This window comes from Lathyrus oleraceus, chromosome 4 (genome assembly GCF_024323335.1).
Source record: "Lathyrus oleraceus cultivar Zhongwan6 chromosome 4, CAAS_Psat_ZW6_1.0, whole genome shotgun sequence".
NCBI classification, from domain to species: Eukaryota; Viridiplantae; Streptophyta; class Magnoliopsida; order Fabales; family Fabaceae; genus Lathyrus; species Lathyrus oleraceus.
The window spans coordinates 271080014-271224192 of record NC_066582.1 but is presented as its reverse complement, the minus strand read 5'-3'; the positions used below and the strand labels follow the sequence as shown (position 1 = coordinate 271224192).

The 144179-nt window shown below is 39.1% G+C and overlaps 1 protein-coding gene across 1 annotated transcript; it reads right to left on the bottom strand.

The window, feature by feature from the left end:
- Window positions 1-36810: 36810 nt before the first annotated feature.
- On the bottom strand, window positions 36811-119327 carry LOC127137028 (uncharacterized). Its single transcript, XM_051063524.1, has 2 exons — window positions 119261-119327; window positions 36811-37559 (listed from the first exon to the last, which is right to left on the bottom strand). Exons 1-2 carry the CDS (start codon window positions 119325-119327, stop codon window positions 36811-36813), a joined length of 816 nt encoding a protein of 271 aa, XP_050919481.1.
- Window positions 119328-144179: the final 24852 nt, after the last annotated feature.

Sequence of the window (144179 nt, the reverse complement as noted above, 5' to 3'; positions counted from 1 at the left end):
AGCACTTGATATCATAATACCATGGTTTATCGTCTTGCACCTCCTCTACTGCAAATACATGAGCTGGTATTTCCAAGCACATCACAATGATATTGGGAACCTCATTCCAGAGTCTAACCACAATCATCGAAGCAAGTGTTGCGAGAGCATCTGCCATCCGATTCTCATCTCGAGGGATATGATGGAAGTCAACCTTAGTAAAGAAAGTTGAAATCCTCCTCGCATAGTCTCTATATGGGATGAGGCCAGGTTGATTCGTCTCCCATTCACCCTTAATCTGATTAACAACAAGGGCCGAATCACCATAAACATCAAGATGCTTGATCCTAAGATCAATACACTCTTCCAATCCCATAATACATGCCTCATACTCAGCCATATTATTCGTGCATTTGAAAGTTAGCCTTTCCGTAAAAGGGAAATGTATGCCCTGAGGAGTAATAGTCACTGCCCCAATACCATTTCCATATTAATTTACAGCGCTATCAAACACCATGCTCCATCGGGAACCATGCTCTGGACCTTCATCGGGCGTAGGCTCATCGCAATCTTTCATTTTCAAATACAGAATCTCCTCATCTGGGAAGTCATACTGAACTGACTGATAATCCTCAATTGGTTGATGTGCCAAGTGGTTAGCCAAGATACTACCTTTAATAGCCTTCTGAGCTCGATACTCGATATCATACTCATACAACAACATCTGCCAACGAGAAATCCTCCCAGATAAAGCAGGTTTCTCAAAGATATACTTGATTGGATCTATTTTGGATATCAACCAGGTCGTATGATTCAACATATACTGACGTAAATGCTTAGCAGCCCAAGCTAAAGTACAACATGTCTTCTCAAGCATCGAGTATCGAGACTCACAATCAGTCAACTTCTTACTCAGGTAGTAGATAGCATATTCTTTCTTCCCTGATTCGTCTTGCTGACCAAGGACACAACCCATTGAGTCTTCAAGAACTGTCAGATACATAATCAACGGCCTCCCTTCAACAGGCGGAGATAAAATCGGAGGCTCAGACAGATACTCTTTAATACTGTCGAAGGCCTTTTGGCAATCCTCAGTCCAATCATGAGATTGATCTTTCTGGAGGGGCTTGAATATCGGCGCACATGTGGCAGTCATGTGGGATATAAATCTGGAAATATAATTCAAGCGGCCAAGAAAACCTCGGACTTGCTTCTCAGTTTTGGGCGCAGGCATCTCCTGTATTGCTTTGACCTTGGCAGGATCAACTTCAATACCTCTTTCGCTGACAATAAAGCCCAATAACTTGCCGGAACGGACTGCAAATGTACACTTGTTAGGATTCAGACGAAGCTTATACTTTCTCAAACGCTGAAAAAGTTTCAACAAGTGCCCTACATGCTCAACTTCTGTTCTTGACTTTGCAATCATATCATCAACATATACTTCAATCTCCTTATGCATCATATCATGAAACAAGGTAGTCATAGCTCGTTGATATGTGGCTCCGGCGTTCTTCAAACCGAAGGGCATCACTCGATAACAGAATGTTCCCCAAGGTGTGATGAATGTTGTCTTCTCCATATCCTCGGGTGCCATTTTAATCTGATTATATCCGGAAAATCCGTCCATAAACGAGAAGACATTAAATTTAGCTGTATTATCTACCAACATATCAATATGTGGTAGAGGGAAATCATATTTCAGACTAGCTTTATTCAAGTCTCTATAGTCCACACACATTCAGACTTTTCCATCTTTCTTAGGCACGGGCACAATATTGGCCACCCATTGAGGATATGTTGAAGTCACCAGAAATCCTGCAACAATTTGCTTATGAACTTCTTCTTTGATCTTTACTGCCATGTCAGGATGAGTTCTTCTGAGCTTCTGCTTCACAGGCATGCACTCAGGCTTTAACGACAGGAAATGTTGCACGATATCAGTATCTAGACCAGGCATGTCTTCATATGACCAGGCAAAGACATCGACGTATTCTCGTAGCAACTCAATCAACCCCTTCTTAACAGATTCTTCCAGGAGTGCCCCAATCTTCACTTCTCGCACACAATCTCCAGACCCCAAGTTGATTGTTTCCAGATTCTCAAGATGCGGCTGAATGATCTTCTCTTCATGCTCAAGTAGACGGGTAGTCTCGTCAGGAATCTCTTCAACATCATCTTCTTCCGCCCCAAATACAGGGAATTCAAAGTTGGGAGATGGTGTTGGATCATTATGTTCAATGGGTTTGATCAACCTGCATAATGATTTTGGATATAAAAGAGATTTTAGAATTCAAACAAGGCAAATCATTATGCAGATGAAAAAATTAATTTTATTCTGTTTTTAGGGTTTTATGTGATCACCAATTTCATGCAAAAAGCAAAAAGCAAAAATAATTGGAAAACAAACATTTAACATGAAATTATTGAATGAAAATATCATTGTATTTATGAGCCAACAATGTCATCACTCCTTCTTTTGGCATGGGAGAAGGGTTTTTTAAACACAATGAACATTACTTTGACTTATGGATAACTGTTGGAACATCAACAACGACCCAATTATTGCAGACCCCTCCAGGGATGACAAAGTTGCTAGAATCTTCCTCTGCATCCTCTTCTACGATGGCAGCAACTTCCTAATCTTGAACAGTCTGGATAAATCCACCACTCTTGAACAACCCATGCTTATTGAAAACGCCAGAAGAATACCCTATGCCAGCATGGGATTTGTTGTCTTCCAGCTTGATCATTTGCCCCAATCCAGTAGTTGTACCATGATCAATGGCCAACTTAGCATCATTATAGGACGCGAACGAAGAAGTTCCTTTCTTAGTAGGCTCAGCAATAGATAAAGCTTGGAACGGCGTTCAAACTTCATCCTCAGCCTCTATGTAAAAAAAGGAAGACAAATGGCTAACCAGGAGAGCCTTTTCTCCCCCTACCACCACCAGCTTCTTGTTTTTGACAAACTTCAATTTCTGGTGTAGGGTGGATGTCACGGCGCCTGCCTCGTGAATCCATGGTCTGCCCAACAGACAGCTATATGATGGGTGGATATCCATGACCTGGAAGGTGATCTGGAAATCACTTGGTCCAATCTTGACCGGGAGTTCAACCTCTCTAATCATAGTTTTGCGGGACCCATCGAAAGCTTTGACCACTACTCCACTCTGCCTAATGGGAGGCCCCTGATATGACAATTTAGCCAGAGTGGACTTTGGTAACACATTCAACGATGATCCAGTGTCCACTAGTACATTGGACATGGCATCATCCTTGCAGCTCATAGAAATGTGTAGTGCCAAATTGTGGTCTTTTCCCTCCTCAGGGAGATCAACATCACAAAAACTCAAATTGTTACAAGCGGTGATGTTTGCAACAATACTGTCAAATTTTTCTATCGTGACGTCATGATCTACATACGCCACATCCAACACCTTCTGCAGAGCTTCTCGGTGTGGTTCTGAATTCATCAACAGAGATAATACAGAGATCTTTGATGGCGTCTGTAGAAGTTGATCTACAACGTTGTACTCACTCCTTTTGATGAGCCTCAACATCTCATCACAATCTTCTTTCGCATTGCCATTTTGGCCAACAGAGACAGGAGCTCTCACAACAGAGGCAGGTTTATTGGCAACAAGCGCCGGATTCGGAGTATTCACAGCAGCCCCAACCGGGCGTTCAGCATAATCAACAATATTGGTTCTTCGGACATCAGCTTGGGGATCCGAAATACCAGAGATATTACATTGACTTCATTATCATCAACATCAACATTTCGATTCTGAAGTATCTCAATGACTCCTTCATCCAGCATTTCTTGGATGTCTTTGCGGACTTGGCGACATCCTCTTTGGTTGATAGTGCAAACTCGACATCTGTCGTAGTCGTGCTCATAATAACTGTACTCGCACAACAGTCTGTGCATCTCGACCAGAGATTATCGAATATGGCTGACATATTTGACTTTATACTTACCAAGGCAGCCCTGGACCATGTTGACAGAGGATTTCCCATGCTCGAGCAATGGGTTCTTCTTCACATTAGGACCTACGTCCTCGAAACACAGGACACCACATCTCACAAGGTCTTAAACCTTGGTCTTCAGTGGGTAACAGTTTTCCACGTCGTGTCCGGGAGCACCGGAATGATAAACACAGTGTAGCTCAGGCTTATACCACCACTGAGGGTTGGTAGGTATAGCCGGGGGGTCTCGTGGAGTAATCAATTTCCTCTCCATCAAAGACGGATACAATTCGGCATAGGTCATGGGAATAGGATCGAAGGTGACCCTCTTCCTCTCATAGCTTATACTGGCTTGATTGTTGTTTCGAGGCTGGTAGGCTTGCTGTTGAGGACGGTGATGTTGTTGTTGATATTGCGGATGTTGCTATTGCTGATTATTATTGTGATGCTGATATTACTGATTATCTCTGAAAACTGGTGCTATGTGAGCCACCTGATGCTGGTTACCGGCAGAACGCACGGTCTTCCTCCTTTTTGAGGGTCTTCTAGGTTTAATATGGGAGGTCACAGCGTGTGCCTCGCCATCTTTCTTCTTTCCAAACGTCCCATACCATTTGGCAGAAGAGCCTTCTTCTCTGGTTAGGCGCCCTTCCCTGACTCCTTCTTCCAGACGCATCCCCATGTTCACCATCTCGGTGAAATCATAAGGAGCACTGGAAATCATCCGCTCGTAATAAAAAGAACTCAAGGTCTTCAAAAAGATCTTGGTCATTTCCTTCTCCTCCAGCGGGGGCATAATCTGTGCTGCTAACTCTCGCCACCTCTGGGCGTACTCTTTAAAAGTTTCCTTGTCCTTCTGGGACATGTCTCTCAATTGATCTCTATCGGGAGCCATATCCACGTTATACTTGTATTGCTTGACGAAGGCCTCGCCAAGGTCATTGAAGGATCGGATGTTCGCGCTGTCCAAGCCCATATACCATCTCAGGGCAGCACCGGACAAACTGTCCTGGAAATAGTGAATGAGAAGTTGATCGTTGTCGGTCTGAGTCGACATCTTCCTGGCATACATAACCAGGTGGCTGAGAGGGCAAGTACTTCCTTTGTACTTTTCAAAGTCAGGTACCTTGAACTTTACAGGGATTTTGACGTTTGGGACCAAGCAGAGTTGCCGAAGAGGTCCTTTCCTCGGAGAGTTTTCAATTCCTTGCGGAGCTCAAGAAATTGGTCATTCATAGCATCCATCTTTTCATAGACATCTAGGCCCTCAGACGGCTCAGAATGATAGATGGTGTCGTCTACTCTGGGCATAGTATGCACGACAGGAGGTGGAACGGCAAGGACCGGGCTAGATGCCGGCAGAGAAGCAAATGTGGGTGCAGGACCCTCAGGAATAAAGTTGGGAGGCATCCCCCAAGGAACCCCAGCTGGCATAGCTGTTTGTGCAAAATGGGCGCTGGCCGCAGGGACGGTTAAATAGGAAATCTCAGAGATGACTGTCCTCTGGGGAGGAGTTGAAGGTGTCGAAGAAGACTGGCTCTGAGCAGCCATGAATGACTCCATCAAGTCAGTCAATCTGGCTACTTTCTCCTTGAGTTCACGGTTCTCTTGCTCCAAATGATCCATTAGTCTTGATGCGTTGGCTCGAGTGTAGTACCGGTGAGTCAGCTTGTCTTCAAAATAAATGAAGAACACAGAGTTAGACCATAGAACAAGAAGCCTGGAGCAAAACCTGCTTATGCACATGATGCATGCGATGCTTGTGCATATGATTTATTTTTTATATCAGAGGAACTTTAGAGTCCTATTTGCAAATATTGGAAATATTAAACATTTATCACATATGGAAATATCACATCAATAATATTTGGAAAATATTTTTACACCAAAGAAGTACAGTCTTGGTAACCAAATACAAGAGAGAAGGAAAATGAACATCCTATGGAACCCTAGAAACAATCATCTAAAGCTCTGGAGCCTGGAAGATAAGCTGCACGAAGCCTTTTCACCTCCCTCTCGTAGGCTGCCTCCATATCTGCCTTCTCTTTGGTGAGTCGATCATACTTCCTTTTCCAGAACATGGAAGACTGAGGAAGTAGAGAAGTCAATGCACCATCGGGCTCATCAATAACCTGGTGCTCAAGGAACTCTATCAAAGCATCCTTCTCCCTAATCTGCTGAAGCAACTCCTCTCGTTCACGGATCCAGGCACGCGAACGGTCTTCGTCTCTCAACTCCTCTACTCCTTGGTCAGGGAGGGTTGAAGGCTCAGCCACAACGAATGGTGTAGGTCTTGGATACTCATAAGGCATGAGGTACTCGGAAGCTCTCCTCCTAACCCAAGAGGTATAGGGTTCCAAAGCAATACAGTTCTTCGGACCCAGCTCTTTCCTTCCCTTCCTATGGATCTTGCGCCAAGCGCGAACCATCCTGCCCTTCAAGCCTTGAGGATCTTTACCCTCCTGAAAGAACACACCCTCTAACAGGATGTTATTAGGTTTATCCTTTAGGGGGAACCCAAGCTGACGACATGCCAAAATAGGGTTGTAGTTAATCCCATCACATGTACCAAGAAGAGGCACATTGGAGAATTCACCACAAGAGTCGATAATCTGCACACCATCATATACACGGTTGTACCAAAAGATATCATCATTAGTGAGGGACATAAGTCTCGTGGACCACCGTAGACATCCTTTGTTCTCTTTGAAGGCGACCGTCTGCGGCAAGTGCGAAATAAACCACTTGTACAATAGAGGCAAACAACACACAATGGTACCACCACCCTTTGCATTCCTCATATGCAAATAAAAGTAAGTGTCACCCAACATAGTCAGAACGGGATTAAGAGTAGAGAAAATCCTTATAGAGTTCCATCCACAAACTTGTCGATGTTGGGGAATAACACTAGCCCATAGATAAGAAGTACAAATATGGCCTCAAAGGCGTCCTCACTCATGGCCTTCCCATACATAGCAGCTTGAGCAATGAGGAACTTAGAAGGGAGACCTTGAATTCCACCTTTGGTAGTCATATGAGCACCAACCAAAGATTCTTCTATATGCAACATATTAGCTATCTCTTGAGAAGTAGGAACACTCTCTAAGCCACTGAACAACAACTGGTCTAGAATAGGTATACCCACAAGGTAGGCATACTCCTCAAGCGTGGGCAAAAGCTGAAAATCCGGAAATGTGAAGCAACGGTACAAGGGATCATAGAACTGCACCAATACACTCATCAATCCTTCGTCCACTTGAGTAGTCAGAATAGATAGAAGCTTCCCATAACGAGCCTTGAAACCCATGAGATCTAATACATAGGATGTCAAATTCCTTAGCTCTTTCAAGTCAGGTTTTCTGAAACTGTACTTCTTCGTATTCCTTCTTTGTCTTTCCATGTCTGAAAATTTGCAAATAAACCTCTTAAGTTCCTTGAAATTTTTTTCATTGTTGATGATATGGATGTGAATGGGTGCATGAATGCATGGATGCAACAATCACACTCAAGGATCAAGCAAAGCACACCAAACAAAGGTCATGGGATGGATCATGTCATCCTTAATATCAATCATCCATTTTGGTGGATTATGGTTTACACCTTATCAACGCCCAAGTTCCATTGATATTAAGGATACAGGAATAAATCAACCATGAATCAAGGGTTTGTTGCAAGTCACGAGCATGGAGTCTCGGTTAAGAACCACCCAAAGGGAGTGTACTAGGGCTTAAACCTGCCAAACATGTTCTACAAGAGGTTCCCATAGTCATCATCCCATCTTTCGGATATTATCGGAGAAACGACTACTCGTATTCCAAAAATATTTTCAAGAGAGACTCTTATGAGTGTAGTCATCAAAACTCCATTTGGGCCTTGGAAATTGATGAAAATTGGCCATGAAGTGTAGGGTGCAAAACATGCATATGTGAGATTTTTCAAAATTGACCAAAGTTCAAGCCCTTCTGTCTCAATGATGCAAGCTCCAAATGACAAAATCTTCAACATCAAAGTTGTAGATCTTTTCAAGACAATCAATTTGGACTTAAAATTTTGCATCATTTGGACTTTTGATGAAGAAGTTATGGGCACTTGAAGTTGGACTTTTTCACATTTCAATGCATTTGGTCCAAAGTGACCTATAATGTTTTGCATTATCACATGTATTTATTTTGAGATTTTGAAATTTTGTTCAACATAATATTTGAAGTAGGCATCTTAAGCTTTCCAACTCATTTGATCCCATCTCAAAATCATGAAAAATGAAGGAGTTATGTCCTTGGGAAGTTGACCCAAAATTAGGGTTTTAGTCAAAATGACCAATAATATCTTGGAATGAATGATGACCTTCCAAGCTTCAAATCAATTTTGGATGAACATGAAAGTTGTTTATATGGTCCTTAAGAACATGTTTTATCTTGGGGTCATCTCCATTTGACAAACACATCAAAATTTAGGTCTCAGTGTATTTCAAAATAGTCAGATGAATTAACTAATCAACTTCTCAAGTCCACACCTCATATCTTGATGAATTGATGATTGAGGACACTCAAATAAGTTCAAATATGCATGAAATGATAAATGAAAGAACTTCCATTGATTTTATTTGATCATGGGTTGAGGTTGCTTCATGAGCAAGGCACAGTTGATGAGTAGATGAATTAGGGTTTCCTTGGGAAACAAGCCTCAAGCCCTTTGATTTGCTTTAATCAAAATGATGAATTGAGATACTTGGGAGTCATATTTGATGGATGAGAGCTTTGGGAACCATTTCCATTCTTGCTTTCATCTTCACTTGGCCCTATCAATGCACATAGGATCTCCTAGAGGCTTTGGACCTTGTGACTGCTCAAGCTACAAACAAGAGATGTTAGTGACATATTTGTGTGCTTTTGGTTAGTAAATAAAATGATAAAAGCAATAATATACAATTCAAGCATGCTTGGTGATCTCAAACCAACTCATAAGAGATCCCCACCCAAAAGGTAAGGAGCCAAGATGCTTATGATCCTTGAGGCAAATGCAAATGCAATGTTATGATGCCATGAGGGATCTTAGGGTCAAAATTGGGGTCTTACAGGCATAAGGTCAAAGTTTCTAATTTGCAATATGGTATAAGTTTAGAAATTACAAATAAATAAGAATTTGAAAGAGGAGAGAGATTTAAAATTAAAGAAGTGGGGAAGAGATGAAGAGACTAATCCTAAGTAAAAATTTAAAAGTTAAGAGTTGAAAGGATCTAACCAATGGGCTGAAATCCAATAGACAAGAATGTCATATAAAAACCCAAAATTCCCTTGGACTTTAGAATCAAGCAATACCAATACACAAATAGCAAGGTGAAAAGCAAGGCATCAAATAAAGATAGCCACATCCAAGCTTAGTAATTCCAAGATCTTCTTCATAATCTTCCACGTATCAGATGAACTCAAAGATAGGCACTAGGCACAAGTTCAAAGTAATATCTTCAATAAGACCATGTAGCAGATTAACTCAGATGGGATCACAATACTTGCTTCAGATGAAGTCTCAGATCACAAGCACTTGGTTTCATGAAAGTTGGCATTGGCCAAGTCCTTTTGCATAGGGAGTGTTGCCTAATTCTAAGTCCAATGTCTCAGATCAAATCCAACAGTCCACACAAATGTCTTTTAGGGTTTCTGTTGTTATTATGTACGTTAAGGTCAAAAGACCATAAACACAAACAAGTATATACAATCACAATATATTCACAAAGCATGACTCAAGTGAGCAAAGTGAAAATGATATTAAAGTAAACAAGTTGAATGATATGAATAATGGCAAATGAATAAAGACTTAAAATTAAAGTGCATAAAAGTAATTGACTTGAAATTAAATGTTAGTTACTAGTTGATTAGAAGTTAGTATTTCTTTTGCTTTATTTTGTTTAAGTCATTCTTTGGAGAACACTTAACCCACTATTTAATAGCATTGATCCTTGAATCAAGACATCTTCCAAAGGAAGGAAAAAAGGCCAAGTTTCCACATAATACCATGAAAGAGGAGAGACTAACAATCTCACTTACTAGAATGCTATACCTTTTGTGTCAATAATTTAGCGCTATGTTAAGCAATCGTAATTGGACTTATGTAGAAGTCACAACTATTTGAGGTCGGACAATAGAAATTTTAGTGTTAATGCATGTTAGAGATATGGTATTATGAACCATACTCCTAAAACATACCACACTTAAAAGAATATGCAAAAGGGGTGGACCTAATCTCATCCACACTTATGTTGATTTTACAATCAACCAGCCTTAGGATATAGAGACATCACAGGTCCATGAAATGAATGAGAAGAGAATGGGATTGAGATGAAGAGGGAGGGGAAACGGAATCAACACAAATTGGTCAAAGGAGGACTTTTATCAAATTAAAATCATTCATTCATTTCGGTAGATGAAATGTACATTTCATCAATCCCCTAAATCCAATTATTTTAACTCAACAAAGTCAAATCAACCTTGCCCAAGGCCCAACAACATAAGTCAAACTCAACAAGTCAATATCAAAAGCTCAACACAATTTATTTTGCATTTAAACAATTAAAATCAATTAAATAATGCATTAAATTAAATTATGGTTGGTCAAAATCCTATAACCTCATCAAAACACCAAATAAATGGGCATGAGATTTATCATAGGTCAAACAAGGTCAAAGGACCTTGGAGAAAAAATTTCATTAATTTTTGAAACTTAAAATTATTTTTAAACAATTAAAAATATTCACAAAAACAATGAAATCATGAAAAATATTAATAATGATCCAAAAAATAATTTTAATTCAGAAAATGAAAGAGGAATTTATTTAATTTTTTTTAGCGAATAAACCAAATAAAATGAAAATCAGAAAATAGAAAAAAAAACGCGGACCACTTGATCTCCCTCATTAATTGAGGTGGCAGATCAAGTGGCTCCTAGCACGCGTTCCATGGTGGACCCAAGTCAAAGCGCTGCAGGGTTGGTATGCAAAACCAAGGCACGAGATTAAAACATTTGAAATGGATCATGTGGTTCAAATGAGTACCTGCACACTGCCGAAGCCAAAGCTCTGGTCTCCTTCTCCGGTGAGCTTCACCGGACTGGTTCATTCACAACCATCACCTAAATTAAAAAGAAGGACATGAATTTAAAGTAAAAATGCTTAGGATCTCGAATCTGGCCTCAATTTCTCCTAACTCTAAGTATATTGAAAGATACATGGAGTTAAATTTTGAGGTGTATGATCTGAGTTGCTTCGATTTGACCTCAAAGCAACTCAATCTTGTTGCCTACATTGGTAGGACTTCAGATAACCAAAGATCAAGAAGAATTATGGAGAATTGAGTGAGAATCGAAGAGATGAAAATTTCTGGAAAATACCTTCAATGCAACTTTGTATTCAATCGATCTTGCTCTTGCTTGCTATTGATCTTGCTCAGGACAATTGATGGAGTGGAATTGGATGAACAAAAGGCACATGACTCTTGGAGTTTTGAATCTCAAAACAGTGGAAATTGAAACTCAATTTCCAATGGAAATTCTTAAGATTATCCTTTGAATGAGAGGGTTTGAAGGTTGGGAATCAAATCTAGCGCGCATGGTCCTTCATTTTGATGGCAAGGGGTTCTATTTATAGCCATATGTATTGATATTTGCACACTTGAAATGAAGATCCAAAAATAGCAATGTACATTACATGGGTGCATGGGCGTGTGATAGGCCCATGTAATCATCTCTTCAGGTCCAAAAACAAGTACAAACATTGATGAAGTCACATTGGTAAGCCATGCAATTGTGTATGAAAGTTTCAAGCTCACTTATGCCAAATGACTATCCAATGTTCAAGCCATGCGCAGGTCACTCATATCTTGTTCAAATGGGATGAAATTGGACTTTTTGGAAAGGTTAGATAAACAAGAACAACTTTCATGTTGAACACTTTTTCATTTGAAGCTTGGATCATGATGAATTTTGAGGTGGAAATTGGGAAAATCAAACATGTCAAAAAAAATTCTAAGTGTCAAGCCATATGTTCACTTATTCCATCTTGGCTAACTTTTTATGTGAGCTTCAAATGAGAAACGTTCCTTCATGAAAGTTGTATCTCTCTCAAATTCCTTCAAAATGGTCACAAATTTTACCTCATTTGGATTTAATATGATGGAGTTATGCATTTTTGAAGTTGGGGAAAATCACTTGTTCAATGGCATTGGTCCAAAATGACCTATAATGTATCCTCATATCACATGCATATAAAAGTTGATTTTACTCTTCCTATAAACATAAACGTTGAAGTAGACATCTTGAATTTCATTGTGTAACTTGTAAATATTTCATCTCATAAAAATTGAGAAAGTTATGGCCTTGGGAAGTTGAACTCCAAATTAGGGTTTAGACAAAATGACCTATAATCTTTCACCATAAGAAATGACTTTCCAAGCAAAAATAGCTCTAGACCTAAACATGAAAGTTGTTTGGAATGTCATTTAGAGTAACGTTTTTGTTAGAATCACTTTCATATGACAAAACGTGTAGGAGATAGGGTCTAGGGAACCCTAGTTTTGATCAGACTAATTCATCTGGTCAACCACCATGAACCAACTTTCTAGCTTGCCATTCTCTTGACTTTTGGGACTCATGGAGGATCATATATGCATAATATGATGGAATTTTAAGTATACCTTGAAACATTCGATCAATTGGTGAAGAAACTTGTTGAAGAAGTTACACAAGATACCCAGATGAATTAGGGTTTCCAAGGCAAACCAACTCCCAAATATTGATGATTTCTTGATCAAAATAAAATGTGAAGACCATGGGGATCCATATATGATGCTTAGAGCCGTAGTAAACCAATTTTTGATTGAGCTCCTTGCCTTGAGGGTCTTAAACCCTAAATGTGAGCTTGATAGATCAAAGGTGAGCACATGCCCTACCTACAAAAGAGTTAGTTCATACAAAGACATATTTTTCGCATTTTAGTTAGTAAAAATGATAAAATACAAAGTATGATACAATAAAATATGCTTGGTGACCTCTCCCAATGCAAACCCAATGAATGAGGGGTAAGGAGGATGCCAAGATTTGATCCCAATGCCAATGCATATGATGAGATTGCATGGGGGATCTTAGGGCCAAAATTGGGGTCTTAAAGGATCCATAGGAGTACCTAGGACACTTTGGATGCTAACATCTCCCCTCTGTGTAACCAACCCCCTTACTTGTAATCTCTGACATTTTTTTAGTTTTGATTTGAAAACTTCTTATCTTTGGGTTTTGTTCATACTTTTCCCTTTTCCTTTGGAAACAATAAAAGCGCGGTGACGACTCTGGTTTTATTGATGTCAAGTTTATCCATAGCTTGATGGTCATGAATTTATCGATATAGAAATTAAGTGGCGACTCTGCTGGGGAATAGTCCTCAGTAGGTTTAGCCTACTTTTTTATGTGTATATATTTGTATATTTGATGTTTGTATATATTGTTTGTGTGGTATAATCTGTCTGTTATGCTCGGTGATCTCTGAGTGGTGAGATAAGTTCTAACACGAACTTGAGTGCAATTAAGATAGGAGGATGGTATAGTCATGTTCAACCTGTGTGGAGTAGTCCTTAACAAGTTGGCTTAAGACCCATCTACTCAGTGGAGACCTCTTTAGAGTTACTGATGTCACACAAGTTATTTGTGGATAGGCATTACTTTCTATGATTTTGGGTTTGAGAAGCTAAGGACCATAGAACATTTAACCCTACTTGGCCTATCTAGGACTTAGTGTAGACACTGTTCAAGTGTAGACTTGATAATAGTTGTTACGTGACATTACACTCAGACGAGTTTCATTTGAGAATATTATGGATTGATGAGTCAGTCATCCTAACCTATAATATTTGATAGATGGGATTAAGACTCTGGGCACTTTTATAGAACATGATCTACAGGTTTTTATCCTTAGTACACTCCTTTGGGATGGTTCTTAACCTGACTTCATGCTCGTGACTCGCAATAAACCCTTTAATTCTTGGTTGATACGATCAAGTCTCATCAATATCAATGGAACTTGGGTGTTGATAAGGTGAAAACCATAATCCACCAAAATGGATGATTGATCTTGATGATGACTTGATCCATCCCTTGAACTTTATTTGTGTTTACCTTGTGTGTGATTCCTTGTTTGTGATTTTTGCATTCATGCATACATGCGCATCATAATATTCATCATAGAGAATAAATTTCAAGGAAACTGAGGTCTTATTTGCAAATATTTTGAGACCATGGATTATGGACGAATGAGCACTAAGAAGTACAGTTTCAGATGTCCTGATTTGAAAGAGCTAAGAAAGTTGTCATCCTTTGTAGTAGATCCTTTGGACTTCAAGAAACGTCGCAGAAGCTTTTTCCCGTGTTATCTACTGATGTGGTTGAAGGACTTCTGAGTGTTTTGGTTCAGTTCTATGACCCTCTTTATCGATGCTTCACTTTTCCTTATTATCAGCTCGTGCCTATGTTGGAGGAGTATGCCCATCTCTTGGGTATACCCATATCTAATAAGGTGCCTTTCAGTGGATTAGAGGAGATTCCCAGATCTCAGGTCATAGTCGAAGCTCTTCATCTGAAGAAATCTGAGATTGATGCTCATTTGATGAAGAAATGAGGTATTCTTGAGTTGACTTCTGAGTTCCTCATTGGTAGAGCTACTATTTTTGCCCAAGCCAGTAGCGTGGATGCTTTTGAAGCCATCTCTGTATTGCTCATCTATGGTTTAATTTTGTTCCCTAACATTTATGGTTTTGTTGATGTTAACGCCATTAGAATCTTCTTGATGAGGAATCCTGTTCCGACTCTCTTGGGTGACATGTATTTCTCTTTGCATTTGAGGATTTCTAAAGGTGGTGGGACTATTGTATGGTGTGTTCCTCTTCTGTACAAGTGGTTTATTTCACACTTGCCTCAAACACCTACTTTTTTGGAGAACAAGCAATGTCACAAGGAGGAATCAACTACAACCCAACATTTACCCGTCGTTAACTTGGGTTCCCTTTGAGAGAAAAACCTAATAACACTCAGTTAGAAGGACTACTTTATCAAGAGGGTAAAGATCCACAACTTTTGAAGAAAAGGATGATACATGTTTAGCATAATGTGCATACGAAAGGAAGATCCAAGCTTGGTCCATGCAACTGTGTAGCTCTGGAAGCTTACACTATCTGGGTGAAGAAGAAAGCTTTGGAACTGAAGATGTCGTACGCTTGTGAAAGACCTATGTCTTTGGTTGGGGATGAGCCATTAACTCTCCCTTACCAAGATGTAGAGGAGTTTGAAGATGTGCTTGCCAAGATGAAGCAAGAGAAAGATATGTGGGAAAAGCGGTTTCATACTTTGGACTGAAAGCATGAGGAGTCGCAACTTGAGTCGAAAGACAAAGATGCACTTATTGAGATCCTTGAAGACCATGAAGTGAAGATACAGAGAGAGCCAGAGGATTTGTTTTCCTCTAGCATACCTCCAACTTTCGGTGCTTGGAAGAAGATTGTTGATCAACTAGTCCTCGAGAAAGCTCAAATGAAGACATCATTTGAGTTCGAGATTCGACGCATCTGAAGGAAGTATACTCCTTTTTCCATATCATGTGATACAGTTACTAGGGATCCTTAGGATGATAATTTCCTTTTCTTTTGTATTTGTACTTTGGTTTCTGAATTTGTACTCAGTGTAATCCCTCCAAATTTGATGAATAAAAAGAGATTTTATGGTCAATTAAATTGTTATTGTTAATTATTATTACTAATTGAAAATATTTGCAAGTGAGACGTGATATGTTCCTTGAAATTAAAAACAATATAAAAAAATATTGCATTTCATGCATCATTTGCATAACAAGTTTCTTCCTCCAGATGACTTATCAGTTCTTCTTCTGTGCATCAGCCAAGCTGACTCACCGCTATATCACTCGTGTTAATCAATTTAAGAGAATGAAACATCTAGAGAAAGAGAATAGAGAGATAAAGGATGATATTTCCATACTTACGTCGCTGATGGAATCAGTAATTACAGATCAGAACCAACCATCACCATCTCCTGCAACTCCTCATCCTCAGAGTACTCTCATTTCTGAGATTGCTTCGCCGTCTATAACTGTGACAACTCCTAGCCAGCCCATTCCTGCTATGCCTGTTGGATTCCCTTGGGGAATGCCACCAAATTTCGTGCCAGAAGGGTATGCACCCACGTTTGTTTCTCTGCTAGCATCTAGCCCGGTCATGTCAGTGCCTCCTCCTATTGTTCATACTTTGCCATGTGTTGAGGAGACTATCTACCACTCTGAGTCGTCTGAAGGTCCGGACGTGTATGAGAAGATGGATGAGATGAAGGATCAATTCCTTGAGCTGCACAAAGAATTGAAGACTCTGAGAGGGAAAGATTTGTTTGGAAAGAGTGTTGTTGAACTCAGTTTGGTTCCCAACATTAAGATTCCGATGAAATTCAAGGTCTAAGAGTTTAAAAAGTACAAAGGGAATTCTTGTCCATTAAGCCATCTTGTTATGTATGCTAAGAAAATGTCTACCCAAACTGATAACGATCATCTTCTAATTCACTACTTCCAAGATAGTTTGACTGGAGCTGCCCCGAGGTGGTATATGGGCATGTATAGTGCTAGCATTTGTACTTTCAATGAATTAGGCGAGGCCTTTGTCAAGCAGTATAAGTACAACGTTGATATGGCACCAGATAGAGATTGCAAGACCCCAATTTTGACCCTAAGATCCCTCATGCTATCTCATCATATGCATTGGCTTTGGGATCACACCTTGGCATCCTCCTTACCCTTCATTCATTGGGTTTGCATTTGGAGATATCACCAAGCACATTTGATTGTGTCGTACCTTTATTTTTCTTTTCTTACTAATCAAAAGACCAAAAATATGTCTATGTATAACTTTGTTTCTTTTGTAGGTAGTGTGTGCATCCATCAATGCCTCATCAAGATCACAACTAGGGTTTGAGACCCTAAGTACAAGGGGATCAATCAAGGGATGGGTCAAAATTGTTTTAGACATAATATATAGATCCCCATGTTCTTCATTTATCATTTGGATCAAGAAATCATCAAGACTATGAAGCTTGTTTGCCTTGGAAACCCTACTTCATCTGGGTATCTTGTGTGACTTCCTCAACAAGTTTCTTCAACAATTGGCCCAATACATCAACATCTTATACATATATGATCCTCCATGAGCCCAAAATACCAATAGAACTTCAAGTTTTCAAGTTGGTTCAAAGAGGTTGACCAGAGAAAGTCAACTGGTAAAAACTGGGGTTCACTAGACCCTATCTCCTACAATTTTTGTCATATGAAAATTATTCCAAGATCAAAGTTACTCCTTGTGACATTATAAACAACTTGCATGTTGACATCAAGAGCTAGTTTTGATTGGAAAGTAAATTTTTATGGTGAAAGATTATAGGTCATTTTGTTTGTGCCTTGGTTAGGAGGTCAACTTCCAAGGACCATAACTTTCTCAATTTTTATGAGATGAAGAACATCCAAGTTTAATTATCAATTTCAAGATGTACTCTCCAGCTTTTACTATTTTAGAAATGTCAAATTCAACTTGCAAAGGCATGTGCCAAGAGGAAATATTATAGGTCATTTTGGGCCATTACCATTGAACAAGCAATTTTCCTCAACTTCTAAAATGCATAACTCCTTCATGCCAAATCCAAATGAGGTAAAAATGTGACCAAATTTAATATAATTGAAAGAGACATAGCTTTTATGAAGGAACAATGTCCATTTGAAACTCATAGAAAACTATATTCAAGGTGGAAGAATTGGATATTTGACTTGGTACTTAGAAAAATTTCAACTATGTTTGATTTATCAAACTTCCACCTCAAACTTCATCATGATCTAAGCTTCAAATAGAAAAGTGTTTAACATCAAATTTGTTCCCCTTGATGTCACCTTTCCAAAAACTCCAAGATTACCTCATTTGGACAAGATTTAAATGACTTGCACATGGTTACTCTTCATGATCCCATTTGGATGAATCACATGATCATTTCTCAAGTAGAATTGCATGGCCTCATGTTAAGTTTTCAGCATCATTCATGATCATTTGTGGACCTATTCCAATAATCTCATGGGCCTATCACACGCGCATGCAAGCATGCACTAACCTTTCCAATTTTGGCCAAATATTCAAGTGTGTGAAAAGCAATGCAAAACCCTATAAATACATGTCCTTGGTGATCAGAATGAGGACCCTGCTTGCCCAAGCTTTAAACCATTGCTTCCCTAACCTCCATTAAAGGATAAACTTGAAGATTTCACTTGAAATCGAGTTTAAAATCTCCTTCTGTTTCGAGATTGAAACTCCAAATTAGGTCAAATGTATGACCAAATTGAATAGAATTTAAAGATATACAACTTTGATGAAGGAATCATTTCCATTTGAAACTCATAGCAAAAGTTATTCAAGGTGGAAGAAGTGGATATTTGACTTGGTACTTATAAAAATTTCAATTATGTTTGATTTCTCAAACTTCCACCTCAAAATTCATCATGATCCATGCTTAAAATGGAAAAGTGTTCAACATCAAAGTTGTTCCCCTTGTTGTAACCTTTCCAAAAATGCCAATATCACCTCATTTGGACAAGATTTGAATGACTTGAGCATGGTTACTCTTCATGATCCCATTTGGATGAATCACATGATCATTTCTCAAGTATAATTGCATGGCCTCATGTTAAGCTTTCAACATCATTCATGATCATTTGTGTACCTATTCCAATCATCTCATAGGCCTATCACACGCCCATGCAAGCATGCACTAACCTTTCTAATTTTGGCCAAATTTTCAAGTGTTTGAAAAGCAATGCAAAGCCCTATAATACAAGTCCTAGGTGATCAGAATGATGACCCTGCTTGCCCAAGCTTTGAACCATTGCTTCCCTAACCTCCATTAAAGGATAAACTTGAAGATTTCACTTGAAATTGAGTTTCAAATCTCCTTCTGTTTTGAGATTGAAACTCCAAGAATCTAAGCCTCTCTTTGATCAATTTCACTTCCTGCAAGCTCCTAGAGTCAAGCCAAGCCAAATTGGAAACAAGATCAAGTTGATTTGAAGCTCCCCGAAGGCGAGATTTCAGAAATTTCTCTTATTTGATTCTCCCTCATTTCTCATATATTTTGATTGATTGCTGGTTTACTGAATTCCTACCAATGTAGGCAACAAGATTGAGTTGCTTTGAGGTCAAAATGAAGCAAATCAGTTCATGATCCTCAAAATTCAAATCCATGTATCTTTCATTTTACTTGGAATTGGAAGAAATTAAGGCCAAATTCGAGCTCCTGAGCATTCTTTCTTTAAAATCATATCCTTGTTTTTCATTTTGGTGATGGTTGGTGGTCATTTAGTCTGTTGAGGTCCACCGGAGAAGATGACCGGAGCCCTAGCTCTGGTGGTATGTTGGCGTGTTCCCAACCCTTTGATCCATTCAAAATGTTTTAATCCTGACCTTTCCTTTTGATTACCATGCGTGTGGTGCAGTTGACTGAGGTGTTTGTGGAACGCGCACGCTTGGCCATCAGATCTGCCACCTCAATTAATGAGGGAGATCCGATGGCCCTTGATTTTTGTTATTTTGTTATTTTTCATTTATTTACCTTATTTTGTTTAATTCATAATAAACCCATTTTTAATCCAAAAAATATCGGACTTTCACAAAAAAAAAAAAAATCTCTTTCATATTCTGAATTAAAATTATTTTTTGGATTTATTTTGGTATTTTTCATGAAGTAAGTGTTTTTGTGCATATTTTTAATTGTTTAAAAATACTTCTGACTTTTTAAAAATCATGAATTTTTTTGTCTAAGGTCCTTTGACCTTGTTTGACCTAGGATAAATCCCTTGGCCATGTATTTGGTGTTTTGAAGGGATTTGAGGTTTTAACCAAATTAAAATGTATTTTAATTCATTTTTAAATTGATTTTTAATTGATTAAATGTTTGAAATTTATGTTGAGCCATTTTTATGGTCTTGTGATGTTTGACTTTCTGTTTGGGTAGGGTCATGGTTGATTTGACTTTTGTTGGATCAAAACCATTAGATTTAGGGAATTGATGAAATATACATTTCATCTCCCAAAATGAATGTATGATTTTGATCAGATGAAATTCCTCTCATGATCAATTTGTATTTATACTTCCCTTTCCCTTTTCATCTTCATCCCTATTCTTTCCCATTCCCTCATTTGAATAATGAAATCTCTAATGTCTAAATGCTAATTGATTCATCAATGACCTTGTGTCAGATGAATCAATATAAGTATGAATGAGATAGGTCCCTCCCATTTTTTTTCTTTTAGTGTGTGGTATGTTTTAGGAGTTTGGTTCTTTGTACCAAATCTCTAACATGCATTAACACCTATATTTTTATTGTCCGACCTCAAATAGTTGTGACTTCTACATAAATCCAATTACGATTGCTTAACATAGAGCTAAATTTGACCCTAAAGGCATATCATTCTAGTAAGTTAGATTGTAAGTCTCCCATTCTTCATGGTATTGTGTGGAGACTTGACCTTCTTTCCTTTCATGGGAGCTAATGGCATACTTGTTGAATTATCCAAGTTGGAGCCTTTCTCATGGAAGATGTCTTGGTTTAAGGATCCATACTTGTGAATGAATGGTTAAGTATTCTCCAAAGAATGACTTAATCAATTAAAACTCAACACTAACATTTGACTAACTCTTATTAATTATGTTTTTACTTTCAAGTCATTTACTTTATACAATTTAAATTTTAGTCATTTATCATTCTTTGCCATTTACATTTCATATAATTTGTTTATGATTCAGTCCATTTTCACTTTGACCATTTGAGCCATATCTTGTGATTGTATGTATTGGCTTGCGTGTTTTGATTTTGTTTATGGTCTTAGGACTTTAAAACACATAATAACTACAAAAACCCTAAAAAAACATTTGGTGGACTGTTGGGACTTGATTTGTGCTTTGGACTTAGAGTTAGGCAACTTTCCCTATGCTAAAGGACTTGGCCAATTCCAAAATCTGAGACTGAGCTATTCTTGACAAGTGACTTTCATCTGATGCCAAACTTTGGATCTCTTTGCTTCATCTGCTATTTTGTCTATGTGCCTAATTGTTACTTTGTTATGATCTTTGTCTGATGTTTTGTTCTGAGTTGATCAAGGAATATTTCATCTGATACATTGGAAAACAATGAAGACTGCTAGCTATTGGAATGCTTGCTTGGATGTGGCTATCTTTATTTGATGCCTTGATCTTTATGATGTCTGGATATTGCTCATTGCTTATTGCTTATTGCTTAATCAAAGTCCAAAGGAAAATGGGTTTCTGTATGACATTCTTGTCTGTTGGATTGCATCCCATTAGTCAGATCTTTTCAACTTTTAACTTTTAAATTTTTGCTTAAGGTAGTCTCTTCATCTCCTCCCCCTTCTTAAATTTCAAAATTTCTCCCTCCTTTCAAAAAACTTTCTTTACTTGTGATTTCAAACTTAGACATGTTTTAATAATTAGAAACTTTGGCCTTATGCCAATGAATTTTAAAAATCTTTTCTTAATCAAACTTGTGAATGAACTTAACCATATTAACTTAATTTCAAAAGACAAAAAGAATTAACAACCCCATTCAAACCTTTGGCCTTTTTCTTCCTTTTTATTTAAACTTTTGTTAAAATCAACTCACCCACTTCTTTGAAATTTTTACCATGAACTACGAGGTTTTGATCCCTCATTTTTATGTTGGTACGTAGGCACAAGACCGAAGGTCTTGTCAAACACAAAAATATAATCAATGAATTCTTTTCTCATCCCCCACACTCTATTTTTTATCAAACATCATTTATACCAAAAAAATATATGCACACATAAAAAGGGCTCTCTAGGAGTACCTAGGACACTTTGGGTGCTAACACCTTTCCTCAGTGTAACCAACCCCCTTACCTATAATCTCTGACATTTTATTAGTTTTTATTTGAAAACTTCTTATCTTTGGGTTTTGTTTGTACTTTTGCCCTTTTCCTTTGGAAACAATAAAAGCATGGTGGCGACTCTGGTTTTATTGACGTCAAGCTTATCCATAGCTTGATGGTCATGAATTTACCGCTACAGAAATTAAGTGGCAACTCTGCGGGGGAGTAGTCCTCAGTGGGTTTAGCCTACTTTTTATGTGTATATATTTGTATATTTTATTTGTGTGATAAAATTTGTTTGTTGTGCTTGGTGATCTCTGAGTAGTGAGATAAGTTCTAACCCAAACTTGAGTGCAATTAAGATAGGAGGATGGTATACTCATGCTCAACTTGTATGTAGTAGTCATTAACAAGTTGACTTGAGACTCATCTATTCAGTGGAGACCTCTTTGGAATTACTGATGTCACGCAAGTTATTTGTGGATAGATATTACTTTCTCTAAATCTGGGGTCCGAGTAGCTGATGATCGTAGAACATTTAACCCAATTTGGCCTATTTAAGACGTAGTGAAGAGACCGTTCAAGTGTAGACTTGATAACAGTTGTTACGCGATACTACACTCTGACGAGTTTCTCTTGAGAATATTATGGGTTGATGAGTCAGTCATCCTAACCTATAATATCCGATAGATGGGATTAAGACTCTGGGCACTTTTATAGAACATGATCTACATGTTTTTACCCTTAGTACACTCCTTTGGGATGGTTCTGAACTCGACTCCATGCTCGTGACCTATAACAAACCCTTTGATTCTTGGTTGATCCGATCAAGTCTTGTCAATATCAATGGAACGTGGGTGTTGATAAGGTGAAAAACATAATCCACCAAAATGTATGATTGATCTTGATGATGATTTGATCCATCCCTTGACCTTTGTTTGTGTTTGCCTTGTGTGTGATCCCTTGTGTGTGATTGTTGCTTCATGCATATATGTGAATCATAACATACATCACAGAAAGTAAATTTCAAGGAAACTAAGGTCTTATTTGCAAATATTTTCAGACCATGGATTATGGACGAAGGAACACTAAGAAGTACAGTTTCAGATGTCCTGATTTGAAAGAGCTAAGGAAGTTGTCATCCTTTGAATTATTGTCGCATTTCGAAAAATACGATCCCTCGCGATGGTCGCCGAAAAAATTTAGTTTGAACAGAGTCGCCACTGGACTTTATTTATCCCAATGAAGGAATAGGAAAGTATCGATAAAACCTTTAAAAACAGAATAATGGTCGTCACAACCATATTCGGGTTCGGGAGTCGATTATGCAAGGGGAAGGTATTATCACCCCTCATGTCAGTTGTACTCAACGGAAACCTTTTAGTTGAATTTATGATTTGAATGTTAGCTTATGTTGTTTTTTTTTTCGAGTGATGAAAATATTGAAAAGAGAGATGGATGGAAACCTCAGAAGGGGAAAAAGGGAGGTTTTTTATTATTGTGCTCGCCAAGATCTCGCAATCTCGAGCCTACGTATCCTTATGGTGCAATAAGGAAGTCAGAGCATTCGTAGTTCGGGGAACTACGGTTGTGTTGTAATATTAGTATTATTATTAGAATATGTTGAATATCATACAGATCATTATGAGTTGTTGTCCTGTATAGCTCATTATGACTTGATTAGCATTTATAGGTTATAAGGAGAATAATTACCCTTCCCTATTTAAATAGATTTATAGCCTATAAATACCTCTTATGTATTCTTTACAAAGATATATAAAATTTTACATATTTCTACATGGTATCAGAGCACCCGATTCTAGGGAATCTGCTTCCGCGCTCAAAACACTAGCCGTTCTTATTACGGCCCTTTTTCTTGGTCAAGGTTCCTTTTCTCTTGGAACCCCAGTGATCTCGATGTCATTGCAACCGTCGTGCATCGCTCAACCGCCGTTGCAGATCCGGACGGTTTCACCTTCATTGCTGTTTTTACAGGACAATTTTCTTGCTATTTCTTGATTGTTTGGTTGTCATCTTTGTTGGTGTTTCTCATTGGAAGCCCTTTGATCCTCTCCTAACAGTAGATCTCGATCCTCTCCTGGCTCGAGACGGTTTGTTTCTCTTTATGGACTCCTTAAGTAAGTTCTCTAACACTAGTTCTCTGACCATGACTGGTAAGAACTCTAGCTTCTTAGCTCTAAATGCCTTTTGTTCTAAAGATATCTGGATTATTGACTCTGGTGCAACTGATCACATGACTCCATATATGTCATATCTCTCTTCTTATTCACCTTTACCTAATAAACGTCATATTACCGTTGCAAATGGGGCCCAAACCCCGATTGTCAGATCTGGTAACATCCGCCTAAGCCCATCTCTCCACCTAAATCATGTGCTTCATGTCCCTAAGCTTTCTATCAATCTTTTGTCCATCCATAAACTCACTAAAGACTTGAACTGTGTTGTAACCTTTTTTCATTCTCATTGTGTTTTTCAGGACCTTGCCACAAGGAAGACGATTGGAATTGCTAAGGAACAGAATGGGTTATATTGTCTGCCTCATAAGGAAAGAAAGTGTCATCGGGTTGGTTCAGAGTCATGGGCAAATACTCAAATATGGCTCCAACACAGGCGTCTTGGACATCCTCCTTTCCGCATGCTCATCTCTCTATTCCCTTAATTATTTACCAAAGTGTCTGTTGATTCCTTTCATTGTGATGTGTGCCAGTTTGCCAAATCCCATCGAGCAACATATTCCCCTAGTGATACTAGGAGTGTCGAACCCTTTGATCTTGTTCATTCTGATGTATGGGGGCCGTCATCCATTTCCAATATTTTTGGTGCAAAATGGTATGTTACTTTTATTGATGACTGTACTCAGGTTACATGGGTTTTTCTTATGAAAGATAAGTCTGAAGTGTATCAATTGTTTGTTAAATTTTTTCAAATGGTTAAAACACGATTTGGGAAACCTATTAAAAGGTTACGATCAGACAATGGTAAGGAGTATGTAAACCAAAATTTTCACAATTTTCTCAAAACTAATGGTGTTGTCCATGAGTTGACTTGTGTTGACACTCCACAACAAAATGGGGTTGCTGAAATAAAAAAATCGTCATCTTCTTGAAATCACCTGAGCATTACGCTTTCAAATGAATGTTCCTAAATTTCATTGGGGGGAAGTTGTCTTGACCTCTGCTTATTTAATCAATAGGTTACCTTCTAGGGTGTTATCTGGTGTTAGTCCTGCGCAGGTCCTAACTCGATTCTTTTCGTCCGTGCCCATTATGTCAAGTCTTCAGAATCGTGTCTTTGGTTGTTCTGCCTTTGTCCATGTTCATGGTTCTCATTGGGGTAAGTTAGATCCTTGGGCTATTAAATGTATCTTCATAGGAAATGCTTCAGATAAGAAGGGGTACAAGTGTTATCATCCTCCTAGTCGTCGTGTCTATATATCCATGGATGTTACTTTTCAGGAATCTGAGTCTTTTTATCCCAGTCCTCAGCTTCAGGGGGAGAATAATCAAGAAGCTGAGTCTTCAGAGTTGTCAGTCCTTCTAGTTATTCCTCTATTACAGGACCTAGAACCGTCTCATGAGTTGTTTGTTATTCCTGTTACTCCTGTAACACAGGAGCCCTTGATGCCTAATGAGGATGGTGGTGATGTACCAATACCGGTGCATAATAATGTTGACAGATACAAGTTCCAGTTCCAGCGAAAAAGGTGGAAAGGTAAACTCGTTCTTCCCCAACATGTCCAATCGTCTAAACCTGAGGTAAGTGTTCCTAACCCTGATCCTAGTAATTCTTGTGAGCCAAACCTTGATGACCTACCTATTGCTTTGAGAAAAGAAAAAAGGTCTTGTACCAAATACCATATATCCCAGTTTATGTCTACTGAAAAGCTTTATGTGCAGCATCAGAGTTTTATTTCAGCTATTGACTCTATTAGAGTCTCTGCATCAGTACAAGAAGCATTAAAGGGTAAGAACTAGATTCAAGCCATGAATGAAGAGATTCATGCACTAGAGAAAAATGGGACTTGGGATATTATTGAGAAGCCAAATAACAAGAGGCCAGTAGGCTGCAGGTGGATATATATACAGTAAAATACCGATCTGACGGCATACTCGACAGATATAAGGCGAGGCTAGTTGCAAAGGGATACACCCAGACCTATGGAATTGATTATGAAGAAACATTTGCTCCAGTAGCAAAAATGAACACCGTAAGAATCATTCTTTCCTTGGCAGCTCACTTTGATTGGGAGTTGCAACTGTTTGATGTGAAAAATGCTTTCTTGCATGGAGATTTGGAGGAAGAGGTGTATATGGAGATCCCACCCGGATATGACCCTACTTCAGGAAGTAATAAGGTTTGTAGGTTCAAAAAGGCCATATATGGGCTCAAGCAATCTCCCTGGACTTGGTTAGGGAGGCTCACTCATGTTATGGTGTCCTTGGGTTATAAACAAAGCTAAGGTGATCATACTCTCTTTATAAAGCATGCTCAAAATGGTAAACTCACTCTTTTGTTAGTCTACGCAGACGATATGATCATAGCAGGCAATGATGAATTTGAGAAGAAGAACTTGAGGAAGGAGTTGGCAACTCAGTTTGAAATGAAGGACCTTGGAAAGTTGAAATATTTCCTAGGTATGGAGGTAGCATACTCAAAACAAGGCATTTTCATTTCTCAGAGAAAATATGTCCTTGAACTTCTCAAAGAGACTGGCAAGTTAGGTTGTAAACCCACCAGAGTGCCTATAGATCAAAACCACAGGATTGGGAGTGATGAGGAAAGCCCAAGGGTTGATAAAGCTCAATAGTGAGACTTGTGGGAAAGCTCATTTATCTATCTCACACCAGGCTTGACATAGCTTATCCGGTTAGTGTTGTCTGTCAATTCATGCACGACCCTCAGGAGAGGCACTTACAGGCAGTGGATAGAATCTTACAGTATCTAAAGATGAGCCCAGGAAGAGGACTACTGTTCAAGAAAAGTGAGCAGTTGTCTATAGAGGTTTATACTGATGCAGATTATGCAGGGTCGATTATTGACAGAAGATCCACCACTGGATATTGTATGTTCCTAGGTGGAAATTTAGTGACATGGAGGAGCAAGAAACAGAATGTAGTTGCCAGATCAAGTGCAGAGGCGGAATTTAGAGCCATGGCTCAAGGAGTATGTGAACTGTTGTGGATGAAGATCATTCTAGATGACTTGAAAATAAAGTATGAAGCTCCTATGAGACTTTTCTGCGATAATAAGTCTGCCATTAGTATTGCTCACAATCCGGTCCAACACGATAGAACAAAGCATATATAGATAGGCCGGCACTTCATCAATGAGAAATTGGATAGTGGTCTTATTTCTACACAGTATGTCCCATCAGGACTTCAGCTAGCTGATGTGCTCACCAAAGGACTTCCCTTGGAGCGGTTTTGAGATCTTACGTGCAAGCTGGGGATGATAGATATCCATTCCCCAACTTGAGGGGGAGTGTTGTAATATTAGTATTATTATTATTAGAATATGTCGAATATCATACAACTCATTATGAGTTACTGTCCTGTACATCTCATTATGACTTGATTAGCATTTATAAGTTATAAGGAGAATAATTACCCTTCCCTTATTTAGATAGATTTATAGTCTATAAATACCTCTTATGTATTCTTTACAAATATATATAAAATTTTATATATTTCTACAGGTTGGTTGGTGTCTTCTAATGAACGACTGTTTAGATCGCGTTCTAAAGGCTAAACATAGGATTTTCTACACCCGGCGGATGCTTAAGCACTAGTTTGTTGTACGCGTTAGAAGGGATTAAAGAGTGTTCTTTTTTAAAAGAGTTTCGATCGCACGGGGGAGAGGAAAAAGTTTTGATAAGTTGAATGTGTTTTAATGAACAAGTGTTTAGATCGCATCCTAGCGGTTAAATGTTGGCTTGCATGCTCGCGGTGGAGACTTAAACGCTAATTTGTGTTCGCACTAGAAATGATTAAGCAATGTTCTTTCTAAAAAGAGTTAAGTTATCAATCTCACGGGGGCGAGAATTTTAGTTTAATGTATTTGGTATTTTTTAGAAGAACGACAAAAAACTGAGCAATATGGTGCACACCAATCGTTCAATTATTCAAGAAATAATAAGGTGAACGCCTTCTACTCCCTCTTCATTCAAATTATTATTGAAAATTATTTGCGGAAACCGAATATGCATGGTAGTGAGGCGTGCGCCTTCCACTTTCATACTCGAGGAATAATGAGGCGTGCACCACCTATTTCTTTATCCAAGTTTATTTAGAGTGTTTTAATCGGGCGACAAGAATTCGAGCAATGTGGCGAGTGCCAATCATTTGAATACTCGAGAGCTAGTGAAGCGAACGCCTCTTATACTCTTTTTCATCCAAAGTTTAAATTATAAAAATGTTCTTAGAAATTATGTTAATTTAAAAGAAATGATTTGAATTCGAATTTGGTAAGGTTTTAATCGGGCGACATGAATTCAAGCAATATGACAAACGCCAATCATTCGAGTAAGTAGAAGATAGTGAAGCGAACACCTCCTATACTCTTTTTCATCCCAAGTTTAAATTATAAAAGAATATTCTTTAGAAGTTATATTGGTTTGAAAAATGATTTGAATTTGCACAGTTAATCGAATTTAGATAGAAATACTTGGTGTTGGGGCAGTTTTTTTTTAGAAGTTTATTTGAATCAGTAATATATGTGAGTGAAATTGAATATTATTATTTATGTGTATGAAATGATCATGAATAGACATTGATTGGCTAAATACCATAAAATCGAGTCATCGAAAAGCAACAATTAATTAATCTAATTAACTAATAATTTAATCAGTCAATTAACTAATACTTTTGAAAAATAAGATAAAAAAGGTCATATAAGAGTTTGTGCTTAGACATAAGGTGTAAGAACCAATAAATCAGCATGGGCCCAAAGCACACAAGCCCAATTCTAAAAAAAACTCAACAATTCTAATTAAATCATATATTAAATAGTAAAAAGACAAACATGAAAGTGGGAACCGACCCGTTTTTTAGGATAGTAATGAATTTGATTTTTTCAATAATTTACTCATTTATTATTTTTGAAAATTAAACACACTAAATATGAATCCCATGAATCTCTCCACACAGTTTCATGGGTCTGGGCAACAAAATCTTAAACAAATCAATTATCCCTAAACATAGCTTAATCAATTAAGAGGGGAATAATAACAATCAATAAGCAATAGTTATACTCATTTGACTCTTCAAGTGATAAAATATCCAAACATATAGCTACATGTGGCGACCAAAATCTTGAAAGAAAGTGAAATACAGTAGCTAAAAAATTAACCAAAGCCATACGAAAGAAAATTAGAGGAAACAATTACATCCTTCACTTCCCCTCTTATTATTCTTACTCTTCACAAAACTCATCTATTAACATATAAACAATGAAGAGACGTGGCCAAAACAACTAGAAGCAAGCAAGAATGGATCATGATACTCCGCAGGAAGAAAAGAAGTAGATATCAAACATTCACCCTTTATCTTATCCCTCTCTTTGACTCTCTCATGGTTTCACAAAGTCATCACACAATACAAATTGATTATCCATAAACATAAACAATAATAAAACAAGTGCGTTATCAAAACAAATCTAAAATTTACATCTCTAATTTAAACTCAAAACAAACAACACCCAAAAATGATGCAGTAATCGCAAGGAATGAAAATCCATCCAAAATCATTACCAAATGCCAAGAAATTCTGCAGTGATATTGTTGAATGCAATCGTCATTGTCGAAGGAACACATTCAGTACATGTGATGGAATGAAATGACTCGCTAAAAAGTCTTACTCTTCGTGAGAACCGCCATCGGTTGGAAGTAAACAAAGTCGGAATCATGTTATCGGAACAATTGCATAAAGAGTTCTCTTGAATTGTGAGCAACTCATCGGCTGTGATGACGATGATGTCTGATTATGATGTTCATGGTAGAGGAAATACGAGTTGCGGTTAGAGAGGTAAGGTTACATGTTATTACAATGGTTCTGTTTAGGTGAAAAATAGATGTGGTTTAGTGGTGGTTTGAAGGATGAGCATGGAAGATGTTGTGGAGGAGGGAACGTGAAGCGTAGAGTCGTTCGCGGCCAAAGAAGAAGAAGTGGTGTGCGTTTGGGGGTTTCGCAACGCTTGTTGGTGTTCGTCGGAGATGAGATCGAGGGAGAGTTGTTGGGTTTTGTAGTTGTGGAGAGGATGGTTTGTTGTTGTGACGGAGGACGGTGTGAAGAAGAAGGAGATGATGAATCATTTTGATAATGGTGAAGAGAAGGTCGTGTGGGGTGAACGAGATCCGGCGGAAGATTTGTGTGGTTGAAACGAAAAAATGGCGGTGAGAGGATCACAGACGGAGGGAGAAGGTTATAACAGGAAGAATAAATGGGTGATGAAAGGTGTATCATCCCGAAGAAAATGAACAGTTGTTCATCTTTCTTTTTTCTTTTTTTGATTTCGTCTAAAAATTCCCAAGCCCTTTTTTTCGTTGGTTGTCAATGTAGCCAAAAGATCCCCCTCCGTATGAAGAAGAGGATTCCCTTTTATTTCCTCTCCTCCTTTTTTGTATTTTTTTCCTCTTCAAGAAAATAGAGAGAGTTATAAAAAGTCTGTCTCCAATGGACTGTTGGGAGAGGGAGTAATAAATTTCGAAGAGAGACCCCTTTGTGTTGGGGACGCGTGGCCCTCTTTAGGTGAGTTGTGGATTTTGTGAGGATAAGATCCCAAAATTTTGTGAGGATCCCGTGTGAAATGGGGACGTGGCATGTTAACATTGGATGTATAGAGATATTTGCATTTTTCAAACTATCATTTTTCAAACAATGCGTGGGGAAAAAGATATCAATTTCCTAATTCCCTTGATTAATCTACATAATTAAATTCTTGATTTTTGATTGGACAATGGAAATGAGTGTGGATTGCTCACATTGGCAATTGATTAATCTTGATCTAACGATCATGGTTAATTCAAAGAAACACACCAAGAATCACACATTATTAAATAAATAAATAACCTATAATGCCTTTTTTAGATGATTTAATCGATTTATAACAATTCAAATCAATTGAATCAAATAAAAATTCTAACTTCTAAACTGAGTATGATAAAAATAAAATAAGGACATGGAAAATTCTATTTATTTAATTTGAATACTTTTACAAAATAATAAAATTAAAATGATTGATTATGAATAAAATTCGAGCAAAAATTTGCTCAAAAAACTAAATCGGATGCACTAAATGATTAACACGAAATAAACTTATTGAAAAAATACAACGTTTCTTTTAATTTTGAAATAAATTTTGACCGGTAAAAAGGCTCAGACGGATCAAAATGCAACCCAAAAAGTCGTCAAAAAATATAACGAGCATACCAGCTTAAACTACGTGAACCATAGGTTACTAATACTAATGTCTGCAAGCTTGATTTCGAAACTTTTTACCCACTGATTTTGCACGTACCTGAGGAATGATTTAACCAATTTGTTTGTATTTTCGAGAATTTATTCCGACTGATATTTTAGGCATTATTCATGATGAAATGCATGTCATTGCTATACAAATTATGCAAACTGAAATTAAAGTCGAATATATGCAAGTTTTTAAAAATGCCCGGACAAAATTGGGGTATGACAGCTGCCCCTATTTAATTACCTTAAACTAGAAGGTATGAATGACAACAGTCTTTGTACATTCATGGTGGGAGATGATTAAATACGAAAATACCTGAATTTTGTCCCTTGAAATGCAAGGAAGAAATGCATAAAGAAAATGCAGTGAGAATATATAGTGAGAAAAGTTATTAGAAGGTAAGATGAAACAATCAGGACTTTCTGGGAATTATCAGAACAGTATCTTGGATGCCATGATCGAGATATTCCAATAATGGAATGATACCTCGACTGAATCTAAGACTTTCTGAAAATTAGCAGAACATTGTCTTGAATTGAACACACAAGATTCTATGAGGATCGACGAAGTAGTATCTTATATGATATAATCGAGATATTCCACCAAGGGAATGATACCTCAATCATATCTAAGATTCTCCGAGGATACGAGAGCAGTATCTCAAAATAAATGAGATTCTTCAAATTAATGAAGTAGTATCTCAAACAGATGGATGTGATTCTCTGTATTAACAAAGCAACATCTTATATGATCTAATAAAGATATTCCAATAGAGGAACGATACCTTAATTGAATCTAAGACTCTTCGAGGATACTAGAACAATATCTTTGAGAATAAATGATATTCTTCAGATAAATTAAGTAGTACCTCAAACAGATAAATGAGATTCTTCGGATAAATGAAGCAGTGTCTCAAACAGATAAACAAGATTCTCTGAATCAACGAAGCAACATCTTATACGATATAATCAAGATATTCCAACACATGGAATGATACCTTAATTGTATCTAAGACTCTCCGAGGATACTAGAGCAGTATCTCTAAACAAATGAGATTCTTCAAATTAATGAAGCAGTATCTCAAACAGATGGATGAGATTCTCTGTATCAGCAAAGCAACATCTTATATGATCTAATCAAGATATTCCAACAGAGGAATGGTACCTTAATTGAATCTAAGACTCTCCGAGGATACTGAAGCAGTATCTCTGAGAATAAATGAGATTCTTCAGATAAATGAAGCAGTACCTCAAACAGATAAATGAGATTCTTCAGATAAATGAAGCAGTATCTCAAACAGATAAACAAGATTCTTTGAATCAATGAAGAAACATCTTATACGATATAATCAAGATATTCCAACACATGGAATGATACCTTAATTGTATCTAAGACTCTCCGAGGATAACAGAGCAGTATCTCTAAGAACAAATAAGATTGTTCAAATTAATGAAGCAGTATCTTATATGTACGTCTGTTGGGGATATGATTCAGAAAAAGACTCCCTTTGGAGGAGATTTAATGGCAATGCTCTGCAAGGGAAATGCTCATAAGAGACTTTTTAGGGTAACCTTTGCTTGGGGAGCAATGATAACAAAGATGCTGAGGAATATCATTATCAATCATAAAGTTAAAGAATGACTGGCTGGGAAATAATTCCACGAGCACATGCAGGGTAATAACTTTAATGACCTTAAATGAGGAAAGTCCGAGATACATATGAATGACCCTGGATCCTGAACCGCGTTATGTATGTTTTTGTATAATGTTCCACTTTGGATGGAAGTACCATGTGTGGAATGATGCATGAGATATATATAAGTATGCAATTGTTGGGGATATTTAGGATGTGTATATAGGAATGCGAATAATTTAGTTCATTTTTTATGAAATTCCCATTTTATGGGAGTGTTATGCATGGGTATGCTAATTATTGATATGATTGTATTTGATGAATCTTCCTATTTTGGGCAGGAAAATTATGCATGAATTGATCCATATGATGTATGTGGCAATGCAATTGGGTAATTGGATATTTTGTGGGGCTTTATTTTTTTTCAATGAGATTGGAGAATATCATCATCAAAGGGTTGATGGGAAAGATCATCATCAGAGAGGGATGATGGAAATGTAATTGTCATCGTCAAAGGGTTGATGGAAAAGATTGTCATCATCAGGGGCTGATAGAAAGGTAACTGTCATCATCAGAGGGCTGATGGAAAGGTAATTGTCACCGTCAAAGGGTTGACGGAAGGAAACTTCACTATGGAGTAGCATCATCAAAGGATTGATGGAAAACATCATCATCAGAGGGCTGATGGAAAGGTAATTGTCATCGTCAAAATGTTGACGATAAAGATTGTCATCATCAAAGGGCTGATGGAAAGGTATTTGTCATCGTCAAAGGGTTGGTGGAAAAGGAATTATATATGTAGTAACATCGTCAAAGGGTTGACAGAAAGAAACTTCACTATGGAGTGACATCGTCAAAGGGTTGACGGAAAAGACTGTCATGATCAGAGAGCTGATGGAAAAGGTTGTCATCATCAGAGGGCTGATGGAAAAGAAAAAAAATCAGGTTATGTCCTCATCAAAGGGTTGATGGGAAAGATTATTATGTTATGTATGCATATGGTGCATGTTAATGAAATATTCTCGTTTCTTGCGAGAGAGCTTTTTGATATGCAACTTCCTGATTTAGCAGGAAACTTATGCTTGTTTATTGTATGTAATGCATGTGGTAATGCAGGAGGATTATTGGTTGTTTTTAGATTGATCTCCCTTTTTGAAAGTGAGACTTTCCGGGTACCAATGTTGATTGGATTTCAGTTTATGAAGATGCCAGCAAAGTGGACTTTTATTTTTTGGTAGTTGCCATTATGGATTAGACTTTAGTTTTTTTGGGTAATTTCCAATTTGGATTGGACTTTGGTTTGTGAAAGGTTTTGACTTCCCGACACTTGGTATTTGACTATGTGGTGATAGGAGGATAAACATGGATTCTCTTGGTACCCCAAGTTTGATCATTTGCTGATAGAATGTGTGTTTGTTCTTGAGAGAACCTCGACTTCTTTGTTTGATATGCCTTGATGGACTGCAAATGATTTAATGAGCGTAGCGACGTAATCAATGCATGGTGATTATGCTCTTGCTCTGCCCCAGGCTCTTTGCAGCTTGTCTGACCTAGCCTGTAGGGTCTTTGAAGGAATTCTCCTTTGAAAGGAAACCCTGGGAACGATGATACCATGGCATGAACCAATTTTTCCCCAGTGTATGAGTCCTTCAGCGGTTTGCCCCTAATTGAGCTTTTGAAAGGTTTGCCCCAAATGGACTGGATATTTTGAAATGATTTGCCTCCTTGATCAACTGACGCTTGGAGTTTGTCTTTTGACTGTCCAATTCATAGTCATTGGATACCATGCCCCTGACCTATAGGGTTAAGAGGTGTTCTTGCTTTAGGTCAGCATTAACGAATGATCAAGTTCCTCTATGATTTCTTCTTTGAAGCTCCTTGATGTAAAGAACTTACTTGTAGTTAAAATTGTTTATTTAATCAATGACAATTTTAATGCAACATTCATGCAAGTTTTGAAAAATCATTTATTGAGGGGATGTGATTGTGTGTGACGAATGGGACAATAGTTCAAACGCATTGCTAATTTAGCTAGTGTGTGAAAGATATAGCGAGAATATGACACCAATGCAGGTGATTAGCAAATATCTAGGAGTCAGTTTATGCAAACTTGATGTAGTATGCTTTCAGAATAAACCCTACTTCAATTAGGTCTTTTAAGGGTTGTAACATGGCCTGGTTCATGGTTTTTGAACAAAGGGATATAAGGCTCAAAGTTTATTTTAACCCACCCCTTCTTCGTGATGATCTCCAGTCCTAAGCTCAGTTAATTCAACATACACATTCGTCTTTTATGAGAGTTCAACGGTGTAAAGATGAGGATTCCAGATTCGCTTGAAATGGCAGTCACCTCATTTTTATTTCACGGATGTCGATGACCCTTTGATTCTTGAGATGGTAGTCATCGAATCTTGTTTTGTTTTTGCTGGAGGATTTGATGACCTCTTTTGATTTTTGTTTTGATCCCTAACTTTTGTCTGGACCGCTTTTCGAAGCTTTTGTCCATTGAGATTGCCCCCGTTTTTTACTAAGTCTCATGTTTGGGTGTTCGACTTAGCGGGCACTTTTCTTTGATTTTATTTGGAAAATTGTGACTGCCAAGTCATTGGTCATTGAAGAACAACCGACATAAATTTTGGATTTTTTCAAGGTTCCTTCGACACTTCAAGATGTGTGCGAAGAATGGTATGTGGTTGATCCACAGACGAGATGCTTCTTCTTGTAATTTGAATCCGTAGTCAAATTAACTAAACACTACCCTGCCCCAAGTTAAACATAAGGGTTTGTATATCTGAAAGAAACACCTACTTCTAGGCTTGAATTGGTTGACTAGGGATTAACTCCTTATCTCTCCAGTTTTTGGGGATTTGAAACAATTCATGTAAACCATCAGCAGGATTTTATCCAAAAGCATACTATTAACAATTATGAGTATTTCATTTTCGTCATCCTCCCTTCAATCTTTGCTAAAATAACAACTTGATAAATGAATGGGAGAAATATTTTTGTTTTTTTTATATGAATGGAAAATGTGAGTGAATACGAAAGGATTCGTTCAAAACATGCATGATCATTTCATTAATATTACCATTAAAGGAAATCAACAATACTTGAAAGCAGATAAGTACTTAACATGCAAAGAAAAATACAAATGAAATGCTAGAAATAGCCAAATAGTTGCTAGTGCAGAGGAAGATCTCTCGTGCTTGGTTCACTGCTGGGTTAGCCTTCTTCATAGTAGTGGTAGTTATGCTCATCGAGACTAGTATGATAATCATCTTCATACCTACTCTCAGAAATTTCTTCCATAACATGGACTGATGGACCATCACAACTAGGTGAAACAGTACTACTGATTTGCAAGCTTCGAGGCGCAAATGAGAACATCTTGGAATCAAGCAGGGTTTGTACCTTACTCTTGAGCACTTTGCAGTCTTCAGTTGAATGCCCATGTGCCCCAGCATGGAAGTCACATTAGGCGTTGGCATCAAAGCCTAGTGGGTACGGAGGAATTATTGGTTTTATCTTCTTTGGCACTATCAGTCCTCTCTTGATCAAATATGGAAGTACTTGATTGTATGGCATTGGAAGCGGGTCGATGTGCCTCTCTAGCTTTCTTGGCCTTTGTTGAGCAGGTTGACGCTGTCGATGTGGAACATCCTGCCGTTTGTATGGCTGCTGAGGTGGAATTTATTATTGATATTAAGGAGATCCTTGATTAGTAGGATATTGACCATGTGGAAAGGATGGTGTTTGATATGGAGCTCATGGAGCCTCTCATACTGCATTAACTTCATCCTCTTCTTCCACTTGGGAATTGACAATATATTTACTCTCAACGCTCTGGGTACTCGAGGCGCATTGGATTTTTCCACTTTTAAGGCCAAACTCGATGCGTTCTCCGATTGACACCAAGTGAGCTAAGTCTGATGCTGCACTACTAATCGTCCTTTCGAAGTAAGGACTTTGTAAGGTATCTTTGAATGAGTCCATTAATTCTTTCTCTAAGAGTGGTGGTTCAATGTAACCTGCTAACTCTCTCCATCTTTGGGCATGCCCTCTGAAGGATTCGTTGCTTTCCTGAGATAAGGCTCTCAACTGCATACGATCGGGGGCCATGTCCAAATTGTATTTATACTGCTTCAAAAAAGCATTAGCTAAGTCCAACCATGACTGAATATGATTCCTTTCTAACTTCATGTACCAGTTCATCGATGCCCCAGTCAAATTATCTTTAAAATAGTGGATCATTAGCTTATCATTGTGAGCATAAGAAGTCATTTTTCGACAGAAAATCACCAAATGGTGCTTTGGACAGCTATCCCCTTTGTACTTCTCGAATTCCAGTACTTTGAATTTTGCAGGTATAACCAGGCCAGGTACCAAACACGTGTTTAAGGCATTCAGTTCAACAGTATCTTGTCCTTCTATGGCCTTGAGTCTTTTCTCTAGCACGCTGCATCTTTTAGCAATCACATCATCTTGTGGTTGTTCAGTATTAACCACCAGGCTTGTTCCATGGGAATCTGGCACAGAGAATGCAAAATTGTGATACTCAACAGCATCATGATATGAGGAACCCCCGTCTCGAACAATATGACGTTCTTGTACAACAGAGTTATCAACTGGGGTTCACATAGGCTGAGGTTGGGTAAGATCATTTACTGGAGGTGGAACGACATTCTCAATAATTGCAGTCTGCTGAATGTTGTCCTCCCTCTTTGCTAAAGCTATCATAGCCTTAACAAGTTGCCTATCTGGTTTTTCATCGAGTCGACATCTCCTATCAATGCAATATGACTTTGCTCCAATGGGTCCATGATATTTCAAGAGCTACTTCAAGTCTGATACGAGTTTCGGGAATTCAACTACGGGTTATGCACAAAGGATGGGATGAGTTTTTTGTTTATGAAAATGATATGCAATTCAGGTTGATGAAATGCGAACGCATGAAATTTTGTATTTAGGTATGCAAAGAAAATGTAATGCAAGTATAATTAGGATCCAGGATAACATGAGCATCACAGAACAACATACTAGGTAGGCTCCATACAATAGATAGTTTTAAATTTTCTACCCATAAACCACTCACGGGGTTGGCTCTTAGGTTTTAGATGAGGTTCCTAGAGTCACGGATCAGGTTTAGAATTTCCTTGCAATAATGGGCTAGCCTCATCGTGACGGAGACTCCAAACAGATATACTCTAAGTAGGATTTTCGTATTGTTCGAATGAGGTGTAGACCCCTCGGTTCAATACTACATAATCACCGACCTTAGTAGCAGGCTTCAGGTTAAGGCGAGGTTCCTAGAGTCACGGATCGTATTTAAAATTTCCCCACAATAATAGGCTAGCCATATCATGATGGAAATTCCAAACAGATCTACTCTAGGTGGAGTTTTCATATTGTTCCAACGAGGTGTAGACCCCTGGTTCAATACCACATAACTTCCGATTCTAAGTTATTCTCGAAGCTCGGGGATAAAGCTTATCTCACAACATGCATCAACATATAGACCACCTATCACAGTATAAGAGTAAATCACATATAGCATAAATAATACAATAAGGTACAAAGAAACAACATGGAAGAAAGAAACAACATTTTAACACTCATTTCAAATTAAACTAAATTAGGCTTGACTCTCTCCTGCTTGGAGAAAATGTCCCCACCAGAGTCGCTAGCTGTCGCATCTCGAAAAATACGATCCCTCGTGATGGTCGTGGAAAAAAATTAGTTCGAATAGAGTCTCCATCGAACTTTATTTATCCCAATTAAGGAATAGTAAAATATCGATAAAACCTTTAAAAACAGAATAATGGTCGTCGCAACCGTATTCGGGTTTGGGAGTCGATTACACAAAGGGGAATTTATTAGCACCCCTCACGTCCGTTGTACTCAACGGGAACCTTTTAATTGAATTTGCAATTTGAATGTTAGCTTATGTTGTTTATTTTTTTCGATTTATGAAAACATTGAAAAGAGAGATGGATGGAAACCTCAGAAGGGGGAAAATGGAGGTTTTTTATTAGTGTGCTCGCCGAGATCTCGTAATCTCGTGCCTACGTATCCTTATGGTGAAATAAGGAAGTCAGAGCATTCGTAGTTCGAGTAACTACGGTTGGTTGGCTTCTTTTAATGAACGACTGTTTATATCACATTCTAAAGGCTAAACATTGGCTTGTCTACTCTCGGCAGAGGCTTAAACACTAGTTTGTTGTGCGCGTTAGAAGGGATTAAACAGTGTTCTTTTTTAAAAGAGTTTTGATCGCACGGGGGCGAGAAAATAGGTTTGATAAGTTGAATGTGTTTTAATGAACAAGTGCTTAGATCGTATCCTAGCGGTTAAATGTTGGCTTGCATGCTCGCGATGGAGACTTAAGCTCTAGTTTGTGTTCGCACTATAAAGGATTAAGCAATGTTCTTTCTAAAAAGAGTTAAGTTGTCAATCTCACGGGGGCGAGAAATTTAGTTTAATATATTTGGTATTTTTTAGAAGAACGACAAAAAACTGAGCAATATGGTGCACACCAATCGTTCAATTATTCGAGGAATAATAAGGCGAATGCCTCCTACTCCCTTTTCATTCAAATTATTATTGAAAATTGTTTGCGAAAATTGAATATGCATGGTAGTGAGGTGTGTGCCTCGCACTTGCTTACTCGAGGAATAATGAGGCGTGCGCCACCTATTCCTTTATCCAAGTTTATTTAGAGTGTTTTAATCGGGCCACAAGAATTCGAGCAATGTGGCGAGCGCCAATCATTCGAATACTCGAGAGGTAGTGGAGCGAATGCCTCCTATACTCTTTTTCATCCAAAGTTTAAATTATAAAAATGTTCTTATAAATCATGTTAATTTAAAAGAATTGATTTGAATTCGAATTTGGTAAGGTTTTAATCGGGCGACAAGAACTCGAGCAATATGGCAAACGCCAATCATTCGAGTACTCGGGAGATAGCGAAGCGAACACCTCCTATACTCTTTTTCATCCCAAGTTTAAATTATAAAAGAATATTCTTTAGAAGTTATATTGATTTGAAAAATGATTTGAATTTGCACAGTTAATCGTATTTAGATAGAAATACTTGGTGTTGGAGCAGGAGTTTTTTTTTAGAAGTTTATTTGAATCAGTAAAGATGTGAGTGAAATTGAATATTATTATTTATGTGTATGAAATGATCATTGTAGCAGGAAATTCATGACAAGCTAGAGATCAATTAACAAGAGTCACCACCGCGCTTTTATTGTTTCCAAGGGAAAATGGAAAAAGTACGAACAAAACCCAATTAGTAAGAAGTTTTCAAATAAAAACTTATAAAAGTCAGAGATCACAGGTAAGGGGGTTGGTTACACAGAGGGAAGGTGTTAGCACCCAAAGTGTCCTAGGTACTCCTATGGAGCCCTTTTTGTGTGCATATGTATTTTGTACAAAGTGATATTTACAAACAAATAGAATGGGGGGATGAGAAAAGAATTCATTAATTATATTTTTGTGTTTGACAAGACCTTCGGACTTGTGCCTACGTACCAACATAAAAATGAGGGATCAAAACCTCGTAGTTCGTGCTAGAAATTTCAAAGTGAGTATGTTGGTTTTAACAAAATTAAAATTTGAAAGGCACAAAGGCCTAAAATGGTTTGAATGAATTAGTTCTTTTTGTATTTTTGAAAGTTTAAGTCAAGTATAGTTAAATTCATTTACAAGTTTGATTTAAGAAAATTAGTTTAAAAATGCAATGGCATAAGGCCAAAGTTTCTACCTTTTTGCAAAAGTGGTCAAAGTTTAGAACAAAAGTAATTCACACAAAGAAGGTTTTAAAAATGGAGGGAGAGATTTTGAAATTATAGAAATGGGGAGAAGATGAAGAGACTACTCTATGCACAAAAGTTTAAAAGTTTAATGTTGAAAAGATCTGACCAAATGGGAGCAATCCAATAGACAACTATGTCAATAGAAACCCATAATTCCCTTGGACTTTTTAGAATCAGGCAACACACAAATGCACAATTATATCAATCTTGAAGAGCAAAGACATCAAATAAAGATGGCCTCATCCAAGCTTATCCACTTCAAATATCTTCTTCAAAATAGCCCATGCAACAGATGAATTCCACAAGTCACAGGTTCAACATAACAGCTCAATAATGATCAATGTGGCAGATGAACTGGAGAGATCTTGAATGATGTATCAGATGAATTCAAACTTGCAAGCAACTTGGTTCTTCAACAAATTGGCATTGGCCAAGTCCATTAGCAAAGGAATGTTGCCTAAATTCTAAGTCCAATTGGGGAAGATCAAACCAATAGTCCACTCAAAAGTCTTTTAGGGTTTTTGTTATTATTATGTTCATTAGTGGTTAAAGACCACTCAAACAAGCAAAGCAACAAAGTATATCACACAATATGGTCCAAGTGGACAAAGTGAAAATTACATTAACATAAACAATTAGAATGATATGTATAATGGCAAATGATAATACAGTGCTAAAAATAAATTGCATTAAAAGTAAAAGCTTGAAAGTAAAAGTTAATAGTTAGTAAGTTAGTAATTAATTTTGTTTTGCTTTTTTGATTTCAAGATATTCTTTGGAGAACACTCAACCCACTTGCCACAAGCATGAATCCTTGAACCAAAACATCTTCCAAAGGAAGGAAAGAAGGCCAAGTTTCCACACAATACCATGGAAGAGGGGAGACTTACAATCTCACTAACTAGAATGCTTATGCCTTTTATGTCACAAACTTAGCGCTATGTTAAGCAATCATAATTGGACTTATGTAGAAGTCACAACTATTTGAGGCGGGGCAATAAACTTTTGGTGTTAATGCATGTTGGAGACATAGTATTAAGAACTATGCTCATTAAACATACCACACACAAAAATATGCAAAAGGTGTGGTCTAATCTCATCCATACTCATGTTAATCTTTCAACCAACAAGCATTAGGATTTTGAGATGTCATTGGCCAATTGAAATGAATGGATGGAGAAGGGGAATTAGATGAAGGGGGAAAGGGATGAATGAGATCACAAATTGGTCAAAGGATGACTTTTACCAAATTAATATTATTCATTCATTTTGGGAGATGGAATGTACATTCCATCAATCCCCTAAATCCAATAATATTAACTTGACAAAGTCAAATCAACCTTGACCAAGGCCCAACAACAAATGAGAAACTCAAATAAGTCAATCCAAATGGTCAACATAATTAAAATGGCATTTATTCAAATAAAAATATAAAAATATTGCATTAAATTCAAATATGTTTTGTCCAAATCTTAAAATCACATCAAAACACCAAATAAATGGCCATGTGATTTATCATAGGTCAAATAAGGTCAAAGGACCTTGGATAAAAAATTTCATAATTTTTGGACACTTAAAAATATTCTTAAACAATTAAAAACAAATGAAAAATCAATTAATTCATGAAAAATATTAATAATGATCCAAAAAATAATTTTAATTCAGAATATGAAAGACAAAAATATTTGAAATTTTTTGGTGAAAGTCCCATATTTTTTGGATCAATATTAAAATTATTATGAATTATTGAAGAAAATGGAATTAAATGAAAATTCAGAAAAGGCCAAAATATGTGGACCATCAGATCTCCCTCATTAATTGAGGTGGCAGATCTGATGATCCACAGCGCGCATTCCACCAATGCCTGAGTCAACTTCGTGGAAAACATGGTATTCATAAGGAACGGATGAGATTATAACATGGAGCAAGGATCATACAGTTTAGACCAAAGACACCTCATCACCGGAGCTAGAGCTCCGGTTGTCTTCTCCGGCGAGCTTCGACGGACTGGTCATCATGAACCATCACCAAAATTTAAAACAGGGACATGATTTTAAAGAGAAAACATTACTGAGCATGAATATCACCTCCATTTCTTCCAATTCCAACTATATTCAGAGATATGTGGAATTGAAAAATGAGGTTCATGATTTGAGTTGCTTCGATTTGGCCTCAAACACCTTGCCTACATTGGTAGGACTTCAGCCAACACAATAATCAATAGAATTAAGCAAGAAACAAGGAGAATCGAAGAGTTGAAAAATTCTGCAAATTACCTTCAATGGAGGTCTGAGCTTTCTAGATCTTGATCTGAATCGTGCTTGGCTTCACTTCAATTGCTTGCAGAAGAGGAATGGAATGGCTTAGAATCAATGGACTCCTGGAGAATTGAATTCCAAAACAGTGGAGATTCAAGCTCAAATTCAACTGAATTTTTCAGGATTATCCTCTTAGTATGAAGGGTTTTCAGTGGGGATTCAAAGCTGGCGCAAGGTGTGTGTGATTTCTGAGCATAAGGGCTCCAATTTATAGAGAATTCAAATGATATTTGCAAACTCTTCTAACTTTCCAATTTTGGCAAAATGATGCAAGCATGGTGCATGGGCGCGCATAGGCCCATGAAATGATTGTTTGAAAGTCCAAAATGAAGTTCAGATGCATTGGAGATGGATTGGATTGCAAGGCAGTTGAGCATTGTCATTTGAAGTTTGATTCATGCCACATGATACCAGCCTGTTTAAGCCATGCGCAACCTATGCATTTCTTATCCAAAATGCATGAATTTTAGCTCTTTGGAGATATTTGAGGTGGAAGTTTGGAAAATTTTGACATATCAAAAAATTTCTAAGTGTCAAGCCATATGTCTCAATATTCCACCTTACTTAACTTTTTATAGGAGCTTCAAATGAGAAAAGTGTCTTCATCAAAGTTGTAGCTATATCAAATACCTTCAAAATGGTCACCAATTTCATTTCATTTGGATTTGAAATGATAGAGTTATGCATTTTTGAAGTTTGGCAAAATCAATTGATCAATGGTATAGGTCAAAAGTGACCTATAATGTAGCCTCATATCACATGTTCAAAGAAGTTGAATTAGCTCCCACTCTAAACATCAAAGTTTAATTAGACACATTGAATTTGATTTTTAAACTTGGAAATATTTCATCTCATAAAAATTGAGCAAGTTATGGCCTTGGGAAGTTGACATTCAAATTAGGGTTTAGACAAAATGACCTATAATGTTTCAACATAGAAAATGATTTTCCAAGAAAAACTAACTCTAGGTATCAACATTAAAGTTGTTTATAATGTCATTTAGAGTAAGTTTTATCTTGGAATCATTTTCATATGGTGAAAAGTTTAGGATATAGGATCTAGGGAGACCCGGTTTTGATCAAATGAATTCATCTGGCCAACCACCATCAACCAACTTGCTAACTTCCAATTCTCTTGACTTTATTGGCTCATGGGAGATCATATATGCATAAGATGATGAATTTTGAAGTGTCCCTTGAGAAATTTGATCAATTGGTGAGATGGCTTGTTGGAAAAGTTACTCAAGATACCTAGTCAAACTAGGGTTTCCAAGGAAAATCATGTTGGTGTAAGCCCTAGAGGCCAATACTTTTGGTACTTGTATCAAATTATTTATTAATAATAAAAGGATTTTTCTTTATTATATTTGTCTAATAAAGTCCCTAGAATAGATAGTCCGTTTAATGTATCAAGTGTGACTTAATCATGAGATCACATTAAACATAAGAACACTATTCTTAAAGTATCCATAGTCGAGCTTTATTGTGAAGTGGGATAACATTAAAGCATTAAGACTATTATGTATATAGACTGATGATCACATCTCATGGATCATGGATAAGGAGTTATCAAGTCTTAAACATAGGTATGAATATTAAGAGTAATATTTATACTGGACTGACCCGCTATGAGAATACTATATAGAATGTTATGCAAAGTGTCATAAGTTATTCTCATGGTGATAATGGTGTAGACCACCCTTCGACCTGAAACCACTATGGACCCTAGATGTAGAGTCGAGTGCCTTATTGCTGATCATACATTGTCCGTAATTGGATGACCATAAAGACAGTTGATGGGTACTCCACGAAGCATGCTAAGGGACATGAGTGACCTATATGGAATTTGCCCATCCTGCGTAACAAGATAAATGTCTATGGGCCCAATATTGAATTGGACAAGGATGACACGGTCTATGCCTTGTGTTCAATATAGACATAAGGGCAAAAGGGTAATTGTACACATAAGTATTATCACAAAAGGATTTGTCAGATCACATGACATTTTCGTGTCTTAGGTAGCAATGATGTGTTGCTAGATACCACTCACTGTTTATTATGTTAAATACGTGATTTAATATAATTGCCAATGCCGCGAAAACCTACAGGGTCACACACAAAAGGACGGATTGATGAGAGATAGAGTAACTAAGGAACACCGTAAGGTACGGTGCACTTAAGTGAATTGTAGAACATCGTAGGGTACGGTATACTTAAGTAGAATACGAAATATGGTAAGGTACCACGCGCTTAAGTGATTTTGGCATATTATAAGATATGGGCCACATACACTTAAGTGGGCTTTTTAGCTTGCAGCCCACACAAGTGGTTTTATAAATAGACCCCCTTGTGCAGAAGCATTAGTGCAGTTGCAATTTCGTTTCTCTCTCTCTCTCTCACTCAAAGCCTTCATTCATAGCAGCTAGCACTGAGATTGAAGGAATCCATTCATGTGGACTGAGTAGAGGCGTTGTCATCGTTCAACGTTCGTGATCGCTCCGTAGATCTGCATCAAAGGTTATAATTTCCACCAGAGGTAACAATTCTATCAATGATCATGCCCATTCGTAAGGATCACTAAAGGAGAAATTTTAAATTTTGTTGCGCTTTGGAACGCCCTTCTCCTTCAAATCACCCTCAAACTCTTGAAGCAAAATTGATCAATAAAACATGTAGAAGCAATTGAGACTCATATATGATGTTCATAACCATTATTGAATCAATTATTGGTTGTGCTCTTTATTCATGAGGGTCTCAAACCCTAGATGTGATCAATGAATCAAGGAGATCATGCCCTACCTACAAAAAGAGTTAGATAGATGCAAAGACGTATTTTCGGTATTTTGGTTAGTGAAATGATAAAATAAAAGTATGATATATTCACAAAGTGCTTGGTGATCTCTCCCAAAACAAACCCAATGAAAAGGGGTAAGGAGGATGCCAAGGCATGATCCCAATGCTAATGCTTATGATGAAATTGCATGAGGGATCTTAGGGTCAAAATTGGGGTCTTACAATCATGAATAGACATTGATTGACTAAATACCATAAAATCGAGTCATCGAAAAGCAACAATTAATTAATCTAATTAACTAATACTTTAATCAGTCAATTAACTAATGCTTTTGAAAAATAAAATAAAAGAGGGCATATAGGAGTTTGTGCTTAGACATGGGGTGTAAGAACCAATAAATCAGCATGGGCCCAAAGCACACAAGCCCAATTCTAAAAAAAACTCAACAATTTTAATTAAGTCATATATTAAACAGTAAAAAGACAAACATGAAAGTGGGAATCGACCCATTTTTTAGGATAGTAATCAATTTGATTTTTTTCAATAATTTACTCATTTATTATTTTTTAAAATTAAACACACTAAATATGAATCCCATGAATCTCTCCACACGATTTCATGGGCGTGGGCAAAAAAATCTTAAACAAATCAATTATCCCTAAACATAGCTTAACCAATTAAGAGGGGAATAATAACAGTCAATAAGCAATATTTATACTCATTTTACTCTTCAAATGATAAAATATCCAAACATATAGCTCCATGTGGCGACCCAAAATTTTGAAAGAAAGTGAAACACAATAGCTGACAAATTAACCAAAGCCATACGAAAGAAAATTAGAGGAAACAAATACCTCCTTCACTTCCCCTCTTATTATTCTTCCTCTTCACAAAACTCATCTCTTAACGTATAAACAATGAAGAGACATGGCCAAAATAACTAGAAGCAAGCAAGAATGGATCATGATACTCCGCAGGAAGAAAAGAAACAAATATCAAACATTCACCCTTTATCTTATCCCTCTCTTTGACTCTCTCATGGTTTCACAAAGTCATCACACAACACAAATTGATTATCCATAAACGTAAACAATAATAAAACAAGTGCGTTATCAAAACAAATCTAAAATTTACATCTCTAATTTAAACTCAAAACAATCAACACCCAAAAATGATGCAGTAATCGCAAGGAATGAAAATCCATCCAAAATCATTACCAAATGCCAAGAAATTCAACACTGATATTGTTGAATGCAATCATCATTGTCGAAGGAACACATTCAGCACAGGTGATTGAATGAAATGACTCGCTATAAAGTCTTACTCTTCGTGAGAACCACCATCGGTTGGAAGTGAGCAAAGTTGGAATCATGTTGTCGTAACAATTGGATAAAGAGTTCTACTGAACTGTGAGCAACTCGTCGGTAGTGATGATGATGATGTCCAGTTATGATGTTCATGGTAGAGGAAATATGAGTTGCGGTTAGAGAGGTAAGGTTACATGTTATTACAGTGGTTCTGTTTAGGTGAAAAATAGATGTGGTTTAATGGTGGTTTGAAGGATGAGCATGGAAGATGTTATGGAGGAGGGAACGTGAAGTGTAGAGTCATTCGTGGCCGAAGAAAAAGAAGTGGTGTGCGTTTGGGGGTTTCGCGGCGCTTGTTGGTGTTCATCGAAGATGAGATCGAGGGAGTTGTTGGGTTTTATAGTGGCGATGAGGATTGTTTGTGGTTGTGATGGTGAAAGGTGTGAAGAAGAAAGAGATGATGAATCATTTTGATGATGGTGAAGAGAAGGCCGTGTGGGGTGCGCGAGATCCGGCAGAAGATTTGTGTGGTTGAAATGAAAAAATGGTGGTGAGAGGATCGCGGACGGAGGGAGAAGGTTGTAACGGGAAGAAGAAATGGGTGATGAAAGGCGTATCATCCCGAAGAAGATGAACAATAGTTCATCTTCCTTTTTCTTTTTTTGATTTCGTCTAAATATTCCCAAGCCCTTTTTTTCGTTGGTTGTCAATGTAGCCAAAAGATCCCCCTCCGTGTGAAGAAGAGGATTCCCTTTTATTTTCTCTCCTCCTTTTTTTCTTTTTTTCTCTTCCAGAAAATAGAGGGAGTTATAAAAAGTCTGTCTCCAGTGGACCATTGGGAGATGGAGTAATAAATTTTGGAGAGAGAGACCCCTTTGTGTTGGGGACGGGTGGCCCTCTTTAGGTGAGTGGTAGATTTTGTGAGGATAAGATCCCAAAAATTTGTGAGGATCCCATGTGAAATGGAGACGTGGCATGTTAACATTGGATGGATAGAGATATTTGCATTTTTCAAACTATCTATCACATGGAGAATCCCACAATGAGTGGGGAAAAAGATATCATTTATTTCCTAACTCTCTTTATTAATCTACTTAATTAAATTCTTGATTTTTGATTGGACAATGGAAATGAGTGTGGATTGCTCACATTGACGATTGATTAATCTTGATCTAACGATCATGGTTAATTCAAAGAAACACACCATGAAGCATACATTATTAAATAAATTAAAATGCCTATAATGCCCTTTTTAGATGATTTAATCGATTTAAAACAATTCAAATCAATTGAATCAAATAAAAAATCCAACTTCTAAACTGAGTATGATAAAAATAAAATAAGGACATGTTAAATTCTATTTATTTAATTTGAATACTTTGCCAAAAGAATAAAAATAAAACGACTGATTATGAATAAAAGTCTGGCAAAAATTTGCTCACAAAATTAAATCGGATGCACTAAAATGATCAGCATAAAATAAACTTATTGAAAAAATACAACGTTTCTTTTAATTTTGAAATAAATTTTGACTGGTTAAAAGGCTCAGACGGATCAAAATGCAATCGAAAAAGTTATCGAAAAATATAACAAGCACACCAGGTTAAACTACGTGAACCATAGGTTACTAATAATGACGTCTGCAAGCTTGATTTCGAAACTTTTTACTCGCTGATTTTGCACGTACCTGAGGAATGATTTAACCAATTTGTCTGTATTTTTGAGAATTTATTCTGAATGATATTTTAGGCATTATTCATGATGAAATGCATGTCATTTCTATACAAATTATGCAAACTGAAATTAAAGTCGAATATGGGAAGCTCTTGTCTATGTTATCTCCTGATGTGGTTGAAGGACTTCTGAGTGTTTTGGTTCAGTTCTATGACCCTCTCTACCAGTGTTTCACTTTTCCAGATTATCAGCTTGTGCATTGTAAGACCCCAATTTTGACCCTAAGATCCCTCATGTTATTCTCATCATATGCATTAGCATTGGGATCATACCTTGGCATCCTCCTTACCCCTCTTTCATTGGGTTTGCATTGGGAGAGATCACCAAACACCACTTGATTGTATCATACTTCACTTTTCTTTGTTTACTAACCAAAATACCAAAAATATGTCATTGTATAGTTTAACTCTTTTGTAGGTAGTGCACATGCTCACCTTTGATCTATCAAGCTCATATCTAGGGTTTAACACCCTCCTTTTAAGGAGCTCAATCAAGAAATGGTTTACTATGGATATAAGTATCATATATGAATCCCCAGGATCTTCACTTGTTATCTTAATCTAGAAATCATCAAGAGTTTGGAGTTGGTTTGCCTTGGAAACCCTAATTCATCTAGGTATCTTATGTAACTTCTTCAACAAGTTTCTTCACCAATTGATCAAATATTTCAAGGTATACTTCACATTACATCATCTTTTGCATGTATGATCCTCAATGAGTACCAAAAGTCAAGAGAATATCAAGATAGCAAGTTGGTTTATGGTGGTTGACCAGAGAAAGTCAACTGATCAAAACTAGGGTTCCCTACACCCTATCTCCTACAATATTTGTCATATGAAAATTATTACAAGAGAAATGTTACTCTAAATGACATTCCAAACAACTTTCATGTTTAGGTCAAGATCTAGTTTTGCTTGGAAAGTCATGTTTTATGGTGAAAGATTATAGGTCATTTTGTCTAAACCCTAATTTGGAGGTCAACTTCCCAAGACCATAACATGCTCAATTTTCATGATATGAAAGTCATTCAAGTTGTATAATCAAATTCAAGATGTCTAACTAAACTTTAATGTTTGGAGGAAGTGCAAATTCAACTTTTAGATGCATGTGATATGAGGAAACATTATAGGTCATTTTGGGCAAATACCATTGAACAAGTGATTTTCCTCAACTGCTAAAATGCATAACTCCTTCATGCTAAATCCAAATGAGGTCAAATTTGTGCCTAATTTGAAGGTCTTTGAGAGAGCTACAAGTTTTATGAAGTATTGTTTCTCATTTGAAGCCCATAGAAAAAGTTACTCAAGATGGAAGAAGTGAACATATGGCTTGGTACTTAGATTTTTTTTTTTGATTTGTTTGATTTTCCAAACTTCCACGTCAAAATTCATCATGATCAAAGCTTCAAAAGAAAAAGTGTTCAACATGAAAGTTGTTCCTATTGATCTAACCTTTCCAAAAAGTCCAAATTCATCCTATTTGAACAAAGAATGTATGACTTACGCATGGCTTAAAGTTGAAGGACCATTTGGAAAATTTGAAGTTCCATTTCTCATACACGAATGCATGGCCTTTCCACATGACTTCAGCATTGCTTACACTCATTTTTGGATCTGAATACATCATTACATGGGCCTATCACACACCCATGCATCCATGCAAATGTGATTTGTTATTTTTGAATTTTTGAAGAGGTGTGCAATTATCAATGACCTTGGCTATAAATAGAAGCCCCCCACTCAGAATTGAGGACCCTGGCGAGCAAGCTTTGAAACTACAAGCCTAAACCTCCACATTCAAAGGATAAGCTTGGTGATTTTCGTTGAAAACCGAGTTTGAAATCACCCACTATTTTGAGATTCAAACTCCAAGAGTCCTTCTTCCTTGATCTATTTCCATTCTATTAAGCATCCAAAGCAAGGTCAGGCACTATTGAGAGCAAGATCGTGTCCATCTGAACCTGCAGTGAAGGTGAATTTCTGTATTTTTCATCTCTTTAATTCTCACTCAATTCTCAACTATTCTTGTTGATGTTTGGTTGTCTGAAGTCCTACCAATGTAGGCAACAAGATTGAGTTGCTTAGAGGTCAAATCGAAGCAACTCAGATCATGATCCTCAAAATTCAACTCCCTGTATCTTTCTATATACTTGGAGTTAGGTGAAATTGAGGCCAGATTCGGGCTATTGAGCATTTTTACTTTAAATTCATGTCCTCCTTTTTTATTTTGGTGATGGTTGAAGGTGGACCAGTCCGGTGAGGTCCACCGGAGAAGAAGATCGGAGCTCTGGCTCCGACGATGTGTTGGCATGTCTCCAGACCACATGATCCTTCTATTTTATTTTAATCTTGAGCGTCAAAATTTATTACCACGCGTGTGGAACATTGACTAAGGTTCACCACGGATAGCACGCTCTGATTCGCTTGATTTGCCACTTCAATTAATGAGGGAGATCAAGTGGTCCACGTTTTTTAGCATTTTCTTATATTCATTTTAATTGACTTATTTTCATTAATTCATATTAATTTTAATATTGATTCAAAAAGTATGGGACTTTCACCAAAAAAATTCAAATATTTTTCTCTTTCATTTTCTGAATTAAAATTATTTTTTGGATCAATATTAATATTTTTCATGATTTAATTGTTTTTGTGCATATTTTTTTATTGTTTAAAAATACTTTTAAGTTTCCAAAAATAATGAAATTTTTTTCCCAAGGTCCTTTGACCTTGTTTGACCTATGATAAATCTCTTGGCCATTTATTTGGTGTTTTGAAGAGGATTTAGGATTTTGACTAACCATAATTTAATTTAATGCTTTTTTAATTGATTTTTAATTGTGTAATTGTAAATAAATTGTGTTCAGCTAATTTGATTGACTTATTGAGTTTGACTTTTGTTGTTATGCCTTGGTCAAGGTTGATTTGACTTTGTTGGATTAAAATCTTTGGATTTAGGGGATTGATGAAATATGCATTTCATCTCCCAAAATAAATGAATGATTTTAATTTGATAAAAGTCCTCCTATGACCAATTTATGTTTGTTTCATTTCCCTCCCTCTTCATCTTCAATCCCATTCTACCCCATCCATTTTATTGACCTATGATATCTCTATATCCTAAGGCTAGTTGATTGCAAAATCGACATAAGTATGGATGAGATTAGGTCCACCCTCTTGCCATTTTCTTTTAAGTGTGGTATGTTTTTAGGAGTATGGTTCATAATACCATATCTCTAACATGCATTAACACTAAGATTTCTATTGTCCGACCTCAAATAGTTGTGACTTCTACATAAGTCCAATTATGATTGCTTAACATAGCGCTAAATTTTGACCCAAAAGCATAGCATTCTAGTAAGTGAGATTGTAAGTCTCCCCCCTTTCATGGTATTATGTGGAAACTTGGCCTTTTTCCTTCCTTTGGAAGATGTATTGGTTCAAGGATCCATGCTTGTGAATAGAGGGTTGAGTGTTCTTCAAAGAATGACTTAAATAATAAAAAAGCAAAAGCAATACTAACTTCTAATCAACTAACATTTGACTAACTTTTAATTTCAAGTCATTTACTTTTTGCACTTTAAATTCAAGTCTTTATCATTTGACATTATTCATACCATTTAACTTGTTTACTTTAATGCCATTTTCACTTTGCTCACTTGAGCCATATCTTGTGATTATATTGTGATTGTGTATAATGGTTTGTGTACTTTGTTTGTGTTTGTGGTCTTTTGACCTTAATGTATATAATAACAACAAAAACCCTAAAAAGGGATTTGTGTGGACTGTTGGATTGGATCTGAGACATTGGACTTAGAATTAGGCAACATTCCCTATGCAAAAAGGACTTCGCCAATGCCAACTTTTCTAAATCCAGTCATTGTGAATTGAACTTTCATCTGAAGCAAGTATTGAGATCCTTTTTGAGTTCATCTGCTACATGGTCTTGATGCAATTGTTACTTTGAACTTGTGTTTAGTGCCTTATTCTGAGCCATTCAAGAAGTATGTCATCTGATACATGGGAGATTATGAAGAAGATCATGGAGTTGCTAAGCTTGGATGTGACTATCTTTATTTGATGCCTTGCTCTCCATATTGCTATTGTGTGTATTGATATTGCTTGATTCTAAAGTCCAATGGAAAATTGGGTTTCTATATGACATTCTGTAAGAACAAAAATTGTTCTACAACAGATTCCAGGATTTTGATGATAACAAAGGATGAAACCAAAAATGGCACTCTAACGAAAAGTTTCTAAGTGTGCAGGATTCTAAACAAGAAGAAAAGAATCTGATTACGTCATCAAATATAGAATCAAATCAGATATAAATTATCAGAAGATCAGAAGCATCTGAAGTAGAAATGCGCTCTAGAAGTTCTGACTCTGAGTAAAACAGCATATCAGAATATCAGAAGCATCTGAAGAAGAAGCGCGCTCTAGAAGTTCTGACTCTGAGCAACGGTACATCAGAACTCCAGAAGTCTCAAGATCATCTGAAGTCAACACTGGAAATCTAAAAGATGAGGACTATCAGAAGCTCTGAAGCCACATCTCAAGATCTCAGTCTAACAGAGTAACGCAAACTCTGATAATGGATTTCCTTATCCAGAAAGAGTAACGGCAACTTCAACTTCAAATGGAAAGAAACTATTATTGGAAAGAAGTTATTCATGGAGACAAACTTGTTCTGGCAAGAAACAAAGAAGTTATGGCATTAAACTCTCATCAAGACTAAATATCTGCCATTACTACAAACTGTCGTTTTCACCTCTATATAAAGAACGACGAACCTCATTGAGAGACACACCTGAGCGCACAGAATTACTCTACTCTCTCTCTAATCTTTCACGAGTTTTTGCTCATAACGTGAAACTTCTTATCTGCTCTAATTGTTGTAATACTTGCTTTATACTAGAAGCACTCTAGATTACAATTCTGTTTTTACCTCAATTGTTTTAATTCCTCAAGTGACTCTGCGCAGTCTGTATACTTGAGAGGACTAAGAGATCTTTTCTCTTAGACGTTGGTTGTAATAATCTTTCAAGATTAGTGGATTAAGTCCTTGTTGAAGGCAAAATCACCTTAGCCGGGTGGACTGGAGTAGCTTTGTGTTATAAGCGAACCAGTATAAAATCCTGTGTGATTTTATTTTGCAAAAGCGCTTATTTTCCAAAACAATTCAAACCCCCCTTTCTTGTTTTTCTCACCTTCAATTGGTATCAGAGCTTCGGCTCTGTTATTGATTTTCTAATCAAACACTTAACAGTGTAGAGAGATCCAGAATGAGAAAAACTATGGCCCAGACAAACGAAAGAGACAGTTACAATGCTAAGCCTCCTGTTTTTGATGGAGAGAAATTCGATTACTGGAAAGATAGAATTGAAAGTTTCTTTCTAGGCTATGACGCTGATCTCTGGGATATTGTCACAGATGGATACACACCTCCTGTAACTAATGCTGGAGTTGAAGTTCCCAAAAGTAAGATGACAGATGATCAGAAGCGCGTATTCAAGAATCATCACAAAGCCAGAACGATACTTCTCAATGCCATATCCTATAATGAGTATGAAAAGATCACCAACAGGGAAACAGCTAAAGATATACTTGATTCTCTGAAGATGACTCATGAAGGAAACTCTCAGGTCAAAGAAACAAAGGCTCTGGCTCTAATCCAGAAGTATGAAGCCTTCAAAATGGAGGATGACGAAGCCATAGAGGTAATGTTCTCTAGATTCCAAACTCTTATTGCAGGTCTCAAAGTTCTAGACAAAGGATACACAACTGCAGACCGCGTCAAAAAGATAGTCAGAAGCTTGCCAAAGAAGTGGAGACCCATGGTCACTGCTCTGAAGCTATCAAAGGATCTGAACAACATCAGTCTTGAAGAGCTTGTCAGTTCCCTTAGAAGCCATGAGATAGAACTAGAGGAAGATGAGCCTCAGAAGAAGAACAAGTCTGTAGCATTAAAATCCAGATCTGAAAGACGCAAATCCGACAGAAACAAAGCATTCCAGGCCGAAACAGAAGATGCGGATGACTCTGAACAGGAAGATTCTGATGATGAAGAAGAATTGTCCCTCCTGACCAGAAGAGTTAAACAACTCTGGAAAAAGAGGAACAACAACTTCAGAAGACCAAGACCCAGAGGGGATCGATCAGAATCAACCTCAAAAGGTAAAACTAACAAAGATGTTACCTGTTATGAATGTAAAGAAACAGGTCACTATAGGAACGAATGCCCCAAGCTGAAGAAAGACAGTTCCAGAAAAGAAAGCTTCAAGAAAAATCCCCTCAGAACCAAGAAGGGATTAATGGCTACCTGGGATGACAGTGAATCTGACTCATCAGAATCTGACTCTGATGAACAGGCAAATGTGGCGTTCATGGCTACCACATCCAGAAACAGTTCAGATGAAGAATCTGAAGAGGTATTTTCTGAACTCTCTAGATCTGACTTAGAATCATGCTTGTCTGAAACTCTTAGCTCATATCAGAAACTAAAACAAAAATTTAAAGCTATAAAGGATTGCCTTGAAGATAAGTTTGAAGAGTGTGACAAACTTGAGATAACTATTTCTAAACTAAAGGATGAAAACAAAAGTTTGACTTTAGAAAGAAATGCTGCAAAGAAAAATTGTTCAAAACTGGAAGAAGCGTTATCTCAAGCTCCACAAACCTCAAACACGATAATTTATAAATATGAAAAGGCATTTCAAAAGTTTCTGAAAAATGGGATAGGAAGGAGTGTTATGGCATCCATGATTTATGGAGTCAGTCAGAATAATAAAAGAGGAATTGGGTATGATCCTAAGGAAGATAAAACTTCTACTAGTGACCAACTTAAATCTCCATTTTCATATCACTATACACACACACAAGAACAAAAATTTGAAAATGCTAGAAAACCCAAAGTGTAAAGAAACTCTGGGAAAACTAATCAGAAAGGACCCAAGAGACTTTGGGTACCAAAAGATAAGATTGTTTATGTTGCAGATATCTTATGCAGCAAAGTTCAAACACCAGTCATGGTACCTGGACTCTGGATGCTCGCGACACATGACGGGAATAAAGTCTATGTTCCAAAGCCTGGAACTTAAAGACGTTGGATTCGTAGGCTTCGGAGGAGATCAGAAAGGAAGGATCAGAGGCTCCGGAACTATTGGTAATGGTACTCTTCCCTCTATATCTGATGTCCTTTACGTAGAAGGATTAATGCATAATTTGTTATCCATAAGTCAATTAAGTGATAACGGTTATGATGCGATCTTTAATCAAAAAACATGTAAAGCCATAAATCAAAACAATGGTTCTGTCCTATTCACAGGCAAGAGGAAAAACAATATTTATAAAATTAATCTTTCTGATTTAAAAGAACAAAATGTGAAATGTCTGATGTCTGTTCACGAAGAGCAATGGGTATGGCATAGACGCTTGGGCCACATTAGCATGAGGAAATTATCTCAGCTAAATAAAATCGAGTTAGTCAGAGGCCTACCTAAACTGAAGTTCTCTTCAAATGCTCTATGTGAAGCATGTCAGAAAGGAAAATTTTCAAAAACATCTTTCAAAAAGAAAACTATTGTTACTACCTCTAAGCCTTTGGAACTTCTTCACATTGATTTATTTGGTCCTGTGAAAACAGCATCAGTCAATGGAAAGAAGTACGGACTAGTCATTGTTGATGATTTCAGTCGCTGGACATGGGTGAAATTCCTAAAACACAAGAGTGAGTCTCACTCTGTATTCACTAGTTTCTGCTCCAAAGTGCAAAAAGAATTTGACTCTAAAATTATCAGAGTCAGAAGTGATCATGGTGGGGAATTCGAAAATAAATCCTTTGAGGAATTATTTGACTCTAATGGAATATCCCATGATTTCTCCTGCCCGAGAACTCCACAACAAAATGGAGTTGTAGAGAGGAAGAATAGGACACTCCAAGAGATGGCCAGAACTATGATCAACGAAACTAATGTGGCTAAGCACTTTTGGGCCGAAGCTATAAATACAGCGTGTTACATTCAGAATAGAATCTCCATAAGACCTATTCTGGAAAAGACTCCCTATGAACTGTGTAAAGGAAAAAAACCAAACATTTCATATTTTCATCCTTTTGGATGTTCTTGCTTTATTTTAAACACTAAAGAACATCTGAACAAGTTTGATTCCAAAGCACAGAAAGGTATTATGTTAGGATACTCATAATGCTCTAAAGGCTACAGATTATACAATACAGAAACCAAAATTGTGGAAGAATCAATCCATGTCAGATTTGACGATAAGCTTGACCCTGAAAAGTTAAAGCTAGTTGAAAATTTTGCAGATTTAGAAATCACTCTTGCAGGATCTGACAAAGCTCCAGAAGCAACTGCCATTCAGAATTCTGAGGAAATTAATCTTCCATTAATCCCCAAGAAAGCTAAAAGTCGCCTCAACGTATCTGAAGAATTGATTCTGGGCAACAAGGACCAACCTGTCAGAACCAGATCTACATTCAGGACTTCTGAAGAGACTCCTCTGGGACTAGTGTCTCTGATCGAGCCTACGTCCTGTGATGAAGCACTTCAAGATAACGACTGGGTTCAAGCCATGCAAGAAGAATTAGATCAATTCACAAAGAATGATGTCTGGGATCTTGTTCCCAAGCCCAGAGGCACTCACGTTATCGGAACCAGATGGGTATTCAGAAACAAGCTGAACGAGAAAGGAGAAGTCGTCAGAAACAAAGCTCGACAGGTAGCTCAAGGTTACAGTCAACAAGAGGGTATTGACTACAATGAAACCTTTGCTCCAGTCGCAAGGTTAGAATCTATTCGTCTTCTTGTATCTTTCGCTATAAACCATTCTATTAAATTATATCAAATGGATGTCAAGAGCGCATTCCTTAATGGTTATATATCAGAAGAAGTGTATGTCAACCAACCTCCAGGTTTTGAAAATTCAAATTTTCCAGAACATGTTTTTAAACTTAAAAAATCTTTATATGGACTTAAACAAGCTCCCAGAGCTTGGTATGAACGTTTAAGTAACTTTCTTCTGGAACACAATTTTATCAGAGGGAAAGTTGACTCCACACTCTTCTGTAAGAACCTTAACAATGATCTCATGATATGCCAGATATACGTTGATGATATTATTTTAGGTTCAGCTAACGCCTCTGTTTGTCAAGAATTCTCTGAGTTAATGCAGGCAGAATTTGAAATGAGCTTAATGCAAGAACTAAAGTTCTTTCTAGGAATTCAAATTAACCAAACTTCAGAAGTCACGTACGTTCATCAAAGCAAATACATAAAAGATGTTCTGAAGAAATTTGACATGGCTGAATGCAACTCTGCAAAAACTCCCATGCATCCAACATGCATTCTTGAAAAGGAAGAAGTCAGTAAAAAGGTTTGTCAGAAGCTCTATCGTGGTATGATAGGCTCCCTTCTCTATCTGACTGCTACTCGACCTGATATTCTCTTTAGTGTCTGTCTATGTGCCAGATTCCAATCAGATCCTAGAGAAACTCACTTAACAGCAGTTAAGAGAATTTTCAAATATCTGAAAGGAACTCCTAACTTGGGCCTGATGTATGAGAAAACATCAGAGTATAGACTTTCGGGTTACTGTGATGCAGATTACGCAGGAGATAGATTGGAACGAAAAAGCACATCTGGAAATTGTCAGCTCCTAGGAAACAATCTGATATCATGGGCCAGCAAAAGACAGTCAATTATCGCTCTATCAACTGCAGAAGCTGAATACATCTCAGCATCACTGTGCACAACTCAGATGCTCTGGATGAAGAATCAGTTGGAAGATCTGCAAATCTTCGAGAGTAACATTCCTATCTTTTGTGATAATACTGCTGCCATTTGTTTAAGTAAGAATCCCATTCTACACTCTAGAGCCAAGCACATTGAAATAAAACATCATTTTATCAGAGACTATGTTCAGAAAGGGATAGTAACATTGAAGTTCATTGATACAGATCATCAATGGGCAGATATCTTTACTAAGCCTTTAGCTGAAGATAGATTTTTTTTTATCTTAGAAAATCTGAACATTCAAAATTGCCCTGAATAAATTGTGCCTCTGAAGATGTAAAATGAGACTCTGACATAAACAAATGAGTTTCTGCCTCTGACTCTGATACTTCTACCTAGTTAAGAAGATATCTGAGTTAGAAATCTCCAGGAACCATTCGTTTGGTATTCCTGAAGATCAGATAAAGCAAACACGTGGAGTGACTTGCGTCTAACCTTGGAACTTCTAGACAGCTGTCTAGCAGTAATCAAGGAACAGACTCTTGAGATCTCCTCGAGCAGTGTGCAAACTGTTGGGATTAGACATTCATTAATGAGCCATAATCATTTCTCCCTCTAAACGTGCTAACTTGGTTTTTGTGCTATAATCTGATTTGCGTGTCGTTTTGCATGCGTTTCTTTTGGGTATTTAAACACTCCTCTCACACTTCACACACACTCACTCTCACTCACTTGTTCAACCCAAGTTCTCTCAGGCATTTCTGCAAACAGTTCTTCTTCATCTCGTTCTTCATCAACAATGGATTCTCAACAACAATCTGTCTTCAACTATTCTCAGCAAATGAACTCCAGCAACGAAGCTCAAAGCACAAGCATCTCTACTCCAACTGTTACAGGCGTAACTACAACACCAGTGTACAAGGAGCCTCACATCCTTGACCGTGAGCCTCATATAAATCTTGCAACTCCTTTCGAGAAACTGGACGTGCTGTGTGAATCCCTGGTGGATTTTAACAACATGAAGAGAAATGGCGTAGACCTCACTGAAGAACTTCATCAACAAGGTTGGGGAAACTATTTTCAACGCCTCTACGGTCCAGTTTACCCAAATCTTATTAAGGAATTCTGGAGGTTTGCTAATGCTGACGATCATTTCATCGTCTCTTATGTCTTGGGTGTCAAAATAGTGATCACTGAAAAATCAATCGCTGCCTTGCTGAACATGGAAAAGGCTGGAGGTAGAAGAATTTACAACATAAATCCCAGGGCGAAATACATTGCTCATGAAATCAATCCCACAATCTTCAAACTCAACACAGAAGGCAATCCCTCAAAGAACAAGGAACTACATCAGAATCTCCGGGTGTGGCTCAAAATCATTCTGGGAACTATTCATCATCGCCCAACATCAAACTCATCAGATTACATCAATACAGATCAAAAATGTATTCTGTATTGTATTCATAAAGGTCTGAAGCTTTGCCTCCCAGCGCTCCTCTTCAAATACCTCAGAGATTCTGTACGGGAAACCAGGAATAACATGAAACCCAAAACTTACATTCCTCTGGGAAGACTTCTCTCAGATGTGCTGATAGAAAATGGTCTCGTGGACCATCTGATAAAACACAAACTCATGGAAGACTTGGCAATAGAAACTGGAAGGCCTCTGAACTCCAGGAATCTGAAGAGCATGGGGATTCTGGAGAAGATTCACGTTAAACCTACTCTGGACACTTCTTGGGAAGCCTTAAAAGATCAGAGGGATATGCCAGATGGTCTATGTAAGTTCTACAGGGATGAACCCAAAGAAGCAATTCTCCACTATCTCCAACGTCTGAAGGATGAAGGAGTGGACATATCAGATTTCAGACTGAGCGATCTTCCAGATTCAGCTCCAGACTTCGTGAGGTTTAAAAGAGGTCCATCTGAGAAGGCATCGAAGGCGAAGAAAGAAAAGCTAGGGGAATCCTCTGAATCAAGACCTCCAGCACCTCTGCAAGAGTCTTCTGGTAAGTCTGCCTCTACTGCTCCCTCTGTACAACAATTTGCTTCTTCTACTCCTCTACCAACACCCATCTACACCACATCTGAAACCCCTCCTTCAACCACCAGAACATCTCAACCTCTACCCAAATTCAACCTTGCCAATACCTCCTTACCCATATCTGAAGCTGAAGAAATGAATCAAACCACTTCCTCATCCTCAGCCCCAGAATCACCTCCCTATTTTGTCCTTTCTTCTGACACAGAACCCTCTGACCCCGCTTCCCCCACTCTAGCCCAACTTCAAACTCTAAACCGTAATCCACAACAACCTCCACCTGAACCTGAAGTAACTTCACCACCGACAGAACAACCAACCGTCACTCCATCTGAAGTTCAACCCTCTGACCTCCATACCTCTGACATTACCCCTCCAAACACTTCCGCTGAACCTCCAACTCTCAATCTAAGCCCTCCAAACTCTCCACCTCAACCATCTGAATCAGAACATTCCCTGCCAACCCTAGAGGAAGCAATTTTACTGTTTGTAGGAGCATCAGTTGAAAAGGTCAAGTCTCTGACCATCAACTCTGGCATCAGTGATGATCCTGACTCTGTTAGGACACACTGGAACAGAGTCATTGGCTGGATGACATCTGAGGCCTTTAAACTGAAGCACATCTCTGAGCAAGTCAGAAACGACTTCATCAGAGACATTGAGGCAAGACTACAGGAGTGCTTGGCCAGAGAAGCTGAAGAAAAGGCCAGAAGGGAAGAAGAAGAAGAAAGAGCCAGACAAGAAGAACTTCTGAGGATAAGGGAAGCTGAAGCCAAAGCACTAGCCGATGCTGCTGCTGCTGCTGAAGCACAAGCTGTTGCTGAAGCTGAAGCTAAAGCCGTTGCTGAAGCACAGAATGCTCTGACTCAGGGGGAGTCCTCCACTTTTGCCCCTCTGGTTCTTAGAACCCTTGAGGAGCTTCAGAAAGAGCAGAAGGAAGTCCGAGCCAGATTGGATCAACAGGACACAGTCAACGCCAACATCCAGAACCTGCTGACTCAACTGCTTCAGAGAATGCCTCCTCCTCCCAACCCTTAGGCACTTAGGATTTTTTTTATTGTTTCTTTGCTTGTCTTTGTTTCTGATGTTTTTTTCTTGTCATCATCTCTGATGTTTTGTTTCTCTTATCTGAATATATATCTTTTTCTTCCTGCTTATTATTTTGTTTAAGTCTTTTTGATTCTGACAAAAAGGGGGAGAAATCAAATAGCTCTGATGAAAAATTGCCTAATACCTTAAGCACTATGAAAACATACTATTATCTAAAATAAATTCATCTAACACTGGACTTAAGAAATTGCAGAAGGTATCGAGAAACTTCATTGCTTGGAAGCTCTGGTAAGAACTTCTGAACTCCCTAGCCTCTCTCAGGGGGAGCTCATTTTTATCTGATCTGATAAACTCTAAATTTTTTAATGTTTCATCTGTCATTTGAGTTTGTTTTGTCATCATCAAAAAGGGGGAGATTGTAAGAACAAAAATTGTTCTACAACAAATTCCAGGATTTTGATGATAACAAAGGATGAAACCAAAAATGGCACTCTAACGAAAAGTTTCTAAGTGTGCAGGATTCTAAACAAGAAGAAAAGAATCTGATTACGTCATCAGATACAGAATCAAATCAGATACAAATTATCAGAAGATCAGAAGCATCTGAAGTAGAAACGCGCTCTAGAAATTCTGACTCTGAGTAAAACAGCATATCAGAATATCAGAAGCATCTGAAGAAGAAGTGCGCTCTAGATGTTCTGACTCTGAGCAACGGTACATCAGAACTCCAGAAGTCTCAAGATCATCTGAAGTCAACACTGGAAATCTAAAAGATGAGGACTATCAGAAGCTCTGAAGCCACATCTCAAGATCTCAGTCTAACAGAGTAACGCAGACTCTGATAATGGATTTCCTTATCCAGAAAGAGTAACGGCAACTTCAACTTCAAATGGAAAGAAACTATTATTGGAAAGAAGTTATTCAGGGAGACAAACTTATTCTGGCAAGAAACAAAGAAGTTATGGCATTAAACTCTCATCAAAACTAAATATCTGCCATTACTACAAACGGTCGTTTTCACCTCTATATAAAGAACGACGAACCTCATGGAGAGACACACTTGAGCGCACAGAATTACTCTACTCTCTCTCTAATCTTTCACGAGCTTTTGCTCATAACGTGAAACTTCTTATCTGCTCTAATTGTTGTAATACTTGCTTTATACTAGAAGCACTCTAGATTACAATTTTGTTTTTACCTCAATTGTTTTAATTCCTCAAGTGACTCTGCGCAGTCTGTATACTTGATAGGACTAAGAGATCTTTTCTCTTAGACGTTGGTTGTAATAATCTTTCAAGATTAGTGGATTAAGTCCTTGTTGAAGGCGAAATCACCTTGGCCGGGTGGACTGGAGTAGCTTTGTGTTATAAGCGAACCAGTATAAAATCCTGTGTGATTTTATTTTGCAAAAGCGCTTATTTTCCAAAACAATTCAAACCCCCCTTTCTTGTTTTTCTCACCTTCACATTCTTCTCTATTTGATTGCATCCCATTGGTAAGATCTTTTTAACCCTTAACTTTTAATTTTTGCTTAGGATTAGCCTCTTCATCTCCTCCCACTTCTTAAATTTCAAATCTCTCCCCCCTTTCAAAATCTTCTTTGCTCGTGATTTATAAACTATGACTTGGTTGCATATTAGAAACTTTGGCCTTATGCCATTGCATTTTTCAAACTCTTTTTCTTGATCAAACTTGTAAATGAACTTAACCATACTTGACTTAAAATTTCAAAAGACAAAAAGAATTAACACCCATTCAAACTCTTTTAGGCCTTTTGTGCCTCTTTCAAACTTAAACTTTGTTAAAAAGTAACTCACTCACTTTGAAATTGTTACCACAAACTACGAGGTTTTGATCCATCATTTTATGTTGGTACGTAGGCACAAGTCCGAAGGTCTTGTCAAACACAAAAATATAATTAATAAATTCTTTTCTCATCCCCACACTCTATTTATTGCAAAAATATTTATACCCAAAACACATGTACACACAAAAAAGGGATCCCTAGGAGTACCTAGGACACTTTGGGTGCTAACACCTTCCCTCTGTGTAACCAACCCCCTTACCTGTAATCTCTGGCATTTTATTAGTTTTGATTTGAAAACTTCTTATCTTTGGGTTTTGTTCGTACTTTTCCCTTTTCCCTTGGAAACAATAAAAGCGCGGTGGCGACTCTGGTTTTACTGACGTCAAGCTTATCCATAACTTGATGGTCATGAATTTACCACTATAGAAATTAAATGGTGACTTTGTTGGGGAGTAGTCTCCAGTGGGTTTAGCCTACTTTTTTGTGTGTATATAATTGTATATTTGATGTATGTATATTTGTTTGTATGATATAATCTGCTTGTTGTTCTTGGTGATCTCTGAATGGTGAGATAAGTTCTAACCCGAACTTGAGTGCAATTAAGATAGGAGGATGGTATAGTCATGTTCGCCTTGTGTGCAGTAGTACTTAACAAGTTGGCTTGAGACCCACCTACTCAATGGAGACCCTTTTAGAGCTATTGATGTCACACAAGTAATTTGTGGTTAGGCATTACTTTCTCTGATTTGGGGTCTGAGAAGCTGAGGACCGTAGAACATTTAACCCAACTTGGCCTATTCAGGACGTAGTGCAGAGACTGTTCAGGTGTAGACTTGATAACAGTTATTACACGATACTACACTCAGACGAGTTTCTCTTGAGAATATTATGGGTTGATGAGTCAGTCATCCTAAGCTGTAATATCTGATAGATGGAATTAAGACTCTGGGAACTTTTTAGAACATGATCTACAGGTTTTTTATCCTTAATACACTCCTCTGGGATGGTTCTTAACCTGGCTTCATGCTCGTGACTCACAACAAACCCTTGATTCTTGGTTGATCCAATCAAGTCTTGTCAATATCAATGGAACTTGGGTGTTAATAAGGTGAAAACCATAATCCATCAAAATGGATGATTGATCTTGACAATGACTTGATTCATCCCTTGACCTTTGATTGTTTTCCTTGTGTGTGATCCCTTATTTGTGATTGTTGCATTCATGCACTCATGCGCATCATAACATTCATCACATGAAAAATAACTTCAAGGAAGTGAGGTTTTATTTGCAAATATTTTCAGACCATGGATTATGGACGAAGGAACACTAAGAAGTACAGTTTCAGATGTCCCGGCTTGAAAGAGTTAAGGAAACTATCATCTTTTATATTAGATCCCTTGGACTTCAAACAACGTCATGGGAAGCTTCTATCTGTTTTGTCTATTGATGTGGTTGAAGGAATCTTGAGTGTATTGGTTCAGTTTTATGACCCTCTCTACCATTGCTTCACTTTTCCCGATTATCAGCTCGTGCCTACATTAGAGGAGTGTGCCCATCTCTTGGGAATACCCGTTTCTGACAAAGTGTCGTTTAATGGATTGTAAGAGATTCCCATATCTCATATTATAACTGAAGCTCTTCACTTGAAGAAGTCTGAGATTGAGGCTCATTGGATGAAGAAAGGAGGAATGTTTGGGTTGACTTATGAGTTCCTCATCAAGGAAGCTTCTGCCTTTGCTCAAGTCGGTAGTGTGGATGCTTTTGAAGCTATCTTTGTGTTGCTAATCTATTAGTTGGCTTTGTTCCATAACATTGACGATTTTGTTGATGTTAACGACATTAGAATCTTCTTGATTGGGAATCATGTGCCTACTTTGTTGGGTGATATGTATTTCTCTTTGCATCTAAGGAATTCTAAGGGTGGTGGAACGATTGTGTGATGTGTTCCTCTTCTGTACAAGTGGTTTATTTCTCACTTGCCTTAAACGCCTGCTTTTGTGGAGAACAAATAATGTCTAAGGTGGTCTCAGAGACTTATGTCTCTCACTAATGATGATATAGTTTGGTATGATTCTTCATTGGGTAGCTTAGATATTATTGATAGTTGTGGTGAATTCTCTAATGTGCCTGTCGTTGGTACACAAGGAGGAATCAACTATAACCCTGCTTTGGCTCGTCGTCAACTTGGGTTCCCCTTGAGAGACAAACCTAATAACACTCAGTTAGAAGGTCTTTTCTATCAAAAGGGTAAAGATCCCCAACTTTTGAAGCAGAAGATGATTCATGCTTGGCATAATGTGCATAGAAAAGGAAGATCTGAGCTTGGTATGTGCAATTGTGTAGCTTTGGAAGCTTACACTACTTGGGTGAATAAGAGAGCTTTAGCATTGAAGATGCCATATGCTTGTGAAATACCTATGTCTATGGTTGTGGTAGAGCTATTAACTCTCCCTAACCAAGACATAGAAGAGTTAGAAGACGCACTCGCCAAGATGAAGCAAGAGAAGGATATGTGGGAAGAGCAGTTTCATGCTTTGAGCCGAAAGCATGAGGAGTTGCAGCTTGAGTCTAAGGACAAAGATGCACTTATTGAGCTTCTTGAAGACCGAGTAGTGAAGAGAGAGAGAGAGAGAGAGAGAGAGAGAGAGAGAGAGAGAGAGAGAGAGAGAGAGAGAGAACCAGAGGGTCCATCTTCCTCTAGTATGCCTCAGCCTTCTGGTGCTTGGAAGAAGATTTTAGACCAGCTTGTCCTCGAGAAGGCTCAGATGAAGACTTCTTTTGTGTCCGAGATTTGACGCATCTGAAGGAAGTACGCGTGTGCAGCCAAATCATCTGACATTGTTGTTAGGGGATCCTTAGGATGATTAGTTTCCTTTTCTCTTGTATTTTGTATTTTTTGGTTTCTGAAAATGTACTCAGTGTAATCCTTCCAAAAAATATATGAATAAAAGAGATTTTTATGGTCAATCAAATCGTTACAATTGTTATTATTATATATTTGAAAACAAAATGGTATGTTCCTTGAAAATAAAAACAATCAAAGCATTGCATTTCATGCATCATTTGCATAGCAAGTTTTCTTCCGCCAGATGTCTTATTGGTTATTCTTCTGTGCTTCAGCTAAGCTGACTCATCGATACAATACTCGTGTCAATCATCCGAGAATCATGGAGCACTTAGAGCAAGAGAACCGAGAACTGAAGGACGAGATTGTACGCTTGACTACCATGATGGAGTCTGTGTTAACTGCTCAAAGTCAATCTTCTCCAACTCCTGCAACTCCTCCTTCTCAGAGGACTGCCATTTCAGAAGTTATTACTTCAATTGTGCCTGCCACTCAGTTTTCTCCTGCCAGATTCCCTTGGGGAATGCCGCCCAACTTTGTGCCCGAAGAGTTTGCGCCTACTTTTGCTTCCATGTTGGCATCTAGACCGGTCATGTCTGTTCCGCCTCCAGTTGTTCACACCCTGCCTTGTGTTGAGGACACCATCTACCATTCTGAGCCGTCTGAGGGTCCGGATGTTTATGAAAAGATGGACGAAATGAAAGACCAATTCCTTGAGCTGCGAAAGGAGTTGAAGACCTTGAGGGGAAAGGATTTGTTAGGTAAGAGTGTTGCGGAACTTAGCTTGGTTCCCAATGTTAAGATCCCGATGAAGTTCAAAGTCCCTGACTTTGAAAAGTATAAGGGGAACACATGTCCACTCAGTCATCTTGTCATGTATGCCAGGAAAATGTCGACGCAAACTGATAATGATCAGTTACTGATTCATTACTTTCAAGATAGTCTGACTGATGTCGTCTGAGGTGGTACATGGGTTTGGATAGTGCGAGTGTCCACATGTTCAATGATTATGGTGAAGCATTTGTAAAACAGTACAAATACAACGTGGATATGGCGCCAGGTAGGGAACAGCTTCGGTCCATGTCTCATAAGGACAAGGAGACATTTAAAGAATACGCCCAGAGATGGAGAGATCTAGCCGCTCAGATTACCCCGTTGTTGGAAGAAAAAGAGGTGAATAATATCTTCCTCAAGACCCTGAGCTCATTTTACTATGAGCGAATGATTGCTACTGCCCCTAGTGACTTTACCGAAATGGTAAATATGGGGATGATATTATAAGAAGGTGTCCGTAAGGGACGGTTATCTAAGGAAGAGGTATCTTCGAGCAAGAGGTATGGTAACAATTTCGCTAAGAAGAAGGAAGTTGAAGCCAATGCAGTATCAGTTGGGAGGCAGAGGAGGCCTCGTGTCAGAAGAAGTCCGCAACCACGTCAACATCATCATCAAGTATCATCTGTTATTCCAGTATTTTCCAATAATCAATCTATGCCAGTTCAACAACAACGTCAACAACAGCCACAACAAAGAACAAACAACTACAACACCAACACCAACAATAATCAACAACAACAGAACTTTGAGAGGAAGAAGGTCTCTTTCGACCCGATTCCTATGTCTTATGCTGAATTATACCCATCTCTGGTTCTCAAGAACCTACTTCAACCAAGAAATCCACCGCAAATTCCAGAACCACTTCCAAGGTGGTATAAGCCAGAGCTTCATTGTGCCTTTCACTAAGGGGCTCCTAGCCATGATACTGAGAATTGATACCCGCTGAAGTATGAGGTTCAGAAGCTCGTGAAGAGTGGGATGGTGTCCTTTGAGGACCGTGCACCAAATGTGAAAGCAAACCCATTGCCTGTTCATGGTAATTCCTCTGTCAACATGGTAGATGGCTGTCCAGGGAGCTTCTGGGTGTTTTATGTGCGACGTATTCATCGATCTTGGTTGAGATGCATAAAACCTTGTGTACTATTAGTGATTGTGAGCATGATCAAGACAGTTGTGCAGTTTGCAGTGTGAACCCCCGAGGGTGTTCGGTTGTCAAGAGAGATATCCAGAAGTTGATGGATGAGAATGTAATCCAGATTCAACAGTCGAGGGATATAGATGATATCAACGTGATAGTGCCGGTATTTAAGACCCCTGAGCGGGTGGTAATCTAGTTCGACAACAGCAGTAACATCATTAATAGATCGGTATCGCTGTTGGTAATACAGTTGGTGGGTCCAGTCCCATACGCATCCGATAGAGTTGTTTCATATCAGTATAATGCGACTATGTTAAACAATGGTCAAGAGGTTCCATTGCCTACGACTAGTTCTGTTGTGAGTATTACTGATGTAACGAAGGTGACCCGTAGTGGTCGTGGTTTTGGGCATGTGTTCCCGAAGGATGTAGAGGCTGTCAGTAAGAAGGGAGGTGTGCTTGTGGTGAATCCGGTTAGCGCTCCAAGATGTCAGTCTGGTGAGTCCAACAGTTTGAAGCCTAATGATGGCGATGAGGTACTCCGTTGGATAAAGAAAAGTGAATTTAATATGGTGGAGCAGCTGCTCCAAACTGCTTCCAAAATTTTAGTGTTGTCTCTACTCGTGAATTTTGAAGCGCATAGAGAAGCATTGCAAAAGGTATTAGAGCAAGCCTATGTCGAGCATGATGTAACAATAGATCAGCCTGATCATATTATGGCTAACATCACTTCCTGTAACAATTTGAGATTTTGTGATGAAGAACTTCCTGAGGAAGGCAGAAATTACAACTTAGCGTTGCACATATCGATGAACTGGAAGGAGGATGTGCTATCAAATGTACTGGTTGATACCGGTTCTTCATTAAATGTACTTCCGAAGTAAACTCTTTCCAGATTATCGTATCAAGGAGCTCCGGTAAGATACAATGGTGTGATCTTCAAAGCTTTTGATGGTTCTCGCAAGACTGTTATTGGTAAGGTGGACCTTCTAGTGAAGATAGGTCCGAGTGATTTCCAAATTACTTTCCAAGTAATGGATATCCACCTGGCCTATAGCTTCTTGTTGGGAAGGCCATGGATACATGAAGCAGGAGTTTTTACATCCACTATGTATCAAAAGTTGAAATTTGTGAAGAATGGTAAGCTTGTTATTGTCGGTGGAGAGAAGGCTTTGTTGGTGAGCCACTTGTCGTCTTTCTCATATGTTGAAGCTGAGGATGAGATTAGAACTCAGTTCTAGGATCTATCTATTGCTAAAGAAAAGAGAGTTAGGGTACCCATGTCCTCTTTTAAAGACGCATAAAAGATTGTTGAAGACAGTAATTCTGATCAGTGGGGCCGGATGGTAGAGGTCGCCAAGAAGAAGAGCAGAGCTGGTTTGGGATTTCAGCAAGGGTCGTTAGTTGAAGATGCACAACCCAGTTTCCGTAGCGAAGGGTTCATTCATGGTAATGAACAACACTTAGCTGCCGTGATCGAGGGAGATGAAGATGAAGACTGCGCCAATTTTGTGATGCATGAAAAAGCTTGCAACAATTGGACTATTGTCGATGTTCCTATTATTGTTCGTCATTTCAAGGAATTGCTTTTATTGTTTTTTAAAATCCTTCTCCTATACCTAAGGGAGAAGTGAACATTGTTTGGCATCTTTTAATTTGATCATCAATAAAATGTAATTCTATTCATCCACATTTGTGATGTTTTATTTTTACTTTTTGCCTTTCTGAAAATGGTAATCATAAAAAACATAAACAAATAAATAATAATTGTCCATCTGCATAATATTTTGTCACAAATCACTTCTCTAAAATCAAAATATCAAATCATTATGCAAGTTAGTTTCTAAACCCATTGAATACAATGATCCTACTCCTTCTCCAAACTTTGAATTCCCTGTGTTTGAGGTTGAGGAAGAAGGTGATGAAGAAGTTTCTGATGAACTGTCTCGTCTACTTGAGCACGAGGAAAAAGCCATTCAACCATTCAAAGAGCAGATTGAGTTAGTCAACTTGGGTTCCGAGGATGATGTGAAGGAAGTCAAGATTGGGTCTCAACTATATTCAGAGGTTAAGAAGGGGTTGATTGATCGTCTTTGAGAGTATTCAAATGTGTTTGCTTGGTCCTATCAAGACATGCCTGGTTTGGATTCTGAGATTGTGGAGCATAGATTGTCGTTGAAGCCAAAATGCCCGCCAGTCAAGTAGAAGTTGAAGAGGACTCATCCTGATATGGCATTGAAAATAAAAGAAGTGGAGAAGCAAATTGATGTTGGTTTCCTTGTTACTGCTGAGTATCCACAGTGGGTGGCCAATATTGTGCTTGTTCCTAAGAAGGATGGAAAAGTATGTATGTGTGTTGATTATAGAGATTTGAATAAAGCTAGTCCGAAAGATGATTTCCCTTTACCACACATTGATATGTTGGTAGACAATACAGCTAAATTCAAAGTCTTTTCATTTATGGACGAATTTTCCGGCTATAATCAGATCAAAATGGCAGCTGAGGATATGGAGAAGACCACATTCATTACACCCTAGGGAACATTATGTTATAGAGTGATGCCTTTCGGTTTAAAGAATGTTGGTGCGAGTTACCAGAGAGCAATGACTACTCTTTTTCATGATATGATGCATAAAGAGATCGAAGTCTATGTTGATGATATGATTGCCAAATCCAGTAATGAAGAAGAACATGTCGAGCATTTGTTGAAGTTATTCCAGTGTTTGAGGAAATACAAACTCCGCCTGAATCCCAATAAGTGTATGTTTCGTGTTCATTCTGGTAAGTTGTTGGGCTTTATTGTCAATGAGAAGGGTATTGAAGTTGATCCTGCCAAGGTCAAAGCAATACAAGAGATGCTTGCGCCCAAAACTGAGAAGCAAGTCAAAGGTTTTCTTGGTCGTTTGAATTATATCTCAAGATTCATATCACACATGACTGCGACATGTGCGCCTATATTCAAGCTTCTTCGAAAAGATCAGTCTTGTGATTGGACCGAAGATTTCCAGAAAGCTTTTGACAGTATCAAAGAGTATCTGCTTGAGCCTCTGATTCTATCTCCACCTGTTGAAGGAAGACCATTGATCATGTATTTGACTGTGCTTGAAGAGAGTATGGATTGTGTTCTTGGTTAGCAAGATGAAACTGGAAAGAAAGAATATGCTATTTACTACCTCAGTAAGAAGTTCACCGATTGTGAGACTCGGTATTCTATGCTTGAGAAGACTTGTTGCGCATTGGCTTGGGTTGCTAAGCGTCTGCGTCAGTGTTTGTTGAATCATACCACTTGGTTGATATCCAAAATGGATCCAATCAAGTATATTTTTGAGAATCCTGCTTTAACTGGGAGGATTGCCCGTTGGCAGATGTTGTTATCCGAGTATGATATTGAATACCGATCTCAAAAAGCGATCAAAGATAGTGTCTTGGCTGACCATTTGGCTCACCAACCAATTAAAGATTACCAATCAGTGTAGTTTGACTTCCCTTATGAAAAGATCTTGTACTTAAAGATGAAAGATTGTGATGAACCATTGCTTGAAGAAGGGCCAAAACCTGGTTCCCGTTGGGGCATGGTATTTGATGGAGCTGTTAATCAATATGGTAATGACATTGGGGCAGTGATTATTACTCCTCAAGGTACTCATTTCCCATTTACAGCTAGATTGACTTTCAACTGTACCAATAATATGGTTGAGTGTGAAGCTTGCATTATGTTGCTTTAAGAGGCCATTGATCTCAGAATCAAGTATTTAGACGTCTTTGGAGATTAATATTTGGTCGTGAATCAGATCAAAGGTGAATGGGAGACGAATCAACCCTGTTTGATACCATATAGAGATTATGCGAGGAGGATTTCAACTTTATTTACAAAGGTTGAGTTTCATCATATCCATCGAGATGAAAACCGGATGGCAGATGCTCTTGCAACGTTGGCTTAAATGATCGTGGTGAAGTATTGGAATGAAGTTCCCAATTTAACTATGATGCGTCTTGATAGGCCAGCTCACATGTTTGTTGTTGAAGAGATCAAAGATGAAAAGTCGTGGTATTTTGATATCAAGTGCTTTCTCCAAAGTCGGATTTACCCGCCCGTGGCATCTTTGAAAGATAAGAAGACTTTGAGGATATTAGCTGGCAACTTCTACCTAAATGGTGATGTGATGTACTAGAGAAATTTCGATATGGTCCTGCTCAGATGCGTGGCTAGACATGAAGCAGACTTGTTGATGACTGAAGTCCATGAGGGTTCCTTTGGTACTTATTCCAATGGACATGCTATGACTAAGAAGATGTTGAGATCCGGTTACTATTGGATGATAATGGAATCTGACTGTTGCAAGTTTATGAAGAAATGCCACAACTGTCAAATTTATGCAGATAAGATACATGTTCCTCCGACACTATTGAATGTCATTTCCTCCACATGGCCCTTATCCATGTGGAGAATTGATATGATTAGCATGATTGAGCCCAAAGCTTCAAACGGACATCGTTTTGTTTTGGTGGCTATTGACTACTTCACAAAGTGGGTTGAAGCAGCATAATATGCAAATGTAACCAAGCAATTCGTTGTGAGGTTTATCCAGAATCAGATTATATGCCGGTATGGTTGCCAAGTAAGGTCATTTATGATAATGGATCAAACTTGAACAATAATATGATGGAAGCTCTTTGCAAAGACTTCAAGATTGCACATCATAATTCTTCTCCCTACAGATCGAAGATGAATGGGGCTGTTGAAGCTGCAAACAAGAAGATCAAGAAGATCATTCAAAAAATGGTTGTGACGTACAAGGATTGGCATGAGATGCTCCCATTTGCCTTGCATGGGTACCGTACATCCATCCTCACTTAAACAGGGGTAACCCCTTTCTCACTTGTTTATGGTATGGAAGTTGTGCTCCCGGTAGAAGTTGAGATCCCATCATTGCGTGTTTTGATGGAAGCCAAGTTGACCGGAGCTGAATGGTGCCAAACCAGATATGATCAGCTGAATTTGATTGAAGAGAAGAGGTTAACTGCCATGTGCCATGGTCAGTTATACCAGTAGAGAATGAAGAAAGCTTTTGATAAGAAGGCCAGGCCTCGTGTATTCAGAGAAGGTGACCTTGTGCTCAAGAAGATTCTATCTTTCAAACCAGATTCTATGGGCAAATGGAGTCCTAATTATGAAGGCACATATGTTGTTAAGAGAGCTTTTTCATGCGATGCTTTGATTCTTACAACTATGGATGGTGAAGAGTTCACGCGTCCTGTTGTAGCACCTCAAATTTGCACCTATCATTGTACATATCATCTCATATTAGGTCATAGCATATCATGATCCATTGCATAGCATTTGCATTGTCCCCAGTTGCCTCAAGAGCAAGCAAGCAAGATTTAGGTCAAACTGATCAGGAGATCAGTCCACCAAGCAAGCAAAGGTATTTCTCAAGGAGCAGAGGCTCTAGGGTTTGTCCAACAAGTTCACATGACTTGGAGGCCCATTTGAAGTGTTTAAGTCAAGGGTTGGATGTTCAGAAGCCATCAGTTCATGCATAGCCAGGCAAAAACCCTAGACAGTCAACAGTCAGTCAAAGCAATGGATGGTGGCCATTCTTGCAGAATTTGGGCACCATGATCAATAATCAAGGGTTCATACAACTTGGGACATCGTTTGAAGTCAAGGTCTCAAGGAATTAGGGTTTGGAATTCATCAGAAGTGGTCCAATCATCCAAAACCCTAGAAAAGTCAAACTTGGTCAACTGTTGATTTAATCAATGATTTGATGGATAGAATTGATCTGAAGGAGTTCATTCATGCTTGTATAAGTCTCATCTATCATGCCAAACCTCATCATGGAAGAATTTGAAGTAAAATCAGAAATTTCCCAAAATAGAAAGTGGACCTGTAATTTTAACTGCCAAAAATAGAAACTTCTTGATCCTCAACTTGCATCATGATACGAGCTCCAAATGAATTTTTGCCCAACATGAAAGTTGAAGATCTTGTGCTCCCATTTTCAAAAAGTCCAAGAACTCTCAAATCCCATGTGTGGTTGTCAAGATATGATCAATTCATTTTCACAAAATCTTGAACTTCAAAAAGGCATATCTCTCAAACCATAAGGCCAAATTTGGTGGGGTTTTTTCCTACAAACCACATTTTTCATCCTCTTTCCAAAAATATAAATTTCATGTCCTAAAACCTTGCCAATCAAAATGGCATTTTTGAACCTATTCCTTTAAAAATCAAGGTTTGACCCAAAGTTGACTTTTTTGTTTCTTTGACTTTTCTTAATTTGGCCAATTGGGAAATGTGTTAAATCATATTTGTGACTTGTTCCAAGCCTTAAACCATGTTCATTTCACCATTACATCACCATTATGGACCAAATTGCAAAATTGACCAAATGTGCAAAATGACTTCAAACAAGCAAGGCAAGCTAGCATTTCACAAGCAGACCACAAACAGCAAATTGTTGGTCTTTTGCAGCCTTGCCAAGCCCATTTTCGTGTACAGTTTACACCTCCAAATTCCACATGACCAAACATTAGCAAAATTGCAAATCATCTTATTAACACTAAACCAACTTACCATTTGGTTAGTAGATGTTAAACAGCACATATAAGTGCATTTTTCTGCTGATTGGAACCCTAGCCACAACTAAAAAACCACAGAAAAACTGCATTCTCTCGTTTCTTGCAAATTGGCGTTTTGGCTCGAATTGGGAAAATCATCAAAACACACAAGCTCCTCTTGCTTCCTTCACTATCTAGACAGCATACTGAGTCCATTTCCACCATCAATTACCAACTGTAGAGCCCCTTTCATACTCTGTTTCCTCCATGGACCAGCAATGGCACTTGTAGATTTGAGCACTTGCAAGCATTTTTGAGCCAAGGTTCCTCAAATATACATCACTACCAACCATCATTGGCATCTGTTTGGGCGTGTAACCATCAAACAACTCTGCTCCATCGAATTTCTTCAAACAAGTGAGTTTTTCGATTACTTTGTTTCTTCAAATAATGTTATGCCATGTGTAGTTCCAATGTTGCTGAGCATTATGCAACTTATATCATGCTAAATGGTTAGATATGCTGAGAGAAAACTTGATTTCATTTTCTATGTCCATGATAACTTTTGGTCGATTTGTCTTGATGGGTTTGTTTTAATGAAACATGATGCTGTATTTTTGTTGCTTAATGTTGGTTGATGCTTTTGGCATACTTGATTTTTGATTCTGGGCTTTTGGAATTTGTGAGTTCATGAAGGTGATGAGGTTCATACCCTGTTTGTTCATGCTTTTAAAACTTGTCCAGAACTCATGAATATGCTGGTTTATGTTTGTTTAGATGCTGTATGAACCATTCTTATGCCATGCTTGTGAGTGATGCTGGGTTCGAATTTTGTTTTGTTGATGTTGGATGAATGAATTGCATACTGATGAAGCTCATGGCTGTATTATAAACCCTAGCATTCCCAGAATTTGCATGAAGTTTGGATTGTTGTGTGTTGCTGAATGATGTTGTTGGAACACTAATGCCATGCTGTTTGATTGAGTTTGCTGAAAATTTGTTTTGCTGATGAAGTTACATGAGTTGCCATGCCAAAACCCTAAGGGTTTATGATGAATCCAGAAACTTTGAGCTGGTTGGTCACTGCACTGTTCCATTGGCTGGGAGCCAATGAGAACATTTCGTTCTCTTCCACAATGCACTGCCGTTTCAATTAGTGAGACACGGAATTACACTAATGCCACTCTGTTGACTAGTTGTTTGACCATTTGCCATGCTAGTTGTTCATGTTCATCCCAATTATTCATCCATCTTCCATAATTCACATTTCATTCAATTTTAATCCAAAAATTATGAAATTTTTTCCATCATGTTCATGGTTGAGTCTAGTATTTGATTATGAATTTTAATAAATTTTTCATTGGTTGGATTTTAATTGGCAATTGTTTTCCCAACATGTATGCATCAATGATACCCTTGGCCATTTCAATTGTGAAATACTCATGTTGCATCCTTTGACCTTGAAATTTTTTGTGGAGAAACTAGACTCATTTACCTTTGTTTTGGTATAAAGATTGTGCATTTATCATTTGTGGTTTGCTAGTTATGATTTTTTGAACTAGGGTGTGACAATTTGTGTCACATCAATGATGTGCATTTTCTTGATTTTTGTTCATATACTTCCTGGCCTCCAAATGACCCCAAATTTTGCATGAGCCCTCCCTTACATGTCTAGTTGATGTACGAATTTTCCTGGAATTAATTGTTCTGTTTCCAATTTATTTGAGATTTTTCTTCCCTGCCTAGTCAATGGTTGACTTTATGTGATACATGTTGCCAAATCCTTTGGGAAATTCTCATACCATATTGTATGATCATGAAATTTCATATGTGATAACTAGACATCTTAAGCTTTGCATTGGTGTTAATCTCATTCATTTCTCATCTGTTTTCAATTTGATATGATTTTTTGAAGTTGACCCATGTTTGTTGACCTTCATTGTGCATGCTTAAATTTGGTTTGACTTCTTGATTTTAATTGACTGCCTTCCTCTCATCCAAATGCCATGAAATTTTACATGTCTACCATGTTAGATGTTAGGATTGAGTGTGGTTTATTTGATGATTTTTGAAAATGTTTGGGTTGACTTTTGATGCAAGTCATTCTGTTGACTTTTTTTTGTGCTTTCCTTTGCCTTACTTTGACTTCAAATGTTCATGAAATGATCATAATGCATGATTTGAATGTGGGCCCAATTGTGATAGCTTCTCAAATGTTTGACTTTGGTTTTGGTTGACTTTTCCTTGCTGTGTTGACTTTTTCTTTCACCCTTGACCCTAGGCTAGCCCTAGTGGTCTATTGTGCTCACTATTGAGTTTCTGTTTCAGGTTAAGCACCATTGCCATTGAGATCATGCAAATGTGATTGGATTTTGTTTACATGTGAACTAACCTTTGTTTTGTAGATGGTTTGACTCATGTGTTTGAGTCTTACTTTGCACAGTTGACCTTCTGTGGTTGACTGTTTATCCATTCCTTTTGGTTTTAACTTTGAAACTGTTTACTGATTTGTTTGGTTTTTCTCAGGTACCCTTTAGTTGCTTTAGTTGCTTGCTTTGCTATTTAGCAATTGCTCTTGAGGTATAATTATCTCTTTACTTCATGTAGTCTGGAGACCCAGTCTGTTATTTGACCGGGCAAACTGTCTGAAGTCCTCCTTAAGAGGCCATGCTTGTGTGTGTTTAAAATTGTCCCAAGCAGGAAAAGTCCTTCAAGTAAGGCAATTGGTGGAAGGTAGGGATATGCAATCTATCCCCCACTATTCAGTGAGTCATCTCATTGCTCCCATCACATGGTTGATGCATTGGGATACAAACCCAAGATCTTGTACAAAGTGTACGGTGTCAGAGTCTTCGAGTATAGAAGGGTTCCCACTTTCTGGACCCATGCTCATTTGTCTATTAGCTCTCCCTGGCCAGGGATAAGAGCTGTGAGGTCTCATCCTCACTTCATCCTTTCATCTGCTTCACCTTAGCCTCTCAATGGCAAGGTTAAGAGCACACTTACCCTATTCCAGTTGGCCCTAGTGCCTAACCCTTGTGTGAGCCTCTTGTATGCATATAGAGTGTGCTTCCTGTGATTGTATTTGCTTGCTTTGCCTCTTAGGTTTAGCTTAGGCTTGCTGCTTGTGCAAGATAGGTTTAGTTTAGACTAATCCGTGCTTGTTTTCGCCCTCGTTGCGATCCTTTCTCTCGCCCTCGTTGCGATCGAGACTTTCCCTTTCTCTTGCCCTAGTTGCAATTGAGACCTTTGTCCCTCCGTAGCCGAACTACGGCAACTCTGATTCTCATGTCCAGATGAGATACGTAGGCACGAGATGCGATGTCTTGTCGAGTTTGACTAACAACTAATCCGTGCTTGTTTTCGCCCTCGTTGCGATCCTTTCTCTCGCCCTCGTTGCGATCGAGCCTTTCCCTTTCTCTCGCCCTCGTTGCGATCGAGTCCTTTTTCCCTATCGGCCGAACTACGGCAACTCTGATTCTCATGTCCAGATGAGATACGTAGGCACGAGATGCGATGTCTTGTCGAGTTTGACTAACAACTAATCCGTGCTTGTTTTCGCCCTCGTTGCGATCCTTTCTCTCGCCCTCGTTGCGATCGAGCCTTTCCCTTTCTCTCGCCCTCGTTGCGATCGAGTCCTTTTTCCCTATCGGCCGAACTACGGCAACTCTGATTCTCATGTTCAGATGAGATACGTAGGCACGAGATGCGATGTCTTGCCGAGTTTGACTAACCACTAACACTAACTCTTTTCTCTCACCCCTGTGTGATTGAGATCTCTCCTTTCTCTCGCCCTCGTTGCGATCGAGACCTCCCCTTTCTCTTGCCCTCGTTGCAATCGAGACCCTTGCTTCCTGTGCAAGCCTTGTCTAGGATAGGTTGGCCCTTGTGCCATTTAGTTAGAAACCTTAACTTAGGGTTGACTTTGCATGACAACATCTAGGCTCGAGTCGTAGTCTCCCTAGAGTTGTGTCTCCCTCTGTTATCTGGTTAGGCTAGATCCTTTGTCCCTGCGTAGGGGAACTACATCGCCCTGATCTTCACACCAGATGAAGTATGTAGGCAGGAGATTGAGCTGATCTCTCCGGGCGCTTTTTTTCTTTTTGTGTGTTTTGTTTGACAGTTATAGGCTGAGTCCCCGACTCCCTATCTATCTGTTGTGTTGTTTTGGTTCGGATGCTGACATAAGTCCAGTGATTGGCAGTCGGGCTCCATGTTTGCCTGTGTTTTGTTTGTTTGTGTGCGTGTCAGCCGAGCTACGAATGCTCTGATTCTTCTCTCGTCCGAGAAGATACGTATGCATAGGATGCGACATCCTAGCGAGCATGTGTCGTTTCCCCAGTCCGAACTACTTCGACTCTGATGTCTATGCCTGATAGACTAAGTAGGCCCAGGATGCGATATCCTGCCGAGTCGGTTTCAGTCAGTTTCTTTCGTCTCTTTCAGCCAGTGTGTGTGAGTTTGAGCAGTGTTTAGCAACCAATTTTCCTTCCTTCTGTGCGTGGATCCCGTAGAGTACTACGGATGCGTAGGGTGCCCAACACCTTCCCTTCGCATAATCGACTCCCGAACCCATCCTCTTTGGTCGCGAGACCATGTTCTTTCCTAGGTTTACTTCGAGCGTTTCCTTTCCCTCTTTTGGGATAAATAACGCACGGTGGCGGCTCTGTTGTTTTTTTCTTTTCCCGCCGGTTTTTCGCGCGATGCGACAGCTGGCGACTCTGCTGGGGATATAAAGAAGTTGACCTATGCTGGTCCATCTTCCCTGAGCGAGTCTCTCCTAGCGCTCTCTAGGTTAGGGTTTTGGTTGCTACTGGTTGTTTTTTTTTATTATTGCATTCATTTGTATATATTTGCATTTACTGTTTGCATTCATTGTTTGCATTAATGTTTGCATTCATTCATATTCATCTGCTGGTTGTCTGTTTGTTGGGATGGGATATTTTGAGAGAAATAAGCCCACTACCCAGGCTTGAGTGTACACATAGGTGTTAGAGTGGATAGTCATGAGGCTTGCGTGGCATGTTGCTACGTTAAGTCGTTCATGAAACCCACATCCAGACGAGGTTTCTTTTGGATATATTCTGTCCTATGGGTGTTCCGTAACGACAGATATTCCTTTAGAAATCGTCGACTCTGGTGACCATTTCCCGAGAACTCAGTCGAGGCCTCTCCTCCGAGACGTGATTATGTTAGCTCTGGTGGGCGCATTCTCGCTGCTCAATTCGAGGACCCCGAGACTGGGAACTTGCTCTAGGAAATCCTGTTGAGGGGAGTCAGCAGAGGTCTTTTATCCCGTAATAATGCCAAACCTTCAGTGGTAAACGTATTATTCTCGACTGAAGGGCTGAAATTGACAAACTTCTGTTCTTAGGACCTACCAGTGAGGGGAGGGTTTGATCTCTACAGATACGGTTTCTGCCGGTGGTGCTGTGTTGGTGACTTTGGTTCAGCCGAATTTATGGACATTTATTTCTGGGACGCCGGAGTGCTGTCCGTGGTTTATCAGCGGGTTCCGTTTATTTCGGATCCCCGGGTTGAATTGAGAGCACTTGTTCAGAGGATCAGTTTGTCACTCGTTCAGTGGTTGTTCCTGTGAAGCTAGTGATGTAATCTCCGGTTCCGTTTATTTCGGAATTTCCCCAAGTTGGATTTATGGTGACCTAGCTCTCCAGATAACGGTGACTAGTTTATAGACCTAATGGGTCTACAGTTGACTTGGCGGCACAGTGGCCTGCATTCATGCATTTGCATCATATCATTTCGCATTCATCTGCATTCAACTCATGTCTGTCCGTACTCAGGGTCCATTGTTTTTTATTAAAACTCAGGTCGAGAGACATCCAGATGTCAAAATGTTGTTGATAAATTTTATCTGTCTCAATGAAACCAAAAAAAAAGAGGACTGAATATTCCTAGTACGGACAGACATTGCATGGGTGAGTCATACTAACCCATTTGCTGTTTTGTAGGTCTCAGTATTCAACCAGTGCGCGTAGCTCATCTGTTCAGATAACCTGCTGGGGGTCAACAAATCCAAGCTGATGGATCTTCCCAACGCCGACATCTTTGAGCTGAAAGAGATGATGAGGGAGTTGTTTAGTGTTGTGCAAGGATTTGCCTTGGGGCAGAAAGCTATATCTGAAAGTTTGGAAAGGATCGAGAAATGGCTGATAGCGGAGAAAGCCCAGGGGAAGGCTCCGTCTTCCGAAGTGAACAAACCTTCTGGTACTGTAGCAAAGAAACCCTCCGACAGTGGTTCATTTAAGAAGAAGGTTGAGCCGGTTGGTGTGCCTGCGAAGAAAGAACGTAGTAAAGATCGCTATCATCCTTATGCCGCCACTATAACCACTCCTGTCATCAATCCACCTGCTCAACAGCAACAACTGCCACCTCAACAGAAGACACTGAGGGCTGAAAGCCAGGTGAAAAAGAGTAGAAAGGATCGTCGGTTCGAGGAACCACCCGTGACTTACGCCCTTCTGTTCCAAAGGTTGATGGATCTTGCTTTGGTACGGCCAAGGATATTGCTTCCTATAGAACGGCAGAAGAGGCCACCAAACTATGATGAGAATACCAAATGCGAGTTTCACTCTGGGGCACCTGGACACAACATTGAGGGTTGCAGAGCTTTTAAGCAGGTTGTCCAGGACTTGGTGGACTCCGAGACCATTAACTTGGCCCAGATTATGAAGGAGGATGTCAACCCTGTGCTCAGGAAGGGTTCTGCACAAGTCAAGATGGTGCAGAAGGCCAAGAAGGGAATGAAGATGATTAAGGAGGATCAGCTAAAGGTTCCAATGGCTGTGGTCCCAAGATCTCTGATGCAGGATGGAGCTTTCCCTGCTGTTGATAATGCTTGTGCGACTATCACTACAGAAAGGTGTGTATTGATGGAAGACCCGACCCAGAAGATGAAGAAAGTAGAAATGGACAATGAAAGAGGTAAGGCACCCAGTCTGGCAGTTGAAACCGTCCAGGTGGAGAACGCTCTTGTCGCCGAGAAAGAGAAGAAGCTGTCCATTTCTTCTTATAAACAAGCTCTGGAAGTGGTGAAGAACAAAGAGGCCCAAGGCTAGGGAAGGATTATCGACATTGTGATAAAAGCAGACATGTTTGGGGTCGGTTATCAGCCGGGTCAAGAGTCGTCTAGATCAAATAGAGGATGTCGCCCACCTTACACCTTCGTCAGTGCAGGGATGTTGGATCCTGGCCATGCCCGTTCAGTGGGTGAAGATGTTGACAGCGACCGCGAGCTTGAGGCGTGGATAAAGTCGTGCGTGCCAGGCGATTGGAGGGCCTCCGAAAGCATCACTGTCGCTCATCCGGAAGTGTAGTATTTCTGTGTTTTAATTTTGTTTGCATGAAAGCCATACGTGTTGCCCGACACGTAATGGTCCATTGTAAGGGCCACCTCATGTTTCATTTTGCAATATTTCGGCATCATTAATAAATGGATGGTTTTTCAATCAAAAAGTGGTGTTCCCTGTTTTTCATTTTTTGCAGTTTTTAAAAAAAAAAAATATAATAAAAATGGCAATGTTTTTATTCTCTTTCCTTTTGATTCGTTTGGTTCCAACCTTAAAAATGATTCTCCTGAGCTCATCGATAACAATTTGGTTACACCTCCATATGACTTCGACAATCCAAGCTATCATGCCGAAGAAGAAGGCGCAGAAGATTGTGATCAGCTGGAATTAGCCAGGTCGTTGAAGCAAGAGGAGAAGATGATTCAACCGCACGAGGAGCGAGTCAAGTTTGTCATCCCAGGAACCGCCGAGGTCAGAAGGGAAAGTGAAGGTTGAGGCCGCTTCAGAGACAAGTCGAGAACAGAGTGGTAGCCCTGTTAGAAGAGCAGGTTAATACGTATGCCTGATTGTATCAAGATACACCAGGGCGGAATACCAATGTTGTGGGGCACGAGCTACCCTTAAGAGAAGACTGTCCTCTAGTGAAGCGGAAATTGGTGCTGAAAGATGAGAGGGTGTATGGACCACCAAGATGCGAACAAAAGCTAATCTGAAGGATGAATTCCCGGTACTTCACAATGAGGTATTGGTTGATTATATGGCTCAGGTCTCAGTGTTTATCTTCATGGATGGCTTCTTGGCCAAGACCAGATTGAATTGCTGCCAGATAATATGAAGTAAGCCAGGTCCATCACACAAGGGGCACCTTCTCGTTCTAAGGTGATGTCGTTCAATCACAAGAGGCCGGTGCCACGTATCGAAAGTCTACGGTGACTTTGTTTCATGATATGATTCATCGTGAAAACAAATCCCATGTTGAGGACATGATGACAAAGTCCCGAAGAGAGCAGGGGCATCCGGTAGACCTGGGGCAAGTGGTTTGACCGTTTGAGATAACTCATACTTTCGAGTCTAAATCAGTGCACTTATGGAGTGCTGTCCATCAAGCTACCGAGGCTTGTTGTGAGCGAATCAGAGGAATCGAGGTCGATCCTGCTAAAAAAAAAAAAAAAAAAAAAAAAAAAAAAAAGGAAGAATAAATCAAATTGTCAGGCGGAATAATGATTGCCAAGGGGCATTGAAAAAGAGATAAATGGCAGGAACTTCTGATTCCGATGCTTCCCAGGGGGATGATTGTTAATCTGGTACTCGGCAGCCCTCGAGGGGTTTATGAGGTGCGTACTGAGTCAGCATGTTTAGTCTTGTCGAAAAGAGTATGCAATTTGCCTAAGCAAAAAGTTTATCGACTGTGAAACAATACACTCAATGTTCGAAAAAACTTGATGTACTTTGGCATAGGCTGCTCGCCGACTGAGACAGTGTATGCTGATTCATACCACTTCGTGGAAGTCCAAAATGGATCTGATCAGGTAAGTGTTTGAGAAGCTAAAGGCAACCCATGGAAGGTCATCAACCAAAGAAGTTTGAGGTCCCTGATGAGGACATCTCGAGGTACTCAAATCGAAAGATTGAGAGTGACCGATCCCGGAGGAGGGGTCTGACCCCGAATCCGAACGGATTCCAATGTCTGATGGGGAAGTAAAGTGAATGAGGTAGTGCTTCCCGAATCACAGTTGGTTGCACCAACAATGGTGGCTGAACATAAAGTCTGTATCCTGGGTATCGAACCTTGGGATGTGCATCTACTTGGGGCGGTGTCTTCCTCACAGATGTATGAGAAGTCAGAGAAGCCTGAATGGATAAGGACTCAGAGTGACACGTTGAGTCCAACTGAGGAAGAGGGCTGACAGTTACTTGTTATGGGACAGTTGTACCCAGAGAATGAAGCGTGTTGTTGACCGAGAAGTGTGACCTCGTGCGTACTGTATGAGAGATGTAGCGTTGAAAAGGATCCTTCCCCCTCAAGACGATCGTAGGGCAAATGGATGAGCAGTTATGAGTGTCCATTCGTGGTCAAGAAGGTTTCCCCTGACAGAACCTTGTAGTTGACGACCACGGATGACGACGATTTTCCATCCACTATGAGTACGGACGCAGTTAGAAAATACTTCGTGAAAGAAACCCGCTGGACAAAAAAAAGAATAAAGAGTCCAGGCAAAAAAGGGGCATCCCGGCGAACCAAGAAAAGAGGAAGGTTCGGGCAAAAGTTAGGGATAATAAAAGAAAAGAATTGTACACCCGGCAAGTTGAAAACCCGCAAGGGCGACTTGGGCAAAAAAGGGTATCCCGGTGGACTGAAACCCAAAAGGGCGGTCCAGGCAAAAGAGGGATTGAAACGAACAACTGCGTCTAGCATGATCGTTTGCGCCCATGACAACTTGGACAATCTCCGACAGAGACCGATTGGAAGCGCCTTGTTCAGAAGACAGAAAGTGCGGAAAAGTCTTGAGGACATATGAGGTGTAACTGAGTTGGAACCCGATGAGATCATGGTTTCACGTTGCCATTAGGATAGATTTTTTTCCTTTTATGTGCAATCACCTCTTTCCAGGGTTTGCTTCTTGGGTGTTGCTCGATTGTGAGCCATCTTTTATTCCAGTCAATAAAACGTGTGTTCGCTCAAATAAATTTTGTTTTCGTGTCATTACCGTTTTGATTTTGAAAACATCTGTTTATTTTGATAACAATATTTGCATTTTGAAACATAGAGGTCTCTTCCGATACGTGCTTGTGAGATTAAAACCTGGAAATCTGACTCGGAAGTCTGATTGACCTAAGTGTTGAAATACCGGAACATCTGGGGCATACCTGGGGCACGCTTTTATCTAACGATCTCTGCTGCGGAGCCTGATCAGGGGCAAAAGATAGTTGAACGGTGTGAAGACCGCGACAGAGTCACGACGACGATCCCGGAAAGTTAATCAAGAAGATTCTTCAAAGTCTGATAACTGGAAAGTATGTATAAACCCAGGAGTTCGGTCTCCGTGAAGTACGGACGAGTTGGGAATACAAGATGATGGAGCAGAAAAGTCCAGAAGAGTCTGGAAGTTCTTAAGAATGGAAAGCCAACACTGTGGGTGGATGATGGATACCAGTGTTCGACGAGTTGGCCGACATCCCTGTCAAACAAGCTATGTCTCCCAAGAGGATTGAGAGTGGGATCTCCCTGACAGATTCGCGATCGTTGTTTCCTCAGCAAGCCCGAAGGTTATCACATCCCCAGCAGGGGCAGGGGCAGAATGTTTCTCAGAGTAGAGGGCGGTTCCTCAGCCCAAATCAGTATTGAAGCTATCAGAGTTATTTCCCCTACAGAGACGCCTGTGGACAGTACCTTCTTTCCCTAGCAGATCTAAGGATTGCTTCTCCACAGCAGGCCTGGGCTGGCAGATTTCCCCAGTTGAGAATCCCCGCTGAGCGCCTGGAGTTGATTTTCCCCGGGAGTTCCCCAGCGGAGTGTATCAATAGACTGTTTGTGTGATCCCCAACAATTGGGTTTGTGATGCTGTTATCTCCAGTATGGCCGTGAGTGCTTATCCCCATCAGGTTTGTGGGAATTCTCATCCAGTATGAAATGACGTGTTATCATCCTCAACAGAGTTGTTACTATCATGACTTTGGTTGTTCTCCTCAACAGAATGGTGTGGGTTTTCCTCAGCAAGTTCCCCGAGTGGAGCGAGTTCCAATGAAATACATCTCCAGCAGTGATTCTCCTACATATGGATTGGTTGGGTCGTCCCTAGTAGAGTAGAATTAATCACTCCAGCAGAGTTCATCCTACCAGTGGATTGGACGAGTTTCTACAGTAGACTGATATTTGCATCCCCAGCTGAGTTGATTCTACCTATAGACGGCATGGGTCATCCCCAGCGGAATAACAGATATTCTCCAAGCAGAGTTTATCCTATCCGAGGATTGGTTGGGTCTTCTTCCCAGTGAAGTCGCTTTGCTATTCCCCATGAAGGCTCTCCCCGCAGAGTATTTCCTCAGTCAGAACCTCCCCACAGAGTTGGAATGTCTGATCTTTTTGGCTCCCTAGCCAGGGTTCATTTGCATTTTTGCATGTAGTGATCATTGCATCTTCAAAAATCGCGTAGCATTTCCATTCCTAAATGGAGCATTACGCTATAGAAAAATTCAAACATATGCATTCATGTGTTCGAAACCCCATCAGACCGTATCCCCTGCAGAGACGGATTTTTGTTCAACCTGTACAACGCATTTGCTACAGTTGCTCCAGTCAGCATTTGGTGTCCCCACAGAGGTTTATTTCCTCACCTGTTGGTGACAGAAAGTTTGTTTCTCCCCAGTGAGACCCCCTGCAAGTGTTCAGCCTAGCCCTGTCATCTTGAGAATATCAATACCCCGTCAGCACCCGCGTGTGTTTGTTTCTTTGGTGTCGGTAAACACCATCTTTCGGTGATTTCCAGTCATGCGTAAGTGTCTGGTCTTCTTTGGTGTCGGTAAACACCATCTTTCGGTGATTTCCAGTCATGCGTAAGTGTCTGGTCTTCTTTGGTGTCGGTAAACACCATCTTTCGGTGATTTCCAGTCATGCGTAAGTGTCTGGTCTTCTTTGGTGTCGGTAAACACCATCTTTCAGTGATTTCCAGTCATGCGTAAGTGTCTGGTCTTCTTTGGTGTCGGTAAACACCATCTTTCGGTGATTTCCAGTCATGCGTAAGTGTCTGGTCTTCTTTGGTGTCGGTAAACACCATCTTTCGGTGATTTCCAGTCATGCGTAAGTGTCTGGTCTTCTTTGGTGTCGGTAAACACCATCTTTCGGTGATTTCCAGTCATGCGTAAGTGTCTGGTCTTCTTTGGTGTCGGTAAACACCATCTTTCGGTGATTTCCAGTCATGCGTAAGTGTCTGGTCTTCTTTGGTGTCGGTAAACACCATCTTTCGGTGATTTCCAGTCATGCGTAAGTGTCTGGTTTTCTTTTGATGTCTGTAAACATCATCTCTCGATGTTCATAACATCGTTATCCCTTCCCTAGTGAAGATTTCTCCTCTCTGTTGGTGTCGATAAACGTCGAGTTTTTCCTATTCGTCCTATGACGTCTAGTTGTACCCTCCCCATGTGGATTTACCTCTCCGTTGGTTTCGATAAACGTTGAGTTTTTCCCAGTCGTCCGTTGACGTCTGGTTGTTTTTCTCTTATTCCCATTCATCTGTAAATGTCTGGTTGATCCTTTTGGTGTCTGTAAACATCATCTTTCGATGTCTGTAAACGTCGAGTTTTCTCCCATTCATCCGTTGATGTCTGGTCGAGCCTTCCCATTCATCTGTAAATGTCTGGTTGATCCTTTTGGTGTCTGTAAACATCATCTTTCGATGTCTGTAAACGTCGAGTTTTTCCTGGTCGTCCCCAGTTGTTTACCTCTCCGTTGGTCTTGGTAAACGTTGAGTTTTTCCCATGTCGTCCGTTGACGTATGGTTGTATCCCTTCCAGTCATTCATTAATGTCTGGTTACCTCTCCGTTGGTTTCGATAAACGTCGAGTTTTTCCTGGTCGTCCCCAGTTGTTTACCTCTCCGTTGGTCTTGGTAAACGTTGAGTTTTTCCCATTTCGTCCATTGACGTATGGTTGTATTCCTCCCAGTCATTCATAATGTCTGGTTACCTCTCCGTTGGTTCCGATAAACGTTGAGTTTTTCCTAGTTGTCCGTCGGCAGCTAGTTGTGATTTTCTTTTCCCATTCATCGTCGTTGCGATGTCTGGATGTGGCCGTACTCTTTGAAAACAAAAACCCAAAAAAATATACCCAGTAATAAATCCCAGTGGACGTTTCCATTGGTGGATTCCAGTCGGTGCAAATTTCTACGGTTCTTTAGTATTCAATCCCTGTTTACCCTGAAAGTCTGACAGCCATCGCTATCATCCATTCGGGTTCCCAGCTGATTGAATAGGGGCAGCTGTAGCACCTCAAATTTGCACCTATCATTGTACATATCATCTCATATTAGGTCATAGCATATCATGATCCATTGCATAGCATTTGCATTGTCCCCAGTTGCCTCAAGAGCAAGCAAGCAAGATTTAGGTCAAACTGATCAGGAGATCAGTCCACCAAGCAAGCAAAGGTATTTCTCAAGGAGCAGAGGCTCTAGGGTTTGTCCAACAAGTTCACATGACTTGGAGGCCCATTTGAAGTGTTTAAGTCAAGGGTTGGATGTTCAGAAGCCATCAGTTCATGCATAGCCAGGCAAAAACCCTAGACAGTCAACAGTCAGTCAAAGCAATGGATGGTGGCCATTCTTGCAGAATTTGGGCACCATGATCAATAATCAAGGGTTCATACAACTTGGGACATCGTTTGAAGTCAAGGTCTCAAGGAATTAGGGTTTGGAATTCATCAGAAGTGGTCCAATCATCCAAAACCCTAGAAAAGTCAAACTTGGTCAATTGTTGATTTAATCAATGATTTGATGGATAGAATTGATCTGAAGGAGTTCATTCATGCTTGTATAAGTCTCATCTATCATGCCAAACCTCATCATGGAAGAATTTGAAGTAAAATCAGAAATTTCCCAAAATAGAAAGTGGACCTGTAATTTTAACTGCCAAAAATAGAAACTTCTTGATCCTCAACTTGCATCATGATACGAGCTCCAAATGAATTTTTGCCCAACATGAAAGTTGAAGATCTTGTGCTCCCATTTTCAAAAAGTCCAAGAACTCTCAAATCCCATGTGTGGTTGTCAAGATATGATCAATTCATTTTCACAAAATCTTGAACTTCAAAAAGGCATATCTCTCAAACCATAAGGCCAAATTTGGTGGGGTTTTTTCCTACAAACCACATTTTTCATCCTCTTTCCAAAAATATAAATTTCATGTCCTAAAACCTTGCCAATCAAAATGGCATTTTTGAACCTATTCCTTTAAAAATCAAGGTTTGACCCAAAGTTGACTTTTTTGTTTCTTTGACTTTTCTTAATTTGGCCAATTGGGAAATGTGTTAAATCATATTTGTGACTTGTTCCAAGCCTTAAACCATGTTCATTTCACCATTACATCACCATTATGGACCAAATTGCAAAATTGACCAAATGTGCAAAATGACTTCAAACAAGCAAGGCAAGCTAGCATTTCACAAGCAGACCACAAACAGCAAATTGTTGGTCTTTTGCAGCCTTGCCAAGCCCATTTTCGTGTACAGTTTACACCTCCAAATTCCACATGACCAAACATTAGCAAAATTGCAAATCATCTTATTAACACTAAACCAACTTACCATTTGGTTAGTAGATGTTAAACAGCACATATAAGTGCATTTTTCTGCTGATTGGAACCCTAGCCACAACTAAAAAACCACAGAAAAACTGCATTCTCTCGTTTCTTGCAAATTGGCGTTTTGGCTCGAATTGGGAAAATCATCAAAACACACAAGCTCCTCTTGCTTCCTTCACTATCTAGACAGCATACTGAGTCCATTTCCACCATCAATTACCAACTGTAGAGCCCCTTTCATACTCTGTTTCCTCCATGGACCAGCAATGGCACTTGTAGATTTGAGCACGTGCAAGCATTTTTGAGCCAAGGTTCCTCAAATATACATCACTACCAACCATCATTGGCATCTGTTTGGGCGTGTAACCATCAAACAACTCTGCTCCATCGAATTTCTTCAAACAAGTGAGTTTTTCGATTACTTTGTTTCTTCAAATAATGTTATGCCATGTGTAGTTCCAATGTTGCTGAGCATTATGCAACTTATATCATGCTAAATGGTTAGATATGCTGAGAGAAAACTTGATTTCATTTTCTATGTCCATGATAACTTTTGGTCGATTTGTCTTGATGGGTTTGTTTTAATGAAACATGATGCTGTATTTTTGTTGCTTAATGTTGGTTGATGCTTTTGGCATACTTGATTTTTGATTCTGGGCTTTTGGAATTTGTGAGTTCATGAAGGTGATGAGGTTCATACCCTGTTTGTTCATGCTTTTAAAACTTGTCCAGAACTCATGAATATGCTGGTTTATGTTTGTTTAGATGCTGTATGAACCATTCTTATGCCATGCTTGTGAGTGATGCTGGGTTCGAATTTTGTTTTGTTGATGTTGGATGAATGAATTGCATACTGATGAAGCTCATGGCTGTATTATAAACCCTAGCATTCCCAGAATTTGCATGAAGTTTGGATTGTTGTGTGTTGCTGAATGATGTTGTTGGAACACTAATGCCATGCTGTTTGATTGAGTTTGCTGAAAATTTGTTTTGCTGATGAAGTTACATGAGTTGCCATGCCAAAACCCTAAGGGTTTATGATGAATCCAGAAACTTTGAGCTGGTTGGTCACTGCACTGTTCCATTGGCTGGGAGCCAATGAGAACATTTCGTTCTCTTCCACAATGCACTGCCGTTTCAATTAGTGAGACACGGAATTACACTAATGCCACTCTGTTGACTAGTTGTTTGACCATTTGCCATGCTAGTTGTTCATGTTCATCCCAATTATTCATCCATCTTCCATAATTCACATTTCATTCAATTTTAATCCAAAAATTATGAAATTTTTTCCATCATGTTCATGGTTGAGTCTAGTATTTGATTATGAATTTTAATAAATTTTTCATTGGTTGGATTTTAATTGGCAATTGTTTTCCCAACATGTATGCATCAATGATACCCTTGGCCATTTCAATTGTGAAATACTCATGTTGCATCCTTTGACCTTGAAATTTTTTGTGGAGAAACTAGACTCATTTACCTTTGTTTTGGTATAAAGATTGTGCATTTATCATTTGTGGTTTGCTAGTTATGATTTTTTGAACTAGGGTGTGACAATTTGTGTCACACCAATGATGTGCATTTTCTTGATTTTTGTTCATATACTTCCTGGCCTCCAAATGACCCCAAATTTTGCATGAGCCCTCCCTTACATGTCTAGTTGATGTACGAATTTTCCTGGAATTAATTGTTCTGTTTCCAATTTATTTGAGATTTTTCTTCCCTGCCTAGTCAATGGTTGACTTTATGTGATACATGTTGCCAAATCCTTTGGGAAATTCTCATACCATATTGTATGATCATGAAATTTCATATGTGATAACTAGACATCTTAAGCTTTGCATTGGTGTTAATCTCATTCATTTCTCATCTGTTTTCAATTTGATATGATTTTTTGAAGTTGACCCATGTTTGTTGACCTTCATTGTGCATGCTTAAATTTGGTTTGACTTCTTGATTTTAATTGACTGCCTTCCTCTCATCCAAATGCCATGAAATTTTACATGTCTACCATGTTAGATGTTAGGATTGAGTGTGGTTTATTTGATGATTTTTGAAAATGTTTGGGTTGACTTTTGATGCAAGTCATTCTGTTGACTTTTTTTTGTGCTTTCCTTTGCCTTACTTTGACTTCAAATGTTCATGAAATGATCATAATGCATGATTTGAATGTGGGCCCAATTGTGATAGCTTCTCAAATGTTTGACTTTGGTTTTGGTTGACTTTTCCTTGCTGTGTTGACTTTTTCTTTCACCCTTGACCCTAGGCTAGCCCTAGTGGTCTATTGTGCTCACTATTGAGTTTCTGTTTCAGGTTAAGCACCATTGCCATTGAGATCATGCAAATGTGATTGGATTTTGTTTACATGTGAACTAACCTTTGTTTTGTAGATGGTTTGACTCATGTGTTTGAGTCTTACTTTGCACAGTTGACCTTCTGTGGTTGACTGTTTATCCATTCCTTTTGGTTTTAACTTTGAAACTGTTTACTGATTTGTTTGGTTTTTCTCAGGTACCCTTTAGTTGCTTTAGTTGCTTGCTTTGCTATTTAGCAATTGCTCTTGAGGTATAATTATCTCTTTACTTCATGTAGTCTGGAGACCCAGTCTGTTATTTGACCGGGCAAACTGTCTGAAGTCCTCCTTAAGAGGCCATGCTTGTGTGTGTTTAAAATTGTCCCAAGCAGGAAAAGTCCTTCAAGTAAGGCAATTGGTGGAAGGTAGGGATATGCAATCTATCCCCCACTATTCAGTGAGTCATCTCATTGCTCCCATCACATGGTTGATGCATTGGGATACAAACCCAAGATCTTGTACGAAGTGTACGGTGTCAGAGTCTTCGAGTATAGAAGGGTTCCCACTTTCTGGACCCATGCTCATTTGTCTATTAGCTCTCCCTGGCCAGGGATAAGAGCTGTGAGGTCTCATCCTCACTTCATCCTTTCATCTGCTTCACCTTAGCCTCTCAATGGCAAGGTTAAGAGCACACTTACCCTATTCCAGTTGGCCCTAGTGCCTAACCCTTGTGTGAGCCTCTTGTATGCATATAGAGTGTGCTTCCTGTGATTGTATTTGCTTGCTTTGCCTCTTAGGTTTAGCTTAGGCTTGCTGCTTGTGCAAGATAGGTTTAGTTTAGACTAATCCGTGCTTGTTTTCGCCCTCGTTGCGATCCTTTCTCTCGCCCTCGTTGCGATCGAGACTTTCCCTTTCTCTTGCCCTAGTTGCAATTGAGACCTTTGTCCCTCCGTAGCCGAACTACGGCAACTCTGATTCTCATGTCCAGATGAGATACGTAGGCACGAGATGCGATGTCTTGTCGAGTTTGACTAACAACTAATCCGTGCTTGTTTTCGCCCTCGTTGCGATCCTTTCTCTCGCCCTCGTTGCGATCGAGCCTTTCCCTTTCTCTCGCCCTCGTTGCGATCGAGTCCTTTTTCCCTATCGGCCGAACTACGGCAACTCTGATTCTCATGTCCAGATGAGATACGTAGGCACGAGATGCGATGTCTTGTCGAGTTTGACTAACAACTAATCCGTGCTTGTTTTCGCCCTCGTTGCGATCCTTTCTCTCGCCCTCGTTGCGATCGAGCCTTTCCCTTTCTCTCGCCCTCGTTGCGATCGAGTCCTTTTTCCCTATCGGCCGAACTACGGCAACTCTGATTCTCATGTTCAGATGAGATACGTAGGCACGAGATGCGATGTCTTGCCGAGTTTGACTAACCACTAACACTAACTCTTTTCTCTCACCCCTGTGTGATTGAGATCTCTCCTTTCTCTCGCCCTCGTTGCGATCGAGACCTCCCCTTTCTCTTGCCCTCGTTGCAATCGAGACCCTTGCTTCCTGTGCAAGCCTTGTCTAGGATAGGTTGGCCCTTGTGCCATTTAGTTAGAAACCTTAACTTAGGGTTGACTTTGCATGACAACATCTAGGCTCGAGTCGTAGTCTCCCTAGAGTTGTGTCTCCCTCTGTTATCTGGTTAGGCTAGATCCTTTGTCCCTGCGTAGGGGAACTACATCGCCCTGATCTTCACACCAGATGAAGTATGTAGGCAGGAGATTGAGCTGATCTCTCCGGGCGCTTTTTTTCTTTTTGTGTGTTTTGTTTGACAGTTATAGGCTGAGTCCCCGACTCCCTATCTATCTGTTGTGTTGTTTTGGTTCGGATGCTGACATAAGTCCAGTGATTGGCAGTCGGGCTCCATGTTTGCCTGTGTTTTGTTTGTTTGTGTGCGTGTCAGCCGAGCTACGAATGCTCTGATTCTTCTCTCGTCCGAGAAGATACGTATGCATAGGATGCGACATCCTAGCGAGCATGTGTCGTTTCCCCAGTCCGAACTACTTCGACTCTGATGTCTATGCCTGATAGACTAAGTAGGCCCAGGATGCGATATCCTGCCGAGTCGGTTTCAGTCAGTTTCTTTCGTCTCTTTCAGCCAGTGTGTGTGAGTTTGAGCAGTGTTTAGCAACCAATTTTCCTTCCTTCTGTGCGTGGATCCCGTAGAGTACTACGGATGCGTAGGGTGCCCAACACCTTCCCTTCGCATAATCGACTCCCGAACCCATCCTCTTTGGTCGCGAGACCATGTTCTTTCCTAGGTTTACTTCGAGCGTTTCCTTTCCCTCTTTTGGGATAAATAACGCACGGTGGCGGCTCTGTTGTTTCTTTCTTTTCCCGCCGGTTTTTCGCGCGATGCGACAGCTGGCGACTCTGCTGGGGATATAAAGAAGTTGACCTATGCTGGTCCATCTTCCCTGAGCGAGTCTCTCCTAGCGCTCTCTAGGTTAGGGTTTTGGTTGCTACTGGTTGTTTTTTTTTATTATTGCATTCATTTGTATATATTTGCATTTACTGTTTGCATTCATTGTTTGCATTAATGTTTGCATTCATTCATATTCATATGCTGGTTGTCTGTTTGTTGGGATGGGATATTTTGAGAGAAATAAGCCCACTACCCAGGCTTGAGTGTACACATAGGTGTTAGAGTGGATAGTCATGAGGCTTGCGTGGCATGTTGCTACGTTAAGTCGTTCATGAAACCCACATCCAGACGAGGTTTCTTTTGGATATATTCTGTCCTATGGGTGTTCCGTAACGACAGATATTCCTTTAGAAATCGTCGACTCTGGTGACCATTTCCCGAGAACTCAGTCGAGGCCTCTCCTCCGAGACGTGATTATGTTAGCTCTGGTGGGCGCATTCTCGCTGCTCAATTCGAGGACCCCAAGACTGGGAACTTGCTCTAGGAAATCCTGTTGAGGGGAGTCAGCAGATGTCTTTTATCCCGTAATAATGCCAAACCTTCAGTGGTAAACGTATTATTCTCGACTGAAGGGCTGAAATTGACAAACTTCTGTTCTTAGGACCTACCAGTGAGGGGAGGGTTTGATCTCTACAGATACGGTTTCTGCCGGTGGTGCTGTGTTGGTGACTTTGGTTCAGCCGAATTTATGGACATTTATTTCTGGGACGCCGGAGTGCTGTCCGTGGTTTATCAGCGGGTTCCGTTTATTTCGGATCCCCGGGTTGAATTGAGAGCACTTGTTCAGAGGATCCGTTTGTCACTCGTTCAGTGGTTGTTCCTGTGAAGCTAGTGATGTAATCTCCGGTTCCGTTTATTTCGGAATTTCCCCAAGTTGGATTTATGGTGACCTAGCTCTCCAGATAACGGTGACTAGTTTATAGACCTAATGGGTCTACAGTTGACTTGGCGGCACAGTGGCCTGCATTCATGCATTTGCATCATATCATTTCGCATTCATCTGCATTCAACTCATGTCTGTCCGTACTCAGGGTCCATTGTTTTTTATTAAAACTCAGGTCGAGAGACATCCAGATGTCAAAATGTTGTTGATAAATTTTATCTGTCTCAATGAAACCAAAAAAAAAGAGGACTGAATATTCCTAGTACGGACAGACATTGCATGGGTGAGTCATACTAACCCATTTGCTGTTTTGTAGGTCTCAGTATTCAACCAGTGCGCGTAGCTCATCTGTTCAGATAACCTGCTGGGGGTCAACAAATCCAAGCTGATGGATCTTCCCAACGCCGACATCTTTGAGCTGAAAGAGATGATGAGGGAGTTGTTTAGTGTTGTGCAAGGATTTGCCTTGGGGCAGAAAGCTATATCTGAAAGTTTGGAAAGGATCGAGAAATGGCTGATAGCGGAGAAAGCCCAGGGGAAGGCTCCGTCTTCCGAAGTGAACAAACCTTCTGGTACTGTAGCAAAGAAACCCTCCGACAGTGGTTCATTTAAGAAGAAGGTTGAGCCGGTTGGTGTGCCTGCGAAGAAAGAACGTAGTAAAGATCGCTATCATCCTTATGCCGCCACTATAACCACTCCTGTCATCAATCCACCTGCTCAACAGCAACAACTGCCACCTCAACAGAAGACACTGAGGGCTGAAAGCCAGGTGAAAAAGAGTAGAAAGGATCGTCGGTTCGAGGAACCACCCGTGACTTACGCCCTTCTGTTCCAAAGGTTGATGGATCTTGCTTTGGTACGGCCAAGGATATTGCTTCCTATAGAACGGCAGAAGAGGCCACCAAACTATGATGAGAATACCAAATGCGAGTTTCACTCTGGGGCACCTGGACACAACATTGAGGGTTGCAGAGCTTTTAAGCAGGTTGTCCAGGACTTGGTGGACTCCGAGACCATTAACTTGGCCCAGATTATGAAGGAGGATGTCAACCCTGTGCTCAGGAAGGGTTCTGCACAAGTCAAGATGGTGCAGAAGGCCAAGAAGGGAATGAAGATGATTAAGGAGGATCAGCTAAAGGTTCCAATGGCTGTGGTCCCAAGATCTCTGATGCAGGATGGAGCTTTCCCTGCTGTTGATAATGCTTGTGCGACTATCACTACAGAAAGGTGTGTATTGATGGAAGACCCGACCCAGAAGATGAAGAAAGTAGAAATGGACAATGAAAGAGGTAAGGCACCCAGTCTGGCAGTTGAAACCGTCCAGGTGGAGAACGCTCTTGTCGCCGAGAAAGAGAAGAAGCTGTCCATTTCTTCTTATAAACAAGCTCTGGAAGTGGTGAAGAACAAAGAGGCCCAAGGCTGGGGAAGGATTATCGACATTGTGATAAAAGCAGACATGTTTGGGGTCGGTTATCAGCCGGGTCAAGAGTCGTCTAGATCAAATAGAGGATGTCGCCCACCTTACACCTTCGTCAGTGCAGGGATGTTGGATCCTGGCCATGCCCGTTCAGTGGGTGAAGATGTTGACAGCGACCGCGAGCTTGAGGCGTGGATAAAGTCGTGCGTGCCAGGCGATTGGAGGGCCTCCGAAAGCATCACTGTCGCTCATCCGGAAGTGTAGTATTTCTGTGTTTTAATTTTGTTTGCATGAAAGCCATACGTGTTGCCCGACACGTAATGGTCCATTGTAAGGGCCACCTCATGTTTCATTTTGCAATATTTCGGCATCATTAATAAATGGATGGTTTTTCAATCAAAAAGTGGTGTTCCCTGTTTTTCATTTTTTGCAGTTTTAAAAAAAAAAAATATATAATAAAAATGGCAATGTTTTTATTCTCTTTCCTTTTGATTCGTTTGGTTCCAACCTTAAAAATGATTCTCCTGAGCTCATCGATAACAATTTGGTTACACCTCCATATGACTTCGACAATCCAAGCTATCATGCCGAAGAAGAAGGCGCAGAAGATTGTGATCAGCTGGAATTAGCCAGGTCGTTGAAGCAAGAGGAGAAGATGATTCAACCGCACGAGGAGCGAGTCAAGTTTGTCATCCCAGGAACCGCCGAGGTCAGAAGGGAAAGTGAAGGTTGAGGCCGCTTCAGAGACAAGTCGAGAACAGAGTGGTAGCCCTGTTAGAAGAGCAGGTTAATACGTATGCCTGATTGTATCAAGATACACCAGGGCGGAATACCAATGTTGTGGGGCACGAGCTACCCTTAAGAGAAGACTGTCCTCTAGTGAAGCGGAAACTGGTGCTGAAAGATGAGAGGGTGTATGGACCACCAAGATGCGAACAAAAGCTAATCTGAAGGATGAATTCCCGGTACTTCACAATGAGGTATTGGTTGATTATATGGCTCAGGTCTCAGTGTTTATCTTCATGGATGGCTTCTTGGCCAAGACCAGATTGAATTGCTGCCAGATAATATGAAGTAAGCCAGGTCCATCACACAAGGGGCACCTTCTCGTTCTAAGGTGATGTCGTTCAATCACAAGAGGCCGGTGCCACGTATCGAAAGTCTACGGTGACTTTGTTTCATGATATGATTCATCGTGAAAACAAATCCCATGTTGAGGACATGATGACAAAGTCCCGAAGAGAGCAGGGGCATCCGGTAGACCTGGGGCAAGTGGTTTGACCGTTTGAGATAACTCATACTTTCGAGTCTAAATCAGTGCACTTATGGAGTGCTGTCCATCAAGCTACCGAGGCTTGTTGTGAGCGAATCAGAGGAATCGAGGTCGATCCTGCTAAAAAAAAAAAAAAAAAAAAAAAAAAAAAAAAAGGAAGAATAAATCAAATTGTCAGGCGGAATAATGATTGCCAAGGGGCATTGAAAAAGAGATAAATGGCAGGAACTTCTGATTCCGATGCTTCCCAGGGGGATGATTGTTAATCTGGTACTCGGCAGCCCTCGAGGGGTTTATGAGGTGCGTACTGAGTCAGCATGTTTAGTCTTGTCGAAAAGAGTATGCAATTTGCCTAAGCAAAAAGTTTATCGACTGTGAAACAATACACTCAATGTTCGAAAAAACTTGATGTACTTTGGCATAGGTTGCTCGCCGACTGAGACAGTGTATGCTGATTCATACCACTTCGTGGAAGTCCAAAATGGATCTGATCAGGTAAGTGTTTGAGAAGCTAAAGGCAACCCATGGAAGGTCATCAACCAAAGAAGTTTGAGGTCCCTGATGAGGACATCTCGAGGTACTCAAATCGAAAGATTGAGAGTGACCGATCCCGGAGGAGGGGTCTGACCCCGAATCCGAACGGATTCCAATGTCTGATGGGGAAGTAAAGTGAATGAGGTAGTGCTTCCCGAATCACAGTTGGTTGCACCAACAATGGTGGCTGAACATAAAGTCTGTATCCTGGGTATCGAACCTTGGGATGTGCATCTACTTGGGGCGGTGTCTTCCTCACAGATGTATGAGAAGTCAGAGAAGCCTGAATGGATAAGGACTCAGAGTGACACGTTGAGTCCAACTGAGGAAGAGGGCTGACAGTTACTTGTTATGGGACAGTTGTACCCAGAGAATGAAGCGTGTTGTTGACCGAGAAGTGTGACCTCGTGCGTACTGTATGAGAGATGTAGCGTTGAAAAGGATCCTTCCCCCTCAAGACGATCGTAGGGCAAATGGATGAGCAGTTATGAGTGTCCATTCGTGGTCAAGAAGGTTTCCCCTGACAGAACCTTGTAGTTGACGACCACGGATGACGACGATTTTCCATCCACTATGAGTACGGACGCAGTTAGAAAATACTTCGTGAAAGAAACCCGCTGGACAAAAAAAAGAATAAAGAGTCCAGGCAAAAAAGGGGCATCCCGGCGAACCAAGAAAAGAGGAAGGTTCGGGCAAAAGTTAGGGATAATAAAAGAAAAGAATTGTACACCCGGCAAGTTGAAAACCCGCAAGGGCGACTTGGGCAAAAAAGGGTATCCCGGTGGACTGAAACCCAAAAGGGCGGTCCAGGCAAAAGAGGGATTGAAACGAACAACTGCGTCTAGCATGATCGTTTGCGCCCATGACAACTTGGACAATCTCCGACAGAGACCGATTGGAAGCGCCTTGTTCAGAAGACAGAAAGTGCGGAAAAGTCTTGAGGACATATGAGGTGTAACTGAGTTGGAACCCGATGAGATCATGGTTTCACGTTGCCATTAGGATAGATTTTTTTCCTTTTATGTGCAATCACCTCTTTCCAGGGTTTGCTTCTTGGGTGTTGCTCGATTGTGAGCCATCTTTTATTCCAGTCAATAAAACGTGTGTTCGCTCAAATAAATTTTGTTTTCGTGTCATTACCGTTTTGATTTTGAAAACATCTGTTTATTTTGATAACAATATTTGCATTTTGAAACATAGAGGTCTCTTCCGATACGTGCTTGTGAGATTAAAACCTGGAAATCTGACTCGGAAGTCTGATTGACCTAAGTGTTGAAATACCGGAACATCTGGGGCATACCTGGGGCACGCTTTTATCTAACGATCTCTGCTGCGGAGCCTGATCAGGGGCAAAAGATAGTTGAACGGTGTGAAGACCGCGACAGAGTCACGACGACGATCCCGGAAAGTTAATCAAGAAGATTCTTCAAAGTCTGATAACTGGAAAGTGTGTATAAACCCAGGAGTTCGGTCTCCGTGAAGTACGGACGAGTTGGGAATACAAGATGATGGAGCAGAAAAGTCCAGAAGAGTCTGGAAGTTCTTAAGAATGGAAAGCCAACACTGTGGGTGGATGATGGATACCAGTGTTCGACGAGTTGGCCGACATCCCTGTCAAACAAGCTATGTCTCCCAAGAGGATTGAGAGTGGGATCTCCCTGACAGATTCGCGATCGTTGTTTCCTCAGCAAGCCCGAAGGTTATCACATCCCCAGCAGGGGCAGGGGCAGAATGTTTCTCAGAGTAGAGGGCGGTTCCTCAGCCCAAATCAGTATTGAAGCTATCAGAGTTATTTCCCCTACAGAGACGCCTGTGGACAGTACCTTCTTTCCCTAGCAGATCTAAGGATTGCTTCTCCACAGCAGGCCTGGGCTGGCAGATTTCCCCAGTTGAGAATCCCCGCTGAGCGCCTGGAGTTGATTTTCCCCGGGAGTTCCCCAGCGGAGTGTATCAATAGACTGTTTGTGTGATCCCCAACAATTGGGTTTGTGATGCTGTTATCTCCAGTATGGCCGTGAGTGCTTATCCCCATCAGGTTTGTGGGAATTCTCATCCAGTATGAAATGACGTGTTATCATCCTCAACAGAGTTGTTACTATCATGACTTTGGTTGTTCTCCTCAACAGAATGGTGTGGGTTTTCCTCAGCAAGTTCCCCGAGTGGAGCGAGTTCCAATGAAATACATCTCCAGCAGTGATTCTCCTACATATGGATTGGTTGGGTCGTCCCTAGTAGAGTAGAATTAATCACTCCAGCAGAGTTCATCCTACCAGTGGATTGGACGAGTTTCTACAGTAGACTGATATTTGCATCCCCAGCTGAGTTGATTCTACCTATAGACGGCATGGGTCATCCCCAGCGGAATAACAGATATTCTCCAAGCAGAGTTTATCCTATCCGAGGATTGGTTGGGTCTTCTTCCCAGTGAAGTCGCTTTGCTATTCCCCATGAAGGCTCTCCCCGCAGAGTATTTCCTCAGTCAGAACCTCCCCACAGAGTTGGAATGTCTGATCTTTTTGGCTCCCTAGCCAGGGTTCATTTGCATTTTTGCATGTAGTGATCATTGCATCTTCAAAAATCGCGTAGCATTTCCATTCCTAAATGGAGCATTACGCTATAGAAAAATTCAAACATATGCATTCATGTGTTCGAAACCCCATCAGACCGTATCCCCTGCAGAGACGGATTTTTGTTCAACCTGTACAACGCATTTGCTACAGTTGCTCCAGTCAGCATTTGGTGTCCCCACAGAGGTTTATTTCCTCACCTGTTGGTGACAGAAAGTTTGTTTCTCCCCAGTGAGACCCCCTGCAAGTGTTCAGCCTAGCCCTGTCATCTTGAGAATATCAATACCCCGTCAGCACCCGCGTGTGTTTGTTTCTTTGGTGTCGGTAAACACCATCTTTCGGTGATTTCCAGTCATGCGTAAGTGTCTGGTCTTCTTTGGTGTCGGTAAACACCATCTTTCGGTGATTTCCAGTCATGCGTAAGTGTCTGGTCTTCTTTGGTGTCGGTAAACACCATCTTTCGGTGATTTCCAGTCATGCGTAAGTGTCTGGTCTTCTTTGGTGTCGGTAAACACCATCTTTCGGTGATTTCCAGTCATGCGTAAGTGTCTGGTCTTCTTTGGTGTCGGTAAACACCATCTTTCGGTGATTTCCAGTCATGCGTAAGTGTCTGGTCTTCTTTGGTGTCGGTAAACACCATCTTTCGGTGATTTCCAGTCATGCGTAAGTGTCTGGTCTTCTTTGGTGTCGGTAAACACCATCTTTCGGTGATTTCCAGTCATGCGTAAGTGTCTGGTCTTCTTTGGTGTCGGTAAACACCATCTTTCGGTGATTTCCAGTCATGCGTAAGTGTCTGGTCTTCTTTGGTGTCGGTAAACACCATCTTTCGGTGATTTCCAGTCATGCGTAAGTGTCTGGTTTTCTTTTGATGTCTGTAAACATCATCTCTCGATGTTCATAACATCGTTATCCCTTCCCTAGTGAAGATTTCTCCTCTCTGTTGGTGTCGATAAACGTCGAGTTTTTCCTATTCGTCCTATGACGTCTAGTTGTACCCTCCCCATGTGGATTTACCTCTCCGTTGGTTTCGATAAACGTTGAGTTTTTCCCAGTCGTCCGTTGACGTCTGGTTGTTTTTCTCTTATTCCCATTCATCTGTAAATGTCTGGTTGATCCTTTTGGTGTCTGTAAACATCATCTTTCGATGTCTGTAAACGTCGAGTTTTCTCCCATTCATCCGTTGATGTCTGGTCGAGCCTTCCCATTCATCTGTAAATGTCTGGTTGATCCTTTTGGTGTCTGTAAACATCATCTTTCGATGTCTGTAAACGTCGAGTTTTTCCTGGTCGTCCCCAGTTGTTTACCTCTCCGTTGGTCTTGGTAAACGTTGAGTTTTTCCCATGTCGTCCGTTGACGTATGGTTGTATCCCTTCCAGTCATTCATTAATGTCTGGTTACCTCTCCGTTGGTTTCGATAAACGTCGAGTTTTTCCTGGTCGTCCCCAGTTGTTTACCTCTCCGTTGGTCTTGGTAAACGTTGAGTTTTTCCCATTTCGTCCATTGACGTATGGTTGTATTCCTCCCAGTCATTCATAATGTCTGGTTACCTCTCCGTTGGTTCCGATAAACGTTGAGTTTTTCCTAGTTGTCCGTCGGCAGCTAGTTGTGATTTTCTTTTCCCATTCATCGTCGTTGCGATGTCTGGATGTGGCCGTACTCTTTGAAAACAAAAACCCAAAAAAATATACCCAGTAATAAATCCCAGTGGACGTTTCCATTGGTGGATTCCAGTGTGTGCAAATTTCTACGGTTCTTTAGTATTCAATCCCTGTTTACCCTGAAAGTCTGACAGCCATCGCTATCATCCATTCGGGTTCCCAGCTGATTGAATAGGGGCAGCTGTAGCACCTCAAATTTGCACCTATCATTTTACATATCATCTCATATTAGGTCATAGCATATCATGATCCATTGCATAGCATTTGCATTGTCCCCAGTTGCCTCAAGAGCAAGCAAGCAAGATTTAGGTCAAACTGATCAGGAGATCAGTCCACCAAGCAAGCAAAGGTATTTCTCAAGGAGCAGAGGCTCTAGGGTTTGTCCAACAAGTTCACATGACTTGGAGGCCCATTTGAAGTGTTTAAGTCAAGGGTTGGATGTTCAGAAGCCATCAGTTCATGCATAGCCAGGCAAAAACCCTAGACAGTCAACAGTCAGTCAAAGCAATGGATGGTGGCCATTCTTGCAGAATTTGGGCACCATGATCAATAATCAAGGGTTCATACAACTTGGGACATCGTTTGAAGTCAAGGTCTCAAGGAATTAGGGTTTGGAATTCATCAGAAGTGGTCCAATCATCCAAAACCCTAGAAAAGTCAAACTTGGTCAACTGTTGATTTAATCAATGATTTGATGGATAGAATTGATCTGAAGGAGTTCATTCATGCTTGTATAAGTCTCATCTATCATGCCAAACCTCATCATGGAAGAATTTGAAGTAAAATCAGAAATTTCCCAAAATAGAAAGTGGACCTGTAATTTTAACTGCCAAAAATAGAAACTTCTTGATCCTCAACTTGCATCATGATACGAGCTCCAAATGAATTTTTGCCCAACATGAAAGTTGAAGATCTTGTGCTCCCATTTTCAAAAAGTCCAAGAACTCTCAAATCCCATGTGTGGTTGTCAAGATATGATCAATTCATTTTCACAAAATCTTGAACTTCAAAAAGGCATATCTCTCAAACCATAAGGCCAAATTTGGTGGGGTTTTTTCCTACAAACCACATTTTTCATCCTCTTTCCAAAAATATAAATTTCATGTCCTAAAACCCATCCAATCAAAATGGCATTTTTGAACCTATTCCTTTAAAAATCAAGGTTTGACCCAAAGTTGACTTTTTTGTTTCTTTGACTTTTCTTAATTTGGCCAATTGGGAAATGTGTTAAATCATATTTGTGACTTGTTCCAAGCCTTAAACCATGTTCATTTCACCATTACATCACCATTATGGACCAAATTGCAAAATTGACCAAATGTGCAAAATGACTTCAAACAAGCAAGGCAAGCTAGCATTTCACAAGCAGACCACAAACAGCAAATTGTTGGTCTTTTGCAGCCTTGCCAAGCCCATTTTCGTGTACAGTTTACACCTCCAAATTCCACATGACCAAACATTAGCAAAATTGCAAATCATCTTATTAACACTAAACCAACTTACCATTTGGTTAGTAGATGTTAAACAGCACATATAAGTGCATTTTTCTGCTGATTGGAACCCTAGCCACAACTAAAAAACCACAGAAAAACTGCATTCTCTCGTTTCTTGCAAATTGGCGTTTTGGCTCGAATTGGGAAAATCATCAAAACACACAAGCTCCTCTTGCTTCCTTCACTATCTAGACAGCATACTGAGTCCATTTCCACCATCAATTACCAACTGTAGAGCCCCTTTCATACTCTGTTTCCTCCATGGACCAGCAATGGCACTTGTAGATTTGAGCACTTGCAAGCATTTTTGAGCCAAGGTTCCTCAAATATACATCACTACCAACCATCATTGGCATCTGTTTGGGCGTGTAACCATCAAACAACTCTGCTCCATCGAATTTCTTCAAACAAGTGAGTTTTTCGATTACTTTGTTTCTTCAAATAATGTTATGCCATGTGTAGTTCCAATGTTGCTGAGCATTATGCAACTTATATCATGCTAAATGGTTAGATATGCTGAGAGAAAACTTGATTTCATTTTCTATGTCCATGATAACTTTTGGTCGATTTGTCTTGATGGGTTTGTTTTAATGAAACATGATGCTGTATTTTTGTTGCTTAATGTTGGTTGATGCTTTTGGCATACTTGATTTTTGATTCTGGGCTTTTGGAATTTGTGAGTTCATGAAGGTGATGAGGTTCATACCCTGTTTGTTCATGCTTTTAAAACTTGTCCAGAACTCATGAATATGCTGGTTTATGTTTGTTTAGATGCTGTATGAACCATTCTTATGCCATGCTTGTGAGTGATGCTGGGTTCGAATTTTGTTTTGTTGATGTTGGATGAATGAATTGCATACTGATGAAGCTCATGGCTGTATTATAAACCCTAGCATTCCCAGAATTTGCATGAAGTTTGGATTGTTGTGTGTTGCTGAATGATGTTGTTGGAACACTAATGCCATGCTGTTTGATTGAGTTTGCTGAAAATTTGTTTTGCTGATGAAGTTACATGAGTTGCCATGCCAAAACCCTAAGGGTTTATGATGAATCCAGAAACTTTGAGCTGGTTGGTCACTGCACTGTTCCATTGGCTGGGAGCCAATGAGAACATTTCGTTCTCTTCCACAATGCACTGCCGTTTCAATTAGTGAGACACGGAATTACACTAATGCCACTCTGTTGACTAGTTGTTTGACCATTTGCCATGCTAGTTGTTCATGTTCATCCCAATTATTCATCCATCTTCCATAATTCACATTTCATTCAATTTTAATCCAAAAATTATGAAATTTTTTCCATCATGTTCATGGTTGAGTCTAGTATTTGATTATGAATTTTAATAAATTTTTCATTGGTTGGATTTTAATTGGCAATTGTTTTCCCAACATGTATGCATCAATGATACCCTTGGCCATTTCAATTGTGAAATACTCATGTTGCATCCTTTGACCTTGAAATTTTTTGTGGAGAAACTAGACTCATTTACCTTTGTTTTGGTATAAAGATTGTGCATTTATCATTTGTGGTTTGCTAGTTATGATTTTGTGAACTAGGGTGTGACAATTTGTGTCACACCAATGATGTGCATTTTCTTGATTTTTGTTCATATACTTCCTGGCCTCCAAATGACCCCAAATTTTGCATGAGCCCTCCTTTACATGTCTAGTTGATGTACGAATTTTCCTGGAATTAATTGTTCTGTTTCCAATTTATTTGAGATTTTTCTTCCCTGCCTAGTCAATGGTTGACTTTATGTGATACATGTTGCCAAATCCTTTGGGAAATTCTCATACCATATTGTATGATCATGAAATTTCATATGTGATAACTAGACATCTTAAGCTTTGCATTGGTGTTAATCTCATTCATTTCTCATCTGTTTTCAATTTGATATGATTTTTTGAAGTTGACCCATGTTTGTTGACCTTCATTGTGCATGCTTAAATTTGGTTTGACTTCTTGATTTTAATTGACTGCCTTCCTCTCATCCAAATGCCATGAAATTTTACATGTCTACCATGTTAGATGTTAGGATTGAGTGTGGTTTATTTGATGATTTTTGAAAATGTTTGGGTTGACTTTTGATGCAAGTCATTCTGTTGACTTTTTTTTGTGCTTTCCTTTGCCTTACTTTGACTTCAAATGTTCATGAAATGATCATAATGCATGATTTGAATGTGGGCCCAATTGTGATAGCTTCTCAAATGTTTGACTTTGGTTTTGGTTGACTTTTCCTTGCTGTGTTGACTTTTTCTTTCACCCTTGACCCTAGGCTAGCCCTAGTGGTCTATTGTGCTCACTATTGAGTTTTTGTTTCAGGTTAAGCACCATTGCCATTGAGATCATGCAAATGTGATTGGATTTTGTTTACATGTGAACTAACCTTTGTTTTGTAGATGGTTTGACTCATGTGTTTGAGTCTTACTTTGCACAGTTGACCTTCTGTGGTTGACTGTTTATCCATTCCTTTTGGTTTTAACTTTGAAACTGTTTACTGATTTGTTTGGTTTTTCTCAGGTACCCTTTAGTTGCTTTAGTTGCTTGCTTTGCTATTTAGCAATTGCTCTTGAGGTATAATTATCTCTTTACTTCATGTAGTCTGGAGACCCGGTCTGTTATTTGACCGGGCAAACTGTCTGAAGTCCTCCTTAAGAGGCCATGCTTGTGTGTGTTTAAAATTGTCCCAAGCAGGAAAAGTCCTTCAAGTAAGGCAATTGGTGGAAGGTAGGGATATGCAATCTATCCCCCACTATTCAGTGAGTCATCTCATTGCTCCCATCACATGGTTGATGCATTGGGATACAAACCCAAGATCTTGTACGAAGTGTACGGTGTCAGAGTCTTCGAGTATAGAAGGGTTCCCACTTTCTGGACCCATGCTCATTTGTCTATTAGCTCTCCCTGGCCAGGGATAAGAGCTGTGAGGTCTCATCCTCACTTCATCCTTTCATCTGCTTCACCTTAGCCTCTCAATGGCAAGGTTAAGAGCACACTTACCCTATTCCAGTTGGCCCTAGTGCCTAACCCTTGTGTGAGCCTCTTGTATGCATATAGAGTGTGCTTCCTGTGATTGTATTTGCTTGCTTTGCCTCTTAGGTTTAGCTTAGGCTTGCTGCTTGTGCAAGATAGGTTTAGTTTAGACTAATCCGTGCTTGTTTTCGCCCTCGTTGCGATCCTTTCTCTCGCCCTCGTTGCGATCGAGACTTTCCCTTTCTCTTGCCCTAGTTGCAATTGAGACCTTTGTCCCTCCGTAGCCGAACTACGGCAACTCTGATTCTCATGTCCAGATGAGATACGTAGGCACGAGATGCGATGTCTTGTCGAGTTTGACTAACAACTAATCCGTGCTTGTTTTCGCCCTCGTTGCGATCGAGTCTTTCCCTTTCTCTCGCCCTCGTTGCGATCGAGTCCTTTTTCCCTATCGGCCGAACTACGGCAACTCTGATTCTCATGTCCAGATGAGATACGTAGGCACGAGATGCGATGTCTTGTCGAGTTTGACTAACAACTAATCCGTGCTTGTTTTCGCCCTCGTTGCGATCCTTTCTCTCGCCCTCGTTGCGATCGAGCCTTTCCCTTTCTCTCGCCCTCGTTGCGATCGAGTCCTTTTTCCCTATCGGCCGAACTACGGCAACTCTGATTCTCATGTTCAGATGAGATACGTAGGCACGAGATGCGATGTCTTGCCGAGTTTGACTAACCACTAACACTAACTCTTTTCTCTCACCCCTGTGTGATTGAGATCTCTCCTTTCTCTCGCCCTCGTTGCGATCGAGACCTCCCCTTTCTCTTGCCCTCGTTGCAATCGAGACCCTTGCTTCCTGTGCAAGCCTTGTCTAGGATAGGTTGGCCCTTGTGCCATTTAGTTAGAAACCTTAACTTAGGGTTGACTTTGCATGACAACATCTAGGCTCGAGTCGTAGTCTCCCTAGAGTTGTGTCTCCCTCTGTTATCTGGTTAGGCTAGATCCTTTGTCCCTGCGTAGGGGAACTACATCGCCCTGATCTTCACACCAGATGAAGTATGTAGGCAGGAGATTGAGCTGATCTCTCCGGGCGCTTTTTTTCTTTTTGTGTGTTTTGTTTGACAGTTATAGGCTGAGTCCCCGACTCCCTATCTATCTGTTGTGTTGTTTTGGTTCGGATGCTGACATAAGTCCAGTGATTGGCAGTCGGGCTCCATGTTTGCCTGTGTTTTGTTTGTTTGTGTGCGTGTCAGCCGAGCTACGAATGCTCTGATTCTTCTCTCGTCCGAGAAGATACGTATGCATAGGATGCGACATCCTAGCGAGCATGTGTCGTTTCCCCAGTCCGAACTACTTCGACTCTGATGTCTATGCCTGATAGACTAAGTAGGCCCAGGATGCGATATCCTGCCGAGTCGGTTTCAGTCAGTTTCTTTCGTCTCTTTCAGCCAGTGTGTGTGAGTTTGAGCAGTGTTTAGCAACCAATTTTCCTTCCTTCTGTGCGTGGATCCCGTAGAGTACTACGGATGCGTAGGGTGCCCAACACCTTCCCTTCGCATAATCGACTCCCGAACCCATCCTCTTTGGTCGCGAGACCATGTTCTTTCCTAGGTTTACTTCGAGCGTTTCCTTTCCCTCTTTTGGGATAAATAACGCACGGTGGCGGCTCTGTTGTTTCTTTCTTTTCCCGCCGGTTTTTCGCGCGATGCGACACCTGTGAATGTCGATGCAGTCAATAAATACTTCGCCTAAAAAAGAAAAGAACAACTCGCTAAGTTGAAAATCCGAAAAGGCGGCTTAGGCAAAAATGAGTGTCTCGGTGGATTGAAAACCCGAAAGGGCGATCCAGGCAAAAGTTAGAGACATAAAACAGAAAAAAAAAATCCCGATAAATTGAGTACCCCACCTTGGGGCAATTTATGCAAAAATTAGGGATTATGGCAAGTAACTGCAAGCTATTGATCTCCAGTCTTGAAGACTTTCTTGAGCATAATGTTTAATTCTGATTCATCTTCAACCAAAGGCAAGAGCTCAGTGGATATCAAAGTTGGTAGAAGGATTAACGATCATTGTATTCAATGTAGCCCTTTTCCATGTAAATTACCATTTTTCAACTTTTGTAAAGATCTATGGAGTCTTGTCATTTACAGACTACCATCCTATTAAATAAAGTTGAGCTTTTTATTCAATTCTTTCTACTCTTATTTATTCAGCTAAATGGAATTAAATTTCATTATGATCATTTTGAAATTAAAGTTTTAAAATAAAAAATCATGTTTTCTTAAATAATAAAAGCAATTACTTTTTAAAGAGCAATCGATTTCATTAAGGGATGTTCATAGCGGTCCGAAAACAGGTAAGCCCTAAAATGCGAAGCATTGTTGGTTTCCCCCAAGAAGTTGGCGTAATCTTTGTTTCTTCCCCAACAGATTTCCAGCATCTCCAGACGAATTTTGTTAGTCTCCCCAACTAGGTTTGTATTTGCCTCCCTCGAGTTATAGGCGCGTCATCGCAGCGGTTTGCACGACTTGGCATATTATGTTTCCTCACAAGTCGCCATCAGAATTGTCAATAACCTTTGTTAGCTCTGATTCTTGAGCAGTATTTTCGATCCTCTGCAAGGTTGTCTCCCATTTGATATGGTGTTGACCTAAAATTCCCCGTAAAATTGATAATGCAGTTTCCTTAGCAGATCCTCTCCTCTTTTCCCCATCCAGGGTTGAGCCTTTGAGGTGGCCGATTCTCTCCAGCGGTTGTTCCCTCCTTTGAGGATTGGTTGAGAATTGTATCAATGATTCACTCCAGTGACATTTGTATCCTTTGTGATCATTTTGTCAGCATAATCATCATATACACATATACATATACATATACATATACACTCATAAATTTCATTATCGCATTTGCAATACACTTTGTGATTCATTATTTCTCTGATCCTCTGCTACGGTGGTATACTTTTCCCCCACGCAGATTTGGTTTGTTTGTCCTCTTTCAATTGTAGAGTGTCAACCCCTTAAGCAGAAATAATTTAACCTTTCTCATTCCCCACTGAGTTACGTCCTCGTGGATGATTCTTATTTCAGTTTCCTCCCCATTTGATTGTCTGGATGGAACTACTCCCCTTGAGTTGTATCCTCATTGGGTTGAGTCTTTGATTGACCGTTTCTTTCCAGATCTTACCTAGATAGATGCTTTTGGTCCCCTGAGAGTCTATTACCCAGTAACTGGTAATATTCTTCTCAATTTGTGAATATTTCACTTTTTGCCCAATGCCCGACATAAGTAACCTTTTTCTCCCCAGCGAAATCGTTTCTCACGTCTCCCAGGAAGTTTATCCTTGATATGTCCATCCTAACCGGTGATAGATACTTTCTTCCCTGCTTTGAGTTTATCCTTGATATGTTCATCCTAACTGATGACGGATATTCTCTTTTTGGTATTCTACCCAGTAAAAAGGTAGTTGTAATCCCTACTTTGTTCCCCAGAGCGTTAATCCTTGATATGTTCATCTTAATCAGTGACATATTTCCTCATCTTTGTGGTATTCTACCCAGTAAAAAGGTAGTTGTAATCCCTACTTTGTTCCCCAGAGCGTTAATCCTTGATATGTTCATCTTAACTGGTGACGGATTTCCTCATCTTTGTGGTATTCTACCCAGTAAAAAGGTAGTTGTAATTCCTACTTTGTTCCCCAGAGAGTTAATCCTTGATATGTTCATCTTAACAGGTGACAGATTTCCTCATCTTTGTGGTCTTCTGCCCAGTAACCGGTGGTTGTAAATCCTGTTTCCCCCTGCGAAATCTATCCTTGATATGTTCACCCTAATCGGTGACGAATATTCTCTTTTCGGTATTCTATCCAGTAACTGATAAATGTAATCCTTATTTCTCCCCTCGGAGTTTATCCTTGATATGTTCATCTTAACCGGTGACGGATGTTCTCTTTTTGGTATTGTATCCAATATCCGATAGATATAATTCCTACCTTTTCAGGCAGTTTATCCTTGATATGTTCATCTTAACCGGTGACGGGTATCCTTCCTAATGTCCCGAGACAAGTCTATCCTTGATATGTTCATCCTAACCGATGACAGATATTCTTCCCCTTTGAGTCTATCCTTGATATGTTCACTTTAATCAATGACGGATATTCTCTTTCTTTGTGGTCTTCTGCACAGTAACCGGTAGTTGTAAATCCTATTTGGCTTTTCTCCAGCAGGTTATTTTTACCCAGTAACTGGTAATGAATACACCTTCTACTTCCCTCAGTGAGTCATCCTTGATATGTTTACCATAACTGGTAATGGATGTCCTCCCTGTCAAAATTTATTATACCCTTACCCAGTAACCGGTAGCGGATAATATAATTTTGTTCCTCCTATGTTGAAGATCATTTCTTCCCCCAGTTGAGCTTGAGTGCGTATTTCCTCGGCGAAACCGCCTTTTCCTGTTTGGTTTGAGTATTTCAGCTTTGTTCTGATCTACCCGTTTCTCAACAGATGTTCCTTTTATTCCCTGGCTGAGTCTTTCCATTGATTTATTCTCATGTAATCCCTCGTGTCCCCAAAAAAATTTAAGTTGTAGCCTGGCCTACGCACGACCTTTTTATCCCCCAGAGTCTCTGTCTCCCCAGTGAGTTTAACTCTTTTGTAGGTAGTGCATATGCTCACCTTTGGTCTATCAAGCTCATATCTAGGGTTTAAGACCCTCATTGCAAGGATCTCAATCAAAAATGGTTTACTATGGCTCTAAGTATCATATATGAATCCCCATGATCTTCACATGTTATCTTGATTAAGAAATCATCAAAAGTTTGGAGTTGGTTTGCCTTGGAAACCCTAATTCATCTGGGTATCTTATGTAACTTCTTCAATAAGTTTCTTCACCAATTGATCAAATATTTCAAGGTATACTTCACATTAGATCATATTATGCATATATGATCCTCCATGAGTCCCAAAAATTAAGAGAATATCAAGATAGCAAGTTGGTTTATGGTGGTTGACCAGAGAAAGTCAACTGATCAAAATTGGGGTTCCCTAGACCCTATCTCCTACAATATTTGTCATATGAAAATGATTTGAAGATCAAAAATACTCTAAATGACATTCCAAACAACTTTCATGTTGAGGTCAAGATCTAGTTTTTCTTGGAAAGTCATTTTTTATGGTGAACGATTATAGGTCATTTTGTCTAAACCCTAATTTAGAAGTCAACTTCCCAAGACCATAACTTGCTCAATTTTCATGATATGAAATTCATTAGAGTTTCATAATCGAATTCAAGATGTCTACTTCAACTTTTATGTTTGGAGGAAGTGCAAATTCAACTTTTAAATGAATGTGATATGAGGAAACATTATTGGTCATTTTAGGCCAATACCATTGAACAAGTGATTTTCCTCAATTGCTAAAATGTATAACTCCTTCATTCTAAATCCAAATGAGGTCAATTTATGACCAATTTGAAGGACATTGATAGAGCTACAACTTTGATGTAGGAGCGTTTCTAATTTGAATCCCATAGAAAAAGTTACTCAAGGTGGAAGAAGTGAACTTATGGCTTGGTACTTAGAATTTTTTTTGATATGTTTGATTTTCCAAACTTCCACCTCGAAATTTATCATGATCCAAGCTTCAAATGAAAACGTGTCCAACATGAAATTTATTCCTCTTGATCTAACCTTTCCAAAAATTCCAAATTCATCTCATTTGGACAAATAATGAATGACTTGTGCATGGATTAAAGTTGAAGCACCATTTGGTAGATTTGAAGTTCCATTTCTCATACGCGAATGCATGGCCTTTCCACATGACTTCAGCATTGCTTACACTCATTTTTAGACCTGGATGCATCATTACATGGGCGTATCACACACCCATGCATCCATGCAAAGGTGATTTGCTATTTTTGAATTTTTGAAGAGGTGTGCAATTATCAATGACCCTGGCTATAAATAGAAGCCCTCTCACTCAGAATTGAGGACCCTGGCGCGCAAGCTTTGAAACTACAACCCTAAACCTCCACATTCAAAGGATAAGCTTGGTGATTTTCATTGAAAATCGAGTTTGAAATCTCCCACTGTTTTAAGATTCAAACTCCAAGAGTCCTTCTTCTTCCTTGATCCATTTCCACTCCATCAAGCATATAAAGCAAGGCCAAGCACAATTGAGAGAAAGATCGTGTCCATCTGAACCTGCATTGAAGGTGAATTTCTGAATTTTTCATCACTTCGATTTTCACTCAATTCTCCATTATTCTTGTTGATTTTTGGTTGTCTGAAGTCCTACAAATGTAGGCAACAAGATTGAGTTGCTTAGAGGTCAAATCGAAGCAACTCAGATCATGATCCCAAAAATTCAACTCCCTGTATCTTTTCATATACTTGGAGTTAGGTGAAACTGAGGTCAGATTCGAGCTACTGAGCATTTTTACTTTAAATTCATGTCCTCCATTTTTTATTTTGGTGATGGTTGAAGGTGGACCAGTTCGGTGAGGTCCACCGGAGAAGAAGACTGAAGCTCTTGCTCCGGCGATGTGTTGACATGTCTTCGGACCACATGATCCTTCTATTTTGTTTTAATCTTGAGCATCCAAATTGATTACCACACGTGTGGAACATTGACTAAGGTTCACCATGGATAGTGCGCTCTGATCCACTTGACCTGCCACCTCAATTAATGAGGGAGATCAAGTGATCCACGTTTTTTAGCATTTTCTGATTTTCATTTTAATTGACTTATTTTCATTAATTCATATTAATTTTAATATTGGTCTAAAAAATATGGGACTTTCACCAAAAAAATTCAAATATTTTTCTCTTTCATTTTCTGAATTAAAATTATTTTTTGGATCAATATTAATATTTTTCATGATTTAATTGTTTTTGTGCATATTTTTTTATTGTTTAAAAATACTTTTAAGTTTCCAAAAATAATGAAATTTTTCCCCAAGGTCCTTTGACCTTGTTTGACCTATGCTAAATCTCTTAGCCATTTATTTGGTGTTTTGAAGAGGTTTTAGGATTTTGACTAACCATAATTTAATTTAATGTTTTTTTAACTGATTTTTAATTGTGTAATTGTAAATAAATTGTGTTGAGCTATTTTGATTGACTTATTGAGTTTGACTTTTGTTGTTGGGCCTTGGTCAAGGTTGATTTAACTTTGTTGGATTAAAATCATTGGATTTAGGGGATTGATGAAATATGCATTTTATCTCCCAAAATGAATGAATGATTTTAATTTGATAAAAGTCCTCCCATGACCAATTTGTGTTTGTTTCATTTCCCCTCCCTCTTCATCTTCAATCCCATTCTATCCCATCCATTTTATTGACCTACGATATCTCTATATCCTAAGGCTAGTTGATTGCAAAATCAACATAAGTATGGATGGGATTAAGTCCACCCTCTTGCCATTTTCTTTTAATTATGGTATGTTTTAGGAGTATGGTTTATAATACCATATCTATAACATGCATTAACACTAAAATTTCTATTGTCTAGCCTCAAATAGTTGTGACTTCTACATAAGTCCAATTACGATTGCTTAACATAGCGCTAAATTTTGACCCAAAAGCATAGCATTCTAGTAAGTGAGATTGTAAGTCTCCCCCTTTCATGGTATTCTGTGGAAACTTGGCCTTTTTCCTTCCTTTGGAAGATGTCTTGGTTCAAGGATCCATACTTGTGAATAGAGGGTTGAGTGTTCTCCAAAGAATGACTTAAACAATAAAAAAGCAAAAGCAATACTAACTTCTAATCAACTAACATTCGACTAACTTTTAATTTCAAGTTATTTACTTTTTGCACTTTAAATTCAAGTCTTTATCATTTGACATTATTCATATCATTTAACTTGTTTACTTTAATGCCATTTTCACTTTTCTCACTTGAGCCATATCTTGTGATTATATTGTGATTGTATATACTGGTTTTTGTATTTTGTTTGTGTTTGTGGTCTTTTGACCTTAATGTACATAATAACAACAAAAACCCTAAAAAAGGATTTGTGTGGAATGTTGGATTGGATTGAGACATTGGACTTAGAATTATGCAACATTCCCTATGCAAAAAGGACTTGGCCAATGCCAACTTTTCTAAAGTCAGTCATTGTGAATTGAACTTTCATCTGAAGTAAGTATTGAGATCCCTTTTGAGTTCATATGCTACATGGTCTTGATGCAATTGTTACTTTGAACTTGTGTCTAGTGCCTTATTCTAAGCCATTCAAGGAGTATGTCATCTGATACATGGGAGATTACGAAGAAGATCATGGAGTTGCTAAGCTTGGATGTGGCTATCTTTATTTGATGCCTTTCTCTTCACCTTGCTATTGTGTGTATTGATATTGCTTGATTCTAAAGTCCAAGGGAAAATTGGGTTTTTATATGACAGTATTGTCTATTGGATTGCATCCCATTGGTCAGATCTTTTCAACCCTTAACTTTTAATTTTTGCTTAGGATTAGCCTCTTCATCTCCTCCCACTTCTTAAATTTCAAGTCTCTCCCCCTTTTAAAATCTTCTTTGCTTGTGATTTCTAAACTATGACTTGGTTGCAAATTAGAAACTTTGGCATTATGCCATTGCATTTTTCAAACTCTTTTTCTTGATCAAACTTGTAAATAAACTTAACCATACTTGACTTAAAATTTCAAAAGACAAAAAGAACTAACACCCATTCAAACTCTTTTAGGCCTTTTGTGCCTCTTTCAAACTTAAATTTTGTTAAAAAACAACTCACTCACTTTGAAATTGTTACCACGAACTACGAGGTTTTGATCCCTCATTTTATGTTGGTACGTAGGCACAAGTCCGAAGGTCTTGTCAATCACAAAAATATAATTAATAAATTCTTTTCTCATCCCCACACTCTATTTATTGCAAACATCTTTATACCTAAAACACATGTACACACAAAAATGGGCTTCCTAGGAGTACCTAGGACACTTTGGGTGCTAACATCTTCCCTCTATGTAACCAACCCCCTTACCTGTAATCTCTGGAATTTTATTAGTTTTTATTTGAAAACTTCTTATCTTTGGGTTTTGTTCATACTTTTCCCCTTTCCCTTGGAAATAACAAAAGTGCGGTGGCGACTCTGGTTTTATTGAAGTCAAATTTATCCATAACTTGATGGTCATGAATTTACCGTTACACCCACGTTGGAAGAGTATGCCCATCTCTTGGGTATATCCGTATCTGACAAAGTACCTTTTAGTGGATTAGAGGAGATCTTGAGATCTCATATTATAGTTGAAGCTATTCATCTGAAGAAATCTGAGATTGATGCTCATTTGGTGAAGAAAGGAGGAATTCTTGGGTTGACTTATGAGTTTCTCATTAGTAGAGTTACTATTTTTGCTCAAGCTGGTAGCATGGATGCTTTTGAGGCTATCTTGTTACTTCTCATCTATGGCTTGGCTTTGTTCCCTAATATCCACGGTTTTATTGATGTTAATGCCATTAGAATTTTCTTGATTAGGAATTCTGTTCCGACTCTGTTGGGTGACGTGTATTTCTCTTTGCATTTGAGGAATTCTAAAAGTGGTGGGACTATTGTGTGTTGTGTTTCTCTTCTGTACAAGTGGTTTATTTCGCACTTGCCTCAGACACCTGCTTTTTTGGAGAACAAGCAATGTCTACGGTGGTCTCAGAGACTTATGTCCCTCACTAATGATGATATTGTTTGGTATGATTTTGCACTGGGTAGCTCGGACATTATTGATAGTTGTGGTGAATTCTCTAATGTGCCTCTTATTGGTACACAAGGAGGAATCAACTACAACCCTGCATTGGCTCATCATCAACTTGGGTTCCTCTTGAGAAATAAACCTAATAACACTTAGTTAGAAGGTCTATTTTATCAAGAGGGTAAAGATCCTAATTGTGTAGGAAGGGAAGATACATGCTTGGCATAATGTGTATAGGAAGGGAAGATCCGAGCTTGGTCCACGTAATTGTGTAGCTTTGGAAGCTTACATTATTTGGGTGAAGAAGAGAGATTTGGAGTTGAAGATGCCATATGCTTGTGAGAGACATATGTCTATGATTGTGGTTGAGCCATCAACTCTCCCTAACCAATATCTAGAGGAGTTGGAAGATGCACTTGCCAAGATGAAGCAAGAGAGAGATATGTGGGAAGAGCGGTTCATTGCTTTGAGCCAAAAGCATGAGGAGTTGCAGCTTGAGTCGAAAGACAAGGATGCGCTTATTGAGATTCTTGAAGACCGTGCAGTGAAGAGACAAAGAGAGATAGAGAGTTTATCTTCCTCTAGCATGCCTTAGCCTTTCGGTGCTTGGAAGAAGATTGTTGATCAACTTGTCCTCGAGAAAGCTCAGATGAAGACATCATTTAAGTTTGAGATTCGATGCATTCAAAGGAAGTATGCACTCGTATCCAGATCATCTGATTCAGTTGCTAGGGACCCTTAGGATGATGTTTTCCTTTTCTCTTGTATTTGTACTTTGGTTTCTGAAAATGTACTCAATGTAATCCTTCCAATTTTATGAATAAAAAGAGATTTTATGGTCAAGAAATTTTTTATTATTGTTATTATTTGAATATATATTTGCAAATAGGACTTCATATGTTCCTTGAAATTAAAAACAATCAAAACATTGCATTTCATGCATCATCTGCATAACAGGTTTTCTTCCGCTAGATGTCTTATCAGTTCTTCTTCTGTGAATCAACCAAGATGACTCACCGCTATAACACTCGTGCTAATCAACCGAAGATAATGGATCATCTAGAGAAAGAAAATAGAGATCTAAAGGATGCAATCTCCAGACTGACGACACTAATGGAATCCGTGATTGCTGCTCAGAATCAGCAATCGCCATCTCCTGCAACTCCTCCTCCTTAGAGGACTGTTATTTGTGAGATTATTTCTTCAATTGTTCCTGTTGCTGCCAACCAACCCATTTCTGCTATTCCTGTTGGATTCCCTTGGGGAATGCTTCCAAACTTCATGCCATAAGGGTATGCATCCATATTTATTTCTCTATCGGCATCTAGCCCGGTCATGTCTGTGCCTCCTCCTATCGTTCACACTCTGCCTGGTGTTAAGGACATTATCTACCACTCTGAGCCGTCTGAAGGTACAGATGTCTATGAGAGATGGATGTGATGAAAGATCAATTCCTTGACTAGCACAAAGAGTTGAAGACTCTAAGAGGGAAATACTTATTTGGGAAGAGTGTTGATGAACTCTGCTTGGTCCCCAATGTTAAGATTTCGGTGAAATTCAAGGTCCCAAACTTTGAAAAGTACAAAGGGAATACCTGCCCATTGAGCCATCTTGTTATGTATTCCAGGAAATTGTCTACTCAAACGGATAATGATCAGCTATTGATTCACTATTTCCAAGACTGTTTAACTGGAGCTACCCTTAGATGGTATATGGGCCTGGATAATGCTAGCATTCGTACTTTCAATGACTTAGGGGAGGCCTTTGTCAAGCAGTATAAGTACAGCGTGGATATGTCGCCTGATAGAGACCAGTTGAGGTCTATGTCTCAAAAGGATAAAGAGACATTAAAAGAATATACCTAGAGATGGAGAGAAATGGCCGCTCAGATAAGTCCGCCTTTCAAAGAGAATGAGATGACTAAGATCTTCTTGAAAATGTTGAGTTCATTTTATTACAAACACATGATTGCAAGTGCCCCCGATGATTTTACCGAAACGGTAAACATGGGGATGAGGCTAGAATAAGGAGTCCGTGAAGGATGTTTGACTAAAGAATAGGCGTCAGCTAGCAAGAAGTATGGTGGAAGTTTCTCTAAGAGGAAGGAGGGAGAAGCTAATTCAGTGTCAGTGGGGAGGCAGAGAAGGCCTCATGTCAGGAAAGGTTCTCAACCCCGTCAACATCAGCACCATGTTTCTTCAGTAATTCCAGTTTTTCCTAACAATTCCAACAATCAATCAGTTCCAATTCAGCAATAACAACATCAATAACAACCACAACAAAGAACCAACTACAACAACAACAATCATCACCAGCAAAATTTTGAAAGGAAGAAGGTCTCCTTTGACCCTATTCCTATGAATTATGGAGAGTTGTACCCATCCCTGGTACTCTAGAATCTAATCCAGCCGAGAAAACCTCCGCAAATCCCGGAGCCACTACCATGGTGGTTCAAGCCTGATCTTCATTGTGCTTTTCACCAGGGAGCCCCCGGTCATGATATAGAGAACTGTTATCCGTTGAAGTACGAAGTTCAAAAGCTTGTCAAGAGTGGTATGGTGTCCTTTGAGGAATGAGCGCCAAATGTGAAAGCCAATATGTTGCCTGCACATGATAACGCTTTTGTCAACATGGTGGACGGTTGTCCAGGGAACTTCAGAGTTTTTGATGTGAGGCGTATTCAGAGGTATCTGGTAGAAATGCATAAGACTCTTTGTTTAATCAGTGACTGTGAACATTACCATGATGGTCGTGTCATTTTCAGCGTGAACCCTCGTGGGTGTATGATTATCAAGAGAGATATCCAAAAGTTGATGGATGAGAAAGTAATCCAGATTCAACAGTCAAGGGATATGTGAGATGATGTAAATGTCATTGTACCGGTGTTTAAGACCCCTGAGCGGGTAGTCATTCAGTTTGATAGCAATAACAACAATAATGTCAATAGATCGGTATCGTCGTTGGTTATACAGTTAGTAAACCATGTCCCTTATGCATCCAATAAAGTTGTGCCATATCAATACAATGCCACTATGATAAAGAACGGTCAAGAGGTTCCTCTACCAATTGTAGATTCAGTGGTAAATATTGCATACATTACTAAGGTGACTCGTATTGGTCGTATGTTTAGTCCAGTGTTGCCGAAGGTTGTAGAAGATGTGTTAGTAAGAAAGAAGGCAAATATTTCTGCAATGAACCCGGTTAGTGCTCCAATGTGTCAGTCTGGTGAATCCAATAAATTGAAGGCTAACAATGATGATGAGGTGTTAAGATTAATTAAGAGAAGTGAATTGAATGTTATAGAGCAGCTGCTCCAGATGCCGTCAAAGATCTCTATGCTATCATTGTTGATGAATTCTGAAGCACACAGAGAAGCATTGCAGAATATGTTAGAACAAGTTTACGTTGAACATGACGTTACTATGGATCAGTTTGACCACATAGTGGCCAACATCACTTCCTGTAATAATATGAGTTTTTGTGATGAGGAACTTCCCGAGGAAGGTAGAAATCACAATTTGGCATTAGATATTTCGATGAACTGCAAGGAGGACGCTTTATCCAATGTGTTGATCGAAACTGGGTCATCATTGAATGTATTGCCAAAGTCAACTCTGTCAAGACTCTCCTACCAAGGCACCCCTATGAGGTACAATGGTGTAGTTGTCAAAGTGTTTGATGGTTCTCGTAAGACCGTCATTGGGGAAGTGGACCTTCTGGTGAAGATAGGTCTGAGTGATTTGCAAATTACTTTCTAGGTAATGGATATCCACCCGACCTATAACTTCTTTTTGGGAAGGCCATGGATTCATGAAACTGGAGCTGTGACGTCTACTCTACACCAAAAGCTGAAATTCATGAAGAACGACAAGCTTATCGTTGTTGGTGGAAAGAAGGCATTATTGGTGAGCCATTTGTTGTCTTTCACTTATTTTGATGCTGAGGAGGAAGTTGGAACGTCGTTCCAAGCTTTGTCCATTGCTGATGAATTGAAGAAAGCTGGGGCACTCATGTCTTCTTTGAAAGATGCATAAGAGCCTATTCAGGATGACAGTATTGATAAGTGGGGGTGTGTTGTGGAGGTCACTGAGAACAAGAACAGGGCAGGGATAGGATTTCAACCAGGGCGATTCAACGCCAATGTAAAGGTTATGCAACCAATATTCCACAGTGGAGGGTTCATTCATGAGAATGATCAACACTCATCTGCCATTATCGAGGATAGTGGTGATGAAGACGAAGCTTGTGCCAACTTTGTGACGTATGGCCAGACTTGCAACAATTGGGTTGCTGTTGATGTTCCTCCTGTTATTCACCATTCTAAGTAATTTTTTTTCATTTATTTTTAGAAAAAATCCTTCTCTTATGCCTAAGGGAGAAGTGAACAGTGTTGGGCATTTTCTTTATTATCATCAATGAAATACAATTTTATTCATCCACATCTATGATGTTTTATTTTTACTTTTCGCTTTTTCTAAAAATGGTAATCACAAAAAAAAACATAAATAAATAATAATCTTCCATCTGCATAATATTTGTTCGCACTCCACTTCTCTAAAATCAAAATATCAAATCATTATGCAGGTTGGTTCTCAAAGCCATTGAATACAATGATCATACTCCCTCTCCAAACTTTGATTTCCCTGTGTTTGAAGCAGAGGAAGAGATTGATGATGAAGAAGTATCGGATGAGTTATCCCGTCTACTTGAGCATGAGGGAAAAGCCATTCATCCGTTTGAAGAACATATTGATTTAGTCAACTTGGGTTCCGATGATAATGTGAAGGAAGACAAGGTTGGGTCTCAACTGTGTCCAAAAACTAAGAGGGGGTTGATTGATCTCCTTCGAGATTATTCTGATGTGTTTGCTTGGTCTTATCAAGACATGCCTGGTTTGGATTCTGATATTGTGGAGCATAGATTGTCATTGAAGCCAGAATGACCGCCTATCAAGTAGAAGTTGAGAAGAACTCATCCTGATATGGCAGTAAACTTCAAGGAGGAAGTGCAGAAACTAATTGATGATGGTCTTCTTGTTACCTCCGAATATCCACAGTGGGTGGCCATTATTGTACCTATTCCGAAGAAGGATGGAAAAGTCTGCATATGTGTTGATTACAAAGATTTGAATAAAGTCAGTCCAAAAGATGATTTCCCTCTGCCACACATTGATATGTTGGTAGACAATACAACTAAATTCAAAGTCTTTTCATTTATGGACGGATTTTCCGGTTATAATCAAATCAAGATGGCCCCTAAAGATATGGAGAAGACCATGTTCGTTACACCTTTAGGGAACATTCTATTATAGAGTGATGCCTTTCGGTTTAAAGAATACTGGTGCAATGTACCTGAGAGCCATGACCAGTCTTTTTCATGATATGATGCATAAAGAGATTGAAGTTTATGTTGATTATATGATCGCTAAATCTAGTGGTGAAGAAGAACATGTTGAGCATTTGTTTAAGTTATTCCAGTGTTTGAGGAAATATAAACTCCGCTTGAATCCCAATAAATGTACTTTTGGTGTTCGTTCTGGTAAGTTGTTGGGCTTTATTGTCAATGAGAAGGGTATTGAAGTTGATCCTACCAAGGTCAAAGCAATACAAGAGATGCCTGCGCCCAAAACTGAGAAGCAAGACAAAGGTTTTCTCGGCCGCTTGAACTATATCTCAAGATTCATATCACATATGACTGCCACATGTGCGCCTATATTCAAGCTTCTTCAGAAAGATCAGTCTTGTGATTGGACCGCAGATTGTAAAAGAGCTTTTGATAGCATCAAAGAGTATCTGCTTGAGCCTCTGATTCTGTAACCACCTGTTGAAGGAAGACCATTGATCGTGTATTTGACTGTGCTTGAAGAGAGTATGGGTTGTGTTCTTGGTCAGCAAGATGAATCTGGAAAGAAAGAATATGTAATTTACTACCTGAGTAATAAATTCACCGACTGTTAGACTCGGTATTCTATGCTTGAGAAGACATGTTGCGCATTGGCTTGGGCTGCTAAGCGTCTACGCCAGTATATGTTAAATTATACCACTTGGTTGATATCCAAAATGGATCCGATCAAGTACATTTTTGAAAAGCCTGCTTTAACTGGGAGAATTGCCCGTTAGAAGATGTTGTTATCTAAGTATGATATTGAATACCAACCTCAGAAAACTATTAAAGGTAGTGTCTTGGCTGACCATTTGGCCCACCAACCCATTGAAGATTATCAGTCAGTGCAATATGATTTTCCTGACGAAGAGATTTTGTACTTGAAGATGAAAGTTTGTGATGAACCATTGCTTGAAGAAGGGTCATAACCTGGTTCCCATTGGGGCATGGTATTTGATGAAGCTGTTAATTCATATGGTAATGGCATTGGGGCAGTGATTATTACTCCTCAAGCCATGTATTTCCTGTTTACATCTAGATTGACCTTCAAGTGTACAAACAATATGGCTAAGTATGAAGCTTGCATTATGGGGCTTGAAGAGGCCATTGATCTTAGAATTAAATATCTTGACGTCTATGGAGATTCAGCTTTGGCTATGAATCAGATCGAAGGTGAATGGGAGACGAATCAACCCAGTTTAATACCGTATATAGACTATGCGAGGAGGATTTCAACTTTGTTTACAAAGGTTGAGTTTCATCATATCCCTCGAGATAAAAATCGGATGGCAGATGCTCTTGCAACGTTGGCTTCTATGATTATGGTGAGTTTTTTGAATGAAGTTCCTAATTTGACTGTGATGCATCTTGATAGGCCAGCTCATGTATTTTCTATTCAAGAAGTAAAAGATGAAAAGCCATGGTATTTTGATATCAAATGTTTCCTCCAAAGTCAAATTTACTCGTCTGGGGCATCTTTGAAAGATAAGAAGACTTTGAGAAGATTAGATGGCAACTTCTACTATAATGGTGATGTGATCTATAAGAGAAATTTCAATATGGTTTTGCTCAAATGCATGGATAGACACGAAGCAGACATATTGATGACAGAAGTCCATGAAGGTTCCTTTGGTACTCATTCCAATGGACATGTTATGGAAAAGAAGATGTTAAGAGCAGGTTACTATTGGCTGACAATGGAGTCTGATTGTTGCAAGTTTGTGAAGAAATGCCACAAGTGTCAAATATATGCAGATAAGATTCATATTCCTCCAACACTGTTGAACGTCATTTCCTCTCCATGGACTTTCTCAATGTGGGGAATTGATATGATTGGCATGATTAAGCCTAAAGCTTTGAACGAACATCGTTCAATTCTGGTGGCTATTGACTACTTCACAAAGTGGGTTGAAGCGGCATCGTATGCAAATGTAACCAAGCATGTGGTGGTCTGATTTATCAAGAATAAAATCATATGCCGATATGGTGGGCCGAGTAAGATCATTACTAGTAATGGATCAAACTTGAACAATAATATGGTGGAAGCTCTTTGCAAAGACTTCAAGATTGCACATCATAATTCTTCTCCCTACATACCCAAGATGAATGGGGTTGTTGAAGCTGCAAATAAGAACATTAAGAAGATCATTCAGAAGATGGTTGTGACTTACAAAGATTGGCATGAAATGCTCCCATTTTTTTTGCATGGGTACCATGCATCCATCCACATTTCAACAGGGGCAACGCTTTTCTCTCTCGTTTATGGCATGGAAGTTGTGCTCCCCGTGGAGGTTGAGATCCCAGCATTGTGCGTTTTGATGGAAGCCAAGTTGACTGAAGCTGAATGGTGTCAGACCAGGTTTGATCAGCTCAATTTGATTGAAGAGAAGAGATTGACTGTCATGTGTCATGGTCAATTATATCAGCAGAGAATGAAGAAAGATTTTGATAAGAAGGTCAAGCCTCGTGTGTTCATAGAAGGTGACGTCGTGCTCAAGAAGATTCTATCTTTCAAACCTGATGTTAGGGTCAAATGTACTCCTAATTATGAAGGCCCATATGTTATAAAGAGAGCCTTTCCAGGCGACGATTTGATTCTTACAACTATGGATGGTGAAGAGTTCACTCGTCCTGTGAATGCTGATGCAGTCAAGAAATACTTCGCCTAAAAATAAAAGAACAACTCGCTAAGTTGAAAACCTAAAAGGGCGACTTAGGAAAAAATGAGCGTCTCGGTGGATTGAAAACCCGAAAGGACAATCCAGGAAAAAGTTAGAGACATAAAATAGAACATTTACCCGGTAGATTGAGTACGCCACCTTGGGGAAATCTAGGAAAAAATTAGGGATTATGGCAAGTAACTGCATCCGGCCGGTCCCGATCTTTGAAGCAGTTTGGAACAGTCATTTGGTTCTAATTCTTCATTCTCAACCAAAGACAATATCACATCGGATTTTCAAGTTGGTAGGGAGAGTAGTGATCATTGTATTCAATGGAGCCCTTTTCCATGTAAATTACCATTTTCAAACTTTGTAAAGATCCATGGAGTCTCGCCATTCGCGGACTACCATTCTATTAAATAAAGTTGAGCTTTTATCTAATTATTTTTACTCTTATTTACTTCTGTTAAATAAAATTGAATTTTTATGATGATAATGAAATAAATTAATGAATAATTATTTTTCTTAAAATAATAAAATCATTCAGTTTAAGAATAATCGATTTCAGCAAGGAATGTCAACAGCAATTTGAGAACATGTAAGTCTCGAAGTGTGAAGCATTATTGGTCTCCCCCAAGCATTGGGTTTTGTAATTATTTTCCCCAACAGTTCGTCATTCGTCTCCAACTTGGTTTATGAGTTTCTCCTCAAGTATTTTTCTAATCTCTAGTAGAGTTGGTGGGTCTCATCGCCGGTTGGGCTGATGATTGATCCCCTTTACAAATTCATATTCCCCAGCTGAGTTGTTCATGCTTTGCATTCCTTAGTTTGTGATTAGATGATTGAACCCTGGGTAACCGGAAACTTTATTTGGTTTCCAGATCCCCATATGCATTTGATTGTGTTGCATAACCGCGACAGTTTCTCCCCTGGGTGAGTCAGATCTGGTTATCTTTACCTTGGATTTGGTTTATTTCGCAATTTCCAAGAAGAATTTGATGATCATTGAGGAGTGTGACGGTCTTTGTCACAGCATCCTTAGCAGTTGCTTGATTCCTCATTCAGAGTTTTATCTCTCGTATTCCCTGAAAGAGTTCATCTTCAGATAAAAGTTCCCTTTTTCTCGGCAGTATTTGATTTTATCCCCTGTATGGTTGTCTCCCATTTAGCATGGTGTTGATTTAAAGATTCCCCGCACTGTCGACTTATTTGGATCCTCAATAGATCCTTCCATATCCTCGGTATGATTGATTGATCATCCTTCAGCGGTGCTCTCTTCTCCCCGCGGAGTTTGCCTTGGTTTGGTTGGAAGCATGTTCTCCATGTTTTCCCCAACCAGAGTTGATTTATTCAGAGCTAGATGATTTATTTTCATCCCTAACATTTTCTCTAGTTGGTGATTCCATCTTGTTGAGATTAGCCGAGTGTTTTGTTGTGATGATTCAAATCTTCGATATTTGTATCCTTTGTGCTGTTTTGTTGGCATGAATACACCGCTTTTTCCTCAGCGAGTCATCCTTGATATGTTTACCCTAACCGGTAATGGATGTCCCTCTATCAGAGTGTATTATCTTCTTAACTATTCACCAGTAGTAAATAATACATCTTTTTTACTCTTGTGTTGAAGTTCGTACTTCCCCAACTGAGTTTGAGTGTGTATTTCCTCAATAAAGTCGCCATCCCCCGCTGATAACCTTATCCCCGGGCCGAGTCCTTCCATTGATTTATTTTCATGGAAAATCCCTCCCGTCTCTAGTAGTTTTCAAGTCGTAGCCTGGCCTACACATATCCTTTTATCCCCTAGAATCGATGTCTCCTCAGTGAGTTTTCCTTATGGAATGCATTATACTCCTTTGGACTTTCAGTCTCTGATAATGCGAAAATACATCAGATATTTGCCTTGATTTACACTCAAAGATCATAACATTTTAATTAATATTCCGATCATTCCGCAAGTATTCGAGTTGTTTTTGCAGGTATTTAAATCTCCAAGCATTAATGAGCAAAATGAAGAAAAGGAAGAAAAAGAAGAAGAAACAGATGAGAAAGCACAGGAAAAAGCAGAAAACCAGAATGCAGAATTTTTTGATGTGACGACAGTCACAGATTCATGACGACCGTCACGACCCAGCCTGTGACAACCGTCACAGGCCCATGACGAGCGTCACGCGGCCAGAATTTGCGCTTTGAAATAGTCAATCACAGCCACCCAAACATGCCTAAATTTCCTCCAACAGCATGACTCCCCCGGATTCCTCATTCAAACCAAGTCTTCCTTAAATATCTCAACCACCAAGACCTAAAGGAGCACTATATAAAGGACAAAAATGGGAAAAATCGAAGGACGCCTACATTTACACTTACGCTCTGCAATTAATTTTTACAACTTTCTAGCTTTTTAGTTATTTTCTTTTCAGCAACTTTGTTTCCGTTGCCTTAGATTTTGCCATTCTTTTTAGAATTTCCTTTTTTCCCTTTTCCTTTCCGTTTTCCAGTTAGCCATAGTAGTAGTTTCCTACATTGGGGAACTACTACACTTTATTTAATTTTAGTAAGAAATTTGTATTGAAGAAGCAGAAGCCTACCGACTTGTGGAGGACTGCTCAAGTACTTCGAGATTCGCTATACTCTGTTACTTCGATTGCCAGGTTTTTATTGAATTATTATTATTATTGCCCAGTTATTATTATAATTATGTTTGCTGCAATGTTGATTTGTTTATGCACTGTGTTTGCCTTATTTAACATGTCCGGCTAAATTACCGGTATCGGTATGTAGCAATTTAATTTGATGGGATTTAATAATAAGCGGTGAAAACTCTTTTTCTCAAACAATCTTTTAGGCTGAAGTTTTTAATCTAAATTTAATTAACTTTTTCACAAAAGTGTGAGAAGCTATTTAATACGATTTTGCCACGAGAGTGGAAAATTAACTAAGGTGAGAACCAACAATCGCGAGAGCGTGAGGCTCGAGCTGGATAGTAAAAATTAGGCATTGAGTTTAAAAACAGCGAGAGCACTTTAAAAGCAATTAGAACTTATTTATTTTCAAAAAGTAATTTTAACTTCAAATGGGACAGCGAGAGCGTAGATTCTGACTTAAAGCTATAGGCCGAATCAACAATCACGAGAGTGTGAGATAAAGCTTTTTAAATAAATATTTTCTACTGAGAGATATTTGGCATTTAAACTATTCACCGGTGACTTATCGAATCCTTGACAATTAATGCGTTGCATACTGATTCCTTCCATCAATTATTTCTTAAAACTACATTTCCCTTAGATTTACTATTTTGCCCCCGAACTTCTACTAATCATTCCCTTAGCTAAACATAGTGACGTTAGTAACACTAGTTTGACCATAGGTCCCTGTGGGATCGATATCTTTTAAAACTAAAGCGACTGGACTATGCACTTGCAGTCAAGTACCCGATAGACTATATTTTATATATATAGTCACGACAAGCATTAGTCTCCCCAGATTCTTTTCCTTTGTGGCAATATATTCCCCACAAGGATTATTTTAACATTCATATCATATGCATCATGAGGTCTCTTAGGGACCAAAATTTGTTTCTTGATGTTGTTATTTAAGTCCATTCTATTGAGTTGATATGAATATTTTTACCTTCACATCCTCAGTTAGAATGTCCTTAAATAGGGGCAGATGTAAGACCCCAATTTTGACTCTAAGATCCCTCATGTTATCTCATCATTTGCATTGGCTTTGGGATCACACCTTGGCATCCTCCTTACCCCTGATTAATTGGATTTGCAATGGGAGAGATCACCAAGCACATTTTGTTGTATCATACTTTTTTTTCTTTATTTACTAACCAAAATACCAAAAATATGTCTATGTATAGCTTTGTTTCTTTTATAGGTAGTGTGTGCATCCACCAATACCCTATCAAGCTCACAACTAGGGTTTGAGACCCTAAGTGCAAGGATATGAATCAAGAGATGGTTCTAAATGGTTCTAAAAATCATATATGGATCCCCATGTTTTTCATTTATCATTTGGATCAATAATTCATCAAGAGTTTGAATCTTGTTTGCCTTGGAAGCCCTAATTCATCTAGGTATCTTGTGTGACTTCCTCAATAAGTTTCTTCAACAATTGGTCAAATATATCAAGGTATACTTCATTATACATCATATTATGCATATATGATCCTCCATGAGTCCCAAAGATCAAGATAACTTCAAGTTTGCAAGTTGGTTCAAGGTGGTTGACTAGAGAAAGTCAACTGCTCAAAACTGGGGTTCCCTAGACCCTATCTCCTATAACTTTTGTCATATGAAAATTATTATAAGAGAAAAGTTACTCTTTATGACATTCCAAACAACTCTCATGTTGTAATTAATATCTATTTTTGCTTTGAAAGTCATTTTTTATGGTGAAAGATTATAGGTCATTTTTTCTGTGCCCTAGTTAGCAGGTCAAGTTCCAAGGACAATAACTTGCTCAATTTTTATGCGATGGAGGCCATCCAAGTTTCATGCTCAATTTCAAGATGTCTTTTCCAACTTTGATTCTTTTAGAAATGTCAAATTCAACTTGAAAGGGCATATGCCAAGAGGAAATATTATAGGTCATTTGAGGCCATTACCATTGAACAAGCAATTTTCCTCAACTTCTAAAATGCATAACTCCCTCATGCCAAATCAAAATGAGGTAAAATATGTGACCAAATTGAATAGGGATGAAACATCTACAACTTTGGTGAATAAACCATTTCCATTTGAAGCTCATAGCAAAAGTTATTCAAGGTGGAAGAAGTGGTCATTTGACTTAGTACTTAGAAAATTTTCAATTATGTTTGATTTCTCAAACATACACCTCAAAATTCATCATGATCCAAGCTTCAAATAGAAAATTATTCAAAATCAAAGTTGTTCCCCTTGGTGTCACATTTCCAAAACATCCAAGATCATTTCATTTGGACAAGATTTAGGTATTAGCGCATGGTTTCTTTCATAGGTTTATTTTGGCAAGATTTGAATTCAATTTTCCATTTCCTTTTGCATGCTTACATGTTAATGATTCAGGATCCATTGTGCATGAATTGGAGCAAGATTACATCATGAATTGAACCCAAATCATTGCCCATGCATCCATGCATCAAAGTTGCTAAAATTGGCAAAGTTTCAAAGTGTGTGAAAATCACCTTGCTAGGCTATATATACATGACCTTGGTGATCATAATGAGGATCCCTGCTTGCCCAAGCTTTGAACCATTGCCTCCCTAACCTGCATTAAAGGATAAACTTGAAGATTTCACTTGAAATCGAGTTTCAAATATCCTTCTATTTTAAGATTGAAACTCCAAGAATCCAAGCCTCTCTTTGATCCATTTCACTTCCTGTAAGCTTCTAGAGTCGAGTCAAGGCCAATTGGAAGTATGATCAAGCCAGATTCAAGCTACCCAAAGGTGATTTCTTAGAAACTTTGAGCCTTCGATTCTCTCTCAATTCTTCACTATTCTCTTTGATTTTTCGTTGGCTTAAGTCCTACCAATGTAGGAAACAAGATTGAGTTGCTTTTAGGTCAAATCGAAGCAACTCAGATCATGAACCTCAAATTTCAAATCGATGTATCTTTCAATATACTTGGAATTGGATGAAATGGAGGTCTGATTCGAGCTCCTGAGCATTTTTCCTTTAAAACCATGTCCTTACTTTTCATTTTTGTGATGGTTTGTGGTGGACCAGTTTGTTGAGGTCCACCGGAGAAGATGACCAGAGCTAGGGCTCCGGTGGTGCGTTGGCACCTTCCAAACCATCTGATCCTTTCAAAATGTTTTAATCTTGGCTATTGGTTCTGGCTATCATTGGTGTGGCGCATTGACTCAGGTATTTGGTGGAACACGCTCGCTTGACCATCAGATTTGCCACCTCAATTAATGAGGGAGATCTGATGGCCCTTGTTTTTTTGTATTTTCTGAATTTCCATTTAATCCACTTATTTTATTTAATTCGTAGAAATTTTACTTTTAATCCAAAAAATATGGGACTTTCACCAAAAATCTTTAAATATTTTTCTCTTCCATATTCTGAATTAAAATTATATTTTGGATTAATTTTGGTATTTTTCATGAATTAAATGTTTTTGTGGATATTTTTAATTTTTTAAAAATACTTCGGACTTTCTAAAAATTGTGAATTTTTTTGTCTAAGGTCCTTTGACCTTGTTTGACCTAGGATAAATCCCTTGGCCAATTATTTGGGGTTTTGAAGGGATTTGAGGTTTTGTCCAAATTAAAATGCATTTCAATTCATTCTTAATCTGATTTTTAATTGATTAAATGTTTAAAAATTATGTTAAGCCATTTTATGGTCTTGTGATGTTTAACTTTTTGTTTGGGTCTTGGTCATGGTTGATTTGACTTTTGTTTGATCAAAAGCATTGGATTTAGGGGATTGATGAAATGTAAATTTCATCTCCCAAAATGGATGAATGGTATTGATCAGATGAAATTCCTCTCATGATCAATTTGTGTTTCTATTTCCCCTTCCCTCTTCATCTTCATCCCTATTCTTCCCCATTCCCTTATTTGACCAATGAAATCTCTAATGTTTAAATGCTAATTTATCCATCAATGACCTTGTGTTAGATGAATCAATACAAGTCTGATTGAGATAGGTCCCTCCCCTTTTTTAGTATGTGATATGTTTTAGGAGTTTGGTTCTTTGTACCAAATCTCTAACATGCATTAACACCTATAGTTTTTATTTCCCGACCTTAGATAGTTGTACTTCTACATAAGTCCAATTACGATTACTTAACATAAAGCTAAATTTGATCCAGAAGGCATAGCATTCTAGTAAGTGAAATTATAAGTCTCCCATTCTCCATTGCATTGTGTGGAAATTTGAACTTTTTTCCTTTCATGAGAGCTAGTGGAATACTTGTTGAATTATCCAAGTTGGAGCCCTTCTCATGGAAGATCTATTGGTTTAAGGATTCATACTTGTGAATGAATGGTTGAGTGTTCTCTAAAGAATGACTTAATCAATTAAAATTCAACACTAGTATTTGACTAACCATTGACTAACTCTTATCCATTATACTTTTACTTTCAAGTCATTTACTTTATGCAATTTAAATTTCAGTCATTTATCATTCATTGCCATTTACATTCCATGTAACTTGTTTATGCTTAAGTCCTTTTTCACTTTGCTCTTTTGAGCCATATCTTGTGATTGTATATATTTGTTTGTATGTTTTGATTTTGTTTGTGGTCTTAGAACCCTAAAACGCCTAATAACAACAAAAAACCCAAAAACAAATTGTTGGATTGTTGGGACTTGATATGAGCTTTTGGACTTAGAACTAGGCAACATTCCCTATGCTAAAGGAGTTGGCCAATGCCAACATATGAGACTGAGATATCTTTGACAGTTACTTTCATCTAATGCAAGACCTTGGATCTCTTTGATTCACCTGCTACTCTGTCTCTGTGCTTAACTATTATTTTTGATATTGTCTATGTCTGATGTTTTGTTCTGAGTTGATCAAGGAATATTTCATCTGCTATATGAGAAGAAGTTGAAGACTACTAGCTATTGGAATGCTTGCTTGGATGTGGCTATCTTTATTTGATGCCTTGATCTTCATTGATGTATGGATATTGCTTATTTCTTATTGCTTCTTGCTTAATTAAAGTCCAAAGGGAAAATGAGTTTTCTATATGACATTTTTGTCTGTTGGATTGCATCCCATTGGTCAGATCTTTTCAACTCTTAACTTTTAATTTTATGCTTGGGGTAGTATCTTCATCTTCTCCCACTTCTTAAATTTAAAAATCTCTTCCCCTTTTCAAAACTTTCTTTGCTTGTGATTTTAAACTTAGACTTTATTTTAATGATTAGAAACTTTGGCCTTATGCCAATGAATTTTTAAATCTTTTCTTAATCAAATTTGTAAATGAACTTAATCATATTGACTTAAAATTTCAAAAGACAAAAAGAACTAACAAACCCATTCAAAATTTTGGCCCCGTTGTGCCCTTTTCATTTAAACTTTTGTTAAAAGTAGTTCACCAACTTTGAAATTTTTACCACGAATTACGAGGTTTTGATCCCTCATTTTTATGTTGGTACATAGGCACAAGTCCAAAGGTCTTGTCAAACACAAAAATATAATCAATGAATTCTTTTTTCATCCCCACACTCTATTTTTATCAAACATATTTTATACCAAAAATACATACACACATAAAAAAGGGCTCCCTAGGAGTACCTAGGACACTTTGGTTGCTAACACCTTACCTTTGTGTAACCAACCCCCTTACCTGTAATCTCTGGCATTTTATTAGTTTTGATTTGAAAGCTTCTTATCTTTGGGTTTTGTTCGTACTTTTCCCTTTTCCTTTGGAAATAATAAAAGCGCGGCGGCGACTTTGGTTTTATTGACGTCAAGTTTATCCATATCTGGATGGTCATGAATTTACCGCTACACTCCCTCCATTGGCTTTACTCCACATGCCCAACTCCTTCCTTGATCCATTCAGAAATAGACACATGTGGCCAACTAGAATGGAAGGTATATTTATTTTCATTACTTTCATGGATGCTTCATTGGGTGGAGACAGAACTTCATTTTTTCAAAAAGTAACCAATGAGAAGAACCAATTTTCTTTAACTTTTTAAAAAAAATCTCTCTATTTCTTTCAAACAATCAAACTTAAACTAAGGAGACCACCTTAATTTCCTCCTCACAAATATCATCACCATCACCGACAACTCCATTCATACCTCATAAAACATCTTTAACTTCTTCAACCTTCACACTCCAACATAACCACCACCATCGAAAATTAACTCATGTGACACCAACACTCACAAAAACCACTTTTCATCAATCACCAATATCTTTAATCTCTTAAAACCTATTACAATAGTAAAAAAACCATCATTAAACCATAAACATTCTCTTCCCCCTTCCTTCATAACCCAAACACGGAAAGCCCTTCACTCAAACCAACAACAACCTTTAAACCACATTACCATCTTCATCGTTCAACAACATCGTACCGGTAAAAGTCCAAAACCAAACAAAAAGCACAAGAAAGATGAAACAAAATATGGAAGAATAAAGAAACGCTAAAAAGACAAATCTAACAACTGTCGAAATGCATAAAGCCCTTCTTATGGTGACAAGCCATACAAGACCCTTCCTCCACTTCCATCGTCATCATTCCCATCAAATTCATTTCCAATTTTGCTCTATACCACGCGAAACAACCATACACGGCCAGACCACCCTCATCTCGGTCTCGTGCCGCCTCCCACTTCCTCCTCATCTCCCTTCAACCTCCCGTAACCACATTGAACCCTTCAACTCTTCATGTTTTCAACCTTCATCAACACTGAGGTCCTTCTCCAAGCCACTGTGGATCACCCTAACCTCTGCAACTTCCTATTGGTAGCCACCTTACGACCACCATCGAACCACAACACAACCTGCTCACACTCCCTCAACCATGCACCACCGTCACCAGTCACATCTTTTTCTTCCACTTTCGTCACCAACATACGAGCATCTATAAAAAATTCCACTTTTTCATCCCCCTTGCATCATCAGTCTGTGCGCAATGGAGGTAGGAGAGAGAGCATGAGAGTGCATTTTTTGTTTGTTTTTGGATTTTCTGCATTAAATGAAGCTGCAAATAAGAGAGTGTTGTGTTTTTTTGATGTTTAATCACTTGCCAAGTGTCGCCCTTCAATTGGTGTGTGTTAAATTTTGGAAAAAAAAAGTGGTTAATGAGAGTAATAGGGGGCAGTTCTCCCGTTTCTACAACATGAGTTGTTCTTAAATTTTATTTTTTATTATTATTTGTTAACATTATTTAGGATTTAGTTGGTTGCGCTTGGGATTTGTTCTTACTTTGCACACCCCATATCCAAATTTACACCCTTCCCATGATTGTTGATTTATTTTTGTTCTTTTGATTTTATATTTTTTTGGATTATTATTTTTTGATAATTTATTATTATATTAGTTTACAATTTGATTATTTTTCCTAATTGATAAGTAAATTATTTGATTAATTGTTGGTTTTCTTATTGCATTGCGAATCCGAAACACAAATTTGATTTTGCTTTCGAACATGTTTGAATGCATAGATTATATTAATCGGCCTCAGATAAGGTGATTTCTACATGAATCACTTTACGATTGCTTAACATAGCGCTAAATTCAGTAGCTTAACTGTCTTTTCTTTTTACCTTTAAAAAATATAGTTTAAAACATCAGTTTTCATACATGCGTTGCAATTTTGAACTTAAAAATTCAATTTAACTCAAGAAACTGCTTAAACGCATAAGGTTGTATTGATCGGCCTCAGATAGGGTGATTCCTACATGAATTGCTTTACGATTGTTTAACATAAAGCTAAATTCAGTAGCTTAATTATCGTTTTATTTTACCTTTAATAGTGTCATTTAAATCACGGGTTTTCACAGGCACGTTGCAATTTTGGAGTTAAAAAATCAATTTAACTTCATAAACTACTTAAACACAGAGTTTTATTGACTGACCTCAAATATGGTCATTCCTACCTAAATCTCTTTAAGATTGCTTAACTTAGTGCTAAATCCAATAGGTTGAATATCATTTTATTTTACCTTTAACAACGTCGTTTAAATCATCGATTTTCATAGATGTGTTGCAATATCGGGTTGTAAAATTCAATTTAACTTCATAAACTGCTTAAATGCATAGAGTTTTGTTGACTGACCTCAGATAGGGTGATTCCTACGTGAATCTCTTTATGATTTCTTAACATAGCACTAAATTCAATAGTTCAAAACTCCGACTTATTTTTGGTCCCTTGACTTTCTCTTGGGCCTTCTTACAACGAGATTTGTGTTATTTACAATTGTCTTTTGAGCTTGTGTTGTTAATTGTTGTAATGTATCCCCATTTGACAAAATTTTACCCTAATTCCCATAATGTGTAATAAGTTTACCGCTTTCCTTTATTGCTATTGTATTAATTAATTGTTAACTAAAGGTTAAAAATCAACACTTTCAAAAATAACACAAAGACAATACTCGATCCAACGTTGAGCAATTTTCCCAAGTTAAAACCATTCCCACTTCTCCATCATTTTCAAAAAAAACTTCAAATTATTTCATCCCATTTCAATTCAACACAAACAATAAAAACCTCAATAAAAGATCGAGTGCCTTTTCCCTAATCAAATCCAAATTACTTACTTAAACACCGTTTTAAAAAAATATGAAAAAGAAGATGGTCTATAGCCTTTGATTCCTCTCCTCGATTTTTTGGATACGAGTTACCTTACTTGGCCTTTCGAGCAATTGTCATCCATTAAAAAACTTCTAATCTGATTCACCTTAAACCGCTTTCATAATCAAAACATAGTCAAACTCATTTTTCATAATAATTTCCAATTTCCGATTTTCAAATCGAAGAAGTATTCCTCCTCTCCGTTGGTGTCGATAAACGTCGAGTTTTTCCCAATCATCCGTTGATGATTTGGTTGTGTTTACTCTCCCCAGTAGAGTTTCCTCCTCTCCGTTGGTGTCGATAAACGTCGAGTTTTTCCCGGTCATCCGTTGATGATTTGGTTGTGTCCTTCTTCCCTGGTGAAGTTTTCCTCCTCCCTGTTGGTGTCGATAAACGTCGAGTTTTTCCTATGCGTCCTATGACGTCTAGTTGTACTTGTCCCCATGAGGATTTACCTCTCCGTTGGTCTTGGTAAATGTTGAGTTTTTCCCATTTCGTCTGTTGACGTATGGTTGTATCCCTTCCATTCATTCATTAATGACTGGTTACCTCTCCGTTGGTTCCGGTAAACGCTGAGTTTTTCCTAGTTGTCCGTTGGCATCTAGTTGTGATTTCTTTTCCCATTCATCGTCGTTGCGATGTCTGGATGTGGCCGTGTCCTTTGAAAACAAAACAAAAAAACAAAAATACCCAGTAATAAGTATCAGATCCCAGTGGACGTTTCCATTATTGGATCCCTGCATTGTGCAAATTCTACGGTTCTTGGTATTCAATCCCTGTTTACCCTGAAAGTCTGACAGCCGCTGCTATCATCCATTCGGGTTCCCAGCTGATTGAATAGGGGCAGCTGTAGCACCTCAAATTTGCACCTATCATTGTACATACATTCTCATATTAGGTCATAACATAACATGGTCCACTGCATAGCATTGCATTGTCCCATTTGCCTCAAGTGCAGGATCATCAAGAGAATTAGGTCAAACTGATCAGGAGATCAGTCAACCAAGCAAGCAAGTGGGTTTCTCAAGGAGCCAAGGCCCTAGGGTTGTTCCAACATGTTCACATGACTTGGGGATCCATTTGAAGTGTCTAGGTCAAAGATTGGATGCTCAGAGGTCATCATTCAATGCACAATCAGTCAGAAACCCTAAAAAGTCAAACTTGGTCAACTGTGGATGATTTTATGGTTTTGATGGATGGATTTGGTTTGAGAGAGCTTATTCATGTCCCAATAGGCCTCATGTATCATGGCAAACAACATCATTGAAGAATTTGAAGCCAAACAGAAAATTTCCAAAAATAGAAACTGTACCTGTAATTTTTAACTGCCAAAAATGGAAACTTCTTGATCCCAAGCTTACATCATGATACAAGCTTCAAATGAATTTTTGCCCAACATGAAAGTTGAAGATCGTGTTCTCCCATTTTCAAAAAGTCCAAGAACTCTCAATTCCCATGTATGGTTGTTAAGATATGATCAATTCATTTTCACAAAATCTTGAACTTCAAAAGGCCATATCTCTCAAACCATTTGGCCAAAATTGGTGAGGTTTTTTCCAACAAACCACACTTAACCTCCTCTTTCCAAAAATGTAAATTTCATGTACCAAAACCTTGCCAATCAAAATGGCCCTTTTTGAACTATTATGTTTAATTTCAAGTGAGGTGCAATTTTGACTTTTTGAATTAAGTAATTTCCATCCAAATGACCAATTGGAATGGGTTCAGAATGATAATTGTGACTTGTGCAAGGCCCATTTTCGTGCTCATACTACCACACACCACCATTTGGTCAAATTTGGGAAAATTAGCAAATTGGTTCATTTGAGTTAATGGTGATTAGCATTTGTTTAGCCAAGTTAAAACAGCAAATATATAGCAACTTTTCTGCACATTTCAACCCTAGCAGCAGCCATCCAAGACAGAAAAAGATCATTTCTCTCAAATACTCTCATCTTGCATTTTGGAAATTTCTGCTCAAAACACCAAAGGAGCACGAGTTTGCTTGCTGATTCCATCCTTTGCCAACACTTGTGAAGCATTTTCAAGCTCCATTCCTGAACTGTAAAGCCTTACCATGCTGCTGCTACATGAAGCTCCATTAATGGCAGATCGTGATTCAAGCATCTTCAAGGGTTGCTGAGCCAAAGTTCTTCCCCCATCCATCTCCTAGAAGCTTAAGGTGTACCTGTTTTGAGTCAAAGCCACCAAATAACAACTGTATCACCATTGCCTTGCTGATTTGGTAAGTTTTCGAGTATCACCATTTGATAAACCTTGACATCTATTAGTTAGGTCTTTTTATGCTGAGCTTAATAGTGGTTATGGTTTTAAAAATGATTGAGTATTTGCAAAGATGTGTTGGTCTGAAGTTTGGTGTTCACATATGCTTTTGTTCGAATCCTCCATGCTAAGTTGATTTAATAGAAATGAAGTTGGGATTATGAATATGTGTTGTTTGCTGGTCGTAATGGTATGCTTAATTTGAATTTCTGGGCAAGTTGAATTTTTCGAGTTGGATGATGAAGATGAATACCGCACTGTAGCAAAAACCCTAGATTTCCCAGAATTCTCCCTGTTCACTCGTATGCATGGCCACTGTTCCTGCATGCTGGCCAATCAGCTTATTTCTTTTCGTGGCCTTAAACACAGTCGTTTTAATTAAATGATCCCTTATTTACAAAAGTGCCATTCGTGGCACATGACCTATTCAAATTAGTTATTTCTTTTCCATTTTTATTCCATTTGATCATCAAACTTTGAAAAATCACATCTCCTTCATTTTAATTCCAAATTTCATGAAACTTTTTGCTAAATCTTCATCATGATCTCTACTTTTTTATCATAATTTTTCCAGAATTTTTTGATCATTGGTTTTTGTTTGGCATTAGGATTTGTAACATGTATCCTTTTCTTGTACATCTTGCCAAATCTTTTGTGAAATAGTGATGATATATCCAATGGACTTGAAACTTTTTGTGTGCAAACTAGACTCATTCATGTTTATTTTGATATAAAGTTTGTGAATTTATCTTATCTGGTTGTTAAGTTGTGAATTTTTGAATTAGGGTGTGACAACTTGTGTCACACCATGGATGTGCAAATTGCTGATTTTTGTATCCATGCTTCTTGACCTCTAAATGAACTGATTTTTTGCATGAACCTACTCTTATATGTCTAGTTCACTTGTGATTTTTCTTGGAATTAATTATGCCATTTCCTAATTGTTTGAGATTTTCTCCCCTGTTTGACCAAAATGTGGACTTATTGTGATGCATGTTGCCATTTCATTTGTGAAATTCTCATACTTTATTAGATGGACATGAAATTTTACATGAGATAACTAGACATCCTCATCTTTGCCATGGTTTTAGTCCCATTCATTTATCATATGCCCTCTCTGATTTATGAATTTTTCAAGTTGATGCATGTTTGGTTGACTTCTTTGAGCATGTTCAAAATTGCTTTGACTTTCTGATTTTCATTGACTGCCTTCCACTTGTCCAAATGAGATGAAAGTTGACATGCTTACCATGCTATGTGTTAGGATTGATCATGATTTATTTGGTGATTTTTGGAAATGTTTGAGTTTGTTTTTGATGCAAGTCTTTCTGTTGACTTCTATGAGCTCTCATTTGCCATGCTTTGACTTCTTTTGCTTATGAAATGATGATGATGCATGATATGAACATGAAACCAATTGGGTTTTCTTCCTAAATGTTTGAATTTGATTTTGATTGGACATTGCTTGCTGTTTTGACTTTCTCATTCATTTTTGACCCTAGGCTTGTCCTAGTGGTCCTGTGGCTTATGTTTGAGTTCTTGTTTTCAGGTTAAGCTACAAATGCTTCAAAGAGATCATTACAATTTGATTGAGTTCATTTGATTATCATGAGCTAACCTCTTTGTTTTGTAGGTTGCTTGGCTCATGTGCCTTGAGCATTGTGCTTTGCCTATTTGTTAATTGCATTGACTGTTGATTCTTACTTCCTGTTGCTTTAATTTGTGAATTGTGTACTGATCTGTTTGACTATTTCAGGTACCATTAGTTGCTTAGTTCTTTGAACTTGCTTTGCTTTGCTTTAATAGCAACTTGCTTTGAGGTATAATCCCTTCATCTTCATGTAGTCTGGAAGACCTGGCCTGTTACTTGGCCAGGCAACTGTCTGAAGTCCTCCTTAAGAGGCAATGTTTGTGTATGTTTAATTTGTCCCTGTACATATGAAAGTCCTCCTAAGTGAAGAGGCAATTGGCAGAACCAAGGGATAAGCAACCTATCCCCTGCTATTTTGTGTGTCATCTGCTTTGCTCACACCACTGTGTTGATGCATTGCAGATACAAACCCAAGATCTTGTACAATTGTACAGTTGAGTCAGTATCAAATGTGTAGAAGGGTTCCCACTTTCTGAACCCACACATTCTTGTCAAATGCTCTCCCTGACCAGGGATAAGGGCAATGAGGCACACCCCTCATCTCCTTTCATCTGCTTCACCTTGGCTCTCAATGTCAAGGTTAAGAGCACCTACTACCCAGTTCCAGAGGTTTGTTTGTTGAGGTTGATATGACCCCTTGACTAAAACCTAACCCTTGTTTGAGCCTCTTGTGTGCATATAGTGTGTGCTACCTGTGCTTGTGTTTGTTTGCTTTGCTTCCTAGGGTTAGTTTAGACTTGCTTCTTGTGCAAGATAAGTTGTGCTTGACTTGCTCCCTGTGCAAGTTAGGTGTGTGTGTGGCTTGCTTCCTGTGCAAGCCATGCTTAGGATAAGTTGGCCCTCGTGCCATTTAGCTAGAAACCTTAACTTAGGGTTGATTTTGCATGACAACATCTAGGCTCGAGTCGTAGTCTCCCTAGTGTTGTGTCTCCCTCGGTTATCTGGTTAGGCTAGCCCTGTGTCCCTCCGTAGCCGAACTACGGCAACTCTGATTCTCATGTCCAGATGAGATACGTAGGCACGAGATGCGATGTCTTGTCGAGTTTGACTAACAACTGACGCTAATTCTTTTCTCTCGCCCTCGTTGCGATTGAGACCTCCCCTTTCTCTTTCCCTAGTTGCAATCGAGACCCTTGCTTCCAGTGCAAGTTAGGTTTGTGTGTGGCTTGCTTCCTGTGCAAGTCATGTTTAGGATAGGCTTGCTTCCTGTGCAAGTTAGCTAGAAACCTTAACTTAGGGACGGCTTTGCATGACAACATCTAGGCTCGAGTCGTAGTCTCCCTAGTGTTGTGTCTCCCTCTGTTATCTGGTTAGGCTAGTCCTTTTTCCCTGCGTAGGGGAACTACGTCGCCCTGATCCTCATACCAGATGAGGTACATAGGCAGGAGATGAGCTGATCTCTCCGGGCGCCTTTTTTCTTTTTCCACCTTTTGTCTTCAACCCTTCTGTGTGTGTTGTTGTGTGCTTGGAAGCTGATGTAAGTCCATCGAGTGGCATTCGGGTTCCAGTGTGGGTTTGTTTTGGTTCGGATGCTGATGTAAGTCCAGTGATTGGCAGTCAGGCTCCACGTTTGCCAGTGTTTGTTTGTGTGCGTGTCAGCCGAGCTACGAATGCTCTGATTCTCCTTCGTCCAAGGAAATACGTATGCATAGGATGCGATATCCTAGCGAGCATGTGTCGTTTCCCCAGTCCGAACTACTTCGACTCTGATGTCTATGCCTGATAGACTAAGTAGGCCCAGGATGCAGTATCCTGCCGAGTCAGTCTTGTCTGTTTTCTTGTGTCTCTTTCAGCCAGTGTGTGTGTGTGTGAGCAGTGTTATAGCAACCATTTTCCTTCCTATTGTGCGTGGATCCCGTCGAGTACGACGGATGCGTAGGGGTGCTAATACCTTCCCTTCGCATAACCGACTCCCGAACCCATCCTCTTTGGTCGCGAGACCATGTTCTTTCCAGGTTTACTCTGAGCGTTTCCTTTCCCTCTTTTGGGATAAATAACGCACGGTGGCGGCTCTGTTCTTTCTTCTTTTCCCGCCGGTTTTTCGCGTAACGCGACAGCTGGCGACTCTGCTGGGGAACTAGAGAAGTTGACCTGTGCTGGTCCATCTTCCCTGAGCGAGTCTCTCCTAGCGCTCTCTAGGTTAGGGTTTTGGTTGCTTTGTGCTGTGTTTATTTATTGCATTCATTATTTACTGTTTGCATTCATTGTCTATTGTTTGCATTTATGTTTGTGATTATGTTTGCATTCATATTCATTATTCATTCTGCCTGGCTGGTTGTCTGTTTTTCTTTGTGGGGTGGGAGTCAGTTGAGGTAAAAGGTCCAATACCCAGACCATGAGTGAAATCTAGGATGATTAGGAATAGAGTGATTCATGGGAAGCGGGTGGTATTGCGCCACTTAGCGGAACATTGATATCACGAGCAGTTCAGACCCTGGTGGGGTATCGTCGTTACATACTTCGGGTGTGTATATGATGGTATTCTGCGAAAGGTTATTTATGCTGCGTTTCTCTCAGCTTTACCCTGGCCTAGACTACACCCGTGAGTAGGGAAGGGTTGATCATTTTTACAGGTACAGTTGGTGACTCTCGGTACTGATGGTGACTGTGAATTATGGACATTTATTTCTGGGACGCCGGAGTTCTGTCCGTGGTTTATCAGCGGGTTCCGTTTATTTCGGATCCCCGGGTTGAATTTGAGAGTACCTGTTCAGAGGAGCTGGCTGTCATCCGTTCAGTGGATGTTCCTGTGATGATAGTGATGTAATCTCCAGTTCCGTTTACTTCGGAACTCCCCAAGTCGGATTTATGGTGACTTGGTTCCTCAGATTGGTTTCAGATGCCAGTTGATCAGATTGACTTTGGGTTTCAGATGTTTGTGATCAGAGTTCAAGCCGAAGCTTTGACCCTGTGCCTTGAGACGCACAGCCTGACCAGTCATGTTCACATCATTTGCATCATAGCATGTTTATTTTCAAAAAAATAAATGCATGAAAAAACAGAAAAAGTTAACTCGCATACGCATATCCTTTATCAGGATCATTCATGACAAAATAATACCCATGTCATGCATATCATGTACATATCATCCTTGCATTACAAACATGCTTGGGAGAGACTTCTCACTTTGGGTTTTGACTGAGAGAGGATTGCTGATCATCGTCCGCACCGCTACTCAACCAGATTGAATCAACAGAGGAGTATGGATCAGGTTCAAGCAGAATTGGCCGAAATGAGGGCAAACATGGTCCGGTTCATGACACTGATGCAAGAGATACTGACAGTTGTCATCCCCGGTGGGATCTATCACAATTGGGTCACTGTGGGCTTTCCTACAGTTGTTCATAAGTCGGAGTAATAATCACTTTGTTTAGAAACCTTTCTCCCATGCCAAAAGGAGAAGTGATGACATTGTTGGCAACATTTTGTGCAATGATATTTTCATTCAAATAATTCATGTTAAAACATTTGTTTTCCATTTGTTTTCCCTTTTTGCTTTTTTGCATGAAATTGGTGATCACAAAAAACCTTAAAAAACAAGAATAAAAGCAATCTTTTCATCTACATAACGATTGTCTTGTTTGATTTTCAAAAAGCTTTTCATATCAAAATCATTATGCAGGTTGTTTCTCAAACCCATTGAACATAATGATCGGACGTCATCTCCCAATTTTGAATTCCCTGTATTCGAAGCGGAAGAAGATGATGTTGAAGGGATTCCTGACGGTATTTCCCGATTTCTTGAGCAAGAAAAGAAGATCACACTCAGCTGCATCTCGAGAATCAGCAGAACAGCCAACTGGGGCATTTATCAAAAAAGAGAAAAAGAAAAAAAAAAGAGGAGGGTGCAAAATCAAAAAAAAAAAGAAATCAATCAAAATCAAAAGAAATCAAAAGAAATCAAATCAGAAGAAAGAAAAAAAAAGAAAGAAGAAAAAAAAAAGAGAAATAGCACCCTCAAAGTCCCAAGTTGACTGATGTTGAATGGATTCAGAGTCACTATGACCAAGTGAATCCGATCGAAAAGAAGAGATCAACTGCCATATGTCATGGTCAGTCATA

What these genes read in the sequence shown, in the direction of transcription:
- LOC127137028 (XM_051063524.1), bottom strand. Translation starts at nt 119,327, where the DNA reads ATGGTAGTGGCTCCGGGATTTGCGGAGGTTTTCTCGGCTGGATTAGAT. An exon ending in TTCTAGAGTACCAGGGATGG is followed by an intron (nt 37,560 to 119,260) that starts GTACAACTCTCC and finishes TCTCTGTGCCAG; the next exon opens with ATTCCCATGGAACAAGCCTG.